Consider the following 144,179-nt stretch of genomic DNA (forward strand, 5'->3'; position numbering starts at 1 on the left):
AAAAATAATTGTCACCCAGTCGCAAACAGGAAGAAATATCACACTAAAAATGTGTAATATTTAAATAAACTTAATTTTTTCATTTCTTTAAATAATTGCTGTATATTTAAATAATTACCGCTGATACCAGCGGTCGCCAACCTTTAGAACTTCATGGACCACTAAATGTATAATTTCCCATTTGGCGGACCAGTTTAGAAAAAAAAAAAAAAAAAAGGTAAACACGTTTATATAATAATAATTAGAAAACTTTTATTTTATTAATGTGAAATGCACCCATTAAAGGTAACAGAGTTATGGAGTAATTATTTAAAGAAATGAAAAATTTAGGTTTGTTTAAATATTACACATTTTTAGTGTGATATTTCTTCCTGTTTGTTTGAAATCAGTTTGTGGATTTTTGGTTCTAGTAATATCACTGCAAGACGAAGATCCACGTTTATTTCAAGCCGAGACCAGTTTTAACAGCTGTTGCAGAAGAAAATGTCTTTTCGCACAAATATATTGCTGAAAACTGAATTAAAATTTTCATAGGTTTTCCACTTAGTGATGGGTATTCATTTTTTATAGAGAGGCAATAATGAAGTCTTTATAAAGATGACTAGAATTTACTTTTTAAACTGTCTCGCAAGACAGATCTATCTGACTTTCTTTTTCATTGATGCTTAATTTGCTATCTTCAACTTTTGCTGAAACTGAATTTCTATTATCCACATATTTCCATGCCTAGGATCTTCCAGCTTTAGGTAATAAAACCAAAACATTCTGTCAGTAACTGGAAGTGCTGATGAATTAATGATACCACTTGCTGGTTGAGATCGTTCTCTCCCATATTTTCATTAAATTTTATATGTATTTGTAGATTTCCTTCTACAGCGTTTGCCACAGTGATATTTTTTGAAAAGCATATATTTTGCTCATACTGTAAACACGTGTCAAGGTTGTCCTTGCATATGTTTAGTTCGGTTAGCAGAGGAAAAACCATGTGGCAGGTATGCAAGCTTGGCTACCCACTCAATCGTCGTTCTTGAAATTCTGGATTATTTTGCTGCAGACAAATAATTTGACTTCTTCGCGCAGGATGAACAGTCATGTCAGTATTTTGCCCCTTGAAGAAAGCCATCTCACCTCAGTGTGAAGAAGAAGGTGAGTATACTGGGAACCCATTTCTTCACAAAGTGTTTCAAATAATCGAGAATTAAGCACTTTGTGTCGAATTTTATTTGTGATATTAATAACATCTGGTAATACTTGGTTTAGTTCTGGGGACATTATTTTTCTCCACAAGATGCTCACTATGTATAACGCAGTGTGTAGACAGAAAGTCTGGATGACTACCATTTTTCATCTTTGCAACAACTCCTGAGGGATGTCCAGTCATATTTATTCATTTCTTCAGTTATGGGCTTTAACAGTGTTATCAGACTTATTACTTTCAGCTTCTGTACAGCTTTTTTTTCCAAAAGCTCTTGCAAAACGCAAGGCTTGAATAATTCTTCTCCTATCATATATGGCCATTTGTTTTTCTGTATTTGAAGTGCTATCAGATAGAAAGCTTTTGATAGGAACTTATATTAAACAATCATATTTTTAAGTTACCTACTTATTTTTGCATATTTTCACACATTTGTTTGAAAATATTCAAGTAGTTTTAGTTAAATCTGGGTGTTTTGATTTCAAGTGTCTTTCGAGTTTTGAAGGTTTATTGGCAGCATTAGATAATCTCTGAGAACAGATAATACCAAAAGGTCGTTGATTCAGCTAACTACCAGGTTCTGGAATAAATCCAAATTTCAATTAGTCTGAATCACATTTTCTTGTTATTTGGGTTTTTTTTCTTTGCGTCTCCAGTTTGAACATTCTTTCTAATGCTGTCTGACCGTGACGAGGAATGTGGATGCTTTGTTTCATTGATCACCTCTCTGTTAAATGAAGTAATACTATTTTCGTTAGTTATTCCATCTTTACTTTTACTAAAGAAATGCAAAATATCCGCTTGCTTTTTCTCACTCATTGTTCGCCTATTATCTATTTTATTTGAATCTGAAAACCATAAAAATTTTAAAAAAATTCTTAATGAGTGTAAAATGTCCGTAAAAAATGCATAAATTATGTCCTAATTTTTCTGCGTACCATCACAAATGTTTCACGGACCACCGGTTGGCGACAGCGTGTCTAGATCAGCGATTCTCAGGTTACGCGTACCACTTGTGATACGTGATTCGGTTACGCGTACCACTTGTGATACGTAAAGAAGCAAAGTACTTTTAACTATTAAATTCAAAAATTAAATACCCCATCATCCTGTAAGGGTTTTCTCTAAAACTCATATAATCATTATAAAATTTATGCAATCTGAGCCTTGTTCATGGTCAGAACTTTAGTAAAATAATTCGCATTTGTTTTCGCAAATATTGTTTTAGTCATAGACATAACTTGTCATAATTGATGCTTTCAAAACAGAGTAATAGAAGTGCATGTTGTATTTAATAGGAAACAAGTTCCTATTAAAAAGATAATAGTATCTCACTAAGTCTTTTAGAGTTGATCGATTTATTAGCATGTCTACACTTTATTTCGCCAACATTTCTGACCAAGGACCAAGGCAGATATCTATTACAGGGCTCTTAGGCATGTAGCCTTTATCCCCACATCGTCAAAGAATGATTTTTATCGCCAAAAAGAGGGTTCCGCAAAGAAGTAAATTTAGTGCCAAAATGTTAATTTAACAAAAAGAGTAACTGCCTTTCCACAGTGAAAAAAAAGGTAAAAAACACTGAAGAACTTAATTTAGTAATTTTGGTGTCGAATAAAGGCCAGAATCAATTTGGAGGGGTTACATCATGAATTTTGAAAAGCATCTATGTTTCCTTGATCAATGGTCATGTGGTGTTAACAACACAAAAGCGGAAACACTCGCGAAAAACTTCATGTCGCAAGTGTTTCGGGTCTGGCGGAGTGGAAACGCGGGAACTTGTTAGGCGAGTTTGAATTAAAGAGACACGGCCAGCAATGCCTCTGAGGAGAAACTTTTATAAATATAATAAGCTTGCATTAACTTTAAGTGTTATGATAACTAATGAAAAAGCATTAAGTTCTCTTAAAGAGATTAAATTTAAATTAAGTAATCCTTGCACTAGAGCCGTTTTAAGAAGAGAACAAACATGTGCTTAGAGCCTGATAACAACCGCTTACGGTTGAAAGAATTAAGATTGCCCGATTACGGGACAAAGAGAGAGTGACCCTGATAGAAGCTGAAAGATCAGCGAATGGCGGGGGGGGGGGCAAGCGAACGAGTGTATTGAAACCTTCGAGGCGTCTCGTCTCCATAGCAACGCTTCTTGGGAAAAGAAAGCGCATTATATGCATTCTCTCTGGTTCTCTTTTCTGACGATGCAATTCCTGGATGGTAAACAGGGAGGCTGCGGAGTACGGGGTTTCCGATCGAAGGAATCTTTTGGTAAACGTTAGTCGAAAGTCGCTGTATAAAGCGATTTATGGGGAGAATTTTGGCTGCATTATGAATGTCCTCGTTCGTAACAAACCAAGGAGCTTTATAAATTTGCCGTAGCATAATGTTCTGAAAATTTTGGATATGTTTCCTGTTAGTAATTGCTGCTGCGCCCCAAACCGGGCTAGCATATGTCAGAATTGGCCTTATCATTGATTTATAGAACAGAATCCAGTTTCTCGTGAACAGGTCGTTATTTCTAGCAAAAAAAGGCAGTCATTGGGTTTTGACAACCTTCGCATTGGAAACTGTTTTTTGAATGTGAGGTTGCCAAGTTAATTTCGAATCAAGTATCATTCCTAGATACTTATAGGTAGGAACCAGGTAATTGGTTCTCCGAAGAACTGCAAGTTAGGTAAATTTGGGAAAGTACTTCGGATAAATAAAGTGGCAGCACATTTTGCGACATTAATTTTGATCTTCCACAGTCCGAGCCAGAGCTCTAGGCTTGAAAGATAATTATGCAGTGTGGAAATTACCATGGAGGTGTTGGAATGTTGGTTCATGATGGCTGTGTCCTCCGCATATAAAGCTCCTCCATAGCACAAAACATCCTCAGGATGTCCTATTTAAGTCGCAATATCCGGGACATACTTAGGATGTCCTAAGGATGTTGATTTTCAGATGTTCTGAGGAGATCGTAATTTAACATCCTGAGGATGTCTTATTTATGTCGCTATGTCCCGGGATATGACAGGATGTCCTGAGGAGTTCACCAATTTCACATCCTGAGGACATTCATTCTGCATTGTCCGGAGGACTTTCGTTGTCAAACATTTTGAGGATATTTGTTCTCAAATTTACCAGTTTTAATTTTTTGACATTGCACATCTGAAACTTGCACATTATTTTATTTTTCATATGTATTTTACTAAGTTGTTTCTAAATGCTGTACATTAAAAATATTGATATGATTAATGATTTATTCTTGTTATTTTGTTATTAATTTTAACTGCTATTTTTTCTGACGTTTTTAAAAATTTATTTACTCATGGAAAAGATTTTTTTCAATGGATTAGCATTTTCTAGGATATTTGCAAAATTCTAAATAACATATATTTTTTTATAAAAAATGTATAAATTACATGTATAATTACTTACAGATTACAAACCCTACTACAAATATAGGTAAAATTAGATATAGATATATTTAATTACGGAAACGAATTTTTTTTTAAATTTGGCTATAGAGACATTAGGTATTTTTTTTGGAAGCAGGAAACATGAAAAATTAGCAACTGCCTTCGCCGGGAATCGAAGGACGGACCTCTGGAATACCGGCCCAGTGTGCAGAACCACTACACCACGAAGACACGCTAGGTGTGGTGGTGGTGTATTTAATTATGGCAAAGCACACTAGGGCTATCTGCCTAAGGGGAGGGATGTCTTCGTGGAGGACTTTCTAAGGGAAACTGGCTCGTATACACGTTACACGTGGGGAAAACCACGAAAACACCCATGCAGCCAGCCCGTTCGCAGGATTCGAACCTCGGATCGCACTACCAGGGTTCAGCGACTTTACCGCTCGGCCGCTGGTGGGCCGAAGACACGCTAGGAAAGCGGGAGAAATACCTTATATTACTTCTCTTTTTAAAGGCCTACTTTTTTTAAGGGGATCCAATCACTAAATCCTGGGTGTGGATATACCTCATCCAACACCTTTTTAGTTCGGGCGCCACTGTAGAGACATTAGGATTTTTTTGGGAAGCCGTAGAGATGAAAAATTAGCAACCGCCTTCGCCGTGAATCGAACCACGGACCTCTGAAATACCGGCCCAGCGTGCAGAACTATTACACCACGAAGGCACGCTAGGAAAGCGGGAGAATTACCTCATAAGGAAAATTTTTTTCCTTTAATTACAGGACAGAAAATGTTTTTCAATCACGCGATTTGTTATTGATATTGAATTACAGTCGTGCGATAATTTCGCAGTAAAGATACATCTCTGATGACTATTCAAGATTCTAGAAACTTTGGTCTTATATAGAGATGGTCGTCTTATAGAAATAATGCTTAATATCAATATTTATTTATAATCTCAGAACTATTGGTCACTTTCAGAAGTGGTCGTTTGAGAGGCGATATTCTATATATTTATTTACTGATACTCTCAGATTCCAAAATTTGTTTATATTCTCAGAAATATTGGACGGAAGGTGGTCGTCCCATACATGCAAAATTTTACATTTCATTAAAAATGAATTCGGCATTATTTAACTATTTCCCCATTAATTAATTAATTAGATAAAGAAAAAATTAGGAAATAGTACTGTTTATTACGGAATAATGTAGGAAGTTCTACAGAACTATATTCTTTCGCGTCATTGCACTTTGTATCCGGCAAACTACTAGTTCCTCGTATTCTTCCACAAATCCGTAAACATCTGTCTGATTTGAAACGAAATCCAAAATGGCTGCGCCACGAGGTTAACTCGTATGGATATTTTTTGTTGCATGAAAGGTAAGTTTCAGTTGGAATACTTGTATGTTTACTTTTTTTGCTTTTCGAATTTATGTCATTTTGACAGTTAAATGTTTCACAGCTTTATGAATTGTTACCATTCTGTCGTGAATTACGTGTATCTCAATGGCTGGCTGTCTTTTTAAATATCTAATTTGCCCTGCTATCCAAATGTTTATGACTGAATTTTTTTTAGTCTAGTTTATGCATTCAGTTTCAAAATAATATGTGTGATCAGATTGCTTATTATTTTATTGCAGCAATAAATTTATGTTAAATAGTTTGAAACAATTGTATAAAAATAAGAGTTTGCATTGTTTTGTCCAAAATATGTATGGTTGAAACATTATCTTAATCTAGTTTGTAATTCAAGTTTTTTTGGGGGTACTGTTCTGTTATTGGGACCAGAATCGGAAATGTATGAACCTGTGTTCGTAAGTATGTGCATAGATGTGTATATGTAGACATACAAATATACAAACATACATAAATACAATTCTGAACCCGGTCCTGATAACAGAAAAGTACCTTTTTTAAATCTTTTTTGAATATTTTATAAAAGGATTAAGCATTTTTCAAACTGCATATCATTTTAAGATTCGACTTGCAGGAAGACAAAATATGGTCATTCAATCAAATGCTTATGATTGCTTTTAACATTTTCTCATAAATATTGTTTGCATTTTTATTGTATTTTAGATACTTTAGTTATGTAAAGTGAACATGAGAATATTAGGAAAGCTGAAGAATATGAATAGCTACCATAATACGTGTATTTTTTCATCGAGCCCATTGTTTTAGAAACCAATGCACCATTATTATATGCTGGCTTATTTTATAGTTATATGCAGTTTAATTTTATGTTCATGTTACTGTAGTATTGTCATTATAATAAAAGTATTGATAATTTTTGTTGAATCTTGCAAGTTGCCTAACATTCAGAATTATTACTACCGAATTTTACTGATAGGTTTTTTCGAGTTGACATAATCTGTCTGATAAATAAAATAAACCGGTGTTTAAATTATATGCATTCCTCTTAATGTTTCATTGAAAGTGAGATGGAAATATAAATGCTATCCAGAAAAGTGAATTCTTTTTGCCTAAAATAACAAACTGTACTAAATGATTAATGTTTATATCATTTTTGAAATGTCAATATTAAAGTTTCTCCCCCTTCTCTTCTTTGATTTTGAAATAATTTATAATAAAATAATATATGCTTAAGTGTAATTAATGTAAAGTGTCATTCAATAATATAATTTATTTTTACTGATATTTTTATATTTCTTATCTGGGTTTTCTTTTGGTGTTAGAAGGAGGAAAAGACTGTAATGTTTTAATTAAGGAAATAATTAAAACATTACAGTCTTTTAAATAACACAGTTACAGTAATGTTTATTGAAGCAATCAGTACTGTGTGATTGCCAGTGATTGAATAATGTTAAAATGCATTGTTCATAAGGAAATTTGCTTACCTTTGTGTTATAGATTTTATTTTGACACAAGCTGAAATTTGAATTATTGGAAGCACTTTGAAAACCCGAATTATTTCCTGAATCATTAATCAGGCCAATATATAACATACAAATTTTCATACAAAATTATTTCTTTGAGCATATTATAAAGAGCTCATTTAATTTTATTATTTGTACAAATTTTAGATAAAAGTAGCATGTAACAGTTAAAGATTTATTGAAGCCTACTTGTTACTTGTGGTAACAAAGAAGTGTGAAAGATTGCCACATTAGCGAACATGACGATTATTGATGCTTAGTTTAGTAATTTAATAATATATTGAGAAATGCTGGGAACTTTCAGAAGTAGACATTTCGGAAATGATGGGCTTGATAAGAAATTTACATGGTTTTATTATTTATTCTTTAGTTAAGAATGGATTTTAGATGTTCATGTGAAAGAATTCTGTTTAATTATATGTGAAAGAATTGTTAAAGTTTGGCATTTAAAAAAATGAATTAATAATATGCAATTATCTTTTTATTATACATATATTACTATATATTTCTAATGTGCTATGTAAATGTCAGTGCTAAACAATTGAGATACTATTGTCAGGGCAATCTTTTCTTATACATGAAAAATTCTGATACTTTCTTATCATCTGCTCTCACAGCTTCAACTTATGCTAAAACAGCAAGAGTATGCACACAATAATAGCAAACTATGAATATCCATACCACACACATGTATTTACATGCTTTATATTTAATCTTTATTTCTGAATAGTATTCCATTGGATGAAAAATATGTGAATATTGACCCAATGTATATATTTTTGTGTGTGTGCATCCTAAAATTTCTTGCTTATTTGAATTACTACTTGTGAACAAAGCAGTAGATATGAACCATAAACTAACAATTTTGCCAATTTTCACAGCTTTGCAGATAGTCAGAAAGCACCAAAATTTGTAATAATGTTAAGTTTAAATGATGTTCTATACTTTTGTGTTAATTTTTCTATTCTATTAATTCTATTACTGTGTTATCAAACTTTCTGCGCCTACCAGCGGTCGAGTGGTAAAGTTCCTGAACACTGGTAGTTCGGTCCGAGGTTCAAATCCCGCGAACGGGCTGGCTGCATGGGCGTTTTTGTGGTTTTCCCCATGTGTAACGTGTATACGAGCCAGTTTCCCTTAGAAAGTCCTCCACGAAGGCATCCCTCCTCTTAGGCAGATAGCCCTCGAGGCTTTGCCATAATCACACACACACAAACTTTCTGCAGGAATTTCAACTGGTTAAGATGTTATTACCATGTGGAGAAGAATTTGGTTTTCAAGCTAGAAAAAATTGCAGCTGAAGGATTTTGTAGAAGGTCAGTCAAACTGGTTTTAGTTAATTATAATTTAATTTTGGGTGAAGAATTCTCAAATTTATTTATCATAAGTGTCTAAAGGTCTTCTAAATTAAATTCTGCTTGTTTTTGGAATTTTTCATGACATTCATTCTTTGATTATTATTATTATTATTATTTTTTTTTTTTTAATTTACTAACTTCTATCCAGGCACATAATGTTGCATTTGATGCCATACCTTAAATATTGTAAAATGTTAAAATAATACATTTCACTTAAAAATGTGGTTGTGACAGTAAATTTTCTGTTACATTTAATCATATCTATAAACATTGGCATACATCATTTTTCAATAATCTGTATATTATTTTGTGCATTTCTTTTACATCCAAGATCTGGCATATGACTTGCTTTTTCAAACTGATAACATGGTGTAATAATGTAATCTAATGGTTAAAGTTTACTATGGAACGGGCCAAATTTAATAAATTATTCTTTGATAGAAATTTATTCATGTGTTCAGTGTGTCTCATCTCTTTAAATTGCTAAAGTAAATTTTATGTACTTGCATTTAGGAATTTTGACTGTATCAGAGTAATTTTGTTTCAGTTATTATAACATGCAAGGGAAAAAATTCATTCATAGCTCCGTATTTAAAATTAGTTAATTAAAGTCCTTAATAAAGAGGGACGTTTTGTTGTTTTTAATGTCGATAGAGTTTAATTCAAAAATATGCCACATTGAGGGTTACTTTTTAACCTAATTTAAAATTTTCATTACTTTAACATGTCCAATAATTGTTATTTTAACTCCGATATTGTAATAATATCAAAATTCCTTACTTTTGATAGGTAATCCAAATGTAAAACAAGAAAATTAAAAATTAAAATCTAGAAGTATATTTATTTCATACCTCTAACAAATAAAAACAACACAAGCACTTTTTACTGTCTATCTGCATAGTGTGGCATGTCCCGTAAGACTGAGATTTGTATGGTCAAATCCATGTTTCAGTTAAAGGAAAATGCATGCACAGTCTTCTGATTTTCCCTTCGATTAAGGATTCTGTATATACTAGCATAAGAAATATATTAGTTAATGCAGTGTTATACATCAATATTTATAGACAATTATTGTGGCTATGTTTATTATAATTTTGTTCACTGTAATAGCTGGAGTGCCTAAACCATCATGCTGTGTAAACAAAACTCAAATCTTCATCTCTGCATACTGCTCCACTAGTGTTTAAACCACTGAAATGGTGATTATGGTAGAACATCTTTGGTAAAAATTTACTCTACTGTAACCCTTGGCGAATCGTTTTTTTTTTATATCAAGATCGTCACCTGAGAGGATCGACACCAATTTCAAGGTGGCCGCTACACAAAACCAAAATAAGAAGTCAAAGACATACACAAACTCTGTGTCCATGTACACATCGACCTATTAAAACAGAGAACTGCACAAACTGGGCATTGTGCACTGCCTTAACTTTGTCCATGTACACATTGATCTATTTTCACTTTAAGAAAATCAGAAAGTTAAAAATATCATAATTACCAGAAAAAATTCGCCACTGTCTTAACACACAGACAACCAAAAATACACAAACAGAGAGGAATAAGTTACCAAAAATACATATTTCCTAACATAAAAACATTAAACAACAAATCTTCTAACAAAAATTAACACACAGAGACAAAAAAATAAATGAAATGTCATTTTTTTAACATACCTTTTTTTTTCACATGCATATGTTTAGGCTTCCCACCACCATCCTCCAGGTAAGCAATTCAATTAAATTTTTCGTCTCTTAGTCACCTCAGACATACTCAAACGATGGTACCCACACCAAAGTAATAAATAGCATGTTCAAAATACAAGACCATAACCACTTCCGTGCAACCAAACACAGCAATTGAAAAGAATGGTAAGAACCAAAAACCTGGGACCATATAAAAGGTTTACTATTAAAAAAAGTAGCCCAAAACTAAATTTATCACAGCACGTTGGCAATATTTGCAGAAATAACTCCTTTTTATTGACAAAAAAAAAGTTTTTTTTTTCCCAAAGGCTACTTTCGCCAACATTATCAACATTAGGGTTACCGAAAAACTTATTTGACGCAATGGGCTTCCACATTTCACAAACAACCAATACCACTTTGTGATTTTTTTTCAGACAGAAACCAAGGTGTACCATACAGTAAAGATTAGCCACATCTTCATTTACTACTGTTACAAGTACTTCTTTGGTAAATTTCTGCGGTTAAAATTTAAAAGTTTAAAATTGCATTAACATGATCAGATTCAGAGTCATAGCTAGGGTTTTCAGCGCTCAGGGACAACTGAAGATTTCGCGCCCCCTACTGCTTGCCAAGGATGGAAAACATTTAATGCTAAAATGTTCTAACATCAGTTTGGCGCCCCTTGGATTCTGCACCCGGGGACAGATGCCCCCTCCTTGCTCCCCTCTAGCTACGCCCCTGATCAGATTTTATTTTCTGCACGTAGCTAACAATTACTTATGTGTTGTCAGATAAATGTTACCAGATGCAGTTAATTATTTTTTACTTGCCAATCTCGTGAGACAAGTTTTTTTTTTTTTTTTTTTTTTTTTTTTTTTTTGCTCCTGCAAGACTTTACTTTGTGTTGCAAAATAAATTCATTCTCACTCTTTTTGGACTTGCCTACATATTAAATTTAAAATAGTTTTATGAATAGGTAAGATGTGATTATCATAATTTTGTTTCTCTCTTTATCTTGGCAACTTTATATGTTGATTCAATATCCAGGTTACCTACCAGTGGCTGATTGATAAAACTGCTCATATGTTCAGCTGGTGGTTTGAGTTTATTTTCTGACATAAAAAATTTTAAAAGGCATCCCCCATGTTTATTTTACTATAATCGAAAAATCAAATAATTGCTACTCTGTTTATAGGTACTAAACGTTAAAATATTTTAAATCCTTCCTTTAATTTGCATTCTAATAGTCATTTGTTTAAATTTAATTATGAATTATATTCACATATAGTAATTGTGAGTGTTTTTTTATTTTAGGTGCTGTGAAAGGCAATGACACAGATCCAATTTATCAAAAGTTCTTATATACATAAGAATACATGGATATAAGATTGTTTTTCATGAATTCAAATAAAATGTGATAAATTGGATTAATAAAAACTATCTTGAATTTTGAAAAGTGTTTTTCCTCTGTTAATCATAATATAGTGCCATAAATTTCTGAATGTGTTTATTTTTCATCCAAATAAATAGCTTTACAAAAATTTGTCATATTAATAGATATTGCATAATTTAGCATTATTATAAATATTTATTATAGCAGATTTAGCTGAACTACTTTTTTAGTCTCTTTGCAGATGAAGTCACAAAGGTAAGTGGTTAGACATTTTTCTGTATTCCCCATTAAGTAATTTTATCTGGTAAATTACCATTACTTATATACTAAAGGTGAAAGAATAAGCTTTCCTTGAAGATACAAAAATTTGCAGATATTTCAAAAAATTGGTATATGTAAAAAAGTTCTTAAATTGCCACATATGCGAAACTGAAAATGTTATACAGTCAAAAGTCGTTAATCCGGACGCGTCGGGACTTCGGCGATTCCGGATTATAGATCATCAGTTTAAATCTCGTAAGATGGCATGCAGAAATTACAAAATTAAAAATATGAAACCGTAATTTATGAAATAAAGAACAATTATGATCTAAAGGGTATCAAAAGTTGCAAAAAGAAAAAGCTTAATACTTATTTGTTTACTTTATTAAACATTTTTTTCAATGTAAGTTGTTTAAGTTTTGCTTCGTTTCATGTGATAATACTTTCTCTTTAATTCTATTAAACAGACATAATTTCTTGTTCAGTTACAAAGTTCCGCTGTTCAAGTCCTATAATTGCAGTGTTGAGAACACCGACTAATTTGTCAATCGAAATTTTTTCGTTTTCAATAACCTCTGTTACTTTCTTCGCTATCGAAAGCAAATTATAATGACGAGGAACTTGTTTTAAATCATATCAAAGACGGAGCATATCGAGATGAAATACTACATTTGGTAAGGAATTATAAGCCAAATAAAATAAAAACATCTGCGCTGAAGATAAGGATAGTGCTGACAGATCAACTTCCAATTCATTACGCGCCCGCAGCGGCAATTTCCCCCCCCCCCCCGCCGAGCAGCGTGAAATTGATAAACAGATTTCGGATTTCAAAACATACTTTCGCTTTAGATCCTTTACATATTAACAAATATATATCGGAAATTCTATTTGATATAATCGAAAGTTTAAGCTTACTTTTATAAAATTGCTCTTACAGTCTGCAAAAAATAATAAGCCGTATCCAATTCGAAAATTAAGGAACAACGCAGTCATCAACATTAACTGAAATAGATAATTTTAGCTTATACGTTCATTATACATAAAACGCGCACGCAAAAACGTATTCTGCACTTGCGCACACTCATATGCGCAGTCGTAAAAGGTCTTACGCGCATGCTTAAACGCCTATGCGCATGTGTCAACGCGGCGCATGCGCAGAAAGTTTTTAGTTTTGAGGTCCGGATTATAGATCTTTCCGAATTAACGACTTTTGACTGTATATGAAATAGTTCAGAAATATAAATATTTTCACTATTTTTTAACTATAATTCACTGCATTTTTTATATATAATCGCAGTTTAAGGTAGCAGTGCTTTTCTCACTGTGATTTCTCATGTATTTTGATTTCTCTTTTGAGACCGAATAAAAAATGAACTAAACATTCTCGTTGACATTGAGAGTTGAATAAAAGCTCACCTCAAAATAAAATGAATTAATAAATTTATGGAAAATTTTACATTGCATATATTGAGCAGAAAGAGTAAACTGAATATACTTAATGGAATTAATAATTGGTAGAGTTGATAGCAGAATAAAATGCATGGTAAACAGTAGATCTTTTGAAGTTTTTCTATGTTGCGTAAAATGCAGATTTAAATTTTTGATATTGATTGTCATATAAATGGCAATTACTGTTTTATTTTGCTCTGAAATGAATGGTTAGTAAAAAATTCTGGATGAGACAATCTTTAACATGCGCTAGAATTTACAAAGTTTAATTTGGTGCTGATTTCAACGGGTAAATTTCATTTTACTGAATTTTGCGTAAAATAATACCAATGAACCATTGCAAATTATTTTCAGAACTTTTTTTTTTAATCTAAAAGGGCTATTAGTTTTGAAATGTGACTTCATATCGTCAGTCGTAAACTTATTTCGCTTTTCATTCAAGTCTTGCCATTTGGCAAAATTTAACATATTTACCTTTAAAATTTAATATATTATTGACTAACAAGCCAAGCTATTTAAAAGCATTACACACAGTTCTGAACGATGCTTTTTTTAATTTTTAATCTGATTGATTTAAAATGCATTTAATTCATGATATATCTAATTGAAAACATTTTAATATTTCTACATAATTACATGATATATTTCTTCATTTTTCAAATAAAAGATATATAACTTTCTGGTGTCAGTATCTTATAAAATGTTTTGCTATTTCCACTGCCCCATCTGTATTGATAATCTATGTATGCATTCATAAACTTTTAGCCTCTTTGAGTGACTGCTAAAATCAGATCAGACTGCCTTTCAGATTTTTTTTTAATTGTGTGAGCAGAAAGATAGAATTTTAGAAGAGCTTCTTGAGTTACCTTTTGAATGATATAAAGAATTGTTAACATAATGTCAAATTTTTACAACTAAATATTAAATATATAAAAAAGCCTGCAGCATTCTCATGTTACGAAAACATATTTATTTATTCTGAGGCTAGGAATTGATTTAGTTTTAAAAGTACAATTTATTCCTTTTAACAATTTCCCAACAGTGTCATCAAAACACTATAAATTCCTTACATGTTTTAAAGAAAGATGATTCATTTATGTAAAGATTATTAAATGGGTAATTTTATTATTCAATTTTTAATACAAATTAACTGAAATTAGAAACTGATTTTGTAAAATAATTTAATTATGAATAATTCAATTTGGGGGCTATTGGATGTTTAAAAATGATCAAAAGATTTTTAATATCTTAAAAATAAAAGCAAAATTTTCAGTTTTAATATTTTGTATTAATAATTCATTTTAATTTCCTTGCTCAGTTTTAATATATTCACAAATTCAGATTTAAAAACGAAATAAGTTGTATAAGTATTTTCAACATTTCTGATTTTTCCATAGTAACCATAGGAGAACGATTTGAGACTATCTGTGTAAAAAAAAGTAGGTCTTAGATCATCACACCTTCACATACTTTCACTGGAATTTTCCTCTGTATATATACTGGGATGTGACACTAAGCAGTTGAGAGTATGTATTTAAGAGGTTAAAGGGATATTGTAACTAGTATTTCAAATCCTGATAACATCCCATACACTGTCGGTGGGACGTAGATAGGATGTCCTAAGGATATACTGGGATGTGACATTAAGCGCTCAGGGGGATGAGTTTAGGAGGAAATTGGGATATTACGGGATGTCCTGAGGATGTAATAAGTAGGACTTTAAATCCTAATAACATCCCATATGCTGTCGATGGGACATAGATAGGATGTTTTTAGGATATAATGGGATGTGCTTAGGAGGTTTGTGGGATGTCCTGAGGATGTAGTAAGTAGGAGTTCATATCCTAATAACATTCCGCACGCTGTCGATGGGACTTGGTTAGGATATCCCGGGATGTGACATTAAGCACTCGGGAGGAGGTTCGCGGGATGTCCTGAGGATGTGCGCATATCCCGCGAGCAACATCCTTGGGATATCCCAAGATGTTTTTGTGCTATGTGGGCTAGATCGACATTAGGTGACTTAGGTATGTCATTTACGTAGATGTTGAACATTTGAGGTCCGAGCAAACTTCCTTGTGGGACCCCAGCACAGATCGGGCGGGGAGCTGAGTATTCATAGCGAACTCGCATCTGACAGGATCTACCCGTCAGGTACGAGTTGATAGTTTTAATGAGTTGGGCCGAAAAACCAAGCCGCATGAACTTGTAAATAAGCCCATCATGCCAGGTCGCGTATTTCCGAACCCTACCCCACTTTTCGAATTTTTGACGTCATGGACAAATGGACTAGTTTCGCCTGGATGGTAATTCTTGAGCATGTGCTGAAGGGCGAGAAGTAACATAAACAGAACTTTGGCTTGCACTTGTAAACAGTATTAAGTGTATTGTTTGAAAGTGCATTCGTTTATGTAATTGCATAATTTGACCGTTTCTGTAACAAGAAAACTTCATTCAGATAAAATTTATTTTAATGTTATTATTATCTGGTAATAGGATTATACGAAATGCTGAATACTCTTGGTACTATCATAATCTTCGCATAACCTTTCACATTGTATTTTGCGTTATCATTGTAAAATATATTGTATTATAAAGATTAAATTACTTTGTTAGAAATGTGAATGTTCTAACTTAATTTTCTTTTTATCACATATTTATTTTCGCTTTGGAAACACATTCATATTTGACAAATAATTATCTCCTCTGAAAATTTTTTGATTGTTTAAAAACTATATTTGTCAATAATGTAATAAAAACTCACTAATCTAGTGATTCATAGATCAATATGACAACGAATTCGAAATGTTTTAAAAACAGTTCTTTAATCTTTAGTTTGTAGTAGATTCAACTAATGTCACAGAGAAAAAATATTTCAATAAAAAAGTTCTCCATGTTAATTCAATAGCAAAATTCAGTGAGAAATCCACTTTCAATGCTTATATAACAGAAAAATGTAACATGAGCATTTTAGAAATTTTAAATATAAGCTAAAGGTTTGCTGTACAATTTTATATAAGAAATGTAATAATTTACTTTCGTTCCTTTTAAATCGGCATATTTGTTTCCAATAGATAACTGAAATTTTTGACAAGTTACCGACTTAACTTTAACACAGAGTTCCGTCACTTAAAATATCAATTAATTGTTCTTTTTCATTTAGAGATACATTGGAATTGAAGGTACTTACGTATTAACGCAACCAGGCCAAAATTCGCATAAATCGCCAAATTTGGCGACCCTACTTACGGCAACCCTACGTGTTATATGTAGTTTTTCGTAAAGAAATTATTTTTCTTACTGGTTAGATTGAATGCCCTGAAATACTTTAATTACTTTTTTGCAGAATAACTTTTTTGGTTACTGTACCTAACAGAAGCGCCGTTACCCTCATGGAAAAAATTTGCGAAAATATCAAGGAAGCATCATTTATTTGGATTGCTGGAAAGGATACAATACAAGTGAGTTCGAAAATGCTGGATTTCTGCATGGAACTGTTAATCACAAATATAACTTTGTGGATCCCAACACGGGCGTTCACACACAACATGTAGAGCGCATGTGGGGCTCAGCCAAATGGCGCAACAAAAAACAGAGAGGAACAGCCCGTCATCATCTTGACTCATACCTTATCGAATTTATATGGCGCCAAGCTCAAGCTGTTAATGGCGAAGACGGTTTTCGATCAGTGCTAAAAGCAATAGCCAAAAGATTTCCGCCGAAAAAATAATTCTGCAACTTATTCAAATTCGAAACCGGAAGGGTTTAATTGCTATTTTATATTTTAAAACAAAATAATATAAAAAACTGTATTAAAAATTATCTGTAATTAATAAATGTACATTTTCTTTCCATTCATACTTTTTTACTCAAACTTACAAATCGCGCCAACCTCGTTGCGATAATACGTAAGTACCGAATTGAAAACACCAAAGGCAAAATGGGTCACAAAATTTCTGTCAGTTTTATCATATGTTGTTTTAAACAAGAAATCTGTATCATTTTCTTTAGTAAATTCTGAAAAACATGTTTCTGTTGTTTTAGTTCAATTCTCCTTGCCAAAGTATTAGCTTAGTTTTAAAAGCTTCAATACTGGTGCTCATTATTAAAATGCTTAGGTTTTTAGAAAATGTCTACTATGTAACTGAGTTTTCCTAATTAATCATTATTAATGAATGAACTTGCTGATGTATGTTTCTTTTCTTCCGAAAATATGTAAACTGTATTTCTCAAATCGAAAATATGTCTTGCTATTTTTCTGTGTGAAAGCCCACTGACTTTGGTAATAATGTCTCATATACAGAACTTATCTAATTACATTGCATTAAAAAGAGACAGCTGTTTAGGATTTTGCCTTTTAATGTAATTAATTGCAGTAATAACCCTGCAATATCATGTCCAATTCTTCATCAGTTTGTAACAAGATCTTTTCTATGTGTCATACAGTGATGGAATATTATATGGGGAGCAATTTTCATTATTAACCCTCTTAGTCCTTTATAATTACCTGTTAATGCTGCAGCATCATTGGTACAAACTGCGACACAGAGTGTCTAGGTAAGATTATTTGTTTCAAAATGTCTGTCAATAATTTGAAATATTTTCTCTCCAGTTGCTTTTCCTTTCCAAATATTACAACATAAAAAATATTCCACTGTGTCGTCTTCAAAAATGTATCTCAGATAAACGATGAATTGTGACATTTTTATAATGTCGGTAGCTTCATCAAGTTTTATAGTAAAGACTGGATTTTGTATTCTATAATGTCCGATATTACAGAAATTTGGTGAGAAACGGTATCTTTTTTTAATGCTATTCTTTTTAAATCATTACTTTATTTTTCTGCATGCATAAATGATGTTATTTTAATTGCTGAAGGAAGAATGAGTGATTCTCCAATTGTATGAGGTTTTAAATTTTTTGCAATTAAATATGAAACTTTTAAGATGCCTGTAAATCTTCTCAGGAGCTGTTGTATATTTTTCAAAAATATATTTTAATTTTTCATGCTCTTAGCTCATTCCTTAAAAAAATTCTTCAGATTTATATACTTAATCTTTATGTTCAGTTTCTGAGGTACTTTCCGTTTCACTGGCGCAAATTTCGCCAAGCAGACTTGTCGACAACATACAATATACACATAAAAAATTTTAACAAACGTTAGTTTTAAGAATTTTTTATTTTGAAGGCATAAACATTTTAATACCTTTTAAAATTTTGTAAAAAAGCCAATAAATAAAGACAATAAATTTGTGAAAAGACATTAAGAATTTACTATGTTTTCATGTTTCAACATCCTGATTTGTCGGTTCGCATCACGTGATCTCATCTCACGTAAACTACGCTACAAAAATCTAATTCTCTCAGTAATTATCTATATTAATGACAAATTAAATCCTTATTTGGAATGCAAATTTAAATGCAAGAATTACTTCAATTCATACGAATAGTTTATTCAGAAATTACGTAAAACCACAGTGCTTTACTTCGCTAGTCCATTCTCATTAGAATTGATGAATTTGACCAGTGATTTTGTCTTTTCTATATTTTCGCCTTCAGATGAGCGGTGTGATTGCATTCTAATTGACTTAATTACCATGAATGGTCTTAGAGCATAAAATTTAACTATCTTGTACAAATTCTATGTAATTGTATGCCAGTACAGTCAATCTGATAAGAAATGGCTGCAACTTGTTTTGAAAATGAGGCGTAAAAGGTTGCCAGTGAAGGTATTCTGTTTGGCATCAGTTGTACCATTGTTGGCAGCTTTATTGTTTGCACTGGCAAAACGGAAAAGTACCGTTTCTAAATGTGTTTTTAATTTCGCAAGTTTCATACTTTCCATGTGCCAAGTTTTCACTGCATTGAATACACAATGGATATTCATTTTCCATTAATAATGCGACATGTAAAACAGTATAAAATAAACTCTTCTTGATATTTACTCAATTTTTTTAGAAGTAGAAAGAAAGCCATTGGATTCATTATTGTTTGCATTTTCATTAATAGTTTTTCTCTAAGTTTATTTGATGTTGGTCCATCCATCCCATTTCTCTTGTGAACATTGGGTATCTATTTTGGGCCATTTAACCATCATGAACAAAATTGCAGCTAAAACAAAATTGTTTTTATTATCCTTTGAGACACTACTGAATTTTCCAATACTTAGGAAATGTTATGTGCTTACTTGACAACAAATTTGATTAGAATTGAGAAACATAGTTTATAAATGATGCATATTACAATTACATGCAAGACACTACTAACATAGTCGAAAAAAACTACATCTTAGCTACGCGTATGCAATTGCATTGAAATTCGATTCAACCTGTTTGGAAATCATCAAGCATAACACACAAATCAAGTGGAAAGCAATAAAATCAAAATTTAAATATGGAAATGTTAAAAAAACATCCAAAGTTCTCTTCAAATTCCATATACCTTTTATTGTCAAATAAATATCTTTGGATTTGGTGACCCCCCCACAAATTTGTTCATGACTCCCAGGTTTAAATTTTGTAAAAAAACAATACAAGTTATCAATTGCATTTTCGAAAAAAAAAATGATTTCGGGCTTGTCTTCAACTGAACACCATGCAATAGAGTATTTTCAAAATTACGGGAAAGTACGACTTACTAAACGTACTACGACCGTGTACTTACGGGAAAGCCAATATTTATCAATTTTCACATGATGAAAATTGATAAACATTGGCTGTCCAATGTGAAAAGTGAATTACGGTTTAATATTTTATGTTCAAATCTTGTGTATTTGTTTATCTAACTGAATACAGAATGATCCGTTTCTTCAAATTTCTGCTGGAATAACTGCTAGAAAATCTATTCCATTTCAGATGAACAGAAAGCAAGTGTTTTATTCTTATTCAAAAATTACAGTAATTGTATTCCATATTTACATGAATTAGGTTAGTGCAATCAATTTTATTCCGTATTTACATTAATGAAGTATCGCACAATGCTGTGTAGGCTGGTGACCTAGCGATGATGACTCAAAATGCATCTCTGCATTTAGGCATACACTACTGACAAGAATTATAACCATGCACTGAAGTCCTAGCTTCAACAGGTACATTTTGTTGTGCTATGCTATCTCTGTGGGTCTTAAATTCTAAAAACTTTTCCACTCCTAAATTCCAAAAATTTTGCTACTTGATATTTCTGTAAATTCCAAAATTTTGCACACCTGCCATAACCGCACTGGCTGTGGCCTCAGTTAAAGTTCTAGCAAAATCAAATATTGTAACGTTATTTCAGACAACTTTCTTAAACTGTAGATCGCAACCACCACCTACAGCAGGGAGTCTAAAAAAATTTTATTAGTTTTGGTATTTCTTAAACTTAATATAATAATTTTACAATTACCGAATATTTTTACACAATGTATCTGAAAATAGATGAAGATAAGACAATACAGACAAAGAGAAAAACAAAAATGTTTCAACGCATTCTTTTTATAATATAAATGTTCATTTTACTTGCTTTGCACATGACGCTGTCATTTCATCTGTTACTTAATTAAAATTTTCACATTGTTTTATGTCTTAAAATGAGAAATTAAAGATAATGACCTAAAGCTGCCATATTATCTTACAGTACAAGTGAAAAAATTGACAGTTTCACTCACGTGCGTGTCGGATTTTCACAATGCTTATGGGGTTCCACAAAATTTTCGTAAATATTTTGGGGTCGTTAAAAAAAGGTCACAACTGAAAAAAAGTTTAAGAAGCCCTGTTTTAAACCAATCAGTTTCCTGACACGAACCCCCTTTTTTTTTTTTTTTCCCTGTTTTGTTTCTCAGCCGAATTATGTTTTTGTGGGAATTTTTCTATAATTTTACTGTTTCAGCTGAATGGAAAAACACGCTAAAATGTTTCAAATGACTATTAGGGGAAGAGGATCAAATACCCCACATTATTATCTCTATTTATCTCCTGTTTCAATTCTGAGTTGAATTATGTTTTTTGATAGAATTTTTCCATATTACATATTTCAGTTCAACAAAAAATCAACTTTTAAAATATTGAGGAAAAGCATGTACTAAAATGTTTCAAAATGAAAGTGTGGGATAAATAAATACAGTATAAAGTCATTAATCCGGACATCCATAATCTGGAATGATCTATAATCCGGACCTCAAAGCTACAAACTTTCTGTACATGCGTGTGTTTAATGTATAACAGACGGTATAAGCTAGGCTAAAATTATCTAATTATCTATTTCAGTTAAAGTTGCAGATTGCATTGTTCCTTAATCTTCTAATTGAATGAGGCATATTATTTTTTGCAGGCTGTTAGAGCAATTTTATAAAAAGTAAGCTTGAACTTTCGATTATGTCAAAAAGACTTTCCGATTCTGGAGGGATCTACAAAGCGAAAGCATGTTTCGATGTCCATCAAACAAAAAGTGGAATTGCTGCAAAAAATGGATAAAGACATGAAGAAAATGACAGAGAGCTTGGTGAAAACGAAAAAATTTCGATTGACAAGTTAGTCGGTATTCTCGGCACAGCAATTACAGGACTTGAACAGCGGAACTTTATAACTGAACAAGAAGTTATGTCTGTTTATAGAATTAAAGAGAAAGTATTAGCACATAAAACGAAGCAACTTAAACAACTTACATTGAAAGAAATGTTTAATAAAGTAAATAAATAAATATTAAGCTTTTTTTTTGTTGTAAATTTTGATACCCTTTAGATCATAATTGCTCTTTATTTCATAAATTACTGTTTCATATTTTTAATTTTATAATTTCTGCATGCCATCTTATCAGATTTAAATTGATGATCTATAATCCGGAATTGCCGAAGTCCCGACGAGTCCGAATTAAAGACTTGTCCATTGGGGGCGCGCTATTGTACCCGTAATGGGTGTACTCGTTTGGGGAATGAATGTAATAATTATTTCATTGAATTAGTTTAATTTAATATGTCATTTCCTTTCTTGTTTGCAGGTCCCCGGTTCCAGCACGGGTGTTTGGCGTTAAAGCCCCCTCCAACAATGGTATTATTATTAAGAATTAGTATTAAGGAGAAGTATTAGAATTAAGGATGTGAATCAATTCTTGTACGCTGGGATTATTATTTGGTGGGATGTATATATTAGAAATTTTGAATTTTGTGTGTTCTATTGCAATTTTTGTTGTGATACTTCCGAAAGAGGTGCTGGGATTTGGAATTTGAGAGTGTTTTATGCACCTTTTAACAAATGTGATAATGCCTAAGCCTCTTCCTGTCTCCCTATCCGTACCTTAGGTGTTATAATTAGCTTATAATACTTTGAGTGCTGGTCTAAGGTGAGTCTCTTGTATGAGTATTACGTCAGGTTCAATTTCAATAGTGAGGTTGGATAATTCTGCTCTTTTATAGTAAAGACCGTTTGCGTTCCAAGAGAGGATTTTTATGTTGCACCTGTTCTTGAATTTATTGGAAGTAAAGATGATTTCCTATTTTTTCAATGATTTCGACTACTGCGATTATTTTGTTAAGAGGTTATTTCTTGGTTTTAATGTTTTTGAGTCTTTGTATCACTATTGTCCAGATTGTCTTTAGCGAAGAGAAGTCAAAGAGGTCTGACAGGGAGGATTCTGCGGTGCTGGTAGTTTCTTCTGTTGGGTTTTGTCTGTTGGGTTGGAGGTTTGAGCGAGATTTTCGTTACTGTTGTTTGATGTCAGCGGAAAGTCTTGTCTTCCGTTAGTCCAGAAATTGATTGTTGGTGGAGGGCTGGGTTGGATTGAACTTGTTTGTTTTTTTTTTTGGTCTGGCCAGACAATCTAAAAAGTTGGCTGGGTGAGGACTTTTGCAGTGATAACATATGGTTGGCTGGTCGCGGCTATGGGTGCATTCTATAGGTTTATAATTGCCTCCGCAACCGACGCATATCCAGTCTCTGGTGGAGAGCAAGGAACTGTGAAATAATCCTTGGCATCTAAAACATTGTGGAGGGCCGGGTTTCTTGCATAATGATTCTATTGATAGTTCATATAAACCTATGCGTTTGATTTTGAATACTTTCTCTTTTTCTTTCGTTTTTGGTATATGTACTAAGAATAGCAGCATTGGCTTTTACAGTACACTCCCGATTTTCCGCAGAATTGGGTGGCGCGACCGCCGCGGATAATCCGAAAGAAGCTAAAAACGGGTATAGCAAACAAGAAAACAGTTGTTCCAACTTTGAAAAATGTATATGTACAATAAAACGTAAGATAAACAGCAGGAAATGTTTAACTAACGCTTAACCCTTAGCCTGTCGAGTGATTTTCTGCGAAACTGTCGCTAGTTTTGGACCGAACTTCCCGTAAAATGTCGCGAAAATAACCCTAAACCTCTGAAAATTGTCAAGCAGTTCTTTTGTTATTTCCCATCCCTCCCAGAATTTTATTTCAATGATTTCGCTAAGTGAGATTAATTACTAGATATTGTTCGGTAGATGTGAGCTCTCAAGAGAATTGCAAAAAGCTAGACTCTCCATGATGACCGTCTTAACGCCCCAGGGTACAGCTGCGAAACCCTTTAAGTTTCCTTCCCTTAAACAATCTTATCTCTACATATCTTCTCTTCATATAATAAAAGAAAGAGTCTGTCTGTGTGTGTGTCTTTCGTTCGCGCTGCGCGTAAGCTAATAGACCCACGGCTACGAAATTTGGTACACATTTACATCTACATAAGAGCCAGTGCACTTCGAAGCGATTTTTTCGAAATTCGAATTTTTTTTATTTTATGTTTTGTGACGAAATCGCGTCATTTTGAAACACAATGGGCTATAGGAAAGCGAGATTTTACTCTACACACTCCATTTTCACATTGTCATGAAACGTTGACACTTAGCTATTTTACGAACTTAAAATAAATTTCGTGTTTCAATAAATCGATTAAGTACGAATTTATTTAACAAAGGGAGCTTAACACTTTTTCAATGGGATTTTTTCTAAAAAAGTTTATTTTTAAAAATGTACAGTTTATTTTTATTTAATTTATTATTTATTTTATTTTTATTTAATCTCTTTAAATTGTTTAGCTAGTCTATCGTTAGAGGCTTGTAATTCTTTTATTTTTGCATTGGCCATCTCGTTTTTCTGCATACGCAGTTGATTAATTGCTTTTACAAGGAGAAAGTATTGTTCAGAGGCCAATATTTAGAGTAAAGAAGCCATCGTAGGACAACACACTTTATTTACACGAATAATGAATAAAAAGATAACACAGGAAATCATATTGACCATCGAACAGCAAATAACATCTCATCATCTCCATACGCTGGAATGACGGATGTGTCGGGAGAAGAGACAACTGCGCCATCATAATTAATACGCATGCGCATAAGGAAAAAAAGTTCGCTCGCCTCTACCCTACACACCCCTCCTGCGAGCAACATTTTTTAATACAAAAATGAAATACAAACAATATATAATACATTACATTAAGAAATTAAGGAAATTATTTCCAATGTATACATTAATTTTTCTTCACTGACACTCTTAGTAAGAAAATCTGCAATCATATTATCAGTTTGTGAATATTCCAACTTAATGACATTGTCCTTTGTTAAGTCCTTCATAAAATGGAAACGTAAGTTCATGTGTCTGGATTTCGTAAAAGATCTGGCACAGTTGATCCACTGGATGGCAGCTTGACTGTCCGTATTCAAGACCACTGCACCATTCAAAAATTGTTTACATTTTAATTCTGATAATAAATGTACAGTTCAAATAATATCCTTACAAATTTCAGAAATAGAAAATAATTCTGCTTCACAAGTAGACAGCTTAACATTTCTCTGCTTACGACATTTCCAAGAAATCAATGAATCACCTAGTAAAATAGTACCACCAGAAAAGGACTTACCATTTTCTGCATTTCCCCAGCTAGCATCCGCATATGCATTTAAAACTCCAAAATCATTGCTATAGAAAAGTTTTTTTATTTTTTGTACCTTTTATATACCTTAATACCCTTTTAGCCAAAAGATAATGCCTTTTTTCTGGTACATGATTAAATTGTGACAAATAAGTTGTTACAAATGATATATCAGGACGCGTTCTATTCGCTAAATATAAAAGTTCCCCAATTAATTTCTGATACAAAATTGCATCAATTTTGAATGAAACATGAAAAACCTTTATGGTACATGAATGGTACATGAAAAACCTTTTATCTGCCCCTTTAACGATTGGCGTTTTTACTGCTTTACAATTTTCCAGATTGTGTTTAGTCAATAAAGATTCAATATATTCTTTTTGAGACAAACATATACCATTTTCAAGTTTTTCTATTTGCATTCCCGAAAATTTTGAATTAGTGTTTTCATGTAACACAAATACATTTTTAATTTTAGAAACAATATATTTAAGCATTTCTTTATTATTACAGAATACAGCTAAATCATCAGCATACAAACGCAATATAAAAATGTTTTTGATATCATTATAAATGAATATACAATTATCAGATGCTAACTGTACCAGTCCTTTTATTTTCATATACCAATTTCTACCCGATTAAGGCAACCCATAAATACTTTCTTCAATTTACATACTTTTCCTTCTCCAATCAGTTTTTCATAACCAGGTGGAGGAGTCATATACACATCCTCATTTAAGTCACTGTACAAGTATGCTGATTTTACATCATAAAATTTAACAGTCAAGTTTAATTTAGCTGAAAGTGAGAACAATAATCTGAAACATTCAATGTTAACTACTGGTGAATATGATTCGGTATAATCCTTATTTTTTATTTGATTAAACCCAGCCACTACAAATCGCGCTTTATATTTTACTTCCTCAGAGTCTCCTTAAGTCAGTCGAAGTATACACCCACTTACTTTTTACTAATTTTGTTTTTTTAGGCCTCTCTACTATTTTCCACACTTCATGTTTATGTAATGAATCTAATTCATTTTCCATTGCGGATTTCCAATCATACCATAGCACTTGTTTTGATTAACATTATTGATTCATTATTGATTATGATTATGATTGATTATTGATTATGATTGATTATAATCGGAACATTATTGATTATACTTGACGCTAGTTGTTTTGATTTGAGCCTCTCGGATCGTCTTAATGGTATTTCAACATATTTATTAGTTTTTTCATAGCTATCAGATGTTTGGACTTTATTCCCCCTGTCATCAACCCCGCTACAACGGCTCATGTCAGCGATTTCGAAATTCGATGAGTCATCATATTTGCTTGCTTGAGTATTTTCCGTAACAACCAATTCGAGGTGTGGTTTTTGATCTACTTCATTTCCCTTTCGTTTAATTCTTCAATATTCCAAGTTTCTAAGGCTTTATTTCCCCCATATAGATAATTACTACCTTTTAAAGATTCGTTAAATTTAACTGATTGTTCTTCAATTTTTTTTACTTGCTATATCATAAATACGATATCCTTTCCTTTCTCTAGCATATCCTAACATTATCCCTCTTTTCCCTGGTATGTCAAATTTGTTTCACATTGCTTTCGGAATGTGAAAGAGTGCCACACATCCAAACGTTTTTAGATAGTTTAATTTGGGTTTTTTACCAGTCCAAATTTGTAAAGAAATTTTTTGTTTTCCTTTCCGGGGTGTTAAATTTTATACTTGAGTACTAAAATTAATTGCTTCTGCCCAGAATTTTACCGGAAGCTCACACTCATATAGTAATGTCCTAGCTCTTTCCAAAAGAACTCTGTTTGCCCGTTCAGCTTTCCCATTACTCTCACTGTTATATGGTATTGTTTTTCATGAAAAATACCTGAATTCGCAAGATAATCATCTCATTGTTGATTTAAAAATGCTAAACCATTGCCTGTTCTCAAACGTTTAATTCTTTTACCAGTTAAATTTTCATACTTAGCTTTAAATTTACAAAATGCGTCAAATACTTCACTTTTAAGAAAATAAGTAAAATACATTCCAGAAAAATCATCCACTAAGATCATAAAATATTTAGACCCACCAATTGATTCAGTTTCAACAGGGCCACATAGATCCGAATGAATTAATTCTACAATTTCCGAACTCTGATTAATGTCAATTTTTGGATGACGTTTTCTAGTTATTTTACTTATGTCACAAGTTTCACACTTAAAATCACTTACATCATTAATATCAATGTATTCTTTCATTTTAAGCATATATTTTGGATTTAAATGGCACAATCTACTATGCCAAAGTTCATAATTATTACCAGCACAATCATTAGCAATGCAAGATTCAGAATTATAATATGGTTCTAAATTAACTTCAAGCCTACGTTATTCTTAAATGCTTTAAAAAGTAATTCATTACACCTACTAAAAACTAATACAGAATTATTCCTTGATTCAATTTTACATTCTTTATCCATTAAGGCAGTGAGTGACAATAAGTTATTTCTTAAATCAGGAATATAACTAACATTACTAATAGTTAAATTAATTAAAACTGGAATTCTTTGTATTTATAGTTTTTACTCTAACAGTACCAATACCTTCTGAAAATATTTTTGAATGTTTACCTACCATGTATATCTCTCTCACCTCTAATATTCTGAAACCAAAAAAAGTCTTTTGCTATGTGCCAGTTGCACCATTATCGAGCAACCAAATTTTATCACATTCATCATTTTTCCACGCGTACGTTGAAGAGCAAAATCACTTTCTCTTTCATCAAAACGAGATGAAACGTTCACACTTGTAGGTTGTGACTTCTTTCTTTCCTTGTTACCTTTGGATAACGCACTTTTTGGTTTCTTGTTTCTGTAATAGCAGTCCTTCGCGATGTGACCAGGCCGTCGGCAAAGGTAACAAATTCTTGGCTTATAGTTTTTATTCCTTCTTGATATGAACGCCTCTGCGTTGGTTCCATCAGGTCGTTTTCCTTTCGTTGAATTGTGAACGGACTCTCCCTCACGCAGTATTTCGAGTACTTCATCAATTTTTTTTTCAAGCTGAGTTTTTACAATTTCCCTAATTCGAGAGAATTTTCCACGGACTTTATAAAACACCAGTTCCCGAGGGGACACATCTAGTCCTAGCGATTGGCACTTAGTTGCTATTCCTCTCGCTCTTCCTATATAATCATTAGCCGACTCATGCAACTTCATTTCTAAATTTTTTAACTCATTACCAGTATCTATTTTTCGATCTTCGACTTGTTCCGTAAATGTTGACTTTATTTTTTCCCAAAGAATTTTTGCATTCTCTTCTGTGGAGAACTTAAGCGCCTGTTGATCCGATAGTGAAAGTTTTATATATGCTACGGCGTCAGCGTTTTTCTCATTCCACAATCTTTCATCTTTCTCGTCTAACTCGCCTAACGAGTTCCCCGCTTCCTTCCCTCCCTAGACCAACGACTTCATATAACAGGTAGACGGCTCACCTACAGAGAATTCGTCTGCTAGGGTGTCTCCAACATATACCACGTGACTAATGCTCTTGGGGAGTGATAGCTTAGGCTGTTCATCGCCAGTTTGGCCCGCTTCTGATATGGCAGGTATTTTTATTTCCGTCTGCTAGCAGTCAGCAGACAACGGCCTCGAATTAGGTTGTTCGATTTTTTACAATTATATTTAGATATAACTTAACCCCTTTTTTCCTGAATATTTTATATATATTTTTAATAATTGCTTTAAATTATTTGCACCATTGTTTAAGATGTTTAGGTTAAATAATTTTAGGAAGAAAATCTAAAATAAATAATAAAAAATTGAGATGGAAACTTTAATTTTGAATAACGTTAAAAAATTAATTGCACTACTGTTATAATATTTGAGAAGGTAAAAAAAAATCTCGTTTAATTTTAATGCATTGCATCCTAAAGAGAAAAAGAAAATCACATTGTATTATATGTATTTATGCCATTGATTGTCTTTCTTTTCTTGAGATTATATTACTGGAACAAAATAATGCACTCTCTTTTCTTGAGATTATATTACTGGAACAAAATAATGCAATCTTAATTACTGATTTCCACACTCATGTGTATGTCATGGGGGGATCAATACATCTTATTAACTATAAAAATTATTTTATATTGAATATGTATCAAACGGTAACAAACTTCAACTCAATATTTATTATTAGGATCAAAACGATATTACAATTAAAAATTATTCTCTCACTCCCCTTTTATTTTTTTTTAATACTATTTAAAATATGGTAAGTTTTTCACATCGCATTTTTTCAATTACAATAAATTTCTAACAGCATCGTAGATGAGACAGAATTATAATCCAGATTATTTTTATTTTAATTGATTTTATAGAAAATAATGATAAAGCATTGAGCTTTATAAAAGTAATCTGATTTTTGAAATAATGCTGTTTAACTGTTTATGTTCAATGTTGCATGAATCAAGATCTTTAGCTTTTTTTTAAAAAAGTAAACATATCGCACAATCTTTTTTCAATAATTTAATGCTAATAATAGCGTTTTTCTTTTTTTATCGCAGGCAGTAATTGTTTATGAAATCAAAACGCGTACGACTTGGCGAAAAAAGGTTAACGCCAATTGGCGCAGCTTTCTATTTCAACGGAATACACGGAAAAAAACATATAAAATTCAATTATTTGTAAAGGGTGATTCCAGTAAATAGTGTCACAGTATTTAATACATTTTGATGCTGATAATACATGCTGAAAATGTAATATACGGCGGCAATTTTCTTATACAATATGGCTGAAACTTTCCAACCAATTCAACAGAGATAGTAAAATGACAAAAATACTGAAAATAAAATAATAAATCATGCAGTTTTAACTTACCTATGAAAGGTTACAAGTCCTCCTTTCACGAAACTTTCTTTACATCCGTAGGCGGTGCAGCGAATAACCATTTTTACTTAAATTTTATGTGACCAAGCAGAGCAGCAGTCTTTCGTCCCATAGAAAGCAATGTAAAGTATTTCCGCACTTTCGGAATTCGCGCAGCAGTCACGTGACACTAATGTTGGAACCGGTTGAAGGTTGCAATACGCTCTCTACCAGTATATTATCTCGTTGCCCCAGACCCGAATCACTAGCGGTGGGAATGACCTTTCGCGAATGGTTCCTTCCTCGCGTTGTTAAGCTCACAAGATCAGTGATCAAGGAAATGTCGAATCTTTTGAAAATTCATGATGTAACTCTTCAAAACTGATTCTGGCCCTTTATTATGCAATCTTTGTTTTTTTACCTTTTTTCATTGTGGAAGTCAGTTTACCTTTTTTTGTTTTGACAAATCGACACTAAATTTTACCTCTTTGTGGAACTCTCTTTTTGATGGTAATTATTTAATCTTTGATGATGTGGAGATAAAGGCATTAAGCCTCTGAACCTCGTAATCGAACCCTTCCTAGATCCTGCCGCTTAGCTTCCATTCTTAAACACGCTATCACGCCTCAGATTCTCTTCTCACCTCTCCCACACCTTCTACTACACCGTTCTGCTGTTCAGAAGCCGAGTAAAAAGTTGTTTCTACATCTTGACACTCGAGAATTAAAATACAATCTTCATCATCATCATTCTTAAACAAACAATTCATCTGCTATTAAAATACATAATTTTTGAAGCAAGCAGGAACTAAGCAACTCATCTCTTCCATGCGTTTTCTACGGTAAATAAAAAGAGAAACCGTCAAGTATCTTATTAAATTTTTAAAAAAGTGTGAATTAATTTCAGGTTCTTGAAAAGAATTGCAACGTCTTAAGTCCGTTTTGATAGGAAAAGATAGTCTTACTAAAATGTCTTCAGAGAAAGAAGCTAATAAAAGCAGCGAACCCAAAAACAGTTTAGGAATCCCGGCTGCTTTTTTTGTTGTAAGTAAACAATTTATTTATTAATTTCTTTAATACATTTTATTGGATTTCACGTTATGAGAGTCGAAAATATATATTGAAAGATGTTAGTTTATGGAAGTATTTTTACATCGTAGAAAAATGTCGATCATTTTAAATTACTTGTCACATTGTTTTAATTAGTGGCGTCTACGAAAACTGGAAGCCGCTGCTGTCTGTCAGCATGGTAGTTAACAGACTCTATTAATTCATTCATGACTTCAGATAAATCTTCATACACTAAGTACTTTTAAAATCGATTAGGCACAGCTTTAGTATTAGTCCTTTTTGGCGAGAAATTTGTTTGGCAACATTTTTGAGCGATAAATGGAAAATTATGATAACCTTGGTAACCCTAAATATCAAGTTTAAAAAACATGCCGCCATTTCTGTCCACATAACTTCAACGAATTTGGTAGATATCAGAACTTTCATGGCAGGAGGGATAAATTGCATGTTTTTCTTAAAGTTCCTTTTGTGTTAGGAAAGCACAACATTTAAAATATTTTTAAAAAAGCCAAAATTTGATAGTTAAAACTGGTGCTTTTAATATTACATCACATGAGTCTTGAGATTTTTTCATATGGCAAATCTGCATATTATTATAAACTCCACCCCCCCTCCCCAAGGAAAAAAAACACATTTTCAGTAGCATGAGGTAAACTCTTTGCTAAGGAGATCAAAATTACCATGGTCTAAAAATACTTATTTGCCTCGTATTAGAACTGTAGGGATGTGTAATTGCATGAATTCATAGGTTCAAATCAGGACCAAAATCAGGTTTCATTATTGCTTTTATAATATTTTTATAATTTGTCTGACTATAAAAAATATAATGTTGTTTAGATTATGGAATATATAGCGTATAATTTAGAGTTCTCAAATTTTGTAAATCTTACAACCTAATAGCTGTATATGAATAACCTTCACTGAGTATTATTACTTCTATTAATAGTATGTTGACATAACAGTCGACTTTTATTTTAAATTTTATGCAAATTTTCTACATTACTTAAACATTTTATCTAACAGAACTCTGAATTTTTTGTAATAAAAACTCTATAATAAAAGTAAGAGTACAATTTACATATAAAAATTTGACTACATAGCAAACACTTAGATACCGATTTCAATGACTTTAAATGTTATTATTATGAAGTTTAGATATATTCTTATTAAGATATACTTTTATTCTATTATAAAGTTTAGATGTACAGAACAGAAGGCACACTTTGTGCTTACGACTCAGTCAACCACTTGTGGCAATATAGCTTATGATAACAATTAAGTTCAAATGTAAAATTTAAATTCAAATAAATTTGTAGCCAAAGGCTACACAGATCAATTTAATGCAAAGTTGGTTAAAACTTAACTGGCATGGAATTCAACTATCAGCAAGTATAATGCAAGTCTGAAGACTACAAATCTTATCTTATCTAGCAACCTAGTAATGTGGCCTCGAAAGGCAAACACTGTTTTTTTTACAAACTAAAAACTTCATTTGGATTCTGGTGAGAAAATGGATGGAGGAAATTGACAGTAAAGATCCCAAGCATAAAAGAACTCTGGTTACAAAATAAAGGCACGTTACAATATACTTTGTTCCCTGATTAATTATTCACTACATGAAATAATGTAATGCATTTTTGTTTGCATCATATACAAATTATTTATTTTATTTAAATGCTGTCCAAAACTGAACAGGATTTTGCAAACATATTGACCATATTTTTCGACCTATAGATGCAACACTTCTTCACTTCAGAAGTAAGATTTAGAAATAAGAAAATAAGAGAGAATTATGAATAGAAAATAAATATATATGCTGGCTAGCAGAAGAAAGATGCCTTTATAAAGTACTTTTTAAGAGAAACTGGCTCAGATTCACATTACATGTACAGAAAACCACAAAAACTCCCATATAGCCAGCCTGAACTACCACTGTTCAGTGGCTTACTCCACCACTAGTACATTCCAATGACTGTTTGAATTTTTCACAGAAAGCATCATTTATGATGATTGTATTATTACCATTGGTACAAAATTTACTCATTATGATAATTTAATTTTAGCTTTTAAATTATAATCATAAATTACTTGTAATAAATTGAGGGATTAAAAAATACACACTTCTTAATATTTTTACCATTTACAAAATTTAATCATAAAATGTATTTCTAACACTCTTACAAAACTTGCCCATTATAATTTAATTTGATTTCCTTTACTTTGAAATATTTTTTTTATTTTCTTTTAATAACAGAAATCTAAGAAACTAACTTTGAAATGAATTTGTTAACCTTTTGTAAATTTCATTATTCATAGCATAAAAATTAACCTTTTGTAAATTTAAAATATTAGCTAAATTCTAATATAATATAAATATTAGCTAACTACTTAAAATATTAATTTTTAATATATTAATTAAATATTTTGTAATTTAAAATATTAACCTTTTGTAAATTTAATTAATCATAACATAATCACTGCCATAAATTCATTTACGGTAGTGTTTCAAGAATTTATCATAGCAGTACTAGGAATGTTGAAAATTAGAGAAAGACTGTTTATTCTGATCAAGAGCTTATTTTTTAGGATTGTAGTTAGTCTAGATCGGGTTTTGTTGACAATCCGCCATTTTTTTCGGATCTTCAAAGCCGGGTCTACCTTGGTGACCGAAGTTTGTCGCCAAATCAAAAAATCGCCAAAAGGACCAATACTAAAGCTGTTCCTTCGATCAATACGATATTCTGTTGAGAGGTTTGGGGCAGAGAAAGAGAGATGCGAAATACATCGATACCATTTCCCAGTGGTACTAGCCAAAAGAAGCAAAAATAAAACAGCAATTCGGTTGGATCATAGCAGAACCCACACCCTTGGTGCATATCGATGTGTACATGGACAAAGTCAAGGGAGTGTGCAATGCCAAGTTAATGCAATTCTGGGATGTTTTTATAAGTGAAAATAGGTCGATGTGTACATGGATATCGAATTCTGCAATTTTTTTACTTGTTATTTTCAAGTTGGCGATTTTGAAAAACGCACGAAGCGGGTGATTCTGCACTTTCCCAGTTTGTTGCAAAGGGTGTGGGATCTCCTAGGATTTTACCCAGCAATTTCTACATTATTTTGATTTTGTAGTAGTTTCATCACTAGACTATAATACATAGCTAGGTATAAGTATGATTCTGTTCTTGTGTCAAATCCTCTTCCATAAGATTCGTATATCCGCTATGCCACATGGACTCCGAAAATTATTAATTGTACGTATTGTTTTATTTTATGTGGTTGTGCTTACAGAATTCCTGCATTATTTGTTTCCACAGGCTGTCAGTCATATTTGTATGTACTCTGGAATGATTTGCTGAAAGGTGAATGAAACTTTTATCAAAATGGCAGTCGTATGCTATCAGTAGTCAAACATCACCACTGATTTGGACAAGATGGGCTAATCTTTGGAATATGGTAACAGGTAGTTTGGCGACATTTTGTAAGGCGATAAAGGTTACTAGCTAGGACTTTAGCAGTGTACATGGATAAAGTCAAGAGTGTGCACAATGCCAATTTTGTGCAATTTTGGGATGTTTTTTTAAGTGAAAATAGGTCGACATGTACATGGATACCGCGTATATCTAATTCTTAAAAACGCAGCAAGCAGTTTGCGATTCTGCTCTTTCTCCCAATTTCGCACCTAATCTTCGTCATGATTAAGCACTTTAGTTCCATAAAAGTTTTAGCATAAGGGTAATTTGGCTAGCAGATTGTTGGAAAAAGTATTAAGTTAAAAAAAAAAAAAAATGTTTTTACTTCGTGAAAACAAAATGGCGTCCAAACAAAAACGAGCAGGATGCTGTAGCAGGGTTTGTCGCCAAAAAATCGCCAAGTTACCATAATCCAAAGATTAACCTCAAGGTGTTTTTCTTTATCGCATTCAACAAAGTCACTTTCATCTGATCTTCTACTGTGGGGGGGGATAATATTTTGATTATATTGAACACCCACTTTCCTATGTTTTAGGTGCATCTTAATCTATTTGTATTTTCATATTTTCCTCGTGCAACATCTAATAATGTTTGGAATTTCATTGTGCTGACTGTATTTTGGAGTCAAGTGCAAAAATTCCAACTCTTTGTTTTGTCTTCCTGAGCAGTAACAGAAATAAGATATGGAAGTATTTCTGTCTCACTGAAAAAAATCTTCCTTTTTTATGTAACTGGGATTATAATCTGTCATTGAAAAGTTTTTCTTTATTTATGTTGCTGGAATCATAATTTAATCGACATTTATATTTTTCATTCAAAAGTTTCATTGGAGTAAGTAAGGCATAGCAATAACAAAATTTAAAATGTCTGTGTAATTCCTTTGAATACTCTGCCCTGTGTAAAAGAATTCTCTTTTCAATTAAGTTCTTTATGAAGTTCTTCACAACTCATCAAGGTATGATTTTTTACTTCAGTAACAAGCCAGTGTATAAAAAGAATACTAGTAGTTTGATTTTGGGTTCAGTCCTAAAGAATGGGCTGACAGTCTTGCATACTTTACCTTTGCCAACACACAGTAAAGAGTGTTAAGTAAAAGGATATGTGAAGTTTCTCCTTTCTAAAAAATATGAAAAATGAAGATAATTTCATCACTTATCTGTCTTATCCAGTGTTCAGTAAGAATGAAGTGATTCTCTACCCCAGGATGATGGATGTAAAGCAAAAGTATGATAGCCTTTATAAAGAATATCATATATCTTAAAATCGTCTAAAGAATGTAGAACCTCCCATTCAGAAGACAGAACTTATGCATAATTTTAAATACTGAAACGAGCTGATAAGGAAAGAAAATTTTCATTTCTCAAAAAATGAATCACCTATGTAGCTCCAATTTTATAAGAATCTATTCACTATTTTCCTGAATAGTAAAAATTGCAAAGTTTAAATCATAGCATCAGCCTCGAACAGAATCCGGGACCATCCTTTTTGACTCGTGATGTGAGCTCGTTGTGAGATCATGTTCACTATATTGTGTGTTAAAATATGCTTTTTATGTATTCTGGCTGTCCAAGAATTAGGTGTTACACCTGCTTTGCATAGCCTTTTAGTTTTGCATAAGTGTCCATCTGTGTCCTTTACCAACTGTAGTGAACTTTCCTCTATTCCAATAAATTCCAATCCCCCTTTTCACCCCTTGTTCAGACTATATCCATAGAATTAACCTTTATAATATTTTTCACATGAAAAAATGACATCTCCAAAAAATGCTGTCTGGAGTGGGCCATCTTCTAGCTATGTCACTGTACATATTCATGTAGACTTTTCTGCAAAAATCCCCCAATCATATTTTGTGCTTCCCATGCTCACATTCATCTAGCTTTTTATTACATTTGTTCCAGCTTTGCACACCTTCAAATGTATAAAAATTAATAATCAGTCAGGCTCATATTACTTTCTTTGGTAATTTCCTCTCAGCTGGATACCTGATTGTTTGACCCTAGTATACTACAACTCAAATTTTATAAAGTATTGCATAAGTAAAACTTTTTTTTTAATGAATAGTCACAATTAAATTTAGTTAATCATATTGAACCTGTCAGAACAACAGTTAAAGCAACCTTATAAACAATCTGTTTTAAAAAGAATAAGTTTCTTTCAATGAAAACTACCTATTTTTTTTTAAATGCTAAGCTGGGCCATGTAACTGGCAACTACCTAAAGACGAAGAATCAAACATCAAATTTTCCAAAAATAATGGAATTCTTCATAAAGAAAGACAATATTTATGTGATCATCCAATGAAGTTATGCACAATTGTTTTATCGAAAAGATGGCTATGCAGTCTGTGATCATATTCAGAAAAGAAAGATATGCAGACATGATTTATGTATCCCTTTTCTCATTGCTTTGCGATTTACATCCTTATGCTGTCAAGAATTAATGTCTGCTGGATTTATTTTACGAACTTCAGCTTCAAATAAACTACAATTTGATTGTCAACTGGAATGTAAGTTCCAATCAGGAGGGGGGAGGGAAATGAGAGAAGCCAGCAGAGTAGTTGAAACACGCGAATCCTTTTACTCAGAAAAAACATGAGTAGGTTTTTGGCAAGTTTTATCTTGAAACTAAAGAATGTGTTTTGTTGCAGTCCTAAATCAAACAGCACAAATTTAATGGCTGGGACAGAAGAACATATAGCTGATAGTAGTACTGTTGAAAAGAATACAAAACTAAAGAACTACAAAATTTCAGATTTGTACATTTTACTGTCGGTCATTTGTATAATTTTGTGGACTCAAAACCGGATGGCACACTCAGACAACAGATTTATTGTGGGGTTCTTCAAAATGATGCAATAAACGTCAGCATGGAACTGCTAGAAACCATTTAAGAGTTGTATGCTAAGGCAAATTTATTTTCAGCAGTTGTAAGCAAAATTTACAATTTTATACCTTTTATGTAAATTGATTTTTTTTAAAATTTCATTATTTTTTTCCTTTATATTTCATTTTATTAGTATGAATTAAATGTTATAAAAATGGAGTCAAATATTCTGCCACCCAGATAATGGAAAAGTACCCTAACAAAATGAACAAAAGGGTCCTTATGGACAAAAGAACTTGGATGCCAAAAGAGCCTCCTGGGACACGTTCTGCGAAAATCTTGAGATCTCTTCCTTGTTTGGGTCCTACTATATCATTAAGGGCAAAAGCTTAGGACCCCTGCAACTAAGCTCAATACTCAAACCACATGGGACAACCACAACTTCAGTTGAAGACACTATTAGAGAAATTGTCAAGTATCACTTTCCTAACGATACTCAAGACGAAAACACCCAACATCACAGGGAGATAAGGAGGTCAGCAAGCAGCCCTCCTAACAGTGCAAATAATCCCCGTTGCACTACCACAGAAATTCGAAATATCATAGAAACTACCAAAAGGCCAAATCCACCAGGCTTGGACAAACTCAGTATAGATTTGGTCGAAGAGTTGAGAATTGCAAATGAAGACCAACTAATATATCTCTTTAATGCATGCCTTCAAAAGGCTACTTTCCAGATGCCTCGAAGAATGCTGAGCTTGCTCTTTTCAAGATAGAGGGCAAACACAGTAAGCATCCAAATGCATATAGAACTAGTCTCCTCTCCACCCGGGGAAAAGTCCTAGACAAACTAATAACCAGAACGGCTCACTTTCCACCTGGAGAAAAACCACCTCATGAACAAAGTGCAGTACGCTTCACAAAGGGAAAGAGTGCCATTGATGCTCTTTACGATCTACAAGAGCAAATATACCATAAGAAGCAGCGAGGGCCCCACACGTGTGTTATCTCCTTAGACGTGGGCTCAGCGTTCAACCAACTCTGGTGGCCAGCCCTCAGGGACCAACTCAAGCATCTTCAGTGTCCTAAGAAACTCTTTCGTATCATAAGCAGTTATCTTCATAATCGTAGTCACTTACCAGCAAGAAGGGATCAGTGTCACCTACGACTACTACAGAGGTGCCCCCCAAGGATCCAATATTGGCTCAGTGTTGTGGAATCTCATTGCAAATACTGCACTAGATCTAGATTTCTTAGAAAATGCACAAATCCAGGCCTATGCCAACAACTTTATCCTAATCATCTAAGGAGGTAATCACACCGAAATAGAAAACAAAGTGAATAAGGTATTAGATCTTATCACTGACTGGAGCCTCAAACTCGAGCTTAAATTCAGCATTGAAAGACAAAAATAATCACCTTTCCAAAGGGTAATAAATTTTTAAATAGCCAACCCCGTAAAATGGCATGGCTGAGCTCTAAAAAATGAAGATACTTTAAAATACCTAGGATTCTTATTTGATGGAAAACTTACCTAGGTACTGCACTTGGCGATGATACGAGATAAAACCTGCAATCTTATTAATAGCTTAAATTGCATCGTCACAAATAAGTGGAACCTAAAAGGGAAACTTTTGAAAGAACTCTTATCTGCGGGGCATTGAAAGGATGATCCTTTACGGCTCTCCCATCTGGATGACTGGCACAGTAAGGTTTCGTTAGAATCTACTCCAAATTCAACGCATTACATTTATCAAGATCACTGTTTCACTATCACATCCACAGCAGCTTTTCAAATCCTAGCAGGGGTTCTCCCCTTAGATCTCAAGGCAGAAATTAAATGTGGGACTTACAGGTTATTTTATTTTAAGGAATCCTTCCAGCTCAATGACTCTTCATTCATAGACCAGTGCTTCTTAGAACCACAATGCCACTATATTCCCATCCACCCAGCTCTCACAAAAGACCTAAAATGGCTTAAACTTCTATCAAAAGGACAAGACTTAGAAATCTTTTCTGATGGCTCTTAAGTTTCAGAGCATGTAGGTGCAGCCAGTGTCACTTTTCACAACAATACAGAAATTCACTCAGCACGGTTCAGACTTAGCGACCATGCCTTGGTTTTCCAGGCTGAGTCTTTTGCTTTAAAGAAGGCAGATCTGTGGGAGGCAACACCAATTTTCCATCCATCAGCTTCTACATGGGCGGCATGAGCGTCCTATGGGCACTGAACAGGAATGGCATGCAAGCCTTCCACATCTCATTAAAAGAAGTGCTTATTACCCTGTCTTCATCTAGACAAGTGTCTCTATGCTGGGTACGTAGTCATCAAGGCACCCAAGGTAATAAAAAGGGCCGACTCTTAAGCTAAAGAAGCCACGCGTCACTCTTCCATCGACTCAGATATCCCACTGTCCATAGTCGCTGCCAAGCACAAGATCTTCTGCACCTTCATGTCCGTCTGGCAAGCTCGCTGGGACAACTCGGACACTGGTCGACACATCCACTCCATCTCTCCCATGGTCCCCATCACGAGGCTCAAAACAGACTTCTATCTACAACAAGCTTTCACAAGCCACTGAAGATTTCCCGCATATCTCAGCAGGTTCTGCCATCAAAACATCAAATGCACCTGCTGTGCTTCCGCCTTTTCAGCAGATACTGATTCAGAAGTCAAACAACAAAAATCAGCGTTAATTCACAAAATTTTCACAGGACTAGTTTCGATGGTTTTACCGAACCATCATCTTCAGCTGCAAAACCGCAAAACGGTTTTGCAGCTGAAGATGATGGTTCGGTAAAACCATCGAAACTAGTCCTGTGAAAATTTTGTGAATTAACGCTGATTTTTGTTGTTTGACTTCTGAATCAGTATTTTCAGCAGATGTTTGACATTACATCTACAACTGTCCGCTCACTTCTCCCATCAGAGCCTCCCTTCCTCAGCTCCAGGACCAAATAGTCTCAAAGACCTTCTTCAGGATAACTAGGACAGTGGCACATCAGAACCATCATAGAGTATATCTATTCTAAGAGAAATGTAATCATAGCAGATAACCAGGTCTAGGCACCTGACGAAATGTAAAGGCAGCACACCTCCATTCATGTATATATGTAAATATCTCAGCAGGTTCTGCCATCAAAACATCAAATGCACCTGCTGTGCTTCCGCCTTTTCAGCAGATGTTTGACATTACATCTACAACTGTCCGCTCACTTCTCCCATCAGAGCCTCCCTTCCTCAGCTCCAGGACCAAATAGTCTCAAAGACCTTCTTCAGGATAACTAGGACAGTGGCACATCAGAACCATCATAGAGTATATCTATTCTAAGAGAAATGTAATCATAGCAGATAACCAGGTCTAGGCACCTGACGAAATGTAAAGGCAGCACACCTCCATTCATGTATATATGTAAATATCTCTTTAGCTAACTAACCCTTTTTGCTATTTTCATACTAACATACCCAAAACATTGTAAGTTGGAGCACCCAACAAAAGTAATACATTAATTTCAAATCTGTTTATCAATAATAAGGTTGAAAAGATAACAACCAAAAAAGGTTGCTGGTGCAACAATCAGGATAACATGACTGACCTGTAGCACCCATTGAGATTTGAAGCAGGCAAAATAAGGCTCTTATATGCACCCTAAGGTTGCCAAATGCGGCAATATGTGTTGTGCCCTACTTTTTGGCGCAATTGCGTGTTCTGTTCTGCGATGGTTTTGGGGGCGATGTTGGTTTCTGTGGCAACCCTTTTTACGTGGAAACTTGGATTTGCTATTTGGTTCGTGTGGTAAGTGATTTATGACGTGTTGGCAAAATTTTAGTCGCGTGCGTGGTACAACTATTTTTTCAGGTGGCTGGAAATTCTACAAGTATTTAGAAGAAGAAGGCTTTGAACATTTATTTGTGAAACATAGTATCAGTTTTGTGGATAATGAGTCTGGCTGTCATATAAATACGATAGAGATTACGTTGCGGCGTGTTAAAGCGATGTTGCCGATTTATAATTGGAAATGTGATTTGGAGTTTTATTTGGTGGTTTATATATTTTTTCATCTTTGTTCTGAAAAGGGAGAAGATGCTTTTAACAAATTTATGGTGAAATTGTTTTGGTGATGTTTGAAATTGGTATTTCTGCTGTTCAAAAAAGCGTTTATTTATGGTAAGTGCATTTTGTTCTATTCTTGTTCTTATTTAGTAGAATGTTATGTTCATTGTTTTTTTTTAGTATGAATTTCTGTTGTTATTGTTGTTTTTTTGAATTGTTTGAAATTTATTTTAGTTATTTTAGTTTATCTTGTTTGTTTAGTTTATTTTTGTTAGTGCACAATGCCTAGATTGTGTAATTCGTAGATGTTGTTTAGAGTTTAAATAGAAGGCTGAGTACATGGTATTCTTGAAATTTATTATTGTTATGTTAATTTATTAAAGCAAGGTGTGTGTAGTTTGTAGATTCCTTTCCTGCTTAGATTGTGCAATTCATAGATATATTTTTAAGTTTAAACAGAAAGCCGTGTATATGGTATTCTTTTAAATTTATTGTTGTTATGTTAATTTATTTAAGCTAGGTATACATAGTTCGTAGATTCCTTCGCTGCATAGATTGTGTAATTCTGTGATTTTTTTTTTTTTTTTTTAAGTTAAAACATATCACTGTGTATATGGATTCTTGTTGAATATTTTTGGTTAGGAACTTTATGTTTTTACTATCTAAATTTTTTGTTTCGAATTTTTAGCTTAAATTGTGTGTTTAAAGCTTGTTTTTTGCATGTGCAAAAATCACGTTTTTGCAGACATTTTAGGCTAAAAGTTCGAAATGTAGACAAAAAATTTAGGTAGTAATATGACGGCGTGAAGTTGGCGAGAAATTTGTCACTGCATTTGCCTACCTGAGGCCGCATATAAGAGTAGTTCCCAAAATAATAATAAATAATTTGTATGTAGTGTATGAGAAGATAAACAAATGATTACAAATTCAGAACAAAAGGTCGTAAGAAGTTATGCCACGAAAAGGGTTACAAATCAGTAAGTAGTAAGTACTGCCACCTCTGGCAGCTATACAACCCAGAACATGACATGGCATCGAGTCAAGTTGATGTTTGTTTGTGTGAACGTTGGTCATCAGCACTGAGACTGAATCGGGTTTCATCGCTGAAGATCACACACCTCCAGTTGGTCACACTCCAGCTTGCCCAAGTTCTGCAAAAATCCAGTTGACGCTACCTATGATGTGGGGTAAGTGGTAGGTGTCTAAATGAACGTCAGCATTAAACTGTTGACATTATGTTCTGTTTTTAGTTTTCCTCATGGAAATTAGATCAGAGGTCATTCGGCTAAACTAACGTGGTTGCCGCTGATTGGCTGATGATATAGTACCAGCAAATTGTCCAATGTTGTGTTTACATACGCGGAAATCGTGAACATGAGGGAGTTCGCTGGTTTTCTTTTCTCTTGGTTTTTAATGTAAAGGCTACTGTTGCAGCTTAGTTTATTTTTATTTATGTTATGAAATAAATATTATGTTTATTTGAGTCCTAGTCTTTATTAAAGTAAGGCAAAGTGTACTATTGCGACTGCTCCAATGCCAACAACAATACCATCCATTCAAGTTGACAGATTCATTTGAATACCCCTATGGCATAAATAATCATGCTTTTAAACTCTCTCAGCTGCACATCTCACCCTGATCACTTACCCTGATCTCATTGGCGTCAAAATTTAAATCATGTACATATCTCTTACCAGACGACATTCCTACCGAGTTTCGTGATTGTGGCTTGGTTTCTTCTGGGGGCATATATATTTTTTTGTGAAATGGTGTTATAAAAGAATATGTAAGTAAGACAATTTTAAGATTTATTTCAAGTGTTATAACTGGTCAGTAAAATTGCTTTCGATAAGGTTATTTGCTTGAATTTCTTTATCTTGGTCTTGAGTGTTATAATTTGTTAACATGATTGCTTTGGATAATGCTATTTGCATTGAACTTTTTTATCATATCTTAATTTTAGATGCAAAAGGATTGCTATGAAACTAGTTTGCCATTATCATCAGTTTGCCATCAGTCTGACCTAAATTTAGATTTAGTCTTAGGTACAGCATATTAATTTTATTTATTAATTAAAATTTAAGTACTTGTTGATATTTCTTTATTATTATGTCCCCCTTCCCATTTCTTTAATGCCAAATTGATGCCAGGATTTAACAAAGATTTCATATTTACTTCTTACATGCTTTTTGCAGTAGTCACATTTTCATGGTTGATTTTAATATAGCATCAGAGCCATTTTCAATACATGAACTCTGCAAGGTAAAATTCATGCTGATGGCGAACCATGCATGTTTGATGTTTATCCACTACCTAGCACCATAATCGTTTAACATTTCTTGTATGAGCAGGTTTTTTAACTTTGAAAGGTGACTTTAGCTTCATTAGTGTTTTTTTTAAATGAAGTTAAATTTTTAATTTGTAAGCTTCCTTGCAAACGAATTGTTTGCACTTTCAGTAGGAGCACAAAATTTGTCTTAAGACATTTTTACGGTCATCACTTTTCCCTTCTTAGAACTTGGGAAGCCGACTTCAGCATCATGAGCCCCCGGGCAGTAATCCCTAGATTTGGTGCATTATAGCACTATCCAACATGGCAGAGAATGTTGCCAAGACATGGGTATTTGAAACATGCCCCAGTGATCATGAAAGTTGGTGGAGATCCCGACACAGAGTTGTGTCAATCGTTCCTGCAGAATAATCAAGAAATTAAGATTTTTTTAATTTAATATGCAGTTAATACTTAACCCTCTTTGTGTTTGCGTTTCATAAAAAGAAGGGCTTTTGTAGATTTCTACTATTTGCTAAGCTATCCAATCGAAAGTTCTATTTAGAATGCTATCAACCTAAATTTTCTGAAGGTAATTGTTCCAATCTATTATTGTTTTGTTGGTCACATCAGCTGATCATGTCATGTTCATTAATATTTTTTTTTTTTTTTTAAATGGTAGAATCACATAATTTTGAAATAATCCACTGCTTACTGTTCTGTAGAAGGCAGGTTTCAAATTAATGTTTTTTTTTCTTCCAAAATGAGGGGAGTGGTTGGGGATAACTTAATTTATATCCATAAAAGCAAAAGGTGGCATACTGATAATCAATCGGATTACAGCAAACAAAAATGGAAATGTTATGGGTGTGTTGTTACAACATGCTTATCCACAATTGGCATTAAACCACATTGCTTTGCATGAGTTTCATTGTCAGTGGGTTAATGCATAAGTACAGGGAATTGGTAACATTTGTACGAAAAACAGAAAATACAATAACGCAAATTATTTGGAGCTATTCTTGTAATCAGAGAACTATAAATACTTACTGTTAAAATTGCTAACCATTTGAATATTTGCATTGGTGATTTATTGATATTCTTTGTGACATTTACAAAAAGGTGGCCTTAATGAGAAGGAACTACCTTGTTAAAGCAGGTGCCACATGTAACTGGCAGACTTAACACCCATTCTCTTAAGTTATCGAATTTCAGTTGTCACCACTGACTTATGCATATCTATTAGTTTTAATGACTTACGAAAGTTAGTATTTGAATTACTTTTTAATACCAATATATACAGCAAGATGGCTACAATTTTTGGTTCTTAAAGAATTCTGGTATACAACTTAGCATTTCTGATACTTGAAGCCCATTGTTTAAAAAAAGAAAACCAGATTTCGATTCAGAAAATGTGCTTTTTAAATGGGGGGTGGGTTAATTTTTTATTGAAAATTGTTATACAAATGAAAAATTTATTTAACTAAGAAAGGTCTAATTTATGAGAAATTTTCAGATGCTGAATTTAAATTTTAAAATTAGTAAAATTAAGTACTGATATTTTTAGCAATTTTATTTTAAGTTGTGATAATGGTAGTGCTGATGTATATGCAAATATGATTTGTGTATGTAATATTTTTGCATTTTAGGAAGATGTGGAAAGTTTCATGAGGCAGGAAGAAAATCAAGAAAATGCTGAATTAGTATTAAGGAAGCTGGATGAACAGCATAGCAAATATAAATTCATGGAGATGAATCTTTTCAGAAAAAAGAGAACGTAAACATATTTTTATTTAATATTTTGTATAGAAAAGTATGCATCCCATTTTCTTGCCTTGTTCAAACAATATAATAATATTTAAAGTTTGTTTTTGAACACATCCTGCTTTCATATGGTTTAAGGTTAGTTATCAGATTCAGCTTAGTGATATATAAAAAATATTCCCAGATTAGCTCTCTAACACACTAATAAATGACAGGACAAGATTGAAGTTGGAACTATAATGACTCTCAGTTTTGATAATGCAGTGTGACAAAAGGCATTGCCATGCTAACTCATGAATTGCTCTGTAGTGTATTAAATTTTAATAGGCACTTCAGGGTTTTATTCTTCTGTTCAGCCTGCCTCTTAACCAAGGTAACAACAGCTGCAGCAAATGGTCAAGTACCATATTTGCATTTATTTCTATTTATTATGTTTTGCTTCATGAAAAGAACATAGCTGAGGGTTGTCTTTAACTGCAGTGTCAAATAAAGTTAGAGAAAATAAGTGCTGTATGATGATGATAATATGTGACAGTCACAAATGAGGGAGGGCCAGGTGTTGCAACGGGCACCTCAGTTGCAGAACCACATTCTCGCAATGGCGTGCTAACAATATACACTGTTTTCTGGGGGTGGGTAATTTGCACTGCTGAGACTAACTTTGGAACAATTTTGCATAAGTAAATAAATTTAATTTAATTTTAAAAAATTAAATTAAATATTTAAAATAATGTTTAAATAAGTATTTAATAAAATTTCTGGTTCGAAAAAATAAATTAAATTTCTGGCCCATTTATTCCAATTTTTTGGTACGTTATGAGAGAGTCTCTCAGGTAGTTAACAGAATTACTTTAAAATTTATCATTATATTTAAAAATTTTAATAAAATAATCAATTGTATAAGTAATATAATTTTTCATTTATCTTAAACAAATATATATGGAAAAAATATCTAAATAACCACAGATTTTATTTAACACAACACAAAAATTATAACAAAAATTAAAATTATTTAAAATTTCTTCCATTAAAAAAAGTATACATAATTTTTGACTTACTTAAGTAAATATATGTATAAAAGAATAAGTATATCCATATTAGAATCGCTATAACTATGACTTCCCAATTCTGCAAAAATATTGTCTCTGTCATCAGGGTCAGTAAAAGACTCATTTATCATTCATGTATACTCTTCTTCTGTTAAATACTGTTTTCGTTTTGCCATTTAGGTATAAAAAATATTTTCTTAAATGGTATAAAATATGCATCTTAACTTCTAGCTTTCATCTTAGCTACTGACTAATATGCATCTTACATCTTAACTACCAACTTTCTAAAATTTAGAAAAAATTTAAAAGGAATAAATATAACTTCTAAAATGATAGAACATCTACGTCGCTATATCGGAGAAAAAAAAGAAACTCCGAACCATGAGCATTTGTTTACATTACCCGACCAGTTAAAGAGGCAACACCCACTAATCTAGCTCTCATTCCAAAACAAAATAAAAAATTAAAAAAGCTTCAAAAGAATGAAGGTCAACATACTTTACCTTTTGAGAAATTTCGCTATTACAGAGATATCAACCATCTAATGGCAACAAAAAGTACTAATTAAATGCTCTTTCTAAAATGTCGTATGTGGTACACCCGGCCACAGAATGTATTTAAACGGTGTGTATACATGGTGTTTGTAACTGAATGGTGCATTTTTAAAAATTAATAATAAGTCATTGTATTACCTAATGCATCTAAAAACCTACACTGTAAGCATTTGCAACTGTCCATGTTTTTCATGTGCTACCTGCTGTTTACTTGTCATGCTTACTGTGCAGCAGGAAGACGGCACAAGAGGAAAAGGCTTTCTGTGTGCTCTGTGTCTAGATCTTTGGTTCCAATGCAGTGCGAGTTTTGTGCATTTTTCCTGCTCTGCAAGAAAGTGCACGGCCCATTTTTCTTTGAACAAGAAACTGTGATCAGTGACTCATTTTTAGACATGTCAAAACAGTATTTTGAGTTTTGAGTGGCACATATGTTTCAAAGGCTAAAGAACATCCCTTGAATCCAGTGAGTGACTAGAAAATCTTTCATGAGCATTATCTCTGAAACTGTGGAATGAATTGGGAACTTTGGGATTATCAGAGGACAGTCAGCACTATTGTAAACATTGTTGTTCTGTCATGTGGGTTGGTGCAAGCAATCCTGTGGCTGAAATTTAACATGCTGTTGCCAGGTTTGTCTCCAGACTGCTGAGCTCTGAGCAGAAGGGACTATACAGTCAAAAGTCTTTAATCCGGATGTCTATAATCTGGAATGATCTATAATCCTGACCTCAAATCTACAAACTTTCTGCGCATGCATGTTTAATGTATAACGAACAGTATAAACTAAGCTAAAATTATCTAATTATCTGTTTCAGTTAATGTTGCAGATTGCATTGTTCCTTAATCTTCTAATTGGTTCCAGCTTATTATTTTTTGCAGACTGTTAGAGCAATTTTATAAAAGTAAGCTTGAACTTTTGGTTATGTCAAAAAGAATTTTCAATTCTGGAGCTGCCAAAGGATCTACAAAGCGAAAGCATGTTTCGATGTCCATCAAACAAAAAGTGGAATTGCAAAAAATGGATAAAGGCATATCCTTTGTTTCTCTAACCATTCCGAAATCTGTTTATCAATTTCACGCTGCTCTGCAGGGGAGGGGGGGGGAAACGTCGCGGCGCACAATGAACTGGAAGTTGATCTGTCAGCACTATCCTTATCTTCAGGGCAGATGTTTTTATTTTATTCGGCTTATAATTCTGTACTAAATGTAGTATTTCATCTCGAAGTACTCCATCTTTGATATGAGTTAAATCAAATTCCTCATCATTATAAATATCATGAATACACATCAAATGGTTTTCTGGCTGCAATTTTCTAATTTCGACTATGCGTAATGTATGCTTTACGCATGCGAGCGTTGAAAGAAATGTTTAATAAAGTAAACAAATAAATATTAAGCCTTTTTTTTTTTTTGTAAATTTTGATACCCTTTAGATCATAATTGCTCTTTTTTCATAAATTAAGGTTTCATATTTCTAATTTTATAATTTCTGCATGCCATCTTACCAGATTAAAATTGATGATCTATAATCCGGAAAAACCGATAATGCGGAATCGCCGAAGTCCCAACGAGTCCGGATTAATGCAGTTAATGCACCTAACAATTTTTTTTAGCATGATAAATAAAACAAATAAAAATGCAATAAAGTAAAAAAAATACAGTCAAAAGTCGTTAACCCGGACTCGTCGGGACTTCGGCGATTCCGGATTATCGATTTTTCCGGATAATAGATCATCAGTTTAAATCTCGTAAGATGGCATGCAGAAATTACAAAATTAAAAATATGAAACCATAATTTATGAAATAAAGAACAATTATGATCTAAAGGGTATCAAAATTTACAAAAAGAAAAAGCTTAATATTTATTTGTTTACTTTATTAAACATTTCTTTCAATGTAAGTTGCTTCGTTTCATGTGATAATACTTTCTCTTTAATTTTACTAAACAGACATAATTTCTTGTTTAGTTACAAAGTTCCGCTGTTCAAGTCCTATTGTGTTGAGAATACCGACTAATTTGTCAATCGAAATGTTTTCATTTTCAATAACCTCTGGGTCACTTTCTTCACTATCGGAAGCGAATTATAATGACGAGGAACTTGATTTAAATCATATCAAAGACGAAGTATATCGAGATGAAATACTCCGTCTTTGATATGATTTAATATTTGATATGATACTACACTTAGTACGGAATTATAAACCAAATAAAATAAAAACATCTGCCCTGAAGATAAGGATAGTGCTGACAGATGAACTTCCAATCCGCGGTGTGAAATTGAGAAACAGATTTCGGATTTCAAAACATACTTTCGCTTTGTAGATACAAATTACATATTAGTAAATACGAGGGCCATCCAGGAAGTAGATTACGTTTCCGTCTGTGTCCGCTAGGGGCGGGGCTAGCGCGGCCATCTTGGGGTCAGAGCGTTGCGCAGCTCAGTCTGCATCTAGCCGTGCTAGTGAGAGGTTCGTGCTGTGCTCCGTTCAGATACTGTGACGGTTTGAAATGTCTGCGTTAATTGAAAATCCTGCGAGGTGCGCTCAGTAATAAGGTTTCTGACTGCAAAAAACTGTAAACCGATAGAAATCTATCGGCAGCTTCGTGAAGTGTATGGGGACAACATTATCACTGAAGGTGGAGTGCGTCAGTGGGTCATAAGATTTCAAAATGGCCGAACCAATGTTCACGACGAAGATCGAAGTGGGAGACCCAGCATAGTGACCGCCGAACTTCTCGAAAAAGTCGATGCTAAAGTGCGTGAAAATCGAAATTTCACAATAACGGAACTTTCTTTGAGTTTTCCACAAATTTCGTGAAGTTTGTTGCACGAAATCATCAGCGAAAAGCTTGGTTACCACAAGTTTTGTGCAAGATGGAAGGCAAGAAGAGGTAACGAAGTGGTTGAAGGCGCAGGCGGCCGAATTTTTCGACGAAGGAATTTCCAAGCTCGTACATCGCTACGATAAATGCCTTAATTTGTATGGTGACTATGTAGAAAAGTAGTATTTGAGTGTGGCTTTCATCTGTATATAATAAAATTTGTTTCCTATACTTTGTTTATTTTTTTATTCCAAAACGTAATCTACTTTCTGGATAGCCCTCTTATATATCGGAAATTCTATTTGACATAATCTTTCTAATCTATCATAATCTAATAATGACGTTTCTGCCCCCCCCCCCTCTGCCGCAGAGCAGCGTGAAATTGATAAACAGATTTCGGATTTCAAAACATACTTTCGCTTTGTAGTAAATATATATCGGGAATTCTCTTTGACATAATCGAAAGTTCAAGCTTACTTTTATAAAATTGCTCTAACAGTGCAAAAAATAATAAGCCGGATCCAATTCGAAGATTAAGGAACAACGCAATCAGCAACATTAACTGAATTAGATAACTTTGGCTTAGCATATAACTCTGTTACACATTAAACGCGCATGCGCACAAACATATTCGCAGCCGTAAGGTTCTTACGCGCTCTCGTAAACGCCTGTGCGCATGCGTGAAAGCGACGCATGCGCAGAAAGTTTGTAGCTTTGAGGTCCGGATTATGGGTGTCCGAATTAACGACTTTTGACTGTATATCATTAATAAAATTATACCATCTAATGAAATCAAAATGGCAAATGAAGAATGAAATCATGTAGAGAAAATATGTAGAGTGAGTGTTTATGATTATGAATTCAGAGCATATGGAGTTCAAAGCCATAAATATATAGAAGTATTAGCAGAAAGCTCAGAATATTAGTTTCACTATAATCACGTAACAAAAAACAAACAAACAAAAAAAGAGTAAAAGTGAAAACGACACGCAAACTTTTGTAGTATTTTATAAAATTATGTGACTGTAGCATCACACTATATGAAGTTCTCCATGAATGTGCTATGGATAATCTATCCATCATGTTCACAATCTCACTTGTTACAAGATCCAACATGAATCTCAAAAGGTTATGGACTTACTTATGCAAAATGAATTGTAGGCCGGTTAAGTAATAATGTACTTTTCGTCAGGAGAGCTGATCTGGAAACTTTTTGATGCATGCTTATAAAACTCTGTGCAAAATTCTTAGTGATAGAGTCAACATGACTGGGTAAAAATAATTTGTAGACAAATCGTAACAAATAGTGCTGCATGAGATTTTTTTTTTTAACATCTGTTCGTGTTCTAAGTATAAAAATACTCATAATGACTCCAACATACTTTCATTTGAAAAAAATATTTATTAGCTTATGAAACATAGTTAACAAAAGAAATTTCTTGGAATGGATTTTTAAATTGGTTATATATGCCATTCTTTTATTTTTTGATTGGGTGCTGTTGTAGTTTATGTGCCTTTATTTTATTTTATTTTTTGTTGCTGTTATTAATTTATTTACATGAAATAATTAAAATTTTCTTTAATAACGTATATCCTCTTTAATATTGGTCATGACATCATTATTGCTTAAAACTATATGCAGTTAATGCACCTAACAAATTTTTTTTAACATGATAAATAAAACAAGTAAAAATGCAATAAAGTAAAAAAAAATATCATTAATAAAATTATACCATCTAATGAAATCAAAATGGGAAATGAAGAATGAAATCATGCAGAGAAAATATGTAGAGTGAGTGTTTATGATTATGATTTCAGAGCATATGGAGTTCAAAGCCATAAATATATAGAAGTATTAGCAGAAAGCTCAGAATATTAGTTTCACCATAATCACGTAACAAAAAACAAAACAAAAAATAAATAAATAAAAGTGAAAACGACGCGTAAACTTTTATAGTATTTTATAAAATAATGTGCGGAATACATATCCTTACTTTTTTCCATATTATTTTAATTTGCTTATTACTGTTTTATTTATTGTTTTTACTTATGTAATAAAGCATATTGTTATGTTTTTCCTATCTTTCTGACACCAGTTGTTACGTTATTTTCTTCCTTAACGTTTGTAGATTTGGAGTGAATAACGACGACACTTGATGAAATATCGAAACACTTTATTTATCAGTATTGTCAGGACAGCTCCAAAACACTTTTACAGTTGTCGAAGATCTACTATAAACACGCTGCAACAATCAGCGACACAGCCTTCACACTGTCAGGCAATAACGGTGGAGACAGCTTCCTGCAAAGCACCCGACTCTGCTTTCTGGAGTACAGCTCCCGACTCTGCTTGGTCGTTCTCGGAACTCCACGTACTCTCGAGACTCTCCACGCTACAACTCACGATGCACTTGACGACACACAGAGCACAGCTCCTGACTCTTCGGTTCAGTCGTTTCCGTAGCTCAACACGCTCTCTCGATGATGCACTAACTGCGATACTCTACAAGACTCTTTCGATGCACTCGACGACCCACTTGGCACTCGCTGGCCGGCTGTCAACGCGCTCGCCTTCGTAGGGATTGACTCGCTAGACGAGACACACTCACTCGATGAGAGACGCACACTAACTGACTGTGGACCAGCAGGTTTTATATAGCTTTCGGCTTGTGTTCGAGAACATTCTGGACTAAACCGGTAAGAATTCGTTCCAGAAGGTTCTCCAACCGTCCATGGTATATCGCCAATTTTTTCGCCAAATGGGCGATTTCTCACCAAATATGGCAACCCTAAAACTTCTTTGCGGGGAAGCCATCTTACCGTAATCTTGTACATTTCGTAACAATATTAAGTTTGTTTTCAAAGTTTACTGTGAATATGTAAGATTTTGAAATCTTCCTTTACATAAATATTTTAAGTTTTCATTGCTAATCTAATATAATGCAGGTAACTTTTGCCTAATTTTACTTTTAGCTCTAAAATCTAGCTTGTTATTAAGGAACGTAGTAATTTATTTTAGTCATCAAGAATCAAGATCATGTTAATGCAACATTTGTTATGTGAGTTGATTTTTAATTAAATGTGTGTAAACTGACTCATTACTTAATTTCTGCATATTTCTGACTACTGTAATAAGTTGTCCTTTATAAATTCTTCCAAGTATGTTTCATAGTATCAATATATTTTGTTGTGCAAGTACAGTAATATGCATATATTAAAAATATTCTTGTGTAACTGTTTTCATTAAAATTTTAAAAAATACTCCTAACAACATTAAGATCAAAAACTTTTTTTTTTTTTAAATTTTGTACAAGTGCATTAATTCTTTACTATTTGTATAGCATTTCTTTGTTTTCATAGATTTATTAATATATTTATAGTTTAAAGAGGCAGATCCCTGATATTAAAACATCTTTGGATATGCTAAAGTTATTAAAGGTAAAACAAGTAAGTTTGTGTTTTTTCATAATATCAGTTTATTTTGTTTTACTCTGTACTAGGAACCTCCTATAAGACAGCTGCTAATGATTTTGAATATTTTTGTATTGCGCTGAAGTGGTCATCTTGGGAGGGGGGTAATATTTAATGCTGACATATATTTTTATTCTGAACAATATTAGTAATTTTTAGTTGGGTCATCTTAAGGGGGGGCAATATTTAATACTGACATATATTTTTACTCTGAAAAATATCTAATGGGATTATCTTAGAGAAATGATTGGTACAAGAGTATTCACTATATATAGCACAGGTAAGCAACCCATGGCTCGGCTGAATTTTTTTGTGTGGCCTGTTCAAGCTTAAGGCTCAATAAGCGGTGGTGTTAAGGTTAGCATGCTTAGAAAAGAGTGGATGGTTTAAATCAAATTCTATCAATTGACAAAGCATAAAAATCACTTTATTTTTCGTTATGTGTGTTTTAGCTAATAAGAATCTGATTAATCGCAAGTCAGCATCTAAGCTTTCTTCATGAAATCTAGTATACTCTCTTATCAGTAGAGTAAAGTACTTTGGTGAGAAATGCTATGCTAAAAAGAGTATATAACTTGAAAAACGAAATTCAGTTGTCTGTGGAAATAAAAGAATATTTCTTTTCCTAAGTTGGTGATAAAGAATATATGTGTGTTTTTGCCTTTCTTATTGATATCACTCAGCATCCAAATAGATAATCTCTAGATAGATTTACAAAATAACACTGATTTTGAGAAATAAATTTCAGAATGTGGATATCAAAATATTTTATCAAAATTACTTGATTTACGAAAAATTTCCTCGATTAGTTACATATGCAATGCAAATCATGACACTTTTGAGAAGTACTTACACTTGTGAGCAAAATATTTTCCACAATGAAGATAATTAAAAGTTACAACTGATCGAAGCTAAATGACATACGATTGGAAAGATGCATGCAAATTGCTGTTTCTATAGTTATAGACAGTTGGTTGCAAAGAAGCAATGCGAGATTTCTTATTAAAATGTAATAATTTTCTTTTGCTGTTCTGTTTTTAATAGTATTTTATTATATATTTTATTTATGTTATTTTTATAAGTTTGTTATTTTGTTAATAAAGAGATAATTTGTGTTCATTATCTAATATGGATATGTTAATGATTTTCTTAAAAAATTTTTTTAAACTACTTTGTTGTAAAAAGAGCATGCTTATCCATGGTAGAGATTAAGTTGAGCCGCCCAACCAGTATAGTGCTGACTGCCATGCCGAAGGGCCATAGCTCGAATCCCGGAGAAGGCATAGATGTTTGTAAATGTAAATAGTGTTGGTGCAGCATGGTGGCACTCTAAATATGCAGTGAGCCGAAAGTCCTCTTGTGTGGTTTGGTGGAAGACCTTCAGACCCGTCCCCCTGGGGTGCTGTTCATCAAAAGTGGGGGTGGAACTGAGTTAATTGCGCTGTGCTCAAGACTTTTGCTAACGACAGGCTTATCTTGTGCTCCTTGCCATGAAGAATTTCGTGAACTTGGGCTGATGTTACTGTTAGACAAGTGAGCATAAGTAACTACAGATTAAGTTAGATTATTTGAATATGGCAAAGTACATTAGGCCTATTTCCTCACTGTATATAACGTCAAAAGTAGGAAATAATACTTAAAATATTGTTATCTATTTCCAAATATAAGCTGATTCATGTACAAGCTGTGTCTGTTGTAAAACTTTAGACAAAATTAAAACCTTTTGGTAAGCCGAATTTGAAATCAGTGTCTATATGTCGCCAAAAGCTGGACTAATTAGTCATCTAGAAGACAAGTGGAAGATGAATGCTATTTAAAAAAAAAAAAAAGTCCAGGAACTGTCTTCTGACCATTTAAAATATGTTTCATCAATAATGTTGTGATCAGAAGTGATTATATTACCTACAAACTGAAAGACAATGATATTAATAGAAAGATGGAGTATGATGTTGTTCATTTGCCTGTAACTAAACACCATCATTTATTTGTTTGTTACTTGCCTGTAACAGAGAGAGACCTTGAGAATTTGCTAGAAAATTCTGAGTCAGCCACGAAAACGCCCATGCAGCCAGCCCGTTCGCGGGATTCGAATCACGGACCGAACTACCAGTGTTCAGAGTCTTTACCGCTCAGCCGCTGGTGGGCCTCAGAATTCTTTAGGAATAGCATAAAAAAACTTATTGTGTTGGAGGAATGCTATTCATTCAGAAGAGAGACCTTGAGAATTTGTTAGAAAATTCTGAGTCAGCTGTTGATATTGAAAAAGTTAACTTATGTATGGTAGTATTAAATTTTTTAAAAACATTATTTTCAGTTATTAATTTTTGGGATCAAAATATTTAGAAGTCATTTTGAAACCCAACCTTAAATTAAATTTCAATAGCAAAAAATGTATAAACATATCTTTCCTTATATGCAGAAATACATAGTATTTGCAATTTAGAAGTATCGTAAAAAATAATAGCAATAGACAGTACTGTATCAATTAAATTCTATGTAAGGCTACACTGTATTTTTAACCAATGTAAAAATATTTGGTAGGAGCGATTTAGTTTCTATAATTAAGATGTCAGAAGAGCCTTTATTAAGCTGTTCTGATAATGTATCCGCATTGTATAGAAATAATTTGTAGTTAAAGTAAAATGGGCTTCTATAACAGATTTAAATAAAATGAATTAAATAATGATAGTTTGGGGACTGTATTGGTAAATGCCTTCAGTAGATCGCACATGAAAATTGTATTCTTCCCAAACACAATATTTATTCTGCATTTTGAATGAAAATGCAGTTAATAGAATTTGATATTTTGACAGGACAAATAACAGATATTTAACACAATAATACTGCTAAAACTCATTAGGTATTTGATGTTAAAGAATATTGTATTGCATGGTGCAAGTGACACAATATAAAGTTATATCATTAATAGTGTTAATTTTTAAGTAGATTTTGAATAAATAATAAGGTAAATAAATACTAATTTAATCCACTATGTATTCTCCTTCTGAATGAATAGCATTCCTCCAACACAATAAGTTTTTTTATGCTATTCCTAAAGAATTCAGAGGCCCACCAGTGGCCGAGTGGTAAAGATGCTGAACACTGGTAGTTCGGTCCGTGGTTTGAATCCCGCGAACGGGCTGGCTGCATGGGCGTTTTCGTGGTTTTCCCCATGTGTAACGTGTATACGAGCCAGTTTCCCTTAGAAAGTCCTCCACGAAGGCATCCCTCCCTTTAGGCAGATAGCCCTCGTGTGCTTTGCCATAATCGAATAATCCAATCCAATCCAATCCTAAAGAATTCAGTTAGCTTATTTGAAAAAAATCTTGTAGGTTTGTTTCAAGTGCCTGTTGAAAATTGTATTTTTTCCAATTAGTAAAATTTTGCAAGCTTCAAATGCAAATTTTGTAAAGAGAATTATTTATTCTTGTGCTCCCATTACACTGTATGATAAATTATTTTTGCTACATGCTTGCAAGCCCAAATTTATCTGTATGAAATGTTTTTGCTTGGTGGTATATATATGTTTATGACAATCGCATGTTTAAATACATTCCTGTTTGTAAAGCATTATTTATGAGATGACCTGGTGCAAATCTTCAGAGAATTGACAAGCCAAAACTAATATTCATATAGGGCACTCAAAATATATGACAAGCTGATGGAAAAGGTATAGAAAGCCCTGTCGAATGGTTTGATGATAGTGAAAAGGGGTGGAAGATCCACAGACCCATCCTTCAGGGTGCTGTCCTTCAAAATTGGGGCAGAACTGGACAAAATCATTCTATTGTATGATGCTGTGCTCAAGACTCATACCAGTGATACATACATTCTTGCACTCCTTGCCACTATAAAATGAGTGGACTTGTTCTGGTTTGGTCAGTCAAGTGAAATTAGGTACAATAACAACAAATTTCAAGAATGAGTTAACCTGTGCCCATATGTTTCACAAGTGGTTCATAAAATAAGTATTGATCAAATTTATTTTCTTGTCTCTTCTTAAAACTGATTGTAGTTAAAATATATAGATTATTTTACATTAAGAGGAGAAAAATGAAAATTAATTTGTTAGTTTACAGGTAAAAATTATAACAGTATCGTCATATAGTGTTGTAAGTTTTTCAACAATATGTGATGAAAAAAGAAATTATTAAAAATTTATTCCTAAAAAAAATATTTTCAACAAAGAACAAAATATAACTTTTAAGACAGTCTCCCAGTTCTTATATTTGGGAAAGTTTTATACTTGTTATAAGAAAATATACACATTTTTTAATCAAGTTATTTTTGATTTTACAAGATTGATTTTTTGACAATTTAATTTTAAAAGTTTGATTCCCATATGACAAAAATTGACTGGGATATTTAATTTCAAAATTTAAAATTTTTTATGTAATTTTCCTTGATGTCTTACCTTGAGGGATCAGTTATTCGAGTTAGAATAATATGAGGAAATAAGTTTAAATGAAGTGCAGTAAAAATGTGTATAATTTTAATAGGTCGTATAAAAAAGTCGTATGGTGTTCACATCAGATATTTTTAGTATGTGTGTTTTAAAATTTGTGTAATTTTTCTTGTTCTTCATTGTACAGGGAATTTGTATTTGAGTGTAAAAATTTGATTTTATAAGTCATTAAAAGCCACTGTGTTCTGTCTTTTTATATATCACCATATACTGAATTTTTATAGAAATATTATCATAAGTGCCTTTATCCATTTCACTTTAGTACTGCAGTAAAAAATTCTCCCCCCCCCCACCTTATTTCAAAATTATGTATTCTTTGAACTGAAACTAAATTCTGTTTTTCTAAGTCTTAAATAATCACAATAATATAAGAGAAGCTCATGAACTTGAACATTAAAGATGCATCACCTTTTAATTGGTATTACTGCACATTTTTCTAAGTTTTAAGTGTTAAAATTTTCATTCCAGCAGAATTTTCTAATTGTATGTCTCTCATTACTCCAGTTATTTTGATTTATATTTTCTTTCATATTTATTGACTTTTTGAATAACTAATATTGAACCGTAGCAGATAGTTTAATAGAATATTTTTTCAGATATTTTTTTTTTTTAACATTTTTCATGTGATATAAGTCAGTTTTACATTTTTCTCTTCTCCAATTAGGATGCAGAAGAGACAATTGATTCACAGTTTATGGTATGTGATGATTTGTATTTAAAAGCTAAAGTTCCTCCTACAAATAAAGTTGGATTATGGCTTGGAGTAAGTTAATTTATGTGTGAGTTTTGTTTTAAAATAAGTTGAAAAAAGATCAAAGCTTGAAAGAAACTCGAAAAAAAAAATGCATTAAAAGCAAATTATGAAATTTTGTCTGTTAAACTATTAATACAATTTCAAGTAATTAATTAAAAAAAATATCAGTGCTGAAATATTAGGTACTGCATGTCATTTAAAATAAATTTCTCTTTTATGATATTACAAATATATCAATGAAATTTTAAAAATGTGAACAGTATTCTATTGACTTATGAAGAGGTTTTTCAAAAACTTTCTGGACATTTAAATTTGACTTAAATTAGGTAGAACAGCAACTATATTTTGGCATAGATTTTCGTAAAGTGTAATCGCAGTTTCAAGTGTAATCAAGCTAAGATACTCTTCATCAAAAGCAACAAAATTCTTCAAATGAGGGAGTAGTCAAATGTAATGGGGGAGCAAAGCATACATGAATATAGGGCTATCTGCCGAGAAAAATGGCATCAAAATGTAAAATAAGATATTATAATTCTAAAAGCATTAAGGACTTTGTGATATATATACAGTCATGGCTGCTTTCCCTCTTGCAGAATTCTTTTTGCTTGTGATTATGTCTGATTGCTCATGAAATCAATAGAGTTTTGTTCAGAATCTATGCCAGAATAAGGTTGCTGTTTTATCTAATTTAGAGTTTTAGAATGGCATGTTTCCCTTCCAATTTTACTTAAATTTAATTCTCCCAGATCTCTTAAGTAATGATTTACCTTGATTATCATGCAATGACAGCAAATTATAACAGCCCTTTCTTTTCATATTATGCTTAGTGGAAGTGACTAGTGTCACTATTATTTCAAAGTATGCTATGGAACTTAGACAGAAAACAAACAGACTTACCAACAGTGATTTATTATGATTCTAGTAAAGGTTTGAAAGCTGAGGATGGCTTTTACAGCATGTCATCAACTTTGCTTGACATAGCTTCTTCTTATGTGGAAGTTTTTAATTGGTTTGATGAATTCAATCATCAAAAAAGAGCTCTTCAAGATAATTCATAGACTGGAAGAACAAACATTGTAAACTCAAAGAAATAACACTTCTGTTGTGGAATCAAATGAAAAAAAAAATTTGGGAACATCTGTTTCAGAAGATTGTGATTCGTACACAAGGATATTACCAGCTTTTTATGCATAAACTTGTATAGTATTGCATTTATGCATGAGGAAACTTTTATGGTATTCTCTATGAAGAGCTTTAGTAATTGTTTTGCTTAATAAATCTGTCATTAATTGTCAAAAAAGTAGGGGAAATATGTTGATGGTAGCATTTCATACAAAAATTAAAAATATTACAGGGGGAAATATCTGGGATATCATCATTCATGGTGAAACATGAATGTATTAGTTTGAATTGAAGGCAAAGAGACAGTCCTTGATGGGGGAACCTCCAAACAAAAGCTTGTTGATGAAATGTTGGAAAGTTATATTTTTCGTATATTCTGGTTATGTTGCTTTAGTATTCTTAAACAAGTGAATAATAACTCTGACTGATATGTGGCAGTTTATCTTTCTAAAGTATGAGAGAAAAGGTGTGAGAAGTTGCAAAAGAATGGCACACAAGGTTTGCTTCTGTGCCATGCTAGTGTGTCAACACACACTGTTTCCTAAACAAAAGACTACCTAAAGGGACAAAAAATTATTTTTCCTCTTTATTCTAGTCTTTTGATTTTTCCCTATGTGAAATTTTCTGTTGCTGAGAATAAAAATATCATGCTTTGGAACACATTTTCATAGAATAAAAATTTTCACAGAGAAACTCAAGAGTAATGACAAAAAGCGGAGCATGCTGCCTTCCAAAATTGAATTGAAAGAACAAGAAAATATATAGAAGCTCAAGGACCTTGTTAGCAAAATAGTAATCCTATATATATTTTGGCTTCATGGATTTTGTATGCCTAGAAATGTTTTTAGCTGTTTACATGTATGTAAATGTTAATGAAAGTTAAAATTTACTTATGTATATAATACCTACATCAAAACTTTTATTTGCTAATTATAAGTGGAAATCCAAAGGCAAAACAAAATATGCAAAGAAAACCACATCTATTATAATTCCAAAAGATACCTTATGACACCTATAATCAGGGCCAGATTAAGATGGTTAGAAGCCCTTGTCTCCACATACATTTACTGTAAGGCCTGTGTTTTCCTCCTTTCTTTCTGTCTTGTTCTTGAATTAACTATACCATAGATTCTACGGTAAAACTGGCAATGAGAAGGTTTAGTGGTGTTCTCTTTCCATTAGTTCCTAAACACCTGTTTGCGGTACCCTTTGATAGGCCAAGTATGTTTTTATTTTGCTTAATTGTTAATCCAACTGTACTAATAATTGTGAATATTTCTTGAATATTACATTAGTTATACATATTTTAATTTTCATGCTGCCATGATTTTTAAAATGCTTTATTTGGCTAGGACATACACCACTTTCCTGTTGCCTGCAGTTATATTGATTTCCTTAACCCATCCCCTTGGAACAGTTCCAATTGTAGAAATGAATTATTAAAGATATTTGCTTCATTATCTAAAATTTCAAAATATGATCAGGAAAATTCATTGTAGATTGAAATGAAAAACATGAATTCTGAATATCTTTGTAGCTGCTTGCCTATGTTTAAAGCATGTCAAAATCCATTTTTTTCCGATTGTCATTACTCTTAATAATTCAAATTATCAAGAGTTTTTTTTTATTGTTGCGAAATAAAAAAATTGCTTTTGCTTTCTTTTCGTGAGTTGGTAAATTTAATTTTGGTACTTTTCTGTTTCGTCGGCGCAAATCTCGCCAAGCAGACTTTATTGGCGACAACATACAGTATACATTGAAAAAAATTTCAACAAATATTAGTCCTAAGAATTTTTTTATTTTGAAGGCACAAACATTTTAATATCGTTTAAATTATGTAAAAAGACATTAATTTAAGAATTTACTATGCTTTCATGATACAACATCCTGATTTGCCATTTCATACTATGTGACCCCAAGTGATCTCATCTCACGTAAACTGCGCTACAAAAATCTAATTCTCTCAGTAATTACCTACAATAATTTCAAGTTAAATCTTAATATGAAGTACAAGTTTAAATGCAAGAATTATTTCAATTCGTACAAATACCTTAGAAATTATGTAAAACTGCAATGCTTTACTTCGCTAGTGCATTCTCATTAGAATTGATGAATTCCTTTGACTTTTTTTTTTTCTGTATTTTCACCTTCAGGTGAGCAGTGTGATTGCATCCTAATGGACTTAATTACCGCGAATGGCCTTAGGGCACAAAATTAAACTATCTGGTAAAAATTCTATGTAATTGTATGCCAATATTGAAAGAAACAATCAATCTGATAAGAAATGGCTGCAACTTGTTTTGAAAATGAGGCGTAAAAGGTTACCAGCAAGAATATTCCGTTTGGCATCGGTTGTACCATTTTTGGCGACTTTATCGCTTGTGCCGGCAAAATGGAAAAGTACCTTAATTTCTTGTATTTTTCACAAATTCCTTTCCTATTTATATTTATTGCAGCAGCAAAAGATACACTTCTGATGAATAATATTTGTTTTTATTTATTTTCTTATTCTGGGTTCATCTATATTACTACAGAACTTCATCATAATCATTATTTTTAATGCAGGCTATGCTATACACAAAAATTACATAACAGTTTTACAATGAATCTATCATAGGGCATTAGAAACTTATTTTATTTATGACACTCAATGTATAAAATGGCATTTGCTGCAAATATGTTAAGGCCAGATAAAATTAATTTTTGTTTGCATTTATCTATACTGCTGAATAAAGCATTAAGTTAATGTTTAACTGTTAATGTATTCAGCGATGTATTTTTGTAATATCAAACATAAATAAAAAAAAAAGTATGTTAATTTTCAGTTGGCAAAAAATGTCTATTTCTATAAGACAAGATTTTATTAAAACAGGGTAGCTGTTATGTGTTTTCCTATATTTGACTAAATAATAATTCTTCTTCAATTGTTAAAAATGTTTATTTTTAATGTGTATATAAGCAGACATCAGTTATATATTAAAACTTGTAATATTTTACTGATTTTTGTTAAAAGGGAATAGTATTTAGTAATTAACTGTTATATTCCTATGAAGATTCAAATTTGGTAATACCATTGTTTCTTACTGGCTCTTTCCTTTACCCACCTTCACTCACCAATTTAGTTTTGTTAACCAGCTTTCTTTAACTGCTTGCCTGATTATCTGAGTTATCTCGAATTTGTATATATTGGAGTTAATTATTATCCCGAGAAAAGAATTTGTCAGTGCGATTTGTTTTATCACGATTTTACTCGGCCTGGAGGAAATGAAAGGAAATATTCAGCTTTAATTGGCAGTTTGCCAAGTTTTGTTGGTTCCGTGGTTCTTTTGGTGGGACTGGTCACCTCTTTTCCCTATTGTCTAGTATACATCGACTTCTGGATTAGTAATGTATATAGAATGATAGTTGCGTTGAAAAAAAAAATAATAATTGTGATGATGCAAGGCAGCTAAAGTAATTATTTTTCAAATAGTGATTATAACCTCAAGGCATTTTCCAGATGTTATTCCTGCTATTAAAAACAAATTCAGTGAGACAGTGTTCTCTGTGCTCCTGTAAAAGAGATTCCAGAGGTAAGCCAGTAAGAAAAGAGATCAGAAACTAGTGTATATAATGTCAGGTATCACTTTGTGTTGTCCCTTGTTTCAAAAACTATCATACAACGACTAATATTTAATTTTTTTTTTATTTGCCCGAGATAACTCTGGATAGTAAGAACTAATATTAAAACTAAATGCTTTGACACCTGTAAAAAATTAAAAATTCAACTTAAAACCTATATTTTTTGTTTTAATATTAAAATAAAAAAAATTGATGATTTTTTGGAATTTTTTCAAAAAAAATTTGTAAGGGAAAGTGGTTACTAATATATTTTGAAGTTACTTATATAACCACTTTAGTAGAAGTTACCAGACTTTCAAATCGCACCAAACCCTGGCAATCATGCACATTTTTTTTTTCCAATTTTAATAAAGAATATTACAATTTTTGGTATGTTTTCCCCCCAGTTCTAAATATATATATTTTTCCTTTGCAAGCAGGTTTATTGGTTGATTTTTGGAAAAACTACCTAGTTAAAATGTGTGTGTAGGAATATATATGTTTATAATAATATTTTACAATTATAAATCTTAAAATTCCCCAAAGTACTTGTGTTAATACAAAAGTTTTAAAAAAAAAGTGTTACTACAAAAGTTTTTTTTTTTTTTTTTTTTTTTTAAGTAATCTGATAATTGCATTTAGAAGGAAGTTCATCCTAAATTCTTTAGAAGTTTTGGTTTTTTCAACCAAGCCTAAAGATAAAAAGCAATTGTAGTTTGACACAAATTTTTGAATAAAACTATTAGCAGTTTTGAGGGCAATAAGACATAGAACTCTTTTCTTCTGAATAAAAGTTTTTTCATAAAATATTCATACATTCCAGAAATGATGTACAAAACTCAATTCCCCTCTCCTAATAATATATTAAACAAAACAAATGGGAAAAATTCCAGAGGGTTACAGATACCAAAAGCACCAAATATCTGAAGTAAAGATACCAGTGTCTGATTGCCTACAAAATCGAGAGAGAATATGTGGAAGTCTGTAAGATTTAATATATATATATATGTGGGGATTTTAAACGATGAACAAATTAATTAACGAAAGACATTTTAATTAGACAAATGATTATTACATAAATTTAACATTTAAGAGAATTAAACAAGTAATGATTCGTCAAAGTTCTTTTCGAACAGAAGCAGCGTCTCTGCTTTCACGTCAATCGTCTATCATCTCAAAACGGTAATTTCCCTAATTTTTGCTTGGCGCCTTCGGAGCTCGTAGAGAGAATGACGTCATGGCATCTGGTTTTCATCACAGCTCCAAGCGATCGGCACTACATTTCGGCCATCCGAGGGTGGACTGGCCCTCCAGGACACTGCAAAATACAAAAAAAAAAAAAAAAAAAAAAAAAAAAAAACAAAGCAACAAGCAAGAATATACATAACAGAAATAAGTGTTCGTGAAAAATTTTAAAGCGCCGTCCATTTCTTGAGGAATTCGGCACATGTGGTGGTGCATATGGGACCCTCATGGCATCCTTCCTTTATTACGTCATAGGTGTTGCCACCCTTAACTTTCTTGATCTTATAAGGTCCGAAATACTTCGCTCTTAATTTTAAGTGTGGTCCGAATTGAGTCCTTTTGATTGCCACTAAGTCACCAACTTTGTACAGCTGTGCTTGTCTTCTTTTGGCATTATATGTCTTTTTATTTTCCTGTTGGACTTAAAAAATTTGCCTCTTGGCTTGCTTTCGTAATTCTTCTCTTTGAGACTCGAATTGAGATTGAAACTCACTTTCTATCAGCTCTTTAAGCTGATCGGTGCCCTTACTGTTCATTTTAGTACCGAAGAGTAATTCGAACGGAGTGGTGTTAATGCTTCTTTGATATGTTTAGTTAAGTGTCCTCTGAACTTCGTGTGTGTGTTTATACCATTCGGTTGGTTTTTTTAAGGACAGTTTCGGTAATACTGATATAATGACTTGGTTGATTCGTTCGACTTGTCCATTTGCTCTCGGCAGGCCTGTGGTGATTAGATGATGTTTAATATCTTCTTTAGCACAGTAGTCAGAAAACTCACTGGATGTGAAAGCCGTTCCTCTATCAGAAATGATCTGACAAGGGCTTCCAAAAATGGCCTTCTGATTCTCTAACTTCGCTATCACCTCGGCTGAGGTCGTAGATTTTGTTGGATAAATCCAAGTAAATTTAGTAAAGGCGTCGACCACTACTAATAGGTGCTTGTAGTTTTTATGGGTACTTTCCAGAGGACCCAAGTGATCGATATGATAGGTATGCAACGGAATGTCCTCTTTGAATCGCGGATGTAAAAATCCTTCCTTTTTGCCTGCTTTGCGATTTATTAAGATGCAATGAACGCAATTCGCGATAACGTTTTCTATCTTCTGCCGAAGTTTGGGAATGAAATAGTATTCATCCAGGTGTTTCTCTGTATGTTTGATACTGGTGTGCCCTTTCTCGTGAGCATCTTTTATGATTTCAGTCTGCATACTTTCCGGTACGACTATCAATTCTTTACCGTCAATAAACTTGTATAGTACGCCGTTTCTATTACAATAATTTTCATAACTTGAGGTTTTCAATAATTCCTTAATGGTTTTTATTTCAGTGTCATTTTCTTGAGCAAGTTTTAATTTAGGTAAGATATTTTCAACAGAAATACATAAGACGTTTACAGGAGCTCTACTTAGAGCATCTACATGTGGCGTTCTAACACCTTTACGATGCTCTATAACATAATCGAATTCTTGTAACAACAGAGCCCAACGAGCAACACGCGTCGCTAAATCTCTTTTTTCCATCGTCCGTTGAAATGCTGAACAGTCCGTCACTATCTTAAATGAAATTCCCAAAAGGTAAACACGGAACCTTTTCAGTGCTTCTACGATCGCGAGGACCTCCAACTCGTAACTTGAGTACTTTTTCTCTGCATCAGAGGTTTTCCTACTCATAAAATAAGTGGGGTGAAAACTGCTATCACCTGGGGGTTTCTGCATTAGAATCGCCCCATATTCTTCTATACTGGCGTCTGTGTGTAGTTCGGTTTCATAATTAGGGTTATAAATTGCAAGTACAGGCTTTTCAGCTAGCACTGATTTCAAACGATTGAATGCGATCTTTTGTTCTTCACCGAATTCGAACTTATTACCCTTTTTTAGCAGGTCGCTAAGTGGCTTGGCAATTATAGAGTATTTATTAATAAATTTTCTGAAATACCCTGTCAGCCCAAGAAAACTTTGGATCTGTTTTAAATTAGATGGTTCAGGGAAATTTATAACAGCTTGCGTCTTCAAGGTGGATGGGAAAATTTGACCCTCTTCTATGACATGACCTAAAAAGTCAATTCGTTTCTTTAAGAATTGGGATTTTTTAAAATTTATTTCCAATCCGTATTCACTCGCTAGATTTAAAACTTGACTCAGCCTCTCGATTCCCTCTTCGTATGAGGCGGACAAAATGATGATATCGTCCATGTACGGCAAAACGATGCCATCGTTAACTAACGGTCGGAAAATGGTATTTATGAATCTCTGGAATACAGCTGGTGAGTTACAGAGTCCAAACGGCACTTTCAAAAACTGGTACTGTCCTTCATGCGTAACAAATGATGTGTACTTCCGACTTTCCTTTTCGACGTCCACGTGAAAAAAGCCATTTTTGAGATCAATAGTGCTGAAAATACGTGCTTCTTGAAGGCGGTCTAGGATATCCTCAATCAGGGGAAGGGGAAATCTATCCTTTACGACAACTTTGTTTAAACGACGATAATCAACGCAAACTCTTGGTGTCCCGTCTTTCTTTTTAACGATGACCAATGGGCTGGAATATTCCGAAGAACTCTGTTCTATAATTCCTGACTTTAGCCATTCGGATATTTGGGTTTCAACAATTTTCTTTTCCGCAAACGGTAATCTACGCGGTTGATGCGATACTGGTTCGTTATTTTTAACGAAAATTTTTAACTGTATGTCCGTAGATTTGGTCTTACATGGCATATAGTTCGAAACTAACTTTTGAACAGTCTCTTTAAAGTAGTTTGGAATGCTAGGTGCAATGTTTATTTCGTCTTCGATACTAGCTAGGTCAACAGGTAAAACAGATACAATATTTACTTTCTCTACACTCTGTGACTTACTTTTTATGGTAACTCCATTTTCATTTATTAATATTTCACCTTTTAATATTACGTTTAAGCCTAAAATGGCTTCATGTGTCATTACATTGTTGTCTACAACACAAATATCTGCAGTACACTGGAAATCATTAATTTTAATATTACCTTTAAAGAAACCTAGAAGTTTTACTTGACATTTACCGAACCCACTCAGCGTTGAACTTACGGGCACGAGGCCTTCGATATTCAGTTTATCAAAAATCGATCTACATAACAAAGTAGTTTGACTTCCTGTGTCTATTAACGCGGTTGCATATACATCATTAATTTTTACTTCTTTGGTCAACTTCGAGACTACATCAATATTCACGGTTGATACTTCTGGTTTCGAATTCGTATTTGAGCATTCGAAACTTCGGTGCCCAAATTCTTTACATTTAAAACACTTGACTCCCTTATCTTTATGACCACATTGCTTGGAAATATGACCGCTTTCACCGCAGTTGAAACAGGTTGTATTACGTTTAATTTCAGGAATTGTTCCTCGACTATCGGTTACGTTACGCTTTGTTTGGTTAACAGAATTTTTTGTGTCATATTTATGTCTAGATTCAATTTTTTGTTTACTTTCAAATTTTGTTTTAGACGTTCGCGACTTTTCTTCATCATCACATATCTGTTGATAAAGCTTCAATTTGTTCTTAAAATCAGTTAATGTTTGTGACCCATACAAGCAAGATTTTTTAAACGCGGAGCCTGGTATACCATCTATAACATATCGTATTAAAGCAACATCTTCAATTTGACCATTTTTAGCAATTCTTTTCATATTTAAAAAATACTCATCAAATGTTTCATTGCTCTTCATTTTTTGTTTTGATAATAACTCATGCAGTTCAGCCGAATTGCAGCTGGACCGGAATTCATCAAGAATGGCATTCTTAAAAACTTGCCATGAGTTCAACTTTGGTTCATTAAGAACAAATAGTTTTGCTTTGCCTGTCATCAGGCGTTTAGCAAAAATCAGTTTTTGTAAATCATTTAACTGAAGAATGGTAGCTGCATCTTCAAAACTTTCGACCCAACTACTGACATTTTCATGGCTTTGGCCATCAAATTGAGCAACAAAAGATTTGATGTCTTCAATAGTAACATTTATACTACAGTTATGAAATACATTCGACTTGTTTTCAATTGTACTAAGAATATTATCATTAGCACATTGGGAAGGAAGTTGTCTCACTGTGGCACCAGAATTGTTTCTTAGTTTCGTTTCATCTCGAACATTATCATCTACTTCATTTTTATCCCCACCATCCACACCCTCTAAATCACTTTCGTTTTCACTTTCTTCTAAAATTACATTATTTTTAAGCAATTCTAAATTATTCAGATAAGAAACAATTCGGGTTGCTAAGTCATCTTGTGTGCCAGAGCTATCAATGCATAAAACATTGGCAATGGAAATTAATTCATAAGCCTGAAAATCTTGTTTGATTTTTTCGAGTTTTTCATTAAGTTCTTTACTATTCTCTTCTAAAGAGAAACCACTAAATTGTCTTAACCTTTTTCGATTATTTCTGTCGCCCACATCGTTAAATATTATTTTGTGTAATAATTTTATATTATGCGCTTTTTCACTTTTCAGGACATCTTCCATTCCCGGCACATCAATTAGAAACATAGTTAATAAAATTGAGAAAATCACTCACTTCATATAATGGTAATCCACGATGTTCCTGGCTCTATAATCCGGAAACAGAAACGAAAGAAATTACTTCCATACCATCCAATGGATCACAAATGGTGTCGACAAAAGGCGAGTAGAAACAGGTTATGTCCGATGGATTTTTGGCCACAATTCACGTCTTGACACTTGACATCCAGTATTATTAAAATTAATTCCAGTCTTTAATAGAGCCGCACACTATTTACTCACTATTACGCAGTTTCAGTTCAGGTAAATCAGCATACATTCCTAGGAGTTTGATGAGGTTTTTGTTCGAAACATAGTTGATTATACATCGCAAAACAGTCCAGCACAGCAACAGTTATTCTTCAAAACCGGTAGTAATCCAGGAAAGCAGGTAAAACTACAGTTCATTCGAGTGCTGAAGTGCTATCCCACTTCTGAGAAAATTTTCGTGGGGATTTTAAACGATGAACAAATTAATTAACGAAAGACATTTTAATTAGACAAACGATTATTACATAAATTTAACATTTAAGAGAATTAAACAAGTAATGATTCATCAAAGTTCTTTTCGAACAGAAGCAGCGTCTCTGCTTTCACGTCAATCGTCTATCATCTCAAAACGGTAATTTCCCTAATTTTTGCTTGGCGCCTTCGGAGCTCGTAGAGAATGACGTCACGGCATCTGGTTTTCATCACAGCTCCAAGCGATCGGCACTACATATGTATATATACATAATTTGGAATTCTTCATTGGTATGCTTCTCTTCTAATTAGATGTGTAAAGCATTAAAAAGAATTAATATTTTATGTATTTTTCTTGTTTTTCTAGGCTAATGTCATGCTAGAATATACTCTGCAAGATGCTGAGGCTCTTTTATCAAAAAATCTTCAGACTGCATCCAAAAATTTAACTCAATTAGATGATGACTTGGATTTTTTACGTGATCAGTTAACTACTACAGAAGTCAGTATCCTTTTCAAATATTTTGTTTTAAAAAAATCTGAGTTTGAGATTTAAGTTAAAATGGGTTTCTGTCCTATATTTATTAAGGAGTTTCCCACTATATTTCATTAAGCACATGCTGTTAGTTAATAACTAGCCCAGCTGCAAAGATTTGCAAATATCCAAGTGATATTATCCGGCTGTTCTAATTAATAATGTATGTTTCAAGACTATTTGTCAGATGGCATAAATGAAAATTATTTCAGGATCGTTTTCTTATTTGCCTGTTATGTTGTGGTAATTTTACCCCCATGATATTGTTACGTGCATACGGGTTCATTATGAAATGAATGCACAAGTCCGATGAAAAATGAACAAAAATTTATTATTATCACAACAAAAATGCTTAAATTTTCTCAAATTATCATGTAGTATTACAATATCTCACAGTAGTAATCTTTTAACTACTCAAATGTCCAATAGAACGAAATTCAAAACAGCTAAAGAACGCTAATCCGCGAATTCGCTACAATCAACAAGAGCAGTTTTCTAAACAACAATAAACTAAGCAACTACTACAAACTGAGATGTTTTCCTCCTTTTATAAGATTTTAAAATCACGCGCTAGAATTTTCCAGTACTTTCTCGAAATCAAAAAGAGATATTTATTTATTTAATGCACGTGCTCTTGTATTTTCAATTTTCTGGCTTAGCTTTCTTTTAATATTCGTCACGCGCTTCACTGCGCGAGAAATAAAACCATTTAATTTATAATTGAACTATCATTAGCTTTTTAAATACCAAATTCGTAACAATATTTTTCAGTTCTGTATATAATGAATCTAAGTACTGTAACATTTTTCAAAGCTTTCTGCATATTGTAAAATAAATAAATGTGCTCAAATATAAATGTAATATACGCACAAGGAAAAAACAGAACACTGTTGATGTGTAATACCCAAATAAGACTGATTGTTGATCCATATTGAAAAGGAAGAATTCGGATTGTGTAGTAAGCTAATGTTTTGAGATCATAATATCTAAGAATCTTGGCAGTCGAAGTTTTATTTCCAGTTGACATATGTGGCCGCAATTTACTTGGCACTCTAGTCATGCTTATTCAAGAACATTTACATTTTTTTATATTATAGTGATAGCAAGCAAGACAGTGAAATTACATCCTACCAGGGCAGAGAGCTAAGCTGAAGTGCATAGTTATGCAAGATGGAAGCACTCGAAGAGAAAAGTTTTGGTTTGAACTAAAACGTTTCAGTTTCCAATTATCATGTCATCAGCGCTGTGCAGCCATGCAAAATGGAATGATCTAAAAATAATGCAATCCATAGACGTTACTACGATTTTTAAAACAGAGAGGAAGAATTAGAGAGCTTACTGTTAGTTTGATTCACACATTTTTTATCTTACATATATAGCAACTTTAAAAAAAAAAATTCTGTGAAGAAATTGTTCTAGTTGTATGAACTCATTTTTTAAGAATTTTGTTACAAAAGCTTATTTTATAGATATTTCTAGATGGGATGATTAATATTTTCTGTAATATTACTAGACCTTAGTTCAAAACCAATGCACAAGAAGGAAAGATGTGAAACATTTTATTACAGTAAAAAAATTCAAGCAAATGAAACTGAACTCATTGCTCCCACGCTCCTAGGGGGATTATGACAAATTATTTTAGTTTAAAATGAAAGTGCTGAGTGGAAATATAATATACACTTATTATTTTCAGTATAATGATTAAAATTACAAAATGCAGTTAACATTCTTATATTCTGCCTTGTGAGATGAGTGTACGAGGGCTATCCAGAAAGTAGATTACGTTTTGGAATAAAAAAATAAACAAAGTATAGGAAACAAATTTTATTATATACAGATGAAAGCCACACTCAAATACTACTTTTCTACATAGTCACCATCCAAATTAAGGCATTTATCGTAGCGATGTACGAGCTTGGAAATTCCTTCGTCGGAAAATTCGGCCGCCTGCGCCTTCAACCACTTCGTTACCTCTTCTTGCCTTCCATCTTGCACAAAACTTGTGGTAACCAAGCTTTTTGCTGATGATTTCGTGCAACAAACTTCGCGAAATTTGTGGAAAACTCAAAGAAAGTTCCGTTATTGTGAAATTTCGATTTTCACGGACTTTAGCATCGACTTTTTCGAGAAGTTCGACGGTCACTATGCTGGGTCTCCCACTTCGATCTTCGTCGTGAACATTGGTTCGGCCATTTTGAAATCTTATGACCCACTGACGCACTCCACCTTCAGTGATAGTGTTGTCCCCATACACTTCACGAAGCTGCCGATAGATTTCTATCGATTTACAGTTTTTTGCAGTCAGAAACCTTATTACTGAGCGCACCTCGCAGCTCGCGGGATTTTCAATTAACGCAGACATTTCAAACCGTCACAGTATCTGAACGGAGCACAGCACGAACCTCTCACTAGCACGGCTAGATGCAGACTGAGCTGCGCAACGCTCTGACCCCAAGATGGCCGCGCTAGCCCCGCCCCTAGCGGACACAGACGGAAACGTAATCTACTTCCTGGATGGCCCTCGTATCTCAAACAGCCATTTGGGCTAAAATGAATTTGTTTAAAAAAATAAATGAATAAATCTGGAGAGCTATTTTTGAAAACTAAATGAAGACTTTTTCTCTTTGTTACTATTGTGTAACTAGTGTGAAAGCAGATTTTTGCATCGATAGGCCTACACATATCTGCTTTGGATTGGAAAAAGAGCAGGAAATGTTTCTGTTATAAAATCTCATTTATTCTTCATCAAAATAGATGCATATATATATTTATGAATTTCTTTATTGAAATCTGATTCATGAATATCAATTATATTTACAATATTTAATATTGTACTTAGTATATCATTGCCTAAAAGTTTATAACTTAGTATGATCTCCATATAAGAAAGCTATTTGCAAGATTCTGTGAATGAAGTAGAACTATTATATTTAGGGAAGGAAAAATGCCAGTGTAATATTTAAAATTAGGCTTAAAAAAGGGCTTTAGATTTTCAACTCTGCTGCTACAAAAATTATCTTCAAATCTTCTTTGTTTGATGACTGGATTTCCTTGAAGCTTTTCAGCATTTTACATTTACAAAAATGTATTTCCTTTAGCTGATACTGATTCCCAATGCTTTCAAAATGCTAATATCTTATTTTTCACACATCATGACTATTTTTCTTTAACAGGGCATTATACGAGGGCTATCCAGAAAGTAGATTACGTTTTGGAATAAAAAAATAAACAAAGTATAGGAAACAAATTTTATTATATACAGATGAAAGCCACACTCAAATACTACTTTTCTACATAGTCACCATACAAATTAAGGCATTTATCGTAGCGATGTACGAGCTTGGAAATTCCTTCGTCGAAAAATTCGGCCGCCTGCGCCTTCAACCACTTCGTTACCTCTTCTTGCAGCTGTGCGTCGTCATCAAAACGCTGCATAGCCAGCCACTTCTTCATTGCTGGGAATAGGTGGAAGTTGCTCGGTGCCAGGTCGGGACTGTACGGCAGATGAGGAAACAACTCCCACTTAAAAGATTCAAGAACTTTACGAGTGACATTTGCCGTGTGGGGCCGGGCGTTGTCGTGAATCAACAAGATCTTAGAGCTCAACATTCCTCTGCGCTTGTTTTGAATTGCTCTTCTGAGTTTTTGGAGAGTTTGGCAATACCTTTGAGAGTTTATTGTAGTGCCTCTTTCCAGGAAGTCCACCAAAATTACACCTTTTCTGTCCCAAAAAACAGTCGCCATCATCTTCCTTGCCGACATTGTTTGCATGCATTTCTTGGGTTTTTGGGGAGAACTTGTGTGCCCCCACTGCATTGATTGCAATTTCGTTTCACAGTTCACATGTTTCACCCATGTTTCGTCACCAGTAACGATGCGATCGAGTAAAGAGTCACCATCCTTATGGTAAGCGTCCAAAAAGTTCAACGCTGCAGCCATTCGCTGATTTTTGTGGTCCTCTGTCAAGATTTTTGAAATCCATCTTGCACAAAACTTGTGGTAACCAAGCTTTTTGCTGATGATTTCGTGCAACAAACTTCGCGAAATTTGTGGAAAACTCAAAGAAAGTTCCGTTATTGTGAAATTTCGATTTTCACGGACTTTAGCATCGACTTTTTCGAGAAGTTCGGCGGTCACTATGCTGGGTCTCCCACTTCGATCTTCGTCGTGAACATTGGTTCGGCCATTTTGAAATCTTATGACCCACTGACGCACTCCACCTTCAGTGATAATGTTGTCCCCATACACTTCACGAAGCTGCCGATAGATTTCTATCGGTTTACAGTTTTTTGCAGTCAGAAACCTTATTACTGAGCGCACCTCGCAGCTCGCGGGATTTTCAATTAACGCAGACATTTCAAACCGTCACAGTATCTGAACGGAGCACAGCACGAACCTCTCACTAGCACGGCTAGATGCAGACTGAGCTGCGCAACGCTCTGACCCCAAGATGGCCGCGCTAGCCCCGCCCCTAGCGGACACAGACGGAAACGTAATCTACTTCCTGGATGGCCCTCGTATTTCATTTTTTTGTTTGCTTTGCCCATTGCCTAAAATATAAAATGGTTGCCACTCTTCCCATCTTTGCAAGTTTTTTTTTTTTTTTTAAATCTCCAAAGAAGTGTAGGAAAAGGCTTAATGATGAATAAGCATTACTATAATCATAACTATAATACTTCAAGGAATGCTAAACTAAGATTTATTTATTTACATTAGAATGAAAATAAAAGGAAAAAAGATAATTGTCAAAACATCTTGGAAACATTTGTCCTCGCCGTCGTTCAGCCTTCACCTCTCAGCACACTCATCTAGACCATGCTTTTACATAATCTTACTCAGTTACAGTTCCCACATTCAGCCATCGGACATGGTCATCTGCCCTCAGATGACAAGAGCAAATGGTGAAATTTAACATATAAAGAAAAATACTAATACTGTTAAGCAATAAATAAAAATACTAAATTAATACAGATAAATGAAAATAGTATTCTATCTGGATCTTCTAATAATAGCACCTAGGAAAATAAAGAAATAATAGTTAGTAGTCATAATGAAAGAAGAAATAGATAGGATTAAAGTCTAAAGGTGTAGATCAGTTCATGTTAGAAAATGTCCATAAAACACTAAAGTTCAGGTAATATGTTTTGGTGAAGTCCAAGGTTTCATAAATTTGGCGCAAGTGCTTGTTTCCATAGGTCCATCAAAGAAACCACACTTTTTAACATCATAGATATAATTTGGTTGGATTTTCACGATTTTGTAGGGTCCAAGAAACTTGGATTTTAGTTTAAGATCAGGTCCATATTGTGTATGCTTTAATTACCGCTACAGTCATGAAGCTAGAACTTATGGAGTGGTTTATGTCACAGACTGTAAGTTGTACTATTTTCAGTCTGCACTTTCAAAATCTGTTGTTTAGTTTAGTTTCCTTGCGAAGATCATCGCAAGTTTTGATGAAATCTGACTGGATCTCTGCATTTAACAGCTCTGTAATTTTATCATGATTAGCAGATTTCATTTTAGTTCCAAACATGAGTTCAAATATTTTATACTGCATTGGTATGTTGAATTGATCACTTGCTGAACTTCACCGACGTGTATATACCATTTTGAATCGATAATTTAAAGAGAATAGAAATTATGACAGAATTCAATCTCTCAATTTGTCCATTGGCACGGGCAGTCCTGTAGTAATTTAAATAATCTGGATATTGTTGGTTGAACAATAATCTTGAAAATCTTTCGAAGTAAATACTGAGCCTTTATCAGAAATTATACGCGAAGGATTTCCAAAGACAAATTTTTGATTTTCCAATTTAGATATTACATTGGCGCTATCAGTAGGTTTTATTGGGTAAAGCCATGCAAACTTTGTGAACGAGTCAATAGCAGTAAATATATACTTGTAATTCTTATGAGTACTTTGGAGTGGTCTTAAATTATCAATATGTTGCATATGAAGTGGTACATCTTGTTTAGGTATAGAATGCAACATACCTTCTTGTTTGCCGCATTTATGATTACTTAGTATGCAAGGAACACAATTTACAATATAGTTGTCAATTTTATCTTTAAGTTTAGGTATATAAAATTCTTGTTTGATGAGCTCCTCAGTTCATTTAGCAGTGAAGTGTCCACAAAGTTGTGCATCCTTAATTACTATATCAGTTTGCATTGATTTTGGAACAACAAGTAATTCGTTACCATCTACAGATTTATAAAGTGTATCAGCTTTAGCACAAGAGTCATCAAAAGGCTTTCAAGGGCATCTTTGATAGCTCGGACGTGATCATCTTGTTCTTGAGCATTTCATATTTTCAAAATGAGACTATCTGGGGTGATGAGTATAACAGGGAATCTGCTCAATGTGTCAGCACATATAATTTGTGTTCCAGTTCTGTGTTCTATTTCATAGTCGAAATCTTGCAACATCAATGCCCAACATGCTATTCATGTATTTAAGTCTTTGGACACATTACAGTCAGTAATCATTTTGAAGTGTTTTCATAAAAAATAAACTCTAAATTTTTTCAAAGTTTGAATTACAACTAATACTTTAAGTTCATAATGGTAAATTTCTTTTCTGCATCAGATGTCTGTTTACTCATATAATAAACAGGATGTAGGCAATTATCAGTCATAGATCTTTGCATGAGTATACAACCATAACCATGGATACTGACATCAGTGTGTATTGTAGTTATCATTGCTGATTATAGATGTTGAGTACAGGTTTTTCACATAACATTTCTAAAGATTGAAAGTGTTTCTTTTGTTGTCAAAGTGGAAGTCATTATCTTTCAAAAGGAGATCAGTTAATGGTTGAGCAATTATGGAAAAATTGAGAATAAAATTACGTAAGTATCCAGCAAGACCAAAAAACTGTGAACTTGTTTCAAATCAGGGTGTTCTGGAAAATTAAGGACTGCTTTTGTTTTTAAAGTGGATGGAAAAACCTTACCTTCTTTGATAACATGGCCCAAGAATTCGATTCACTTCGCTTCTTCAAAAATTGAGATTTCTTGTAATTATCTGAAGTCCATATTCACTAGCAAGATTTAACCCTTTGATGCGTGATATTATTTTTATAATTTTTTAACTAAAAACTCTAGAAATTGAATATTATGATGCTAGAGACAAATAATATATGAATTTAAAAAAATCTACTCTTGCCCAATGTTCTGTGGGTGGTGACACACTGTGAAACCACCGCGCGTCTAGGACTTTGAAACTTACTGAGGTAGTAGGGGGAACTTACCTTTCTCCATGCACATTTCCAATAAATGACAAAATTAAAAAAAATATATATGTAAGAATTGCATTATATATATATATATATATATATATATATATATTACATAATTTTACAAAGTAAATCATCAGAAAAAAATTAAAAAATAAACATTTATGTAATTTTTCTATAGCAGTGAAAATATAAGTACCTACATAATAAGGACATTTGGCTAAATGGATTTAAAAAAACTCAGTAAAATAAGGATAAAAAAAAAAAAGACTTTTTGTTTAAGTTTCAAAGAACAAATTTTTTTTTTTTTTTTTTTTTTTTTTTTTGACACTGTTCAAAGCATGTTTTGTCTTTTTGGTACGTGCATAGACCCACATTGCACATTTCACACATTTATCTTCTTCTATGAGTTTTCTTCCTTGCACTACAAAATGTACACTGCCTGGATCTAAATTTCACTGGTATATGTCCAGCGTTATTTAGTTTCTTTTCATCTGGCACATGAAATTTGTGGTTTTTTATGTTATTCTTGGTCTTTTTGGCTTTGGTACGGATCATTCATTTCCCATTCATACTTATTTTATTCGTATTTCGTCCCAAAATATTCAGAAAATATTTTTAATTTAAATAAAACTTTATGCAATTTCTATTTTTAATTATAGCAAAGTATATTTACATTAAATTTAAACTACAAGAAATAATTTATAAAATCACAATATTAGCTTAGGAAGCAAGTGTGTTGAGGTCAGAGAAAAGTGTCTGTAAAAGAAGACCTTTTTACTGGGCAGGTGCATGTATTGTTTAGTAATAAAATAACTCTGTGGTTTCAAAACCCCTTATCTATATCCGGGTAAAAATAAACATTCCTATTTGAGAAGCAAGCAAATGCCATTGTGAAGAGCTGTGGTTTCAAGGCACAACCACCGAGCCTCTTGAGCATTGTGACACAATACTCTAGTGGCACAGTGATTACGCCCTGAAACCACAAAGCAAATGCCATACATATAGAGGGGTTTTTTTTTATATATGCAGCTTAATTATTGCTATTTTTTATTGTTTGTGATAGATTTCATCATGTCCGATAAATAACTTTTGAAATTTAAAGTTGTTTATATTAACAAAAGGAGTTATTTTGTCTCATTGAAAATGAATTTTAAAAGGCATCTGATTTGAAGTACTAAGACCTAAAACATGTATGATTCAGTCATTTTGTGTTATTTAGAGATAAAAGATCAGTAATCAATTGATTTTCACTCAAAAATTTCGGAAAGAAGAGAAAAAAAATTCAAATATTCGTGGTTTCAGGGCGCGACCACCGCTAGTCAAAGGGTTTTAAGATCCGTTTGCTATGCCGCGAATTTTCAGATATTAATGTTTTGTTTTAAGTATTATTATTCAAGTATTTTTATTTGTATTCCTTTATATTCTAAAGTTGTTGAAGCCTTCTTTAGCTGGTAGTTCTTGCAGTGTAGTTTTGTAACAAAAACAGGAAATGTTACGAGAAGACATCTGGTTTATGTTTTTTTTACTTAACAGTAGAAGTGAAGGCAGTTAGGGTGTTTGTCGTCACATTTCTTCACTGGGGTGGGGGGCTCATTTACTACGGAAGTCATAAATCGGCTTTCTCATTTTCACTTGCTTTCGCTTTGTTGTAGATTGCAATGTTTCCTTCCGGACAATGGGTGGCCTTTTTCTAAGTTTAGGTAATTGGATTTTCTTATTGCTAGTTTCGTTTAGCTGGGGGGTCTATTTACCACATTTCCTGAGTACAGATGGCCAGGACTTTCTTTGTCAGATTGTCTTGTTTTTGATTTGTTGTGGGAGTGTAATTTCACAGTCAAAGATAAAGTAAAATTCTGAGGTTTGCGAGATTTAATTTTATGAAAGAGTGGCTGGGCTTTCCCCTTGCCGGTTGAGTGCCGGCTGATTATTTCAGATTTGAGTTGCAGCATTTAAAGTTTCGTAAGAGTGCGCGGGATTGCGTTGACTAGGCTACTAGAAGAGCTTTTTCTTCTAGAAAGATGTAAAATAAAGTGCTAATTCCACGAGTACTCTACCGACAACCTTTAGCACAGATTTCTTCTCATATCTTTATTTTTATTCTTTGCGAAATCTCTGCTGTTATGAATGCAGCGTTGAAGACGAATCATTTTAAAATCCATGAGGAGTATCCAGTGCGGTGCGGGTTTCAACAACGGTTCTTCGGAGGTCAAAGGAAAATACGAAAGACGAGGTTTGGATTACTAAGGCTCACTTATCTGCAGGTTATATTGACTGTCTACCAGCACAGAGCTGCGAATTCAAGGAAAGGAAAGAGACTTTCTATGTGACTTAAGGACAGCAGAATATTGGTGGTGCTCTTGTGTACACCTTGGGTACGATCTGTGGAGCTATAAGGTCCCTCATTTGCTCTGCCTACGATGATTTTCCCCAATTATTAGTGAATACGATATGGACTTCACTCTTGTGAGTGAATTATTATTTTATTTTTATTTATTTTGAATTACCTAAATGATTTTTCTTAATAACCTGGCTAGAGTTATCATTTTAATGTTTGCTGAAATTTGGATATGATACCGAAGGGTCTAATTGCTTAAAAATTAATTAATCGTAGCAGTGGAAATTTCATTATTCTTAAAGGGAATTACCATGATAAATACTTGATGTTAAAAATGAAATGAGTAAAATATTAGTGTTACCTTCATAATACAGTAGGATTTGAAAATGTTAACCTTAATTAATGTGAGCTGTAATTTAATGTGATATTATGTGTTATTTCGCATAGTATTATTGTAGTAGGGAACTGATCAGTTTACCCAGTTAATATATGTTAGAATTATTCAAGAAAATTAATAAATGTGTTTGTTCTATAATTTTATTGTATTTATTTATCTAGTGTGTATTTTTACGGTGGTCTGTCATGTCATTCCATTTGTTTGAGCTGAGAGGCTTTTAAGAAACATGGAGCTTTTAATGAATTTGGTGTTATTGATTTTCCTTTTTACATGAGTTTCTCACAATGCGAACCTAAAATTTTATTTCACTACCACTTTACAATTAATGTTTTGGGTTTAATGATAGAAGGACATTTATGTGCTTAATTAATAGTTTTTTTTACTATGGATGATTATTTTTTATTTTTATTTTTATTTATTTATTTTGTTGTTGTTAGTTTATCCAGCATCATGAGACAGTTAAGTTGAATTTAAGTTTAAAAGTTTAAAACCCGTATTTTTCAACAATTCAACAGTTCAAGCTGTCCAATTCCTTCTTCAAGGGAGGACGACAAAATTATTACATCATCCATATGTACGGCAAAATAATACCATCATTAATTTAAGGTCAAAAATGGTGTTGGTGTACCTCTGAAATACAGCTGGGGAATTGCATAGTTCAAAAGGAACCTTTAGAAATTGATATTGTCCTTCATCTGTTACAAATGATGTATACTTTTTAATATCCCTCTTTACATCAATGTGGAGCCCACCAGCGGCCGAGCGGTAATGTCGCTGAACACTGGTAGTTCGGTCCGAGGTTCGAATCCCGCGAACGGGCTGGCTGCATGGGTGTTTTCGTGGTTTTCCCCATGTGTAACGTGTATATGAGCCAGTTTCCCTTGGAAAGTCCTCCACGAAAGGCATCCCTCCCCTTAGGCAGATAGCCCTAGTGTGCTTTGCCATAATTAAATACACCAAACACCATCAATGTGGAAAAATCCATTTTTAATATCAATTGTACTAAACGCATGTGATCCCTGCAACTGATCTAGAATAATATCTTCAATTAATGGAAGTGGAAACCTGCCCTTTAATATTACTTTATTCAGTCTCCCTATAATCATTGCATAAACAAAGTACTCCGTATTTCTTTTTAACAATTAGAACTGGGCTATAATATTCTGAAGAGCTAGATTCTACTATTCCTTGTGCTAACCATTCAGCTACTTGAGCTTTCAACAATTCTTTTTTCTGAAAATGACAACCTACGAGGCTGATGAAATATAGGTTCATTATTTTTTTACCGAAATGTTCATTTCTGCGTTTGTTGTTTTAGTTTTACACGGTACATAACACAAAACTAATCGTTGCACCTTATCTCTGAAAATATTTAGAACATTAGATTCAATATTTACTTCGGTTTCATCACAAATTAAATCAACTGGACAAATAAATAAAGTATCTATTTCTTTTATGCACTGAGATGTGTTTCTAATCGTTACTCCGTTTTCATTTATTAGAGTTTCACCCTGCATTAACACATTAAGGCCTATGATGATTTCACTAGACATAACATCATTTTCCACTACACAAATGTCAGCATTACACTCAAAGCCATCAATTTGAATACTTTCGTTAAAACAGCCTAATAGTTTTACTCAACATTTTTCAAACCCCATCAAAGTAGAATTCGAAGATACGAGGGCTATCCAGAAAGTAGATTACGTTTTGGAATAAAAAAATAAACAAAGTATAGGAAACAAATTTTATTATATACAGATGAAAGCCACACTCAAATACTACTTTTCTACATAGTCACCATACAAATTAAGGCATTTATCGTAGCAATGTACGAGCTTGGAAATTCCTTCGTCGAAAAATTCGGCCGCCTGCGCCTTCAACCACTTCGTTACCTCTTCTTGCCTTCCATCTTGCACAAAACTTGTGGTAACCAAGCTTTTCGCTGATGATTTCGTGCAACAAACTTCGCGAAATTTGTGGAAAACTCAAAGAAAGTTCCGTTATTGTGAAATTTCGATTTTCACGGACTTTAGCATCGACTTTTTCGTGAAGTTCGGCGGTCACTATGCTGGGTCTCCCACTTCGATCTTCGTCGTGAACATTGGTTCAGCCATTTTGAAATCTTATGACCCACTGACGCACTCCACCTTCAGTGATAATGTTGTCCCCATACACTTCACGAAGCTGCCGATAGATTTCTATCGGTTTACAGTTTTTTGCAGTCAGAAACCTTATTACTGAGCGCACCTCGCAGCTCGCGGGATTTTCAATTAACGCAGACATTTCAAACCGTCACAGTATCTGAACGGAGCACAGCACGAACCTCTCACTAGCACGGCTAGATGCAGACTGAGCTGCGCAACGCTCTGACCCCAAGATGGCCGCGCTAGCCCCGCCCCTAGCGGACACAGACGGAAACGTAATCTACTTCCTGGATGGCCCTCGTATAATTCTTCAACAATTAATTTATCAAAAACAGATTTCCTAAGCAATCTTGCTTAACTCCCAGTGTCTATTAATGATTTTACTGTTAAGTTACCAATCATTATCATTTTGTTCAATTTCGATTCAGCATTAACATTCAAAGTAACTACTACTGTTTTCGAATTTGTTTTAGGACATTCTGAAGCTTAATGACCAAAAGATTCACATTTAAAACATTTAATTCCCTTATCTTTCTAAATATAATTTTTAGAAATATGATTCTTCAAACCACAAATTAAAACAAATTTTATTGTTACGACTTTCAGTATATTTCATATCAGATTTGCCATCATTCTTCAATTTACTTTCATTTGCGTTTTTTTTTTTTTTTTTTTTTTAGTTAGTTTTATTATAATAATTATGTTTCATTTTTGTTCCATCAAAAGCACCTTTACTTTTTGCAAAATAGCCTTTCATTACTTCATATACTTTGAGTTTTTCTTGAAATTCAATTGTTTTTAATCTGTAGAGTATGATTTTGTTTTCATGCCTATCATTTATTCCTTAATGTAATCAGGCAGCGTCATCTATTTTTCCAAAATTACATAATTCTTTCAGTTTTAAGAAATATTCTTGAGTAGATTCAGTAGTTTTCATTTTTCTTTAACTTAATAGCTCATGTAAATTAGCAGAATTTATTTCAAAGGAGAATTCGTCAATTAAGGCTTTTTTCTTCATTTTGGCCACAAATTGAGTTCGTGTTTTATTCGAATAAATAATGCTACATTCCTACCAAATGATTGTTTGGTGAAGATAAATTTTTGTAAATCTACAAATTAAATAATGTACAGCATTCTCAAAATATTCTACCCATTGAACAACATTTTTGTGCATATACTTCGTAATAGTACTTTCGATATAAGGATAATTAATGTTAATACTCTGAATTATAGAATTCCCAGTAGTTACATTTTTACAAACATAATCACACTGTATAGAAGAATCAAGGTTACCTTTCTTATAAAAAATATCGTGCTGCATTGAAAAATCGTCTTCATTTTTATTTATTAATACTTATGTTTCCGATTCATCAGAGCTAGACTTTTCGGTGCCTTTTACATTTTCAGCTGGTGTTTCGTTATCACAGTAACGATAAAATTATTTTCGTTATTTCTGATTTATTGCGTTAAATGAAATACTTAGAATATTAGAAATTGTGACTAGCTTATTAAAATGAAAAGCTTTCTTCTACATCTTTTAATTTTTCTTGAAATTCATCATTATCTGAAGCAAAGTCAAAACGAGAAAGGTCTCTAATTCTGTTTCTATTTGATCTATCACCGTCTGTATTGAAAATAAAGCTATGTAATGTTGTAATTTTATCTGCTTTAGAATTCTTCAGTGCAACATTTATTTGCTTTATTTCATTTAGAATTATTGTCAAATATGAAAAATTCGATATGTAATCCTTTTGAAAATGGGTGAACTTTACTAAGCCAGATGTGATGGTGATCAGGATGTAGGACAGATGACCGAGCGCAATCCAACTATGGGCAGGAAATCGAAAATAACTACTTCTGACACCATAATTATGTAGTTAAAGTGTTGATAATGAATAAGCATTATTATAATCATCACTATAATACATCAAGTAATGCTAAACTAAGATTTTATTTATTTACATTAGAAAAGAAAAGAAAAAAGAATAATCATCAAAACAAATTTTGGACACATCTCTCCTTGCTGTCATTCAGCCTTTGTCTTTCTGTGCACTCATCTAGATGGCACTTTTACAATCTTACTTACAGTTCCCTCAGAAGTAAGATGTGTCTGATGATCTCAGTTATTCAAAATATGGCCAACTTAAGCAGCCCCCCCCCATTTTAAAAAGCTTAACTATATTTATCTACATATATTATTGTGTTCACTAGTTTTACAAATTTAATGCATAAGGAACAAGTATAATTTTCCCATGTTATATTTTCTCATTTATATCATTTTATATATGCATAAATGTACAGTAAAGAAATATATGCATATGTTTATCTTTACTTACATCAGTGTAATGCATTATTAGTTTGTGTCCTTAATAAAATCTTCAGATATGGCAAGAGTATATAATTGGGATGTGAAACGTAGAGCTGCTGAGAAAGAAAAAAGTGCACCTGTACTATAGGAAATCTTGTCTAATAAATTATTGAAGATACTAATGATGTGTGTGTTTTATTAAAAAGGCACAATGTTTACTTTTAAGATGTAAAGATTACTTAAAATTTTTGTGAATTTTATTTCACTGAAATAAAAAAGTGTGAGTAATGATTTTGTAAACTCTATCAGCTTTTTTTATATTTCAGTGCTGTGAGCAAATCATTTTTCATAAATTATTCATACCTTTGAAAAGCCTATATTTGAACTAGATTTTTTTTTTTTTTTTTTTTTGTGCATTGATAAATTTGTATCATGACCTGAGATCACACGCAGCTCTTAGGGTGTGTAAAAAATATACACAATTGTAAATTATAAACAATAAATAGTACTTTTAAGATTTTTATTAATTAATTAATATTTCTATGATGTTATAACTTAAAACATTCAGTATTTAACAGTTCATTGCCTATTGAAAACATTAATATTATTATTATTATTATTTTTTTTTTTTAAATATGTTGTTTTCCTTTTGTTGTACTGTTTAAACATTTTGTCAAGAAATATCAGATCAGTACCAAGATGCATTTTTTTCAATTTCTATTCTTTTATGAATTGTCTTTCTATAAATTAAATACAAATAGATTTTTATTATTTCTTTAATGCAAAGGAAAATTACAGGTTTCTAATATTAAAAAGAGGAACAGGAAAACCTTAATAGCTATTAATCTTGAAATCTGCAGGTAAGGAAGGTAGTGAGAAAGCCGATATTTTTTTTTTTTTTTAACCTAGTTTATTCATTATCAGAAGTTCAAGGTCTGTAGCCTGTTCCTCCAATAAATGTTTTCGGGATGTCCTTCAATGAGTACAGCCATCTTGACCACCACAAAAGCCTCCCTGCAGGTAGTCTGTCTCTTTTTGCAGTCTTTGACGCTGTATTTTGCTCCATCCTTTGAGATTGCCTTTTTTTTTTTTACCTTTCCCCGTGGGTTTTTCAACCCAAATACCTTTGGCAATTTTCAGTTCTCGCAATGTTTCTTTTTTTTGTGTGTGTGTGTGTGTGTGCTCCGGACATTATCTTTTTTATTTTATCAAGATAGGCAGACATGCTTTTAATAGCTTCCTTCCATTCTTCAGATGTTGATTGAGTAATTTGAGTAGAGATTATTTCTACCTCACTCAATGAATGATTAATTTCTGCTCTTTTGATTGATTTCCTTTAGGTTTCCTTGTTTTGAGAAGAAAGGTTTACCCAGCGCCGACGCAAGATTATCCAGCACCCGCCTGCAAAATAACTGAAGTCACGCCCTCCCCTTTTTAAATTTTTGTATTGGAGTATGTTTTGAAGAAAACATTTGTTGATTTTTTTAACAGTTTATTGAGAATAATTTATTTTACTGCATTTCATATTTACAAATTTTTCTATAAATTCTTTTGCATCTATCTCTTGACAGATTTTATTTTCAGTGGCTATAAGAGCTAGATTTATGAATCTTTCCTGCAATAACTTCATCCAATGTAGCTGATGTTCTTTGGCTAGATGATGTCTGTTCTTTTGTAATCGATTCTGATTGAATGTGAACATCATTTACGTCCGAAGTACTCTTCATCTTCTTTATGAAATGAGGTATTGCATCTGCCTGCTTCTGAAGGGCAGCATCTTTTTCAGCTTTGCATTTACGATTCTACGCATGGGATATTTCTTTTTTGTTTCCATATTATCAAAATTTCATTCTGAAATTTAAATTTAAAAGTTCTATTCTAAATATTAAATATCTTGTCGTCTTTTTAAAATAAACCATGACATCTGCTAAATATAGAATAAAGATGAAAAATTAAAAAAAAAAATGAAGTTAATGAAAAACTAAGAAAAAATAACCTTTTTCATGCAGCTGGTGAAGAATTGTCATCTTTCTAACAAACAATAAGGAAAGTTTGACCGTGTGATGAGTCAAACTTAAATGCTTGCCAAGGGCTTCGTGTACAATGACCCTGAAACCTCTCTCTCCCCAAACACCAGCTAAGTCTACTTCAATCCATTTGTACACTTACCACAACAGGACTGAAAACAAAGCAAACAGGTACCAGTTCACGGCGAACGTTAACTGCATAATAATGCCCCTGTAAATATCCCCCTCAGCACATTCAACAGCTTTAGAAGTTGTCAATCTTTCCTTTTGATGTCGCACTGTACTATTACATTACCTTTTGTAATTGAACTATTGTGAAATTCTAATGTTGATTTTGTTTATTACTAGCCTCAATCTTGTAAATGCTTTCAATGTTTTATTGTATTGTTATTTTTTTTAATATATCACCTGTCAACAAAAGCCAGATTTGTAAAAGGCATCACAGGCAAAACCGCTGTTGTTTGGACATGTAATTCATAGACAATATCTAAAAATGAACCGTCCACAATCAAACTTCTCTTCTCCAAAATTCTCATAAAGATGGAATCAACAGATGTCCCGGAAGGGCGGCAACAAATGGTTCGATTTCCCCGATGGAGGAGTACAAAGTCTTAGCAACAGACAGAATTGTGTACACCTTGTGTGGTATTTTGAAGTTCAATTTTCTATGTAAATACTATTCATACATTTTGAAGAAATAACCATTAAAAATGCCCCTAAAATTAAATTCAACATCTGAAATGCTTCTAGTTGAGTGGATTCAGAGGATTGTCGTCCTTTGGATTTTCTCCAAAGGACGAGAAGGAAAGGAGACAATGCGTATCAAGCACGTAATCAGAAAATTTCAGAGGAGGAAAGTGCAAAATATTTTGCTAATATACAAAAAATATATGTTTACATCTGGAATGAATTCTACTGTGTGTTGTAAAACCAAGCTTAAATGACCAATGTAGACAATTCTCTTCTTAGCTTGAGGGAATTAATCAAATTTTGAAATTTCAACCATTAACGAGAAAGACAAGGTCTTCAGGGAATCCGTTGCAGCATTCCACAGCAGAGTACAGGGCGAAGCTCCAGAAGACAACTTAATATTAAAAATCTAATAAAGATTCTCAACGTTTTATGAAAATAAATGAATATAAAACTTCAGTTCTTTACCTCGGGCCCCCTGCCTATGTGCCTAATGGGTTAGCTCCTTAAACGGCATTTTATATCTCTTTTGCCTTTCTGTACAAACACGTCGGGGAGTTTAGCCATTAAATAAATTGTATAAACATTGAGATTTTGTACTTAAACTATAAACCCCTGCAACCCACTTCTCCATGAAAGAGGAAAATAAATCCTCTATACAACTTGGAATATTCTATTATATTGGAATTTTCGTCCATGCAAATCTTGCCCCTCCTCTCCAACTCCCGTGAAGAAAATAAAAAGTTGTCATCTGTGTTCATTCTTACATATGGGAAAATGACAAATGTACCCCCCATAGAAAGAGCTAGTCAGTTCCCCTCCTCACCCTCAGAAAAATTTTCTAGGAGAGAAAAAAGCCACATTTCACTGTGCACATTTTAAACAAAAATATAATAAAATTGATTAAATAAGGATAAATAGGAATTGTTTTATGTAAAATAAAAAAATAAGTACGTACTTCATCAAATGGGTTTTTCTTATCTAATAGAAATACGGTTATTGTACATCAAACATTTTCTTCGCCAACCACTCAATAATTATGAAGAAGAAATGTGTAGATGATATGTAACACATGGCTTTCTAGACACATGGAAATGACCATTATATGGTACTAGGGGCTCAGAAGGGTTGTTTTGAATAGTGCACAATGTCTGCATGTGTAGACGGTGTACGGTATTATCTAGATTAAACTTGCTCACAGCTTGAATTTCCACGGCTTATTGAACTCCAACTTCTTTGTATAACACTGTACCTAACGACTGATAGATGGGTGGCAAGGTATTTGTGTGGGCTGGAGAAGAAAGGTGAGAGGTGCAAACACCTATGGTCTCTATCCTGTGAAGCAGTCAAATTTTTCTTCCACAGTAAGTACACATTCTTTTGCATTAAAACAAGAAAAAAGACCTCTGTGTCGTTGGCTGGTCGGTGCCCCTCTCTCGGTTGGTGCCTGCCTGCAAAGAATACCTTGCAGCCCCCTTCCGTGGGACCTGGGTCTACCCCAGAGATTTTGCGTGCAACAGCAGAAATTTTAGTTGTCATTGAGGTAGAAATGACCTTTACTCAAGTTAGTGAATAAATTGAGTAATTTATGTTGTCATTTTTAGCCTTATATTAAACTAGAAAAGAAAATGCAGAATAAAAAATATCCACCCATTATTGCGTGTTGCTGGGTAAGACAAAATTCTCTAGCATTCTGGAGAAGTTGAATTCTCTAGAAGTTGCCAAGCATTCTGGAGGCTTCGTTAAGACTCTATAACCGCAATGTCATTCAACCCAGATACGAGTCACACCAGGGTTGCAGGAGGGGGTTCGTGGCTCCTTATTATTCGAAGCTATCTTGTCGGATAATACAAGACATCTGACTATCCACGACCTGCCGACGTGCGTGATAGAAACTCAAGCCCCAAGCAACGAGAGCATACAAAACCCATAAGTCCTCCAGTGCAATATTAAAATCTGAATTCTTTTTCTTTTTCTAAGTTCTACCATAAGTTAATCTGTAAGTAATGTTTAAAATTACTCTGTATTTTAAGTATTATATTATCATGAAATTTTTTGAAGTTATAAATGCCAAATGTAACCAGAGGATAACTAGAGATTTAATGAATAGTTTGAATTAATATTGTAGTACTAATTTTGTCTTGCTTGTCACTAAGATACTTAATATGTTCTTCGGATATTGTAGTATGAACGCTGAAATTACATATTTCATATTTTTCAACTAAAATTCTTGTTTTCTGGCAGAAGGTAAATCTTCACAGTGGTTACAAATTATACACTATTCTAGATGAAGACAACATTTACACTGTTTACTGTACGTTAGTTTAGAATGTGAATTCTTTAGATATAACCAAGTTGAAATTTCGCAACAAATGTAAAACTAAAAATGAAATTGGTTGATTCTCTTTTTCCCTCTTGCAAAATATTTTTAAAGTTTAAAATGTGTGTGTATCATGTTCTTAATTCTTTCCCATCCATTATTTAGTCAAAAAAGTTTAAAATGCGTATGTCTCCTGCTTGTAATTCTTTCCCATCCGTTATTTAGTCATCAGTAATTGTTTGTCCTAATATTCTAGGATTCATCACTTAGGTAGGTTTTTCTTATTTGCTTTTAGTTATCCTCATATTTTTTTCTTCTTACTTTCATGGATTCCTTAATATATTTAAATTTTTTTGTTGATTACCAAAGTCTTCAGTCATTACTGTCTCATTTTGGAATTCTAATGTTACATAACAGCAGCAATCAGAAATAGCTTCCTCCCCCCAAGTAGTTTTATAAATAGCACTTATTTTTTAGCAACACTGCAAAAGTTAGAAGTGCAGTTTTTTGAAAGCGGAATTATATAATATATCACTTTTTACATGACTGTAGTGTGTAATATTCAATTAACTTTGAGCTGGTTAACATTTATTAATTGTATAACTCTGTACATTTTATTTTATGAAGTTATGGATATAATATAAAAACATTTTAATTATGTCAAAACTTGAACTGTTTAAAATCATTTTTTAAAGGCACTTCTCATCTGAATCAGATTTATTAGTTAATAAAAGAGCATCAACTTTTGTGCCATTATGTCAGAGAAGAAATGACTGCCAAAACATGGAATGAAAAGCAACATCCTTCTAAATTATGCAAAAAATTATGTAGTACTTTTAATTCTAATAATATTACTGTTTTCAGTATGTTTCCACAATTTAGTTTCTTATCATAATAGACTATTGGAACATTTCTGAGCTATATCTAATTAGTAATCTGTAAGGTTTACCAGAAAATTCTGTCCGGTTGGGAAGCGAAACAAAAATAATACACTTTTCATACCTTTAATAATGATTATTGTACAGTATAGTTTCCATAACTGCTTATGACATTTTGCTAGCATGAAGGTAATTTGAAAATAGTATCATTTTTTTAAAATATCTTGTCCTTAGAGGTAAAGAACTCAAATAGTGCTTTGCTGACACCTGCTTCAGTTTTGAATTTTTTCTTTTAAAAATGTTTTGCCAGAAATGAAACAGGTGACAATCAGAGGATACGAAGTCTGGGGAGTGTGGTGAGTATGGCAGAATTTCTCGGTCTAGCTCTGGGATTTTCTGACAAGTGGCCAAAGCAGCATATGATCTGGCATTATCATGATGCAGTACGATGTGCTTCCTATTGAACATTGCCAGCCTCTTTTCTTTGACTGTTTTGAATAAACTATCGTTTTACTCACAGTAGCTTTCCAAATTGAGCTTTTTGTTAGGTTTCAAAACCTCATAATATATTCATTCTTGGATACCCCAGCATATGCACAGGATTCTCTTACTCAGGCTGAAGCTCGGTTTAGAGGTGGTGTGGGCAGGTTCTCGAGACTTCACGGCATGCTTTTTTTTATAACACTGTTTTCGTTTAAGTAATCTGCTTTTCATCACGATTATCATCTAATCCAAGAAAGCTCGTTTTTGTTATGAACAAGCAGAGATGTGCATGTCATTACTCCATCATACAAATTTTTCTGACATAGGCGATTTGTTGACAAATATCACAGTCAGCATATCGCAGTCAGCTCTCCTAACCACTATGTTGGAAAATATGACTTGTAGTAAACCTTTTACTGCATCATCTCTCCTCCTTGAAATGTTTATTAGGTTTAGTTCTTATTTCAATGTAATATAGTAGTTACTTCTTCTTTTTCTTACTGCCACTGTTTGCGTTGAGAACGGACTGTTTCAACCTAATTAAGATGCAAAAACAAAACATGATGTTACGTCATCTGGAAAGCCGAATCGTGCCGATAGCTGATTGGTTGCGGTGAGGTGACGTCATGCCTACTTCTGGTATAAGTATCTTGCATCGCTCTGGCTCAGCCCTTCTAGTTCCTGCTTTCCTGGCACTTAGGTGTGCGGTTTCCAGCCCCTTTTGAAGGATGCGTGCAGTCTGCTGAATAAGTTCCTTGGTTCCTGTCCACAAGATGACTGTTTCTGAATAAGTTCCCTGGTTCCTGTCTACAAGATGACTGTTCCTGAATAAGTTCCTTGGTTCCAGAAGCTACAATGTGAGTGACTGCCGTGGGCGGCATCCATGTTCTTCATGAAGGTGGCATTTAAAAAAAGTTAGCGGCGATTCCTCGTGTTCAACTAATGTAAGCGGAGTTAGGCCAGATTTAAGTGCTTTCAAGAACTTAACTTAAATTTCAGGTGCTTTCTTGACCATTGATCATGGACTTATTAAATGTGTAGCCAATTTCATTTGAGACTGCATAATTACTGTTTAGGACATTTTGTTTGTATTGAATGCCAGTATTTTTGGAGACCAGGTAAAAATATTATTTGATGAATGATTGTTATATTTTTTATAAAACTCTGATATTGTTTAAATTTACTTTTTGTGTTTTTATTCTTTTTTATATTGTTAATAAATTGGTTAAGTTTGAAACCTCTAGTCTTCAATGTCTGCACAACATGTTATCTCAGGGAGCTTTTATTGCTAGTATTGCTAAAATGTTTAATTTTATAAACTTTAAACTTTGCTTTAGCATCACACTATACAGTCTGGGTGGCACGTTATAAGTTATAAATACATATATTTTTTCTTGGAGGGAACTACAAAAAACTCCCATACAGACTGCTCATTTGCGGGCATATGAGCTGGAGGTGATCTAGCTGTTTTCAGTAATTTTACCATGGGCCACTGATGGATCTTAACAATGCTTTAATAGTGGTAAAAATTTGAAGCTAATGCATATCAATGTATAATTGGTCAGCAGTTCCTTATCATTGGTATTATAGCACTTAGCTTAGCAACGTTTCCTATTCTGAAAAGAGTTGAATTTTAAATTTCTTATTCGAGTAAAAATAGTAAGCTCTACTTTTAAGTGCTAACAAAGAGCTGAAATAACGAAATCAGAACTTGAATTTATGACGTATTCACATGTCTTAAAGTTTAGACATATACTTTTATTCAGATAATTTGCTTCCATTTTCTTATAAAATTAATTGATGCTTTTAATTATATATGAAAATTTCATCTTCTTGTCCCTAATTCATGTGATGTGAGACACAGTATCTTAGCTAGAGGGGGCCGGTCCGCCACGGGTGACACAAATTGGAGGCACCATTTTCTAGTAAAATAATATTTGATGGAGGTTAGTCCTGTGAATCATTTAGGCAAATAAAGAACAATACAATTCTAAATTACCATATGGAATTAATTTTTAGAAAAATACATTTTTTTTTGCTGATCATATATCCAAAGAAATCACCACGAGAAAAGAAATGATATTCAACGCAATATTTTACGTATATTTTCAGAGGTGGTCATCCTATGTTATCACACAAAGAGTTTAACTAAGATACGATTAAGCTATATTTTTATTTTACCGCTATTACTAATTTTAATGTGGTAAAAATTTTATAATGTCCGATGCTGAATAAGCAAATCACAATTCCTAAATAAGACAGGAATACAAATATTAGCAAAGCAACTCAGAGACCAAAAAAAGGGTAGCTTTGATTATTAATAATTGCTATTCTAGAGTTTATAATGCTATCGAAAAGCAAATCAGCATTTTTAAATATTGCATATGAGATTTGCTGAATCTACAGTAGGCAATGAACGAACAAAAAGTATTAATTGATTAACAGCATTTAATATTGCACAAGTGAATGGTACTATTTTCTAAGACAATCGCTGAATGTATTTTCTTTGAAAAAAGCCTAGAGGCCCCCTACGAAGTTTTTTTTTTTTTTTTTTTTTTTTTTGTCATTGTCCGTATTCCAGATGGTGTTTATAGCTTAAGGCGTCATCTTATTTAAATCCTAATGCGGTGCTGCTATGGTTACGTGGGTCATTAGCTTCAATTTGCTTTGACAAAAAATTCCATTTCGACGCCCGTGAGAATCCTTCCAAAGATTCTCATAGGAATTCTGCCATCAGCCGTAATGCTGATGTCAGAAATTCAGTGCAACGGTCAGCATTATTCAATGACAAAAGGCTGCATTCATTTTTCTCAAAACTTCCTCTTAACTCGTGAGACATCCATCTGTAAAATTTATAGGCCTGGCCTAGTTTCCGAATATGGTCCGAAATGGTTTGTTCAGCTGAGTTAACAAAATAGAATCTTACTCTATCATGGTCTTGACAATATTGTCATTGATCAAGGATGGATGCTCAGAGGGTAGCTTATCATTAAGTTTGAAATAACCTGCTTTAATTTTTTTTTTCTGCATGTTTTATCTGAAACTGCACCTTCACTGAAAACTTTCACTTAATTTCGACATCCTTCTGTGACCTTTCTTTCTTGTTGGAGTTTGTACAAAATGCATTGTCGTAAATTGCCTTTATCGGTAGACATAATAATTAAGATGACATGAGACATCTTTGTTTCAGTTAATTTAGATGAGCACATATGTATAAATGTAAAGAAAGACAACCATACATGCGTCAAATGAATACCTGTATGCGTGTTGAAACAACGTTGTCAAATAAAACATTCTGATAGACTTTAAATTTCCTTGAAAGTATGTACCAAAACTGATTGCGAAACAGTCTACTTGTTTTATTAAGTTCTGTGGTGTTTAAAATTACAGCATACTCATTTTATCTCTCGCATAGCTTTCAAATTAGAATTACAAAAATGTCCATTATATCTCAGTAAATTTCTTTTATGTGAGATAGACTGTTAAAAAAAAGAAAGGATAATAAAATAAAAGTATGTGATTTTTGTACGGCCTATTAAATTATACACATTTTTTGCTGCATTTCATTTAAACTTATTTCATTTGAAGTTTTGAGCATTGGGCTATGAAAAGAGAGATATTTCTCATCCAAACAATTCAGTTCTAATTTCGCAGAAAAGCACAAATACATAAAAACTCAAAGCATCTTCATTAAAAATTGTAAAATACAGAAATATCTAAAACACAGTAAAAAAAAACAGATAAAAGAAATATTTTTTACAATTACAATTAAAGTTTCTATGAAAAAACAAGCAATCCACCCAATAGGCAGGAAGAGCAAATCTTCGATGCACAAAACTGAAAGTTAACTTTTGGTCCCACTCTGCAAAAAGACACTGAAGTTTGTGCACCAAATGACTTCATTCATTATTCTACTAAGACTTACAAATGTAAACAGTACCCAATTGGGATAGTGGGTAGCGATTCTGACCGTCGTACCAAAGGGCCCAAGTTCGAATCCTGGAGAAGGCATGGATGTTTGTAAATGTATGGTATCTGTGCGGCATAGAGGCACTCTAAATATGTGACAAGTCGAAAGTCTTCTCGAGAGGTTTATGGTAGAGGAAGAGGGGTTAGAGACCCTCGGACCCCTTCCCCCAGGATGCTCTTCATCAAAATTGGGAACAGAACTGAGCAAAGTTGTATTTTCCCCTATATGGTGCTCAATATATGTTGTCTATATATATCTCAGAATATCTATAGAAGTAATCTATATATATCTCAATATCTGTATGTTGCAACGATAGGCACAATCTTGCACTCCTTGCCACGATGAATTTTGTGGGCATGTTCTGATATCATCAAAGAAGCAAGATAAGTTACAGCAAATGTAAACAAATGGCAGCCTCGTTAGCCTTAGCACCACATTAACTTTTAAATTGTTAATAATTCTATAACTATTGCATGCAGATTAACTAAAGAAATAAATATCTTAACCATGATCCGATTGCAAAGAAAGAAAGAGGTGCACAACTATATGTTATAGTAGTCCTATATATAAATTTCAATGTTCTATGGCTACTCCTCTTTGAGTTATGTGAGATAAGTATGTATGTATAGAAAAAAATTTCTTCTGAATCCATTTTGGAAAAAAAAAAAGAGTCCTTTATTCTGGTCGTGCGTACAGCATCACACAAAACTTTCATTCAAACTGATTCAAGATTGGTCAAAATAGATATTTTCGATGAAATATGATACTGGAAATTTTTTGCAATTACAATACTTCCTTTACTTCGAACAAAGTAAAAACTAATTTATACCAATCTTGGAAGACTTTTTTAAAAATTATTTTCTCACAGTGCTTCAAAGACTAAATTAGGTTATGATAATGTGAAAAGGTTTTCTTACAAACAGAATGCATACTTAAATTAATACCAAGAATAAAAATAAATATCAAAGCGTAGGAAAAAAATATAAAAAACTTCTCTGGAGAGAGAGAATGTCAAAGATTTTTTACCAAAGCCCATTTAATGTTGGGAAAACCATTTCAGTAGATCAGTTGTAAAGTATTTCTCCCACTTTCCTAGTGTGCCTTCATGGTGTAGTGGTCAGCACACTGAGCCAGTATTTCTGAAGTCCGTAATTCGATTCCCGGCGAAGGCATTTGCATATTTTTTCAATCTCTCTTGCTTCCAAAAAAATCCTAATGTTCCTACAATGGCACCCAAACTAAAAGGGTGTTGGATGAGGATTCTCCACACCCAGGATTTGGCGGTTGGGTCCCTCCAAAACCCCAGTCGTCCTTTAAAAAGAGGAGTATATAAGGTATTTCGCCCGCTTTCCTAGCATGTCTTCATGTTGTAGTGGTATTCCAGAGGTCTGTGGTTCAATTCCTGGGGAAGGCGGTTGTTAATTTTTCATCTCTCTGGCTTTTCCAATTAACTTAATGCCTCTACACACTAAATGCTGCTAATGCAGTGTCCAAAATCTATATTTATACCATTTGAACATTAATATTGGAGATAAATTGAATGAACATTTTATAGTGAAACTGCTTGAGTAAGTATGAATACATGTAGGCATTTTGTTGTTTTTAGTTTCATCACAGTTTTCCAGAGAGCAAGTATTAGTATAATTGTATAGTAACAGCATTGAAGTGACAAAAGTCATGGGATAGCAATATGCAAATATACAGATGGCAGTAGTATCGCGTAGAAAATGTATAAATGCGAAGTGCTTTGGCAGGGCTTTCATTTGTGGTTATTCATGTGAAGAAGCTTTGACATGATTATGGCCGCTTGACGAAAATTAACAGACTTTGAACGCGGAATGGTAGTTGGAGCTAGACGCATGGGTCATTCCATTTCAGATATCGTTAGGGAATTCAACATTCTGAGATCCACAGTATCAAGAATGTGCCGAGAGTATCTAATTTCAGGCATAACATCCCACCATGGACAGCACAGTGGCCGACCACCTGCACTTAACGACCGAGACCAGCGACGTCTGCGTTGAGTTGTCAATGTTCACAGACAAGCAACACTGCGTCAAATAACCGCAGAAATCAATGTGGTATGTGTCCGATAGGACAGTGCGGTGAAATTTGTCTTCCTTGGGCTATGCCAGCAGAAGACGACTCGAGTGCCTTTACTGACAGCACGACATCGCCTGCAGCAACTTTCGTGGGCTCGTGAGCATATCAGTTGGTCCCTAAATGAATGGAAAACCGTGGCTTGGTCAGATGAGTCACAATTTCAGTTGGTAAGAGCTGATGGTAGGGTTCGAGTGTGGCACAGACCCCACGAAGCCATGCACCCAAGTTGTCAATAAGGCACTGTTCAAGCTGATGGTGGTTCCATAATGGTCTGGGCTGTTTTTACATGGCATGGACTCGGTCCTCTGGTGCAACTGAACCGATCATTGACTGGAAATAGATACCTTCAGCTACTTGGAGATCACTTACAGCCATTCATGGACTTCACGTACTCAAACAACTATGGGATTTTTATGGATGACAATGTGCCATGTCACCGGGCTACAATTGTTCGCGATTGGTTAGAAGAACATTCTGGAAGGCACTGTTCAAGCTGATGGTGGTTCCATAATGGTCTGGGCTGTTTTTACATGGCATGGACTCGGTCCTCTGGTGCAACTGAACCGATCGTTGACTGGAAATAGATACCTTCAGCTACTTGGAGATCACTTACAGCCATTCATGGACTTCACGTACTCAAACAACTATGGGACTTTTATGGATGACAATGTGCCATGTCACCGGGCCACAATTGTTCGCGATTGGTTAGAAGAACATTCTGGATAATTCCAGCGAATGATCTGGCCACCCAGATCGCCCGATATGAATCCCATTGAACATTTATGGGACATCATCGAGAGGTCAGTTTGTGCTCAAAACCCTGCACCATCAACACTTTCACAATTATGGATGTCTATAGAGGCAGCATGGCTCAATATTCCTGCAGGGGACTTCCAACAACTAGTTGAGTCCATGCCACGTCGAGTTGCTGCACTTCGCCGGGCAAAAGGAGGACCGACGAAATATTAGGAGGTATCCCATGACTTTTGTCACTTTAGTGTACATAAATTCTAAAGTGTTATTGGAAAATTGAGCACATGTGAGACAAAAAGAAGATGGAGGTCAGAATTAAATATTCTATGACAGTCGTATGCAAGAAAAAAAAAAAAAAAATTTAGAGGAAGGAACTATGAGTGATCTGAAGAAAATATGATGCAGCAATGCGAAATACCCAAAAAATTATATGTAAGAGCAATATTACAGACTTTTAGCTTGTATACCACAAAGCCATAAATATGCAATTAAAATTACAGGGAAAATGTCCAACAATCCAGCATAATCAAGATTTAATACCAGATTATTGAACTAAACGTGCATAATGCTTCAAAATAGTTTTACCTATTAGTAAATAAGTTTAAAGGCAAATAATTTTGGTTGAATTTGTTTCCTTACCACTTTCTATTTCTTTTTCTACCAGTGGATTCAATGTGCTTTGAATTATGATCTTAGCAATTAATTTTTCCATCGTAACGGTAATAGCATTCGTAAACAACATTCTTCCATAATTGATTAATTTTCATCATTTTCAATCCATTAAATAATTTCTTTTTCTTTTTTTTTTTTTTTTCCTTCTTCTGAAAGTTTGATTAATGTCAAAGGAAGACTCAGCCTTCTTCAATAGAATTTTGCTTTATAGCATTTGGCAAAAAAATATTTTACCAGCCTTATTTGTAATGTTGGATTGTTTACATTTTACAAGTGCTAGCATGCATGAGAACTGCATGTTCTGCGTGAACTGAATTTGGAAGCCCTTGATGTTGCAATCAAGAGTTAATAGATTTTATACAAATTAATTCCATATTTGCATCTAAAGCTTACAACAATTACTTGATCCATAGGTTGGATTAATATTATCTAAGCTTGTAATGAATTGTCACGTCTCTCTTTTGTTTCCTTATCAACACTTCTATCAAGTTTTAAAAACATTCCAAGTAAATAAATAAAGCATATGATATACAAATGTTAAAAATTTAAAGAAAAAAAAAAACTGAAAAATGGCAAAAAGATGTAAAACAATAACTAAACCTTTTAGATATTATCAAATGATATCCTGGTACAGTATGTTATTTCAGGAATGTTAGTGAAAGGTATGCTGAACTACTGGATTAACTCCTTCACACATCCAATCTGCCCGACATTGAAACAACCAGAACCCCCTGAAAGCGGCCGAGATTGTAATCTTCTTTTCTTCCCTCCCCCTAAGGTATGCACTAGCAGGTGCACTTTCTCCAAATGCACTGTATCAGTTTACTGCAGACAGCTTGTCCTAAGAGGTTTTTTTAATCTTTTGTTTGATCGTGACATTTCATTGTTGATTCTTTTGTGGTACAGTGTGCTTTTAAGCTTCAAACAGCAATAAAAGAGCAGTTTACAAATTTAAGGATTATATTTATTTTTAAACAATTTATTCCTTCCTATAAAAATAACGGAAATAAACAAAATCTCAGTAGTGATCGTAACAAAGCAGGAAAGTCTTGTCGAGCTGACCTTTAGAATAGTTTTATAAAGAACGGGGTCAAAGGCTAATGGAATCTTTGTTAGAAAGTACGGTACTTTTCCGTTTTGCCGGCGCAAATGATAAAGTCGCCAATAATGGTACAACTGATGTCAAACGGAATATCTTCGCTGGTAACCTTTTACGCCTCCTTTTTAAAACACAAATACCCATTTCGTACCAGATTGATTGCTCTTTTCAATACTGGCATACAATTACAGAGAATATTTACAAAGATAATTAAATTTTATGACCTAAGACAATTCGCGGTAATTAAGTCAATTGGATGCAATCACATCGCTCAACCGAAGGCGAAAATATAGAAAAAAACAAAATCAAGAGTTAAATTCATTCATTCTAATGAGAATGCACTAGCGAAGTAAAGCACTACGGTTTTATTTAATTTCTGAGTAAGCTATTAGTACGAATTGAAATAATTCTTGCATTTAAACTTTTATTCCAAATTAAGATTTAACTTGAAATTAATGTAAATAATTACTGAGAGAATTAGATTTTTGTAGCGTAGTTTACGCGAGATGAGATCAATTTAAATGATGAAACCATATTAAAATTTTTATGCCTTCAAAATCAAAAATTGTTAGAACTAACATTTGTTAACATTTTTTCTGTTTATACTGTATGTTGTCGCCAACAAAGTCTGCTTGGCGAGATTTGCGCCGGCGAAACGGAAAAAGTACCGAAAGTACAAAGGATGCATTGGAAATCCCTATTTTCTGCATTAATGGATGGGGAGGGGAGGAAATTGCTGGGAAACTGGAAAAGTATTTCGGGCGGTTCTGGTATTTTGAGGATACCGCTTAGCGAAGGGTCTGGTTTTCAAAGAGTTAAAGGCAATTGGACCTTTACTATACTTGAACTTCCCATCACTTTGAAATCATATTTGTTTCTCAAATCTGTTCTGTAGAAGATGTTCTGCTACTGTGCATGGCTGAGGTTTTGAACACCATTTATTATTTTTACTATGAAACATAATAAAACGTCAAAACTTATTAATAATTCTGCTATTAATGTTACAAAAAGTTGGTGAAACCTTGTATATGTATGCCAGTGAAGCATGTAAATAAATATATGTAAAGATCAAGATTACTTGTTAGTTAATAGATAAAGATCCTTAGTATAATTTACCCCATAAGATAATACAACTCTTAAATTATGATCTAATAAATATTAGGTTCCAATAATCTTACCTATATAAGTTGTTAGTTGAATTAAATTTGCATGCAAAGAAAGGAGTAAAACAAAACCCAAACTAATCAACTGCACTTAAAAAAACACAGCCAAATATTTAAGTCATCGCATTACCAGAATAACTACTTCTAATATATAATGCAACTGCAAAAACTTGCTCCAAAATTAATAATACTTATTGCTATAGATGTTTAAAAACGAGACAGATAATAGCTATTTTGTTACAAATGAAAAATTATAACTCGATGATTACTATTATTATCACTTAAATAACTATAAATATTTTTACTTACTGAGTACAGGAAACAGAACAATTGAAATGTTTACATTGATGTGGATCTGATAAGAATATTTTGTTTTGCTGATAAAATGCAAAGCTTATTCATTTAAAATAAACTTAAAAGTTTTTGAACGCTATTATAATATTGTTCACAAGGAAGCACTTCCGCAGAGAACCCGGTAAATGTAAACATCCTACGGATCATCGTATTCGCTTGTTTGAAGGTTGCAACCATTCGTCTTGCGTTCATTTTGTTGAATTATCACTGTCGTTGTTCGCATTTGGAGATTTATATTCTTCTTCTCTTATTTATTATTATTTTTTTCTGATTTTCCACGTTATTTTTCTGAATTTTTTAACAACGAATGGATAGAAATATTTTCGTTATAATTAAAGAAGTTTTCGTCGATAGATGCCGGTTCACGGCTCCAATTTTTATGGCGTAAAATTTTAACAAGATACTGTATTGTTAATGCTTTTCTAACAATAACCTTTCCGAGGATGGCAGGTGTGACATAAATAGCTGATTAAATTGAAATAAAATATATTGATTATCTAAGATGACAGAGTAGTTTGATGCATCCCCATGATCATCAAAATTGGCAAAACACAGTTGGTGTAAGGAATACAGTTCAAATTAGTCTTGAAAAATAATAAAATGTATAAAGTTTTAGTTTTGTCAACAATACTACTGAAAAAAAAATTAGATTACTGTTGAAGGTTATTTGTATTGTGAAATATATTATGAAAAATACAGCTTTATTTTCGTATATCACGTTTAACCGGTTAGTTTTACATCTACATGCTTATTATCTGTGAATTTTTACTACCATATGCTTAATTTTTTGTTTTGTCTGCTAACTTGAATTTACATCCACTAAAAATCGCGTTTACGGCTCGGCTCATCCCTTGGCGAGTAAAAATTGCAACGGCGCGAACGGGTTCTTTCCCGAAGCGCCAACGGGTTCTCTGCGGATGAAAACCCGCTCACAATTATGTAATTGAGATAGGATCAAATGGGATATTATGATTATTTACAGAAGTATATGTTTATTAGTTACAAAATTGCACAGATTCTCTACAATTTCAATTTTCATATCACTTTTTCAGTTATCAGTAGAACTGATTGTTTGATTTTTAAAGATCTAAGCAACGATTTTAATTCTTAAACACTTTATATCATATTTTGTCAGTGTAATTTGATATATACAGGCCAAACTAAAAGAGAGTTAAAATTCTACATCAAAGAAAACAAATTACATATTAAAACAGGTGAAATAAAGAAATCTTTGGCAGCTGGTCACTCAATTTTCACTTCTGTTCCGCAAAAATTATTCACTAAGATTCAGTTGGCGAACTGGATTTGACTAAACTTTCATACCCATAAAAATTACCATCTTTAGTTAATGGCAATAATACCAATTCAGTTCTTGCCAAACTTTGAAAATTCTAACATCTTAACTTTTTTTACATCATTATTATTGTTATTAGTGACTAATAAAGTGATTCATTTTCTCTATTGATTTCATTATAAATATGATTCTTGCTCCTTCCAGCTTTATGTCTGATCACCTTAGAAATCGATAAAAATGTTATTCAAAATCTACATCCCCCCCGTCTACTTCTGAATTCTATATTGCTGTCCAAATACATGTAATTATTTTCTAATGACATGCTTTTATTTATTATTAACGAAAAACATAAATGTTTAAGAATATATCTGATTGTTTTTAAAGGTAATTAGGCAGTTTTCGGATAACCGGCTCTTGGCGACCTCGCTACGGCGGCCGGTGGTGGCGATTTCCGCCAAACCCGGTTACCGACCCCGACAACTTTCTGCTGACGTTTAGGTTACTGTAGAATCCGGAGTATCGGGAGGGATTTAGGGAAAACTTCTGTGTGCTCATATTGAAGGTCACGTGACCATTTTTCTTCGCTTCTGCTGCGTGGTTAGAAGTTGAGAAGTTTGTCTCCTACTTGATCGGAGCGTAGGTAAATAAATAATAGTGCTAAATGCGAATTAAAACCGATAATTATAAATAAATAATAATGGTAAATGCGAATTAAAACCGATAATTATAAATAAATAGTTGGTGTTGGTGTATTTAATTATGGCAAAGCACACTAGGGCTATCTGCCTAAGGAGAGGGATGCCTTTCGTGGAGGACTTTCTAAGGGAAACTGGCTCGTATACACGTTACACATGGGGAAAACCACGAAAACACCCATGCAGCCAGCCCGTTCGCGGGATTCGAACCTCGGACCGAACTACCAGTGTTCAGCGACTTTACCGCTCGGCCGATGGTGGGCCTATAAATAAATAATAATGTTAAATGCGAATTAAAACCGATAATTATAAATAAATAATAATGTAATTAATTATTATTTTTATATGTTTTTTTACCTTTTGCTTTTCATTTCTTACATATATACGGATAATTAAATATAATAAGAAGATTAATTATTATTTTTATGTTTTTCCCTTTTGCTTTTCATTTTTTACATATATTGTTCGTAATTGGAGTTTCAATAAAAAAAATTATAAATTATTATGATATATTCACAAATTTCAGTACAAAAGTCAACTATGATGATATCTCATTTTATCATCACTCATTTGGGGAGGGAACTTGAATTTATTATAAACTTTAGCCTATTTGTAAAACTAAACATAGTTTGTACATATTCATGTTATACGCACTTTCCATTCCAGAAAGTTATATATTTATTCAAATACTGTTAATATTATCTTAAATAAGTAATAGTGTCTTAAAGTTTTAATTGCATGAAGAAATAAGCACAGAAAAATGGATTTTCTATAATACACATCAAACTCATTAGGAAGACTGAAAAAAAAAAAAAATACAGTTGGTACACGACTTTCTTGAAAATTATACTTACGGAACTCATACATAGTATATATATATATATATATTTAAAAAAAAATCATAGTAATAACTCTTCCAAAAATTCTTCAAATGCATCTTCTTTTGACTGATCAATTTCTTCCGTAACTGGTTGCTTCCATACATCACTTTCTTTGACTTCAGTTTCATCAGTATTTTGTTTCACTACATTTTCAGTTACTATTGAAGAATCAATGCTATCCATTGTTTCTTCTTTTCTGGTCTCTTCTGGTTTTGCATGACGTTTCTTTTTTAATACTGCTTTACCTTTGTATCCATAATTTAGTTTATATGAACACTTTTCACACAAACGAAGCGTGACTAGAGCACTTTTACTCTCACCGTGTTCAACATATCCAAAACGAATTTCCCAACTGTTCAAATTATCGTTTTCATTACAGTGAATACTACCACAAAAGAACTGTCCTTTTCCAATAACTAGTTCATTTTCTGTCCTCCATCTCAAACCTATTCTTTGCTTTCTATAATAGCTGAGATCACATAAGCAGTATTCTCTGAATAACCGATCATAATACTTTTTGTGCCAACTTTTCTCCCCAAGTATGGGTTTCATCATCATCTTCCCATAAAAAGCGATGATTTTCTTTAATAATATCGTGATCTGTTTTATAATGACTCGTATCTCTCTTTAATTTTGAAGTTGTCCCACGGTAGCACAATACATAATCGTTTATTAATTTTTTATGCCTTGAATATGCATCTAAAGCAAGGAATGCTTTCTGCTGTATTCTGCCTTGTTCTCTACTACATTCATCATGGAACGCTTGTCTGTTTGGCTTAAAAAGTTTAGTTTCTGGAGCCTTGATAGCTAAGTCATACCTTGCTTTCCGTTTCTCGCCTACTTCAGCATCATATTCAAAGTCTGATTCATAATCTTCATTATAGGGAATCTGTTGAGAACTACTGCCTGCCTCAGCCATATTATATGTTGTTTTAAAAATCTCACCGTAAGCACTGACAAATAGTTGTCTCTCAAAAATGGCTGTGTCTACCGTTTTCTCCCTCGTCTGATACTAGCGTCTACATCTCAAAACGGCAGCCTATGAGAGAGGCGATTCTATTATTTTCATCGGGGAGTAGGGAAGTTAGAATGGTTTTCTGAGGAACGCCAACGGAAGTGCACGATGTTTGCTTACCTTAGGAGGTCGCCGCTTTTTCGGATGGCCCAAACGGCCCAAACTGTCCTTTTACTATCGATAGGCAGCTTTTTGCCACCGATAATGAAATGGCCGTTGTTTATCGATTACGAAGGTTTTAATGTTTGGATTCGTGTATAAACTTTGTCAGAAGGAAAATTAATATCGCGAAACCTTGCAATTTAAAGGAATACTTTGCAGACACGAAGTAAAAACTGTTAAAAAAATTTGCTTATTATTATCGAAAATCATAACCATTCGATGATAAGAGTATGTTACGAAGTATGTTATATATCATACGAGTTATGAAAGTAAATGTAAAGATAATGTATGTATGTATGTGAAGTAAATAAAATCCTCTAGAACGCAAACACTTTATTTGGTTATCTAGTTGAAAGTTTGGCCATTTTGTTCTTAAGTATTTATGAACATAAATTTTTATTAATTTTATTGCCTAAGATCTGGTTGATGTTTCCAGATCTGGTCCAAGTTAAAAAAAGAAAAAAATGTTTATAGACGTTCATATTCATTAATTTTGTTCCATAACGTGTAATAGAACTCTGTTTGATTTTTATTTGGTTTCATTGACAGCTATTGCATGCTTTTTTTTTTAATAGCTGATGCTTTACAAAACCTTCCATACTATATTAAACATTAAACAGGGTATACTATGATAGATTTGAAAATTTTTATTGTTTCTTCACAAACTCAACAATTGCCTCAATGACTACTGTATTTTTCATCCTGTCTTATTGTATAAATGCAGTCTGTTGATTTGAAATATAATAATTTAACAGTCAGTGTGTAAAGAAAATCCATTCTTTAGTTTTATAACGAGCAATGTTTTTCAAAATAATCTTATAATTAAAACAGGTTTTCTGAAGTGTATTTATTTCTTTAGTGATGTATAAGTCAATGTATTTGCCAAAGTATTTTGTTAATATTGATAAAATTCAATTAAAAAAAGATTACTCATGTTATTATGTAGAATTGATGCTAAAATTCTATATTAGAAACAAGTATCGATTAATTGTGTTAGGTAGGATTAATAAACAGTCGGGCGGAAATTTATTAAATGCATAAAACATAACAAAAGCCAGGGCTGTATTTATTCCTCCATTTAAAAAATTGTGGCTTTTCTATCTAACTGTCTTCAAATCTGTAAATTCAGAAAAAACTCTAAAATTGTAATTTTTTAGAGAGAAGCATTTCCATCCTCAAAAAAATAAATGTTAAAAAAGGATTGAAATACAAAATTTGTGCATTTTATGCAGAAAGTGAAAAGAAAATCATTATTTCATTATAATGTTAATCATAAAAACAGATCTGCTTAATATTTTTTGTAACAAAAACTTAAAGAAATATTTTTATTCTATTGCATGTCCAGTGATATTAAAAATAGTTTTAAATTTTGATTTTAACTTGAAGATGCCCCAGAGGAGTTGCACGATATCTAAAATTGCTCTGAAACTTAGTTTGAAAACTTCAAATTATGTGAAAAAAGAAATGTAGATGTAAACAGCAGTGATTAAAAAGTTGTAATGACCAAAATATTTTCATTCCATCAGATTATTTGTTTATTTTGAAGAAGACATTGTAGAGACATTAGGATTTTTTTGGAAGCTGAGAGACGTGAAAAACGAGCAATGCCCTCTCCGCGACTAGAACCATGGACCTCCCGAATATGTGCCGAGGCATGCTACGAAGGCCGGAGAAATACCTTATAAAACAATCCGATAATGAGATAACAAGTAGAAGATAAGAATTTTTTTCTTCTGGAAAATTAAAAATAAAAATTCATATTGCATATATACAAGCCTATACCATAAATTATAAGTATATAAAATTCTTGGATTATCTAATGGGGGGAAGTAATAAATGTAAATATTAATATATAAGAAGTAATAAATGTAAATATTTCAATAAATGAATAGATAAAAAATGGCCTTAAACAACCTCATGTTTAAATTACTTGGAGAAATTAATGCCAACAAAAACATCATTATTGAGACAAATATAGATAATAAACACAAATTGCCTAATGTATTTAATTTGAATATCTGAATCACAGAATTTTCAAATAGAAAGGTTTCACTGAATAATGACCGGCTAAAAGATAAGTTATTATGATGGAATTAGCCTTTGGGTATCGGAAATGGACATGTAGTTGAAGAACGAAAGCTTGCTTTAAATTACAGAGATTTCTAATACATTAATTTAATATATTTTTAAAAATATTTTAATAATATAATACTTTTCTAATACATTTATTTTATTATCCAAAATTATTTTCTAATTAACAGAAAGGTACGGCGTAAGTTTCAGTGATTAATTATCAGAAAGGCTTCTTCTGAATGGTTTAATAATAATAATACAAGGAAATAAGCTTATTTTACACATGCCTTATGGCATAAGAAAAGGAACTTTTGAAATATATTAAAAACTAAAAAGATTTACATATACCATAGAAATGATTTTTAACTCTAAACAAAATTACTGGTTATCGTTTCGGAAACAAAATTCAATACTTGCCCATAGTAAGACCAACTTGTGAAAGATTTTTTGCCAAACTGCAAATCATTGCGTAAGGAAGAAAATTTCCAAAAGCCATTTTGAAATTTTTAATAATATGACTAATAATAATAAGATGCTACTTTTTGATCCATAACATGGGATGTTTGAACTAACTAAGAAAAAACTTTAAATTGCATCAGTATTATAACGAGCTAATAAATTTTAAATCACAAAATACAGTAAACCCTATGTAAGACAGCCAGACACATCTGCTATAAAAATATTTCTACGGAAGTGGTTGTCTTAGGGAGGGGATAATTGATGCCAATGTTGTTAAATTACCACTTTTGTCGTCCTGGTACAGTTTTCTGTCTACACATTTTGAATCTGAAATAATGCATTCAGCACGGCATGCACACTAGGTGTAAGGAAAGAGAAGCAACAGAAAGAAACTGGAGAGTATGGTTAAATGATAAAAACCAAATCCTTAATACCACTATTGACAGAAAGAGACTAAAATGCAAATAAGAAGCAAATTTCCTTAAAAGCTAACAATGAAGAAGGATTAAAATTAGAATCAATGGTTAAAACCATGGGATTTTTATTGATATAAAACATCAAATTCCAAATGAAGTGGTGTCTCCCCCCCCCAGTATAATTTTTCGATGTGGAGAAATGGAAAACATGATTTTTTTAACTAGCAATCGTAGGCAATGCAGAATTTATTAATTTTTCTTTGAACATAATTTTGTGTTGTTCAGTACAAAATTTAGGTCACGCATCTCTGCTGTTTGGGGGAAACTTAAAAAAGAACTCTGTGAACATAATTAAAAAAAAAAAAAAAAATACGGGTCACTAAAATAAATAAAAATTCAGATGCTTTTCTTGTGTTCTAACATATGTAATTATTACTTCAGTAAATTCTAATATTTATTTTATAATCATGCATTATTACTACTTAGGCAACAATACAGACATATATAAATTTTCACTATTTTTTACTGTCATTACATGCACAATTGCTGTTTTCTTATTAACAAGAGAGTTGAACAAAGCATATCAATACTTTTGTATCAGCAATATGAGTAAGTTTCTGTTTATTAAGACTTTTAAAGTTCTCAAGATGAATTAATTCGAATAATGGAAATAATTGACTGTAGCATAGAGATTTATTCATATTGCGTCCACTCTCGTATACAGCAAGAAAAAAAATTAAATATGAAGAGCGGTCCTTATCAATTCCGCAAGATTTTCCATATACAATCTTACCACAATTCCACATAAAACCTAAACAAAGTATCGAAGCTTCGTAATCGATTACAAAGCGCAAAGCTATCAGCTATTCGTCATCGATGGGGAAAGGACAGTCTGGGCCATCCGAAAATGCCAAGGAGGTTAGAATAGAAGGAGGGAAGGTTCAACTCAAACGGTGAAGCTTGGCGGTCATCTTCCTGTTATCACCGTGACTTGTGCAAGGAAGTCTGTCATTGCAACATTTTTTTCTTTTCTTTTTGAAGCATGTCAGCTTGTATTGCATATGGATGCACAAATAGATTCTCGAAAAAAATTCCGGGCATTATTTTTCACACGTAAGTATTAATTTTCTTTTTTTATGTAATATGACAACTATGTCAAAAAATATCACAATGTCATGTGGTTTTCTTTCCAGATGTGAAAAAAAGGACTTAAAATAGGTTATTTAATATAACTATAATCAAAATATATTAAATACATTTTAATGTTTCTGTTTATAGCTGGTATCTTCGTTCCTTAAGATACAATGCTATATGGTAGGATTTAAATTGCATAATTTGAACGTTTTAGTTAATTCGTTTTATAACTTTCATGAAAAGTAAGAAATCAATTGTTACTATTTTTATTAATTGTAAAGGTGTTAAATAAAGCAATGCTTTTCTTTATATATTAATTATTATTCATTTTTTAAAGATAAACTGTTCTGTTGTTAAAAATTTTTTGCATAAACTTACAAATTTCTGGGCAGTATAGTAATAAAATTAAGTAAAATATTTACACAATTGAACATGTGGAAAGATGTATCCAAAAACTTATATAGGTGTATTTCTGTAATTCAACTTAATTAAAGGCAGTTTCTTTGAGATTAATAAATATGAAATGCGCATAAACTGAAATCAATGAATTCACATAAATCTGTTTTATTTTATTAAGATTTATTTTCTAACCTAAGCAAGTCCGTGAAATATGCAGAAACATCATTTTTTAAAGGCTTTAATGTTATGCGCATGCATTTAGATTTCGAACTATTTCTTAATAATTTGCTGTACATAGTAAATTATGGATATCATCTTTATTACTTTAAAACAAAAATTCAACAATAGCGAGGGATTTCATTATAAATTTAACATATTTTTACTGGAAAATAAATGCACGGAACAGGTTAGAAACACGTACATGTCACTGCCGTAATGCAATGTTTTGAAGTCACAAACATGGACGCCGCTTGTTCGGCGGAGTTTCATTCCCCGATAGTGGAGGAAACCGCGAACCCTCCCTCCTTCTATTCTAACCTTCTTGGAAAAAGCGGCGACCACATTAGGAAGTTCAGAAAAGACAGACAGACAGACAAAGTAGACAGATGTCTTTTGTTGCACCCGCTAAGTCTTTCTGCACCGATGGGCGAAAAATCAAGCATAGGTGCGAAGGAAAGGTATATAGAAAGGGGGGCAATTTCGTATTTCAGAGGAGAGTAAAAGGAGCTTCGTATATTTTATACGAGTTCGAAAGGCCAGGAAGAAAAGATGGGACAAAATAAAGTAAAAAATAAATGGCCCAAAAGAAATGGAGAGGAAAAAATTTTTTTATTTATAATTAAAAAAAAAGGGGCCTATAGAAAGAAAAGGAAAGGAAGTAAGAGAATTTTGTTTAAAAAAAAAACACGATTGTGTTCATGAGTGTAGTCAAAGTTGTTATCATTTACATTAAATACAGTCTTCCAGGTGTGTGTATTGAGTGTGTTTTGTAAAGCTGAATAGATGTAAAGATGGGGGAAAATTAATAATAAAATAATAAATATTGGGGGTCCAGTCACATAACAGTATAAGTCAAGTTTAGAAGCTAACTTTTGCTATAACAGGGAAACTAAAATTTAAAAATTTTTAAATTTAAACTTTTATTTTTTAACATGGAAACCAATATTAGCCTCTACCTTGAGACACAGTAACAGAAGACACATAAGATCAAGATACATATAATATCATGAAAAGTTATACATTAAACTAAGTAACATCATCTACTGCGGTTTCCAACATATTTATATACTCAGATAAAATCATAAATCCAAAACAAGGCGAGAACATATCAGCAAAAATAAATAAGTAAATAAATTACGGAGTTTTTTATTATTATTATTAATTAATTTTTTTAAAAAAATAAGCATTTTATTTATTTATTAAGTTAATGGTCATAATTTATTATATGTGTACTATTTTATCAATTTGAGGCACACTGTATTAATATATGCTTTTAATTTAAATAGATAGGAAATATAGATTAAAGGAGCAAAAACTACAACTCTGTACATTCATTGAGGCCCGAGATCGTGTTTTTCCCTCTCGAGAAATTCCTCATAGGGGCCCCAATGGGTAGGGCTAACACTACTGATAAGGGCTACTGATAAGGATAGCGAACCTACGAGATGGTAACCAAAAAACGAACCACATGATTTAAAGCAATTACTAAGTATTTAATGCCAGAACATTATAAAATGAACATAATAATAATAATGATCATAATAAATAAATGAATTTAAAGGTACTTTAGTGACAGATATTTGATTTAGCTTAGAGAAAAGAAGTTCTACTTATCTGAACGCTCCGTCTTAGTGCTGCAAAAGATTGCAAGGAAGACAAGACCCCCCAGGTACAGGAGAACTCCCGGCCTTGAGAACGAGACAATGTAGAGGATATTCGCGAAAATTTTCTGAAATAAATGAAGATTTTCCGGAAAACACCTTTGAAAATTCAGGAGCTCTTCCAAGATCCTGCCTCCATCGTACATGATCACAGCGCCCTCCCCGGAAGTTCAGAAAATTGCAAAGGTGGATTGCCTTAGTTTCTGCGGTTACTTTCAGAGAAATATTAGGCAGTTTTTTGGTTTGCTGATAGAGGGCAAATAGATAATTTACCTTTATAAATCCGCGTTTATCTATTTAAACTTCAGAAGATTTAAGATGAAGTGAATATATTTAACACAACAGAACGCAAGCTTAAGACTTGTAAATCTTTTAAAAAACAATACATCGATAATTAAAAATATTATTTATAGTTCATTATTAAAAACTTTTTATAAATGCATAGTTATCATATAATTAACAATTCATCCATGCATTATCTCATTATTTATTATAATTAGAAGAGAAGATATTTTTTACAGTAATGTTTAAAAATTTGCTGTTGTCTTTTAAAAGAGTTACAAGTCTTAAGATTGTGTTCTATTGTGTTAAATATATTCGCTTCATCTTAAATCTTCTGAAGTTTAAATAGATAAACGCGGATTAGCAAGCACCTTAGCAAGCAAACATATAGTCCACTGCCATTGCATTCCTCAGAAAACCATTCTAACTCCCCTACTCCCCGATGAAAATAATAGAATCGCCTCTCTCATAGGCTGCCGCTTTGGGATGTAGACGCTAGTCTCGTACTGATTGATGCGTTGCCGGCTGTCACCTTGATCACATCCGGAGGAGTAGGGACGACTTACAGAAGTTTAACATTGGTTGCCTATAACAGCGTGTATAATTGTCAAGAAAAAGCTACTTGTAGCGCCTCATTTCACAAATTAGAATTTCTACATATTTTTATTTCTGAAATTGAGATTGATTTTTAAAAATTTAGCATATTTATCAAGCATAATTAACGTTCCAAATAATTATAAAGCTATTGCATGCTTTTAGGGCTGGATATTTTTTTATCTTTTCCTATGCTGTAAGGAAATTTGTAACTACTTCTTTTAGAAAATAATATTTTAAATCTGAACTAATAGAAAATTTCAAACAAGCAATTTTATCTTGCAATTTTTATGCTTTTTATTGGTGTAAATAAGTAAAAAGTACTGAAATATTTAAAAACGAATTTTTGAAAGCTTTGTTTAAAATTCTAAATTGTGCTGCTTTTTTAAAATTATAAATGAGTATTATAGCTCATTTTCTATAAAGGAATTTTATTTTAATTATATTTCATAATACATCATAGTGATAAACACTTTTGACTCCTTAAAAATTTTTATACATTTAATTATAATATTAAAATTGTATTTAACCGTAATAATTAATTTTGCTTGTATTTTATAGTGATTATTTTTTAAATTTATTTTTAGTTTTGCATATGATTTTTTTATTTACTGTTAATTTAATTTATTAGTCCAAAGGGGCGGTAGCCTAGAAAGACTGTCAGTTTCGAAGCGGCATTTTGCGCTGTTTTACTATAAGTGTTCGTGTCTCCTTGCAAATTGTTGTTACCAAATATTATTGCCCTTTATTATATGTAAAGAAATTAAATAATGAAGAATCTGCATGAATACATGTATGTTTCTTGCACAGTGACAAAAATGACGGTATCTAGAGCCATCAAATTTTGAATAATGTAATCCTGCACCTGAACATGGGCATCTGGACGGCCAAATTTCGAATTTGTTTTAATCTATTTAATATTTTGTAAAACTTTAACGAATTTTTGATTAACAAACTCAACGAGTTCAGAGCGAGCACTGTACGGAAAATAACAGTTTTATCTCCAGTGCGAAAATTCTAAAGATATGCTGTTTTCAAATGTATGTGGTTTACGGCCGAAGAACATGATATTCAATAAATATAGGTAACACATAAAACTTTAAAAAAGGTTCCTTTTGGGCGTAATATAAAATCTGAGTGCTTCTAGATTTTATTTTATATTTTTTTTCCCGTCATTACGCTCAGAAAATTTTATGCTCGGAATTTTATGAATTATTAAAATAATTAATCCACTTTAATGTTAATAATTTAATGATCATATAATCAAATAAATATGATCGTTTTGTAATGTTATTATAGTTTGGAAAATCACTGCCTGAAAATGTTCATTAAAATTTTTAAAAAATTTATCAGATATTGTTTAATTTTACCTTATTTATTTCAAAGCACCACGTACTACTATCAAGCTTATTTAATTTTACTTTATTTTTACGCAAAATTAAGTTCATAAATTTTGTGCTTAGAGTTTTTACAGTTTTACCAAAGTAAAGATGTTTGTACAAGAATTACGCGTGAAAAAAATGCGCGAAATGTAGTAAAAAGTGCTTTAATGAGATATATTAAATTCTATTTGGGAAAAACTGTGGCTTTCATAATCTCATCACTATACAACGTATCACATTTAATAATTAAAAAGAGTTATGTGATACAAACGCCATAGGTTTCAGTGTTAAAATAAACAAGATCGTCTCTACTCTTTCTTGCCGACATGTCGGTGACGCGCGCCCTGCCTTTTGGGTTGGTCTATCTCTTATAAGGTCCATGATTAGCTCACGCAACGGGCGGCTAAAACCCGCGGAATTCAACCAATCAGAGACCACCGTTAAGCCAGGAACTTTTGGCATCATTTTCCGATGGCCAAACGCAATTTTTATGCAAAAGTGGTATACAAGAAAGCAGTTGTTAATGTTATGGTAACTTGATCGTACTTCTTGGGTAGAAGTAGTTCATTTGTTTTTGTTATTTTGTGGTACGCTGATATGATTTAATATTTAATTTACTGTAGTGGCGAAAGTGAAGTATGTAAATCTCAATTTCGAAAACAAATACAACTTTATTATCTACTTAATTTGCTATCTCGATACCAAATAACTTTTTGATATACTTTTAAAGAAAGAGTAAAAATAATAATTGCTAAAAACTACTGTATTGTGAAATTTCTGGGCTCTTTGTGTATTTGAAAATGCTTGGTGGAAAAGGTTTTTATTATTTCATATACTGTAAAAATCGTAAAATTCAATAAAGAAAATGTTTTAGGAATATGTCTTTTTTTATTTAAACTACTTTTAAAACTTTTAGAAATCGGTACTCTTCTGTTTTAAGGGCCGTAAAAAAATTGCCATAAAAAACATAAAAAAGACCTGTGGCTAAGCTGTCCTCTTGATCGCGAAGCAAATTTGAAAAGGGTTGTAATCCCCTCTGTGTCTTTCAAAGCCATCCCTCTCGTCCTGTGACGTAGGCGGGTGAAACAATGTCACTGCGTATCCGCCAATGCAATTAGATTGTCCTTTGGCGGGAACTCGTACCCCTCGAGTTAAAGAGGGGTTGAAAGACTCGAAAAGACATGGAAAGAATTCAAAATGGCGTCAGTCAAGTTGTTAGAAGAATAAAACTGTTTCAAAAATGTGAAAATGGCTAATTCAGCAAAGATTACTCAACATGGCGACAAAAGTAAGAATAAAATGGAAAAAAGTCATTTGTTAATAAAAGTCGTAATTCTTCAAGCTAGAGGGCGACCAAGCTGCAATGAAAAACGAAAAGGCCCGATTTGTTAATAAAAGTAGAATTGGCCATCAGAGTAATTTAAAACTATTAAAACAATAGTACTAAAGTATTGTGCCAAAATCTTTTGGAGGAAAGAAAATGTAGTGACAAGAATCATCTGTACATTTTTACAGTAGATTCTCTGAATCAGCCATCCATTTTACACAGTCCTATTGAGCTTTAAGTATAAAATTTCATTATCTAAACTCAAATTATCTAAAAATTGGTAAGGCTAATGCCAGCTTTTTTTAAGGTATTTTTAATTATTTTATGAGGAATTAGGTTATTTTTCAAAATTGTCAGGAAGTAAAGTATTTCTTCTTGAAGGTGTTCTGTTGTATTGCATAGTCTTTTTATTCTAAGTAGCTGTGAATAAATTGTGTTTAGGATGATTCTTTTGGAAATATTAGAATTCCAGTTGGTTAACTTTAGTGTAGAAAAAGTGAATTCTCTTCTCTTGTCGTAAACTTTTATAAAATTGTAATCAATAATATTTAAGTCAAGGTAGACTACATTATTTTGCACCGTATTTATATTATTTAGTTTTAAGCAAGTGGGGTAGATATTATCAACTTCTATTTTGTTGTGGTTGTTAAAGGCTGTGATATCATCAATATAACGATATATGTGTTGGAAAAATTTATGTTCTTCTTTACTGAGTGAACGGACAAAGGTCAATTCTTTTGTAAAAAGGAATAAATCACATACAGAACTGGAAAAATTTCCTCCCATTGGAATTCCTTGAATTTGTTTAAAGATGCTATTGTTAAATTGAATAAAATTGTTGAAAAGCACGGTTGAGAGAAAAAGTTGCCATTTTTCGGTACTTATTATTGTAGAAATTTGCGGAATTATATCCGGTAGAGCAAGTAAGCTTGTATATATTTCTTTAAGTGATAAGGTAGTATAAAGGTTTTTCGAAGTCTTAGCATTGTATATGGTCTATTTTAAGTGAATTTATAGTTTTTAGAACTAGCTCGTTACTTGAAATCATACAGTTGCAATGTAGATCCTTAAAATCATAGTTATTAATTAAGTCACGTATTAAGCGAAGTTTTTTTGCAAAAAGATAATCTATTTCTTTAAGATAACTTTTGGTACTATTGGCAATAAACCTGAATTTAATAGGAGACTTATGAAATTTTGGTAGTGCATAGAGATTGGCAAATCTGTTATTATATTTCCGGGGATGTATTTTTAGTCTTTTATGTAGTGCGTTAAATTTATTGAGAAGAATTTTAGTGCTGGTAGTAATTTTTTGGTAAGTGCAATTGTTATTTAATTCATTATGCAGAAGGTTGAAGTAAAACTTTTTTCAAATAACACTAAAATTGTTGCTGGCTTTGTCAATTTTTGTAATGATAAAGTTATCTTGTTGTTTTTTAATAAGATTATTTAGCTGCGTAATATTGTGTAAAGAGTTGAAAGAAGGCGTCTTGAAAAGTAAATGTTGAAATTCTTTAATTAGTGCAGCTTTCCATTCAAGAAAAGTAGTAGTAGGTAAATTGGATTTATTACTAACTAATATGATAAATTTATCAAGATCATTATTGAATTGTTTGAGGCAAAAGTCCTTATTAATACTGAAAGTAGGACGAAATTTGGTGCCAAGTTGCATAAGGGCTCGCAATTCTAAGTCTTCAATGATATTGAGATCTCCAGTAATAACATGTTGGTGGAAAGGATCGACATATTTATTGTAAATAGGCAGTAGGCAATTACATATGCTATTTTCTTGTACTACGTGGTGGTTGATAACTAGTTGACCTAAGGTCTTTTCAAATTTAAAACAGGGCTTAATTTGAAGTTGTTGTTCATGGAGCAAGTGTTGATATTTTTTAAAAATGCTTGGTATTTTTAGTTGATCGTAATAAGGGTGCTTGAATTGTACAGTACAAAACAGTTTTTTGTGAAAAAAATTACTATTCTTTAGTTTAAAATTGCAAAAGTCAATAATTAAGTCTTTAACTATTTGTAAACATTAAGAAAGTTGATCTATTATTTTAATCAGATTCCATAAGGTAGTATTCTTAAATGTATGAAGAAGTTTAATGGCATTCTTAGCGAATTCTTTATGGTCAAGGAAGGAATTAAGATTTTTAATTATTAATTTCAGATCTTGTGAAGAAAATATTTTTTTTGTTTTTGGAATCACCTCCTCTCGTTCCTCTGGTAGTAATAATGCTAAAAAATCTGAATTGTCCATATATTGAGACTTCTGTCTGTCTATTGGTGGTATGACTTATATAAGCATTCAGTCCGTAAGGATACAGTGACTTTTTTTGTAGTATGTAAATGGATTCCTTAAACAGTCTAAGTTTGGTATTTGGTACAATATCAAGCACAGTAATTTCTATGTTATCAAAATTATGTATATTATAATGCTCAAGAATTGCAGTATGCTGACTATTTTTTGTGAGATTATTGGGTACTATTCCGTTATAAGGACCGTAAAAAATCGCCAAACTATTGTTGATGCTAATGCTGCCAAAAATAATTACGGTAACCCTTACGCAAGAAAGGAAATATAATAGTAAATAACTATCTAAGATTACTGTTTTAGTTTAGATGAAAGGTTAATTTCAAGTAAATACATTTTTTTGTTATTATAATTTATAAACAACAAATCTATAACTGAAATTAAACAAAATCCATAACTGAAATTAAACGGGAGATATAAGTTTTTTTATGTCTTCCAACATACCAGAGAATGTTTCAGTTTTTTGTACAAGCGTCTGTACATAAACTCGGACAAATAATAATTGAAATGCTGTCGAGCAGTACGACTTTTATTACGCCATTTAGCACTGCCCTTCTACTGTTTGTCTCATGTCACTCATTTTCGGGGTCCACAAAATTGTAGTTGTGGTTGACAGCAAAATGTTCCAAACCGGCATTTTGCAGTTCATCCGACTTATATGATTTCCAGGAGTCAGTATAAATTTAATGCTTCCTTCTGCGATATTTTCTTTTATGACATTCAATAAAGTTTCGTTCTGGAACTGCGATTAAGAAGAAATATTCATTCGATTCTCTGCATAATCTGCCGAAAACACATAGTGGCGGAAGAACACGTCCAACATTATTCTTTCTTCTACTGAAAAGGCTTTCGTCTACTTCACTAGTTTTGCCCCATCTGCCGATTTTCAACTTAAGCCGCGTAAATAAATTTGCGGTACACACCTCACTGTTCTAGTCTACAGTTGTATTGTGGTTCATCTTCAGATGGAGTTCACAAAATTCAATAGATGTCATCTACTGACACCAAAAATAGATGAACATAACGGTTGTAAGGCAGAGGATTTTCGGTCCTTCAAACCAATTTTGACTTCTTAATCCTTTCTTCTCATTACAGGTTTCTTTCTTGTACCGCCATTTCACTACTGAGTTACCTACCGCTAAAGCATAATTTCATCTCGTGGTTGTTCGAACATAATTTTCTATACTGAATGATACCTCCCAAATTGTTAAATCCATAGCATTATTAGAAAAGAATTAAAAAATTAAACTAGTATTTCAATGGCGACTTATAAATATAGAGAACTGTCTAAATTTAGACACATCGGCACGTTCGCCAAATTTTTTCAAATCTAGCGGTTAAATGAGCGCATTTACTAGATTTGGCGCTTTTGCACATATATTTTCGCTGAAATTTTTTACGGTCCTTAAAACGGAATAGTACCGATTATTGTTGTTATTTTAAAATTTTTTAATATAAGATCTATGGTTATTAATTCTGACGTTGAGAGGGTTTTTTGTTTGACCTATATACGTGAGGGAACATTCTTTACAAGTGATTTGGTAGATAAAATTGTGAGTCTTTCATAGTGATTATGTTTTACTAGCTGGTGCTACTTTGGTAGACGGTTGCACGGATTTTTGGCGATTTACGTTGGCGCAATTGTTGGCGCGATTTTTACAATAATCAGCCATTTTGAAAAACGCTGTTTTTACACATAGTAAAGTATTTGAAACTTAAAAAAAAATAAATATCGTTAAAAGTAATGGATTAATTTTTTGTTGAAAATGTCGTTTTTTAAGATGGCAGGCAAGTCTAAATAAATACATTTACTATGAGTATAAAATACTAAAGTAAGGCTATTATTACTTTCATATAGCAAAAAAGAGAATAAAAACACCGCTATAAAAACATTGTGCCAACGTTTAATTAGATTAAAATATTACTGAAATTGAATATAGAATTAAAAACCTTCCTACAAACATTTAAAAGAATTAGAACATTATTAAATTAAAATACTTTAAAATACGTTATATAAAATATAATTAACATTAAAACATATGTGACAATAATTATCTCAGTAGTTTTTGAAAATAGTGTATTCATTTTTTTAACAAAAATTGAAGTATACAATTATAAAATAAAAGAAAAATATGTACTTACATTTTTTTGAGTAATTTAACCTCTTGTTTATTGATAAGTACCACAAAAAAAATCGAAATCATAATTGAATCGGCTCTTTTAACCATCTTCATCTGTTATCTACATATCTCGCACTTCATTGAAGAAGCAATTAGCTAGGTTTCCTCCAAAAATTTAAATTTTCTCTGACGCTATTAACAATTTATAAATACATCTTTGATTAGGAAAGACAGGTTGGCCAAAATAAGGTCTCAAAGGGCAATTTTTTTGTTCCAATACCTATAATTCTTGGTAATTACCAATAACAGTATTCATCTTCGAAACAGAGATATCCATTCAATTTGAAATCTGACGAATTCGAAGAGATGAATAATAAAATTTTAAAATGGCGCGGTAATGCACAAATATCAGGGAGCCAATCAGGGAGCTGATTACATCACGCATAGAATTAAAATTATTTAAATAATCATTCATAATAAAATCATTTTTAAAACAAATGCAAAATTAAATTGTATTTTAGTATTTAACAGCCATAAATAATGTTTAAAACATTAGATTAAATTTATAGATATTAATAAAACCAATTACTTTTTAAGTAAGGTGACGTTATTGATTACATCATCAACAACATAAAATTATATAAAATATTATAAACAACAAAATTTTTATTTCAAATAAAAATGTAAAATTAGATTGATTTTTAATATTTAGAAGCCATAAATAATATTTAAAACACGGAAGTTATGCATTAAAAACGCATTATTTTTTTAATAAAATGACAACAAAGTATCGGTTACCATAAATAACTTATCCAGCAATGGGTTTACTATAAGTTGTATTACTCGCCAAAAGAAAAATTGCCAAAATCCGTGCAACCGTCTACCAAAGTAGCACCTACTAGCTTTAGTAGGAAGTGGAGTAGTATTAGCCTTACAGGTTTTTCAAAGCATGTTGCTTCATTTAATTATCTCTATGTTATTGATCTGAGCCAGTGAAGTGAAAGTAAAGAGGGAGCTAGCCTGCTTTACAGTGTTTTTTGGAAGGAAGACTAACCTATCGTAGAAGTGGAACTGTAAACAGTATCCGGTAACTCAATAGCTAAAGCTTAAAAAAGTTCAAATCAAAATTCATCTAAAACTTACTGAAACTTTTAGCGCTTATAGCTGCTAAAAAGAAATAAAACTGAAATCGAAAAGCTAATAAGTATTGTGCTGTAAGACCTATTTGGTCTTAAAAATTTTTTGCGCAATATGCTGCAAAAATTATGAAATAATAGGAAGAAATATTGTAGTGAGCTCGCCAAAAAGTTACCATGAGCTGTGGCTCCAAGAAATAGTTCAATGCAGTATTTTTTAAAATAATAACATTGAAGGGTGAAAAATTAGCCTACACGCGAAATAAAATGCAGAATAAAAAAAAATGTTAAAAATCAATCGTTGAAAACACGTGAATGGCCAAAAATACAGTAAAAACCTATCGATGTGATAAGTGAAAAGTTAACATGTATAAAAAACTGATCGACGGAACAAGTTAAAACAAAATTAAAACATATAAAAAACATAAAATTACAAAGCGGGAATGGTAAATTAGCCTAATTAGACTTCCAACTTGGCTTTTCAAGGGAAATTTCAGTTGGACGTCGAACCAAGCTATCACCATTACGCGTTTCGCCGAAACAGACAATTGAAGCTCTTGTGTGACGAAAATTTTTTAAATAATATGAATTGTCCCAAAATATCTTTTGGAGCTTCAATTCTCTGTTCCAATTTCCCGACGCGTCCGCAAAAAATGACACATTAAGATGTAAAAAATGTAAATGCAACTCCGAGGAAAGCTAAAATTAAAATAAAAATAAAATAAATAGCGGTCTGCTATTAGTTAAACTATACAATAACGTACGGGCTGGACCTGCAAGCTTAAAAAATAAAACCTTTATAAATATTATAGTTCTGAAATTAAATTCAAATGAAAACAAACGCCGTGGGTCTTGCTAAGACCAAGAAAAAAATATTTTAAAAAACAAAAAAAAAAAAAAAAAAAAAAAAAAAAAAAAAAACCACATAAAAAAGACCTGTGGCTAAGCTGTCCTCTTGATCGCGAAGCAAATTTGTAAAGGGTTGTAATCCCCTCTGTGTCTTTCAAAGCCATTCCTCTTGTCGTGTGATGTAGGCGGGTGAAACAATGTCACTGCGTATCAGCCAATGCAATTAATTTGTCCTTTGGCGGGAACTCGTACCCCCCGAGTTAAAGGGATTGAAAGACTCGAAAAGACATGGAAAGAATTCAAAATGGCGTCAGTCAAGTTGTTAGAAGAATAAAACTGTTTCAAAAATGTGAAAATGGCTAATTCAGCAAAGATTACTCAACATGGCCACAAAAGTAAGAATAAAATGGAAAAAAGTCATTTGTTAATAAAAGTCGTAATTCTTCAAGCTAGAGGGCGACCAAGCTACAATGAAAAACGAAAAGGCCCGATTTGTTAATAAAAGTAGAATTGGCCATCAAAGTAATTTAAAACTATTAAAACAATAGTACTAAAGTATTGTGCCATGAGCTTTGTTGGTTAAATTTAGGTACTTAAAATATAAAAAAGAAAAAAGCAACATATCTTCAGCACAGGAAAAGTTGAGAAAGCCTTTTTCATGTGCATTTTTTACTTGGTGATAAAAAAATAAATGCTCTCTGTAAATTTAGCATATAATTTTTGCGATACAACACCGTACACCTTTTTTTTTTTTTTTTTTTTTTGCGGGGACAGACTAGAAATTTTATTACACATTTCACGTCAGAATCCACCGAATTTTCCATATTCACTCCGTTGTCTTTTATAGAAATAAAAGTTAGAAAATTATTATAAATCGAAGCGAAAAAGACGTTAGCAAAAGATACGAAAAGAAGAATATGAGTGGAAAATAAATCCGAAACAAAACCTTCAAATTGCTGGCATAAAAATTGGTCGCCAAAAACAGTCTCCGGCTGTGGCTTATTCTGATTGGTTGAATTTCTTCAGTTCCCGGCGGGTTTTAGCTCACACACAGTAGAAACAAAGTACGTCTATATTTGTATACATATTCTTTGGTAAAAATGCTAAATGTCCGACTAGTTGCGTAGAGACACTTTCGTGATTTCTGCGCATTCCGTGCAGTCGTGAAAAGTGTTTGTTTACATTTGTGTTGATTATCGGAAGGGTATATTGGTTTTCCGTGTCGTGCTGGAATGACAAGAAAAAGTTACTTTTTAATTTGGTCTAATGACTAATTACTGGTATTCTTTGATAGATATCTAAAACTTTATACAAAATAAAGAACCATAAATTCATCTGAATATAATTCTTGTACAAATTTCCTAATAATTGATCATTTTATACAGATACGGAATTTACACAAATAATCACAATTTCTTGAAATTCTAATTAACAGATTTAAATAAATCATGCATGCAAGCAGTAAAATCATATTCTTATGAAACAGAATTGAAAAATCACCCTAAGAACCTTGTGTAACTTTTCTATCATGCATAACTAAATATTTGTATAAAATTGCATACAGATGCATTAGGTACATAAAGTTAAGGGGTTTTATTCAGAAATGTATGTACAGATGCATGTATAAAACCTGTATGGAGGTATGTATTCATGTAAGTATATATGTGTAAATACGTTTGTATGTGTTTACGCACATACACATGCATACGTACTTACATTTCTGAATCAGGTCCCGAAGAGTTTGTTGAAAAGGAAGTGTAAATAAACCACACAGCTCTTAAAAAAAAAAAAAAAAAAAAGTTTAGAACTATTTGTTTATCATAATTTGGTTTCTACAGCAAACTTTTGTACAGGTTTTGTTTTGAAACTCTTAGAAGAAATGAAATTTTAATATAAAGGCATGAAACATTTTGACCTTTTGATTTACTGTTAAATACCCGATAATTTAATGCAGTTGACTCGCTTATAATTAATATTTAATATTGAAAAGAAGGAGAGGGATATATACAAAATTATAATAAAGATAATTCTAGGTATTTGGTTATATGTGAATGTCTGCACACTCTGAATATGGAAAACTAGAAGCTACGCGGGCAGCCTTTGTGTGTCTTTTAAATGTACCGAAAAAATGCCTAAAGGGAACACCAAACGTTAAATTTAAAAACTGCGCAGAATTTTACTCTGCAGAACAACTTCATAAAAATAACAATAATAATAATTAATAAATAAAAAAAATAAAACTACAAATAAAAAAAATGTATTACATATAACAAAATTACAGTGACATAAGAAATATCCCTTAATACAAATATTAAGTATCCTAATAAATAAATTAACCAACTTCCCGTTACAAAATCTTAAGAATTCAAATGGTATAAAGGAAGTTAAAAACTTTGTTTCCTAAAAAAATCTTTCAAAACTTTTTATTGAATTAAAATTATATATAATTAAAACATAATATAAAAAATTACAATGAAATAAGCAATAAATCTCATATTTTCAAGAGGAAAGAGACAGCAGTCCGGTATCCAAAGCAATGAATGAAAAACGGTTGCCAAAAACCACGTTTCTAAAAGAATGAAACTATCATCAGAAAGCAATAACCAATCAAAACTATGCTTTGTGGATGACATTATTCAAAATATACAAACCTCTCTCTCTTTTAGCTAATAAAGAGAAAAAAGGGGGGGAAAGGAAATTCTTTATGGTGTACTTCGCGAGACGCATGAGCTTCAGAATAAGAACATTGCTATGTGCGGGTCCAAAAATCAAAAGAAAAAAAGCAGTATTTTATCTCATGTATTCAGCAGTCCAGTATACAAAGTATTGAATAAAAAACTGTTGCCAAAACCACATTTCTAAAAGAATGAAACTATTCAAAATGATGCAATAAAATCGAAAGATAAAATTTAAAAAAAACTGATTCGATTTTTGAAAAAAAATCACTTTGAGGCGCACTGGCTCTTGTCCAGATGCACCTATATACCAAATTTCGTAGCCTTGTGTCTATTAGCTTACTCGCAAGCATGTACGAAAGACACACTCTTTCTTTTATTATACTCGTATGTAGAAATAATTGCTTACAAATGCCTTGTGCAGTATTTGTTTTATTATCATATAAGCTCACCTATAAGCTCAAAAGTAAGACTTTGTACAGGAACATAGAAAGCCAATTTTACCTCCAAATATGTTTGATGGCATTGAAGTATGATAAGCGATTATTATTTTTGGCAGAAAAATTATAATATTATGAATACTTTCTAAAAAATATATTTCTTTGAAAATATTTATATATTTAAAACTATTCAAGCGATAGATGGCACATTATGTCTTGTCATTGATGTAAGCTTTGTCAATAGAACTTATAGGATTTACTAGTAATTTCTAATATAAGAACTGTCTTCGAATGTCCTTTTCTTTCTTTTCTTTTCTTTTCTTTTTTTTTTTTTTTTTTTTTTTTTTCTTCTTTTCCTGTAAAATTTTATCTTTATGCCATTCGTTGATGTGAATTCTAAAAATGCTTGGCTTAAATGCAATTTTTAACCAAATATCTAAATATGGAAGTTTGAAGTAATACAATATATTTATATGCATATAAAGTAAAATATTAGTAAATTATACATAGGTACATTATTAATCTAATGCAATGTATTTAGAAATATTCAGTTTAATGTAAATATGTGAATCAATTTACGCACATAAATGTCAAGTGTATAACTTATGTTTGATGTTTTAAATAAACAATAACAAACAAACAAACAAAACCTTTTTATCAATTTATCTTACACATGTTTACATTATTACTATATTATGCATTATATAAGAGTAAACTTAATTTAATATAATAACTTAATATAAAAGTTATAAGGTATTTCTCCCACTTCCCTAGCGTGCCTTCGTGGTGTCATGGTTCTGCACGCTGGGCCGGTATTCCCGAGGTCCGTGGTTCGATTCCCGGCGAAGGCGATTGCGCATTTTTCATCTCTCCGGCTTTCAAAAAATCCTAATGTCTCTACAAAGTAAATAATACACAACATCTATTAACACAGACCCTTTTTCAGTAACAAATAATATAAGCAATATAATTTAATACTGTCAGTCATCAGAGAAAAAAGTGAGTATTTCGTGAAGCCATTTAATGAAGAAATCTGGAAAATTTTTTATAGTTCTAAAATACAAGTTTTGAAATAATTACAATATATACATGAGATAAATGCCATTCCTTTTTTAACCCTTTTACATAAATTTTAACCCATGTGATACTTTTTTATCATACGAAACCTTGAAATACACGAGAAACTAATTTCAGGACAAACTCATTCTAGAAATATTGCTAAATGCAATGAAGCAGAACCAGAAGAATGTCTTTCTTTGATGAATCTTTTTTTTTTAGTTCCCAATGGGTTTAAACTTAGAAGAGCTAAGACTACTAATACAATTACCACACTGGCATACGCTCCCTCACCTGGATTCATAATAAGTGTATTATTTTTAAGTAATTCAGAAAACTTAAATGCTCTTTGTATAGTTTATGAACATTTTCGTATTATGCAATTTGTGAAATATTCCTTCTCTCTGCTTACTTTTGTTCCATAAGTAGAGATATTCAGTAAGTTTAAGCATAAGAAATTTGTCGAAGATAAATGTTTAAAATTCCTTTCTCAATTTCCTGTGTAAACTTAAATGCATTTAACACAGCAATCAATTAAACATTGAATTCCAATAGAAAAATATATTTTATCACAGTCACTTCAAATCATTTCTGAACATCATGCAAATCATCATCAGACTGCAGTATACAAATAACTGCTTCAGTTTTTGAAAAAAAAAAAAAAAAAAAAAATCATTTGAGGACAAATCTGGTGTACATGGGGAATAGGGTTCAAGTTGAAATTCTCACTCCTAAACAGCAGTCTGGGAAATTTTAGTCTTGTGTGCTGCAGCGTTTTTATGTAAAAGCAGCATTTTTCTGCTGAGTTTGCTACACAGTTTTACATTTATAATTAATAGGAATAGTACATTATTATGTCAAAAAATGTGAGAACTATCTGCCTAAGATATGCCTTTTTAAAGCAATAATGTAAGGGAAACTGGCTCTAATTCATTTTATACATGAAAAAAAAACAGCAAAATCTCCTCTGGAGCCAGCCTATTCGTCGAGATTTAATTCTGATCGAATTACTAGCATTCAGCGTATTTAAAGCTCGGCAGCTGGTGGGCCTTGTACAAGTTGAGTCCCCAGGTTAGCGTAATAAAGACCTGTTATCATGGTATTATGTAGCCTATCATCTATAAACAATGCTCTTCATAAAAAAAAAAAGTTAATCTTGTTTGATTTCTGGGTTCTGAACTTAAAGTATGTGAGATCTATGCTCTGTTCTCTTGTTTTGGGATCTGCACTTCAAAACAGAGCAGCAGAACAATTACAGAAGGATATGCATGCAGTGTGGTCATCTTCAGTACAATATCAAGCCGCAGTAACGTCTTTAATTCATCAGAAATACAGTCCCAGTACTTCTCAGTCTTTGAGTAAAAGTGTAAAGTTGGAGTCTAAATAAAAGTTGAGTTCCGGTATTTTAATTTACTACTGAACAACTTTAATTAATTAAATTTAATTACCTATTTTTATTTATTCATTTGCATTTTATTTAATTTTATTTTTATTATTATTATTTATCTTTACCGACGACATTTCATAGGGCTCTAGTCCTTCACCTTTTAGAAATTAAGTGCTGATTACAAATGCATTGAGGCATAAAATTGAACAGGCACTGATATAATCCTATGGCAAGCATTCCACACTTGCTAGATATTGTGTTTCACATTGAGGACATCGAGGCAGTTGAGCCTACGCAGGCCAGATAGAGCTTAAGTTACATTATTTTGGTCACGGCTTTTTTGCTTATGAACAGGGATGCTTTTGTGGAGCACTTATTAAAGGTTCAGTTTGGTTTGTTTGATTTTAGAAAAAGCAGTTGATAACTATTTGCTTAAGAAGAGAGATGCCTCCTTGGTGGACTTTTCAAAGAAAACTGGCTGGCGTTTACATTGCACAAGGGGAAAACATCAAAATCTACCATGCGACCAGCCTGTTCGCTGGAATTTCAAACCGGTTGAGCTAACAGTATTCACCAGTTTTTGCCTCCTTGGTGGACTTTTCAAAGAAAACTGGCTGGCGTTTACATTGCACAAGGGGAAAACATCAAAATCTACCATGCGACCAGCCTGTTCGCTGGAATTTCAAACCGGTTGAGCTAACAGTATTCACCAGTTTTACTGGTAGGCCTTAAGTTCGATAGGAGACATATTTGTGGAGTAAGTAGGTAGGTCGTGTGAATATCAGTAAATGACGTAGCCAGTATTGGGCAATAAGCAATGAGTGGCCTTCATTATTCTACTGGAATATCATACTTGGATTCATTGTCAGGAATTGGTATATATTGGTAGAGACAGACAGATTTTCACATGTTAAGTATCATGTGTAAGCAGTAATTAAACGGTAAAAAGCATAGTATAACATTGCCGATATATTAGACAATAAGAAAAGTGGCAACACTGACTAAGAAAGGAATGCAAAGGATACAAAAGCAGATTCTAAGTATATCTGTGTTCTGCTCATATCAGAAGGCGAATGCCTATATGATAAGGGACAGGTAACAGAAATGCAACTATCACTAGGCGATATGATCCTACTTAATTGTGAAGCAGTCTCTCTACTGTACATTCTTGCTCTGTACGAGACTATCCACAAATTTCTGAGAATTTACGTTCAATTCTTGTTGCAGGGCTGTTTGCAGCTATGAAAGCATTGATAGCGACTACAGCGGGCTGTTAAAAGTCCCCAGATAACACACCATACATTGAGTTGGAACATAAGACAGCTCAGAATGTGTATACTACGACAGGTGCGATATCTTCACTCTTCAACAAGCTAGCGACAGTTGCTATATGATGAGGTATAGCACTGTTATTCGCGAAGAATCTTGGAAAATATGCACATGAGGCGAACATTGGTACAACCGCAGTCGGTAGTAAATTAATCTTCTTCAGATTTATGGAGCTTCATATTAACTATCAAGCATTTCACTTCCAAAAACGAAATTTTTAGCACTTGCAAACTGTTTCCTTTCGATGATGTTACAGAAACAATTGCGTAATCTCTGCTTTATCTAGATATTTAGACGTCCAGAATGGCTGGATAATCTAAATATCGTAAGATTAAAGTTGTTATCTTCTTCTTGAAATTGGATGACAAACCCTGATGTAATATTGCAGCGGCTGTTGTATTGTCCTACAAATTGGATGACAGCCCCCAGTCCCTGATTTAGTCTTGCCATCGACTGCTGCTATCATCCTTAAAACTCGACTCCCTTGCTAAGCTACTCAGGTCTTGTGTTTGCAACACTACAGAAGACAGTGTCCCCGACGAGATGGCATCAAGAGCCGCAAAGCGAACAAAACACCATCAGATTGTTTCGTAGGGCTAGTCAATGGCATAGCTAGGGAGGGGCAAATGTGGATGTATGTCCCTGAGCGTAGTATCAAGGAAATGCCAAACTGGCAAAGTTTTAGAATGCAGCAGTTTCCATTTTCAGCAAACAGAAGGATGTGCGAAATCTGCAATTGTTTTCAGGCGTTGAAAACTCTAGCTAAGGCTTTAGCCATAGTAAAACATGATATTTGCATGCCCAGTAATAGACTGCATGCATCTTAGAATTTCATCTACTGTCTACTATAGATCTCTCATCGTCTGAAGACGGCCCACCAGTGGCCGAGCGGTAAAGTCAATGAACACTGGCAGTTCGATTCGGGATTCAAATCCCGGCGAGCAGGCTGGCTGCTGGCTAAACATTTTCGTGGTTTTCATATGTGTAACATATATACAGGCCAGTTTCCCTGACAAAGTCCTTCACGAAGGCATCCTTTCCCTTAGACAGTTAGCCCTCGAATGCTTTGCCATAACTTAATAAACAGAACCAAACTGATCATCTGTAAGAGAAGATATCAGTTCTTCATATCCTGCCGTGGTTGTTTGTGGATGACCACTACCAGAGTTGGATTAGCCATTAAGGAAAGTAAGCACGGACTTAGAGCATCAGGTAAAGGCGACACTACGAAAAGGTGCTTAAAGATTCAAAGAAAGGGTGCAAAGGCAATACAAAAATAAATTTCTCACTGCGGGTTTTAGCAAGGAATACATAGTGCAGTTAATCCAAGTCCGAGAAAGAGGGAATGATGAGAAACAAGCGTTATACTATAAATGTATGTGGGAGCACCAAAATCTTTGAAGTGTATACAAAAGTCTTAATCTGGCTCTGAGCATTACTAAAGCTTCAGATAGCTTCTACCTTTGTTCGAAATGTAATCCAAACTTCTGACATGATGTGTATAGTCAAACTTTGGCCTTCTTTCAATCTTCCAGACAAAGTCAACCAGATATTGTCTATAGAACTGTCACACTGAGTACAAATCGATGTTGTCGATATCCTCTCCTACACCCTATAGATGTCATATATATATATATATATATATATATATAAATGCTGTATTATACCGGACCCTAAGTGATCTCCTAATTGATGTTTTTGTTTCATCTTCTTGTTTGTACTAACGTTACATTAATTTCTCCATTTCATTCTTAATTTTTATACTTCAGTCTAGAACTAATCAGCTATCGTGGAAGACTTTTTAAATCACAATATTTTACAGGAGCGGAAACACGCAATCCACTAAGAAGTTTAGGATTTATGCTACTGACCGGGAAATCTGCATATCTACAGATGAGAATTGCGCGCAGCCAAAATTAAGTAGTACTTATCCCTGACACTAAATCACTAATTTTCTTTTTCCTTACCGCTTGCCTTCGTGTTTTAATTGGAAGCACCCCCGGCTGGCAATCGGGAAGTCCAAAGTGCGAATCCCAGGTAGGTCATTTGCTGATATTTCCTGTTCCAAATAAATACCTAAAGGCTCAACCAGTGGTTCCTAAACAAAAATGTGGTAGACGATAATTCTTCACCACCAGGAGATGGTAATTAGGTTACCACCTTCTCTATTACCTTTTAAAAGAGGAAGAATGTAAGGAATTTTCTTTTTTTCTCACAGCATGCCTTCATGATGTAATTGGAAACACTTCTGGATGGCAATCTTGAAGCCCAGATTTCGAATCCGGGATAGGTCATTTCTAATATTTCGTGCTTTTTTGCTTCTAGATAAACCTAATACTATACATCGCCATTCTATGTTGTTCTACACTCATCTACATTAGCACAATTGCAAATAGAGTTACCAGTGCTTTAATATCGAGGTTAGCGTACATAGGGACCTGGAATTGCAGTTTCGGCGGTAATGGTTCAGAGGCCCTTGTTCTACTGTAGAGTGGATTAGGTCAACATATGGAATCCATATACGACTGGCTCACAATCCTACAATTTTTAGAGATGTTTTCCTGGAGCTGTTTCCCAAGCGGAAGTGTGTTGACCATTCTACAGTTTTAAGGCGAAGGATAAGATCTTTACCGAAGCTTATGAGTTGTGTAAATCTATGTCTACATGATATTTTTTCTGATTACATATTTTTTGTTTTGTATCATATGGGGTTCAATTATGTACTAGTTTTGATGCCTGCCTTGAATCAGACACAAATTTATGTTTGCAGCACCACTATAGGGTGTGCAGTCATACCCTGTTACACCACACTTGAACCATTAGCATCTTGTGTTCACATATTGCTCAATTGTTTTGTTTCTTAGTTACAGTTTCTTAGTTAGTATGCAAGCTGGTTTGCTTTACGAAGAGAAAATAAAATTCAAAACCGTGCTCCTTAGAACATTTCAACTAGCTGTTTATCCCATTCACATATATTGCTGTAGCATCAGAAGTGAAATTTAAATCGACTACTTCATTTGAAAGTTAAAAAATGGACATTTATGCGTTATGTTATCTTTTAGTACATGCTCAGCTGTTGAATTTCTATGGCAAAGGTCCTGAGGGCTATCTGCTTAAAGGAAGAGATGCCTTCTTCGAGCACTTTTTGGATGAAACTGCCTTGTATTCATATTAAACATAGAGAAAAAAAGTAAAAACAGAAATGTAGCTAACCCATTTGATAGAATTCAAAGCTAAATTGTATCAATATTCTGTGGTCTTATCTATTCAAGAACCGAAAACTGTGGAATTCTTCTAAAGCAAGATTTTGTTTTATGTTTGCATATAGATATTACTTATGCAGCAGATCATTATCAGACATATAAAATATAGTGATATCAGGGAAGGAAATTTAAAAAAAAATTAATTTCATTTTGCTACAGATTTTATAGGCAGAAAACAAGAGACATAATGCTTTCAATTTTATTTATCGAAAAAGCATAAATAATACAGCACTTTTGATGAGCATAGTTAATTAGTGTGTATGTGTGTGTGTTTTAATCAGTGAGCTGTTTCATGGAATGGTCAGACTTTTTTCATCTCTCAACCAGATTAGCAGTATTGCTCATTTGACATCTAAGACAAGCTTAAATTAAGTTACACATAATTTTTAAAACGGCACGTAAGTGCAAATTATATTTTATGTTAGCCATTATATAGAAAACTGGCTAAATAAACAGAAAATCTGTAAAAAATACAGCCTCCTCTTTCACAAATAAAAAAAGGACAAATACTTATAATCTTAAAATGAAATTGCAGACTATAATAACAATTTATTCAAAATTGAATGTAGATGCAATATTACGTGTAAATTAACGTAATATTTTTACTTCCAAATATGTCAAAAAACTCATAGTGATCATCCATCTAATTCAGTTTGCTTTAAAAAAGTGTGCATTAAAATAAAAAAACACAAGAGTTTACATTTAAAAAAGAACAAAAGTTTTTCATTATTAAAAACTCTTCTGACGTAGAAGAAATCTATTCACACCCTTTCACTTTCCATCCATGCACACCAATCACATAACCATCCAGCTAGTTGGAGAAAAATGCTGTGAGGTAACGAATGCATTTTGATATCATTAATTCTCTTGATATGAAACTCAGCCAGATCAAATTCATGAATTTAATTGTAAAGTAGAGGCAGGGAGAAGCATCTGTCATTGGCAAAAGGCTTGGGCACATTGTAGATGACAGTAGGAATCTGCTGAGGAACTGGCCATAGTTATCCCCAGGGGACGGTTAGAAGACCAATGTCAATTTCAGAAATATATCTCTGCAGTAATATTTTATTAAAATTAATTATGTGAGGTTTATTTGTCGCGTTATGAAAAATGAGAACTATTTATGAACAGCTTAAAATTAATTTCATTTATACTTAACAGTAATTTATCATCACGACACGCAAAAAAAAAGTATCTCTTGAGTGAGCATATAGTTCAAAAAAAGGACAAAAAGTATATTTTATTATTTAGTGTTATAATATTTTAAAGTCTTAAATAGCTAAAAATGAATGCATTTATAAAAACAGTCATCTCTAACTTCATAACAAATGACACTTGAGGTTTTTTTCAAAATTTAATACAGTTATTCCCACACATGTTGATTTAGCATTCCCACACATTGTGGCCAGGCTATTATAATGCAAATAATAGAAGAAAGAAAATCAAATTACAAAATGCATTTTAAGTGAGAAAAGGCCACATCATGCCAAAATAAATTTGTACTAAAATTCCAATCATATAAGCACTAATATACAAGTATAAAATATTTTTAAAATAATATTGTTCTGACATCAAATACAATACTGCTTAATTTGATTATAGTACTTAACATTCTATTCAGGGTCAAATTAAAACATCAAAATTCTCAACATTAGAGATATATTAAATATATTAAAACAGAAAATATATTAAAAATGCATAAGATATAGTATACAATTTTAGCAGGCACAATTTATCAATTAAATTTTATTTTATTTATGTGCATTTTTCAAATCATGAGAAGCAGTTTTTGACTGATTTTTGTGATGAAACATTAGAAGATATTTTCCTGGAAGGGATGCTTTCATTGCGAATGTTTTAAGGCAACTGGCTTGTATTCAAGTTACACATGGAAAAATCATGACAATGCCTATGCACGCAATACATTCACCAGGATTCAAGCTATTAGTGTTCAGCTCCTCATCAGCTTGTCCACTGGCACATAACAACTTCTTGTACTGCATTATCTGCAAACACGAAATCCTTTCGTATTTACATAAAAAGAAAAGTTATACATTCATATATTTAATATTAATGACAAAACCCATTCTTATACATGCCTGTTGACAAATTATAAGTAATCCTAGACTCATGATAAGTATTCCACCATAAGGCAATTTCCACCATTGAGGACCCATTCCACCATAAGGCAAGTTCCACCATTGAAGATCCATTCCAGCATAAGGCAAGTTCCACAATAAATTTCCATGTCAAGATTTCAATTGCACCAAGTGTAGCGTCCTCTATGTTTCCTCTTCATCTTATCTTTAATTTCTCTACGTTTTAATTTTCATAAGATAGCAGCATAGGATTGCTGCCCAGCAACAACTGGTAGATTATTTGATTTGATTTGATAAAAAATAAACGAGTTGTGTTCTTTTTCTGAAATCATCGTGCCATCTAATTTTATCCATTTAAGTTAAAAGTTTATAACGGTAAAAGATTAACGTAAAATATCCACTTCGTTGTTGACTATTGGAAGCGTTACCCAAGAATCGAAAATGGAAACGAAAGCGAAGACAAAAGCGGCATTTCGACATAGATCGCTAGAGTTAGCATTAAAATCCCAGCGTTGTGGAAACAGAACCCAAAGATATGGTTTCTCCATTTGGCTGCTCAATTTTGAAATGTTGCAATTACGACAGATCAAATGAAATACGATTATGTCGTGAGTTCCATTGACGTTGAAATATTATCACAAGTGTCGGACATTCTGATCAGTCCCCCAAGAGACGACAATTACGTGGCTATTAAAAGCAGAATAATTTTTATCTTCGACGAAACCGAAACGAAAAAGACCCCAAAATTATTAACGGAGGTGGAACTGGGTGATAAAAAAAAAGCCTTCACAGTTGTTATATGAAATGAAGAATTTAGCTTCAGATAAGGTAGGTGAAGCTTTTCTTAAGACTTTCTGGCTTCAAAGATTACCCACGTAATCTCGAGCCTTTTATCCATCAGCGGAGATGATTTAGCCGAATTGGCCACAATCGCCTATAAAATGTGGAAAATAAAATCAACGTTACATCAGAATGTCACTGTAGCTTGTTCTGGAGATGACAATATTTTAGTTAGACTACAAGAGCAGATTTCAGAGTTATCCCTACAAGTTAGCGAACTGAATAAAAGACATTATTCTAGACGTCAACAGCTCAGATTCCACTGTAAAAGTAATTCTATTAATAGGCGTAGCAACGGAAATGAAAGTTTATGTTATTATCAGTCAAGTTTGGCTTTCAAAAGCAGTATTTCTTGCAATTCGCCTAACAAAACCAACGTTCACACACAGGGCAGGGAACCACAACATAGACAACCGTGTGAACATTTAGGCATATCGCTTGATTGTCCATGATGTGGAGTTACCTACTATCAGCTATTTCAAGAGGGACAGACCACAAGCTGCCATTTATTTCAAAAATTCAACTTTTACAATTTAAACATTTGACATAAACAGGTTGCAATTTGGAAAATTCACATAAACATATTATTAAACATACATAAACATTATACATACAAAAATTCCAGAAAATGTTTTACATCAATGTGTTTTCATATTAGTATAGGTATCATTAGTTCAGAAATATGGAAAAATTTGCAAGCGTTCTTTATGCAGTTCTTTTGCAAGCGTTCTCAGTATGTCTTGTAGTTATCGATAGTGATGATTATGTGCCTTTGAGATAATCACAATTTGTCGAGAGATATTTGAGATTATCTAGTTTATAGCAAAGAATTTCACTTTTCAGTAGTTTAGAAAACCAATGTTGAGCATTGTTTTGTGTATAGCGTTGAAAGTGCAGATCCTTAGTAATTGGGCATTCGAACATATAGTGGTCAATGGTGCCAGGTGAGTCACAAATTCAAACATTACTAATAATGAAGTTCGAAGCGGAAGAGATAAGCAGTGAATGGTCCATGAGCTGTTAAAAAGTAGGTGATTGAACGATTTGTAGTGATGAGATTTCTGGGAGGGGATAGGTAAAAATTGAAATGTTCTTCTTCCTGTTTCTTCGGATATCCAGTTATTTTTTCCATTTGGAGATGAGATTGGTTTCTAGGCAGGAATTTAAAAACGAAATAGGATTAAGAATGAATAAATGCGGCACTGAAGAATTATTGGCTGCATTCTGGGCTAACTGATCTGATAATTCGTTGCCATGGGTACCAACGTGTGCTTTAGTCCAGTGTAATTTTGGTAACAGTCTTTTTGGGAAGCTCAATAGTATTGTTTGAATGTTCTTGACTATTGGTGATTGGTTGAGGTTGGTTATTGATTGAAAACTGGAAAAGCTATCAGTAATTATAACACTTCTAAGTTGATTTGCAAAAGTGAATACTTCCTTGATTGATAATAATTCTGCTTGATATACTTTGTTATATTTAATCTAAATTGCTAGGTTTTATGCAGAGTATTATGAAGGAATATCTGCAGCCTACTCTTTCATCCGTTTTGAATCCATCTGTATAAATATGAATGGGGGAATTTTTCAATGAAGTACTGAGCTTAAAATCATTAATCATTAAATTGATAGGATTGATAATTGATTGGAGCGCGATATCTTTATAGTCAGGAAGTTAATAAGTTTTATTATTTAAATGTCCTCTGAGCCTGAGTCTTGATACTTTGGTTTTAATTGCTTCCTTTTCTAGGGCTAATGTCATAAGTGGGATGCTTGAAATGATTTGTAGTGTATTAGTGGGAGTAGTTCTGTAAGCTTTACTGATAGAGATCAAGAAGGGTCTCTGTATTGAGGGAAATTGTCTTTATGCGTGATAATTTAGGTTAGATGGTCACGCAAAAGCTCCACGAAGAATGATTTTTTTCGATGACAACATGATACCATAGTTTTTGTAGATTGGGAAATATTAGCCATGAGTTGTCTGAGACAGATTTTAATGCATTCAGCAGTATCATTGTTTAATCTTTGAGGTGATTGATGTGTTGATGCCATGAAAGATTTTTATCTATTATGATACCTAGGTACATGAAGTAATTTACTATTTTGATATTACCTTCTGTAAGTTTAATGATGGGATTTATCATATTTCTTGTGCTGGGGGTGAAGTGAGTAGCTATCTTCCTCCAGTATCATATAATAAAACACCTTAAGGTTTTTCATATAAGGGCAGTTCAGAGCTCTCGTAAAGCAGTCACTATTCAATTTATGCAAAAAAGTGAGGATCGGTTCAATTTTCAAGTCTTAATGCAGAGTCCTGTTCGAGACGAAGAAATGTGCGTTGGTCCTGGTCCGAAGAAGTTTATTTTGAGTAATCTGCAGTTTTTCTAAGTTCTTATCTCTGATCCTTATCTCGAATTATAAACCGAAAGTTCCGACTGCTTCAGCTTTATCAACAATTAGATACAAATGTATATTTTGTGATAAAGAAGACCATACGAAATATAAATGTACTGAGGTGAACTCTGAAGAGAAACGCAACATTTTGAAACGTACAGGAAAGTGTTTTCTGTGTTTTGGACGTAAATACTTAGCGATGAACTGCAGGAACAAACAGTTTTCCTGTAAAACTTGTCGCGGTAAACATCATGAAAGTGTGTGTGTAAATTTCACATCAGCTTTCTCCAGGGTAAAACATAAGAAAAGCGAAACACTGGAGGAAATTATTCAAAATTCTTCTGCAAAAACTGGATCTAATATTATGCTTCAAACGGTGTATGTTGTGGTTGAGGGCAGAAATAAGAATTGGCTTCTTGACGGCGGTAGCCAAATCTCTGAAATTCGAGAAGATTTATCAAAAAAGTTACAATTACCAGTGAGAGGAGAAACTGTTTTAAATCTGCATACTTTCAGTGAAAAGAATGGGAAGCACTGGCGTCGAAAGTTGAACTTACGCTCCGAAATGTTAATGACCCTGAAAAATCCATAAATCTCGAAGTCATTGAAGTACCCGTCATAACAAATGCCGATATACGAGTACCAGATGTAGAAATAAAATCCAACCTCTAAGAATTCGGCATCACTTTGACAGACTGCGGGAGCGCCGATGGAATGAGTCATATTTACGTTTTAATCGGCGCGGACAGTATGTGGAAAATAGCAAGCGAAGAAATAAAAAGGATAAACAGAAATGCCGTAGCGATGAAAACCTTGTTTGAGTGGTGTATATCAGTCTTTCAAATCCATGATGCGTCTTTAAACATAAGTGTAGAAGAGAAACTTCTAAAAAGCATCGAATCGTTTTGGGATATTGAATCTATAGAAGTTAAAAATATTTCTGACTAAGAACAAAATGAAATGGCCTTGCAAATATTTAACAATGCGATTACACAAAAAGGTGATAGATACGAAGTTAAGACTTCCATGGATGTGACTTTAAGGGATAATTTTAAGAATGCTGAAAGACGATTTTTAAATCTGATCGAACAATTTAAATCAAACTTGACCTTTTATGTGCAATATAAAGAATGATTGACTATCAGTTTAAGGAAGAAATCATAGAAAAGGTCAATCTTGGTACTCGATTTGGGAGACGGACTTACTATATACCTCACCGTGCTGTCTGTCATTCGTGAAAATCATAATTCTACAAAACTTCGCATTGTTTATGATGCTTCTGTAGTGGATCATAATTTAATGTTTCTATATAATTATTAAGATTTCCTAAGTGGCCACTTACGAAACTCAACAGCTTTAAGTGTTATAGCAACTTTAAGTGATTCTCGGAATCAAAGTAGCGATGGATACAGAGAGCGAAGTAGAAGTAATAAACGTAAAAGATTTAATCCAAATGGAAAGTATTGTTATTACCATTACATGTTTGGCTCAAAATGCATTCCTGACAAGTGTCAACCTAACTGTTCATGGGGACAAAAGAAGTCGGAAAACTTAAACTAGCAGCGGAATTAGCGGCTGATTTTGCTGCAGGTTATGTTCCCGGATGGCCGCAAACACCGAATATTTGTGACTGACAAACACACGGGTTTGCATTTTCTAATTGATTCCGGCGCAGATCTTGTTTATTACCTGCTACACAAAAAAGATAACCTTAAAAGTGATTTCAAATTATATGCCGCCAATGGCACAGAAATTCCCACTTATGGGGTAAAATTTTTAACGCTTGATCTTGGCCTTCGTCGAGCTTTTCGATGGCCATTCATTATAAGGCATAATCCAAAATTAATAAAGGCATAATCGAAGCAGACTTTTTGGACCATTTCAAGTTGCTGATTGATTTAAACAACAAAAGATTAATCGATGGTGTAACCAACCTTACTACTCAATGTGACATTACATCCATCTCCAAAATAAATGATTTAAGTTTAGTACATGATAAGTTAAAATATCATGATCTGTTATCCAAGTATCCGAATATTACAAAACCTAATCTTTTGATAACAAATGTTAAGCACAATGTTAAGCGTCACATTTTAACTGAAGGTCAACCGGTGTATTCCAAGCCAAGACAGATAGATAGTAAAAAGTTACAGATTGCCAAACAAGAATTTCAGTATATGTTGGAAAACAATATAATAAGACAGTCTACATCTCCATGGGCTAATCCTCTCCACTTAGTCTCTAAAAGAGATGGAAAATTTCGTCCCTGTGGAGACTATCGAAGAAGTAATGCTATAACTATTCCTGACAGATACCCCATCGCTAGGATTAATGATTTTAACCACATTTTAAAACACAAAAAATTATTTTCCAAAATTGATCTTTTCAAAGCCTATTTCCAAATTCCTATAGCCGAAGAAGACAAACAGAAAACCGCCATAATTACGCCATTTGGCCTCTATGAATTTAATGTAATGAGCTTCGGTTTGCGAAACGCACCAGCCACTTTTCAAAGATTCATACATGAAGCATTTCAAGGTTTGGACTTTACTTTTCCATATCTCGATAACATATTAATTGCTTCTGCCTCAAAAGAAGAACGCAGACATCTCTTGAAACTTGTTTTCGATAGATTAGATAAATACGGTTTGAGAATCAGCATTTCTAAGTCGATCATGGGTGTTGATAACTGAGAATTTTTAGGATATCTTATAACACCGGAAGGATCTCGTCCTCTACCTGAAAAAGTCGAAGCAATATTGAATTATAAATTACCAGAGACTATCCATAATTTGCAAACTTTCTTAGGGATGCTTAATTTTTATCGACCGTTCCTGAAAGATGCTGCTAAGACACAAGCAATACTTCATGAATACCTAAAGGGTGCTAAGAAAAAAGATAGAAGAAAATTAAATGGTCAAATGAAGCTATATTCAACTTTGAAAAATGTAAACAGGATTTGGCAAACGTAGCTCTTTTAAGTTATCCCAATTCAGATTTGTTCTTGTCACTATGCATGGATGCATCTGATTGGGCTATTGGTGCAGTTCTCCAACAGTTTGAAAATGGAGCATGGAAACCTTTAGCGTTTTATTCAAAAAAAAATTAACTAGCACTCAGAAAAATTACAGTACTTATGACCGCGAGTTACTGGGAATATATCTTGCAATTAAACATTTTAAACATATGTTAGAAGGTAGCGATTTCAAAATTTTTACGGATCATAAACCACTAATTTATGCTTTCAGACAAAAGAGCAAAAAGGCATCACTAAGACAAATGCGCCAATTGCAATACATATCTCAATTTTCTACTAACATATGTCATATTAGTGGAAGTGAAAACATTGTCGCAGATCAGTTATCAAGAATAGCCGATGTCTCTATTTTACTCATTGATTATGATAAAATTGCTGACAAACAAGTTAATGATAAAGAATTACAAGGTTTACAAGCTCAAAATAAAACGTTAAATTTCAAAAGTTATTTACTTCCATCTGGTAAAAATCTGTGGTGTGATACGTCTTCTTCTAACATTAGACCATTTATACCCAAACAGTTTAGAATGGATATATTTCAACAAATCCATGGGCTCGCTCATCCAGGAATCAAGTCGACCGTTAAAGAAATGACGTCCAAATTTATTTGGCCAAATATCAAAAAGGATATACAAACATGGAGTCGTGCCTGTATTGGTTGTCAAAAAAACAAAGTTTCACGTCATACAAAGTCTGAATTAGGAACTAATCAGCAACCTGATGAACAGTTTACTATAGTTCACATTGACTTAATAGGTTCTTATTCACCATCTGATAATTTTGTGTGTTGCTTGACTTGCATTGATCGCTATACTGGTTCCTTTGCGTGACATAACAGCAGAAACCGTTGCCAGAGCGTTTTATGAAAATTGGATCACACGTTTTGGAGTTCCTTACCAAGTTATTATGGATCGTGCAGCGCAGTTTACTTCTGAACTATTTCGAACCTTGGCAATTATATGTGGAGTCAAAATTCAACACACAACTTCCTATCATCCACGGTGTAACGGCAAAATTGAGAGATTTCATCGAAATTTGAAAACTGATGTCAAATGTCATAATTCTATTAAGTGGTTCGAATCCATTCCAACAATTCTTCTAGGTGTTAAGGTAGCCTTAAAAGAAGACTCTGGATATTCCATTGCACAAATGGTTTACGGGAAAACAATCAAACTTCCTGGAAAAAATTTTTGATAAACCGAAAGTTTCTACAACACCTCAAACATTTTTGCATAAATTGCCAAAACGAATGGAATTGTTCAAGCCCTCTGCGGTACAGCGAAAAATGTTTCCTAAAGTTTTTGTCCATAAAGATCTGAATGTGTGTCCATATGTTTTAATAAGTACTGATACAGTTAAGAAACCATTAGAACCTAGATATGAAGGACCTTTCAAAGTACTTAAAAGAATGGAAAAATACTTCTTGTTGCAAATCAAAGGTAAGGAAGTAAACATTTCGATTGACAGGCTGAAGCCAGCCTATTTTTTAACATCAGGTGAGCAAAGTCTGGAACCCGAAACTTCTGACACCCAGCCCAAGACACTGTTAAAATTTGAGACCAATGATGAACGACCTCAAGTCTCACGAACTGGACGACTAATAAAACGTCCTTTACGTTGTAGTAACAATGTTGAATATTTTTCCTAACGTCTATTATTGAATATGTTTACTTGTAATTGTATTTAGTATTTTTCATTCTAATGTTAGCTTACGCTACTTTGCTCCACTACCAGAATCTCTTAAATCGTAACACAGTTACTGGAGAGAGAGTAATGTAGTGGAACACAATTTAATGTTTCTATATAATTATTAAGATTTCCCTAAGTGGCAACATGATGTAATGTTTTGAATGGTTATTAAGATTCGCTGTGTGGCAACAACGAGTCGAGCTGAAAACGTAGTTACTTGGATCGTTCCTTGATAAGCGTTGCGTAAGCTTTATTTTATAAAAGTTTGTTATATTTTTATGTAAAAAAATAAGTAACATGTTTCAAACAAAAATGGAGATCGTAAAAATAAATATACTGTTTCTTTTAAGACCAAAATAAGCATTTATTTCACTTATGAAATGCTCTGGCTGATAAGTTTCGATTTCGCTTATTCATCAAATCCCCACTTCTTCAAAGGAAAAAAAAATCATGAATCTATAAATGATAATTTACTACAAGGACCAGATCTTTTTCTTGAACTTTTGAAAGTTTTAATAAATTTTTGACTTCATCGAACTGCATTTACGTCAGATATTTAGAAGGCGTTTTTTCAAATTTCTGTTGCACCTGAAGATCGGGATTCAATGCGATTTTTGTGGATTGATGAGAATTCAAGTTTCAGCAATCCGAGAATTCAAGTTTATGGGATGTGTCATGTAATTTGGAGCAAAATCAAGTCCATTTTAGCTGAGCGTTTGCATAAAGCATCATTTAAAGAAATTTGAAAACATCTATCCCAGAACTGTAGAAATGTTAGAAAACTTCATGTATGCTGACGATTTTATTTGTGGATCAGATACGGAGGAGGAAGCGTACAAATATATCATGAAGCCAATGATGTAATGAAAAAGGCATCAGTGACTTTCACCAAATGGTATTCTAATTCGGATACTGTAAACAACCAGTACAGATCAAGTGACAACTTCGTTAGCTTTAAATTGCCTGACTGTGATTTTCCTTAAAGATTCTTGGACTTCATTGGGATACAATTAAGGATATCTTCTGTTTTAATGCTCAAGACGTTATTGATTTCATTCAGTCAAATGACCAAACAAAACGTTGTGTTTTGAAAGCCGCTTCGAAAATCTTGGTAAAATCCTAGTATACGGTACAGCCTTGGCGCGATTTTGGAAATTATCGCCAACACCAAAAATGACCCAAAGAACGTCTATGTATATACTATATATACTATCACTACATACATAGTATATACTATGTATAACTATATATATCCTTTGAAGTTTTTACTGATCGTCATAAAGTAGCCGAATCCTGTGTGTACCGGATACTAGGATTAAACCAAAATGTTTGATCCTGTTGGGTTTCTTGTTCCATATGCTATTCAAGCAAAAGTTCTGTTTCAAGATTTATGGCTGAAAGGTATTGATTGGGAGGAAATTATCCCACCAGAATTGCAAGACAAATGGAACAAATGGTATAGGCAACTATCTGATCTACCTAATATCCAAATACCTCGTTCGTATTTTCGTGAGTTCATTAAACGCCTGAAACACTGGAACTACATTGTTTTTGTGATTCATTTCAAAGTGCTTACGGAGCAGCAGTGTACGTGAAGTTCTGTAGTTTAAAATATTCTGGAACAAGTTTAGTGACACCCAAGAGCAGAGTGGCTTCCCTGAAAAATTATTTTTACTAAGACTCCAGCGCATGGCAGCAGTGTTAGGTGCAAGACTTGTAACTGCAGTCCGTGTGTATTTTTCTCAAGCTAAGATTCATTTATAGACAGATTCTCTGATTGTGCTTCACTGGATAAAGAACTCACCACGGCGATGGAAAACATTCGTACAAAATCGAGTGTCTAAAATTCAAGACAAAACATCCCCGTGTATGTGGCATCATTGTCTTGGCTCAGAAAATCCGGCTGACAAAATCACACGTGGTGTTAAAGGGAGTGAGCTTGTATTAGATCAAGTGTGGTGGCATGGACCTCCATGGCTTCATCAAGATGAAATAAATTGGCCTAAAGTGAACGAGCATTGTAACATAGTAGATAGTGTTGAAGAAAGAGTTACTCGCTAATGATATTAGAGTTACTAGTTACTGACTCAAGTTACTAGCAGTGTTCAACCTTTACAACCTTTTGAGAACTTTAGTGATTTAGGTAAACTTTTAAGAGTCATGTCATATGTATT

General features: G+C 32.9%; 1 protein-coding gene, 1 long non-coding RNA gene and 1 pseudogene across 2 annotated transcripts; 1 reads left to right on the forward strand and 2 right to left on the reverse strand.

Annotated features, from left to right (window-relative positions):
- Positions 1-31,198: 31,198 nt before the first annotated feature.
- LOC118203016 (prefoldin subunit 3-like) lies at positions 31,199-85,057 on the forward strand. Its single transcript, XM_035375259.2, has 6 exons — positions 31,199-31,421; positions 45,718-45,845; positions 53,640-53,706; positions 58,860-58,958; positions 70,275-70,413; positions 84,950-85,057. Exons 1-6 carry the CDS (start codon positions 31,347-31,349, stop codon positions 85,021-85,023), a joined length of 582 nt encoding a protein of 193 aa, XP_035231150.1. The 5' UTR covers positions 31,199-31,346; the 3' UTR covers positions 85,024-85,057.
- A 579-nt stretch (positions 85,058-85,636) lies between these two features.
- Positions 85,637-103,586, reverse strand: LOC118203017 (uncharacterized). The gene is made up of 2 exons (XR_004760499.2): positions 101,343-103,586; positions 85,637-86,726 (listed from the first exon to the last, which is right to left on the reverse strand). It is a non-coding gene; the product is annotated as an uncharacterized LOC118203017 (long non-coding RNA).
- A 579-nt stretch (positions 103,587-104,165) lies between these two features.
- Positions 104,166-105,383, reverse strand: LOC146995429 (protein FRA10AC1 homolog pseudogene; annotated as a pseudogene).
- Between the last annotated feature and the right edge of the window lie 38,796 nt (positions 105,384-144,179).

This window comes from Stegodyphus dumicola, chromosome 9 (assembly GCF_044657685.1).
Source record: "Stegodyphus dumicola isolate Sdum_Otavi_A_Nest chromosome 9, ASM4465768v1".
Taxonomy (NCBI): domain Eukaryota; kingdom Metazoa; phylum Arthropoda; class Arachnida; order Araneae; family Eresidae; genus Stegodyphus; species Stegodyphus dumicola.

Coding starts and splice junctions, on each gene's coding strand:
- LOC118203016 (XM_035375259.2), top strand. CDS start 31,347: ATGTCTTCAGAGAAAGAAGCTAATAAAAGCAGCGAACCCAAAAACAGT. Junction 31,422..45,717: donor TCCCGGCTGCTTTTTTTGTT/GTAAGTAAACAA, acceptor TTTGCATTTTAG/GAAGATGTGGAAAGTTTCAT. Junction 70,414..84,949: donor GTTAACTACTACAGAAGTCA/GTATCCTTTTCA, acceptor TAAAATCTTCAG/ATATGGCAAGAGTATATAAT.